The sequence below is a fragment of the Schistocerca nitens genome, chromosome 4, assembly GCF_023898315.1.
Source record: "Schistocerca nitens isolate TAMUIC-IGC-003100 chromosome 4, iqSchNite1.1, whole genome shotgun sequence".
In the NCBI taxonomy this organism is placed as follows: Eukaryota; Metazoa; Arthropoda; class Insecta; order Orthoptera; family Acrididae; genus Schistocerca; species Schistocerca nitens.
This window is the reverse complement of record NC_064617.1, coordinates 985,047,999-985,192,177: the sequence shown is the minus strand read 5'-3', so window position 1 is coordinate 985,192,177 and position 144,179 is coordinate 985,047,999. Positions and strand designations below refer to the sequence as shown.

The window sequence follows — 144,179 nt, the reverse complement described above, 5'->3', positions numbered from 1 at the left end:
AACTTGCTTGAAGTCTTTAGCCACAAGTCCAGCTATGAAATGTGGAGCATCATCACTTTAGAATAAATGAATGTAAACAATATCACTTGCAATAAACCTTTATTTTTGTGATTACCAGTTTCAGTCAGTTGTTGCTGAGCTGTTGACATTCGTGGAGTTCATAATGCCACTCCGTTCACCAACACTGCCTACCAAAATGGTAGGAGGTCTGAAGATATCCAGTAACAGACTGAAACTGGTAACCATGAAAATAATGGTTTCTTTTGGTCGAGCCTAAGAAATGTTCTCAGAAATTACTGTTAGAATACTTGATTTTGAACACCCAATGGTTACCAGTGACTTGGTGAAGTGCAGGTAGATCCACTAATGTCCAGGTTTGGTTAACTTGCAAGGAAGAAATCATCATTCACTGTAGCTTTCCATTTTTCTGCCTCATGTTTCTGGTTCAACAATATCTAAAACAGATACCTGACTCTCTTATCTTGCTGGCAGCCTTAATGATCTTAACTCTAAACTGACACAATCGAACAGTTTCATTAGAGCTACTGCCTACTGTTCACGGATATCATCAGAATGTACATAATTTCCTCTCTCTTCACACACTTTTGTAGAATCCTGCATCACAGGAATATTCTGAAGGTTGCCTTCTACAGACGATAACTTATTTTCAGGTAGGAAAAAGTACACTGCTCTCGGTGTTGAGGTTTCATGTGTGCTGCAGTTGTTGTTAAAGAATTTTCCTATAAAAGCATCATCTCTGTGGAGTTTTACTTCTCATTGGTCTAGAAATCACACACAATAACATTTTGTGTTTTGACCATAACCAACAAAATACCCCTTTTCTGCCTTTGCATCCCATTTTTCTCTCATCTCTTTAGGAAATTGGGCATAAATTTCTTCACCAAATGTTGTGAGGATTTTTAAGCCTGCTTTCTTCCCTGGCTACACCTCATATGACACAAATTGCCTTTCTTTACTTGTTCCAGTCCAGTCCAGTCGAGTGTGAATACTGCATAATTCACAGCTTCTGCCCACATTTCAGCTGGTACACACTGCACTCTGTTATGGACTGCATGGCACTGTTTTCTGGTGAAAAATTCCAAGCTAGCTAGTGAAATTGTTAATTTTTTGATTCCAAAACTCTACTCCATTATCTGTTCTTAATGTTTTTATGTCTCTGCACAGATGTTCCTTATTCAGTTTAAAGAAATTTCTCAAATGTTCAGCTGTGTCTGATTTATTCTTGGTGAAGTACACCATTCTCCACTGACTACAGTCACGTTTCAACATCACAAAATATTTTGCATCACCCACAGAGTCTTCTTGCATTGTACCACAAAAATCTGCACATATAAGCTCACCTATTTGTTTTGAGTTTGTGTAACTGGATGGAAATGACAGTTTACAAATTTTACTGATAATACACTCCTCACGCTGAAACTTCTGATGTCATAGCTTTTTAAAGGGCTGTACCCAAGGAGAAGAGATTGTAGGTTAACTCGAGATCACACAAAGTCATACTTCTTCTTCCATTAATATCCAGTGTAGGCCAGAATTTTAACCGTCTTCAGATCCAAGATCATAAACGTATGTTCCATCACCTTTCATGAACAGGTTTCATCTCTGGAAATTCTGCATAGTCTGTGAAACAAGAATATTTATTGGACATGTGATCAGTTCCTTCTGAACTCATATGCCATGTGTCTCTAGTTTTATCTGAATCGGTTGCACTGAACATTGCTTCTCCAATAAGAGCTTCTCCATTGGGTGAAGACTGGTTTGTAGGTGTTGTTTATCACTTTTTGCAGTCATGGATCCAGTGACCTAGCTTGTGACAATAGTGATAAATGCCTGATTTTGCAAAATGCTAGTGTTTTTTTTACCACCATTTTAATGAAAGCTGTTGCATGTTGCATATGCTGACTTTTACCTTCATCACTATGTTCATTCTATTTTCCTTAGTGGCAAGTATGAAGATTGCTAAGCATTCATTGACATTGTGGAGCCAATGAAATCAACACCAACATCGATGCATCCACCTTTGAACTAAGCTAAGATTATCTTTGTCCTCTTCCGCCATGTCAGTTCTTTGTGAGCCTTGCTTCTGTAAAGTGGTGAATAAATGAAATACTGCTAAATGGGGGTTGTTTGGCGTAACTAACCCAAACATCCCCCTCACTGGTGACCCCGAGTTGTAACGTCTTCCGTTTTCGCCGTTTTACTGTGTTCGCGACCTCCGCATCAGTTATTTTCACGTGTATTACATCGACACAGCATTCGAACAATAACTTCGGCCCAGCGCCTAACACCGGATTTTGTGATCGACATGTGCATGGTGTTTTGGGCGATGTACACCCGTCAGAACTGCAACACGATGCCTCGCACTCATCGATTACGCCGATTTCTCCGAACATTTTCGAGCTTGCAACAATAAGTGAGGTTAAGAGTGTGCATGACTCCGGATATCAGACGCCTTTGTTCCCGCCACATGTGCCCTCCCTCTTCGACGGTGCAGTTACCTCTTACATATCTCTGTGCAGTACGGGATCAATGCCCATTTCTGCAAATGCTTCGTTGGACAACTTACCACTGCCAGGACAACGATTTGCCACACTGCAATCCGGGCAGTACCACACGGATACCTGCCACGTGGCCAGAACTGCTTCGTTCACAAGTCAACCTCCTCAGCATCTGACTACACCCACGCCTGCCTCGGTTCAGCATCAGCACATGCCTTCCTGCTTCAATACCTCGGCCTGCAACAGGAACAATGACTTGTTATCTGTGCCTGACCTCCACCTCCGTCCCGCCACACCACAGTGTTTTGTGCCCCAACATTCACCTTATCTGCACACCGATTTGAGTGGAGTGACTATGAACAGTGAACATTCACACATTACGTCCCACGTTCGACATCATTAGCCCACACTGTGCTTCTGGACAGCCCGCACCTCCGCAGCCTACCTGCAACACAGGTGGCCCTGGCTCAGATCATACGTCGAGCTTTCTGTGGACTAACACGCTTTCTCAAACTTCGAACTTTTTCTCACCTGTCGCCCCCGCACCAGCTCCATTCGAGCTTCCGCTACCGTTCTCCATTCGAGCTTCCGCTACCGTTCTCGGCACATCTCGGTGCTTCATCCGCGTCGGTCTTCTGCGACGCATCAATCCGAACACACCCACAACTTGTTGAGCTTCCGCAACTGCAATCGACACATTACGCTGTCTCACCCGCGTCGGCCTTCTGCGTCACAACAGATCACGCTCAAACACAAAGTGTCACCTTCACACTGCCACCCCAACAGCTGTCTTTGTCACATCCCCTGGAGGCACAATCTCCTGGAATACTACAGCAACAACAGCTCGATTCAGGCAGTGCCCCGACGAACTCTACTCAACCTGTTCTTCCGAACACTCTACAACACTTACCGACGCTGCCACCATTTAATCCCGACAGAGCAACAACCTGGTTCAAAATTGTGGATGAAGTGTTCGACCATTACAAACTCGACGAGTCAACCAGGTTTCTGTGCCTCATCACCCACCTGCACGACCAGGAGGACTTGATTGCTGACCTGGTCGACACCCCAGGCTCATCTACTCGGTACACTCTAGCCAAAAAGACAGTTCTACATTGGCTTGCATGCTCAAATGAGGCAGCAATACAGCAAGTGCTCCACGTCGAGCAACTAGGCTACAAACCTTCCCAGCTCTGGAGACGGCTACGTGCCCTGGTCAGTGCCGATCTACTCTCTGACACAGCTCTGCACGCCATCTGGACAGATAAACTATCTCCTCACATCCGCTTTGCTCTGGCTCAAGAGGTCTCCTGAACCTGTCGAGTAAAGAATGACAATTGCTGACAAGCTACATGATGCATCACTGCTCTATTTCGCCAGCCTCTGCCTACCTGACAAGTCTCAGTTTCAGGCTCATCGCCCTGCGGCCGGGGCCGTACTGTGCTGACCGTTCCGATCGCTCCAGGAAGTAGTAGACAAGCAACTGGGACGTCACCGACTCTGCCCACGGTCACGCCCCCTCCTGCAACCGAACCTGCTACGGCCACCGTCACTGGCAACGAACTTTCCACAGGAAATGCAACCGCACTACCCGTACTGTTACTTCCACACACAGTTCGGTAAGGCAGCACGGAACTGCAGACCACCCTGCTACTTCCCAAACGCCAATCGCAGGTAGGTCCGGGTGCCACCTCCTGCGCACAACATGACAGGCACCCCCCAGTGCTCCATTCTGTCCAGGAACGACTGGATAATTGCGGACGACTTTACATTAAAGACAATTCGTCGGAATACCTTTTCCTAGCGGACACAGGCACTGATGTTTCACTGCTGCCTACGTCCTTAGTGTCGTTGAACATCCCTCATCATACTTCACTGCAAGCAGCTGTGAATTCTACTAAACTACAATGCTCGGGTTCAACTTTCCACGTCGTCTCTCTCTCCGCAAACTGCAAACTCGGGTGGAATTTTTTAGTGTGCGAAATTGACGAACCTATACTAGGCATCGACTTCTTGCGACACCATAAACTTTCACCGGACCATGTGCGAAACACCGTGTTTCATCATCCGTCCAAGACTCACTTCCCCTGTGCTCCATCGAGCAAACCCCTCCGTGACACATCGGTCCGGGTTCATCTCATCCGTACATGCTCGTCTCTGTCGACGACGTTACAAGAAACAATGCACAAGTGCCTTTTGGAGCTTGAAAACGTCGCTCGCCTACGCCAGGAAAACTGCGAGTTCTCCCTCTGGCTCCACGAAACTCAGCTTCAGCTCTCCGATGCAGGAAAAGAATTACAGACACTACAGCAAGGACAAAGCAAGTTCAGTAAGTGTGCCGAATCAGCTTGCAGTCCCAGCAATCGGGCCTCCGTGTGTTTACCTCCCACTACCCCTCGCAACTGTGCTATAAATTCTGCCATAATATGTACTGACAGTTCCGCAGGGCCACACCCTCCTAACATGGCAGCATTTGATACTCAGCCAGACACAAGTGCGTGCATGCGCGACGAGCTTTACATGTTCCCGAACTGACGACTCCTACCCCACCCATCACGGACATCACCACAAACTATGCAACTTCGACTCCTGCGCGCCGCTGTGCGACCGCAACTGCCAACAGAAACAGTGCACTCGCCCCAAGCGTTTCAGCCGTGACCGTGCTGCCACAGGCTGCACCCTCGGACAATGGACTCACTAACAACTCACGAGCTCTACCGAGCTCACCCGACCACGGTGCCACTGCTTCAGGCTGGTGGCCATCTTCTCACATTGACTCCTGAGACTTCGCTGCCTCAGCTCCCGTCGGATCCGCCGAGTGGCTCTGAACACCACAACCGCGGCTCGCCTGCCCCGCCCACCACATATTGTAAACAAACCGCCTCCCGTGCCACCGGCAACATTTCCACCATCACCAATGCCACGCTTCACAAGCTTCACCTCACGCCAGGTCCCCCAATCTCCAGTAAACCACGTCGACTTTGTCCCGAGCGCCTCTCCGACCTTAAAAAGCAGATTTCTGAACTACTAAGCTCCGCCGTCATTGAACCCTCTGCAAGTAGCTGGTCTACCCTCATGACACCCAAGAAAGATGGGTCCTGGTGCATCTGCGGAGATTACCATCGACTAAACGCATGAGCAATTATGGACATGTACCCCATACCCAAAATTGCCGACTTTACCAGTTCCCATGCACGTGAGACCACGTTCTCTGTCATTGATTGCAAACGGGCCTACCACCAGATCTCCATGGCACCTGAAGATGTCGAGAGGACAGCAATCACCAACCCAATTGGGTTATTTCAGTTTTGATTATTGCCCTTCGGTCTGAAAAACGCAACCCATACCTGGCAATGATTCTTCTACGAAGTGCTATTCGACCTAAAATTCTGCTTTGCATATCTTGATGACATTCTTGTGTTCAGCTCCTCCGTCGAGGCCAACATACGACATGTGCAAACTGTTATGAACACGCTCGTGGCAACAGGCATCGAGACCAACTAGGACAAATTGCAGCTACATCAACCCGCTGTCACTTTTCTTGGTTTTCGGGTCTCTGCCGACGGCATTTCAACGCCCCCTGAGAAAGTACAAACAATACTCAACCTACCCAGATCTTTGTCATTCAAAGAGCTCCGGCACTTTCTGGGGACGGTTAACTATTATCGCCGACATCTACCCTAGGCTGCAGAGATTCAGGCTCCACTGACGGACACCTCAGCAGGCACCAACACTTCTGGATCTCGGCCCGTTCCATGGACCCCTGCTATGACTGACTCTTTCACTGCCCTCAAAAATCTTCTTGCCGAGGCCTGCACCATCGCGCATCCTCATCCCAATGTGCAGCGTTTCATCGCCACAGATGCGAGCGATACTGCCATCGGCGCTGCCCTTAGCCAGACAATTGACGGGCAAACTTCGCCTCTGCAATTCTTCTCACGCAAGCTCACCAATGCACAATGGAAATATTCCGCATTTGACAGGGAGTTGCTCACGGTCTACAAAGCGTTTAAGCATTTTAAGACTGACGTTCAGGGACGGCCTTTCTATGTTTTAATGAACCCCTGGCTGCGGACATTACAAACCCGCCAGCTGTCCTGCCTCCTCGCCACTTCAGATACATGGACTTCACATCTCAGTTCACTACCGATGTCAGACAAATAAAGGGTGCTGACAATATAGTTGCTGATTCCTTTCACGAGTCGACGCTGTCCATTCGACTGACCAGGGCAGACAATTTGAGTCGGCCCTGTTCAACGGGATTTGTAACATTTGCGGCATCTGGTGCATCCGTACCACAGTATATCACCCCCAAAGTAACGGGCTAGTCGAGCGCTGGCACCGCACTTTCAAGTCGGCTCTTCGATGCCACAGCTCTCTATAGACGGAGGCCCTTCCCCTTGTGCTACTCAGCATTCATGCGATCTATAAGGAAGACCTCAAAGGCACAATAGCTGAGTTCGTATATGGCCAGAACATTGTTCTCCCTGGCGAACTTGTGAGCCCTTCCACTTCTCTCCCTCAGTCTGACTTACCTTCCTTCGTGGACTGCATCAGACGCCACTTCATCAACCTCCATATCCCTCCGCCCGCCAGACACTTCCGCCCTAAGGTTCACGTCCCGAAATCTCCGGACAATTGTGAGTACGTCACGCTTCGAGATGACACTGTCCGTGCTCCCCTCCAACCTCCATATACCGGCCTGTACCGAGTTCTCCGGCGCTCAGCCAACACCTATGACATCCAAATGAAAGATTCAGCCGTTACAGTCTCTCACAACAGAATTAAGCCTGCTCATGTCGAGCCTTCTTCTACCCCCCTCCAGGCCATGACCACACCACTCACTGTCGTGGCTCACGACGCTCTGACCACTCCCTCCACATTGGACTTACACACTCAATTGAGTGACTTCCAACTCCAATCGTCGAGCTCTCCTCTGACCTCGCCCTCTACTCCGGTCTCACGCACTCCATCGAGTGACCACATGCTCCCCATATCGAGCTTACCTACGATCACGCCCTCGCCGCTGGGCCCTTCGCCGGTCCCTTTGACCTCTCCACCGTCGACTGCCTCGCCCTGTCGAAGTTTCTCACGCCCCCCCCCCCCTCCCCCCGTCTTGAACGTGCCCTCGCTAGAGGTGTTTGTGCTGTGCCTGTCCCCCCGGACATAATTCACAACATCTCAATAATACTGCGCGATTATACACCGTTTGTTGTGTGTTTCTCTTCATCCAGTGCTCATGACACAACCTCCGCCATTCCCTGCCACCTGGTGAAATGTGTTCCCCTCCCGCCTGACGTCGACCTGGACATGCTTCGTGTGTTCGCCACACCCACCAGAGAGATTGTCATCATCGCTCCGTTCCTCCCGCAAACTGCAAGCCCACCTGTCGCTGCACGACCAGCACGCCCAGTACGAAGCTCGGCGCGCTTCAACGACTTCCAGGTTCGGTGGCCGGACCTTCCTTCACTACATCTTCCCACACAGCTCCTCGACGACGCTGTCAAGTTGACCGTGGTTCGGCTCCCGCGGACCACCCCCCTGCTGACGCCATAGTCATCCCCCCCCCCCCCCCCCCCCGTCCTCTCCTCTCAAGAGCACTCCGTACAGTGGGGGAGGGGTTGCTATGTGGCGCCAACGAAATCGACACCAACGTTGATATGCATTCATGTTTGGACTCTAAGCATTATCCTTGGCTGTTCCGCCATGTTCATTCTTTGTGATCCTTGTATGTGTCAAGGTTAATAAATGAACTATTGCTAAATGGGTGTGATTATTGGTGCAACCAACCCAGTATTCCTCCTCAGGTACACAGTTAAATTTGGGTTCAAGATGGGGCAATGTAATTAACAAAAACAGAGATGAGGTATATTATCACGCTGAAAAATGTAACGCTTTTTGTATAAATTTAACAAAATGTTCATAGTTTTTTTAAATGTCTAGTTAAGTAAGGTAATATGTAACTTTTAAGATAATTAAAGAAAATTAGTTATTTATGTGATTAATACAATGCAAGTTTACAAAATGTTACACTGAATAAAAAGAAAACACCTTCACCTCTGAATGTTGTGTACACAAAGATACTGATGTATAAAGTTTGTGCATTAATAATTAATGTCACAATTCTATCACAACACTACTATCAACCCGAGAAAAACATTTTTTTGAAGCTAGCCTTATACAATATTTCAAGAAAATAGGGGCATGTGTAACAGAATAGTGTTATTGTGCATGTAAGTAGAGTGCTTATTTAGTATACTTTGTGAAATTTTAATTACAGTGATAAACACACAATTAGATTATTGTTCTAAATTTAAGACGGAAAACAAATGATTTATAAATGGCCTGAGTTGTCCCTAACCTAATGATATTTATTATTGCAAAAAAGTAGCTAGACATGCATAAGAAAGAAGGACACCATTAGGCTTGCTGGAGAACCATCTTCTGCCTTGTTGTTTCCATTTGGGAAACACATTTTTTGTAAGAGAATAGGCAAGCTAACATCTGCACAGAATATTGGAGGAAGATCATTATTAATACTTCTGTATTAAAAAGTTGTCTCTGGTAATTATTACTCTTGGTAGCAAAAATTACCAGGCTCAGTTATAGGTCTGTAGCAGTCACATCACTCTTCCTCAAACATACTGAATATGTGCAACCTTGACAATGCCATTGTCATGTTGTTTTAACCAGTAACATGAAGAATTTGGAGAAATGTCTTTTGGTACATCATCAACTGCATTGCAATTAATAAGGCAAGCTACAAACTTTCGCACTTAAAGCTTTCGGCCAATAGCCTTTGTCAACAGTACACACACATACGCACACACACTCATGCGAACACAGCTCACACACATGTCTGTAGTCTCAGGCAACTGAAACCACACTGCGAGCAGCAGCACCAGTGCATGATGGGAGTGGTGAATGGGTGGGGGGAAAGGAGGAGGCTGGGAGGGGGAAGGGAGGGATAGTATGGTGGGGATGGCGGACAGTGAAGTGCTGCAGGTTAGGCAGCGGGGAGGGGAGAGGGGGGGAAGTAGCAGAAAAAAAGGAGAGAAATATAGGGAAGTAAAAAAAAATAAAAAATAATATATATATATATATATATATATATATATATATATATATATATATATATATATATATAACAGAGGGAAACATTCCACGTGGAAAAATATATCTAAAAAGAAAGATGATGAGACTTACCAAACAAAAGCGCTGGCAGGTCGATAGACACACAAACAAACACAAATATACACACAAAATTCAAGCTTTCGCAACAAACTGTTGCCTCATCAGGAAAGAGGGGAAGGAGAGGGAAAGACGAAAGGATGTGGGTTTTAAGGGAGAGGATAAGGAGTCATTCCAATCCCGGGAGCGGAAAGACTTACCTTAGGGGGAAAAAAGGACAGGTATACACTCGCACACACACACATATCCGTCCACACATACAGACACAAGCAGACATATTTAAAGTCTTTAAATATGTCTGCTTGTGTCTGTATGTGTGGACGGATATGTGTGTGTGTGCGAGTGTATACCTGTCCTTTTTGCCCCCTAAGGTAAGTCTTTCCGCTCCCGGGATTGGAATGACTCCTTATCCTCTCCCTTAAAACCCACATCCTTTCGTCTTTCCCTCTCCTTCCCCTCTTTCCTGATGAGGCAACAGTTTGTTGCGAAAGCTTGAATTTTGTGTGTATATTTGTGTTTGTTTGTGTGTCTATCGACCTGCCAGCGCTTTTGTTTGGTAAGTCTCATCATCTTTCTTTTTATATATATATATATATATATATATATATATATATATATATATATATATATATATATATAGTAGAGGGAAACATTCCACGTAGGAAAAATATATCTAAAAACAAAGATGATGTGACTTACCAAATGAAAGTGCTGGCAGGTCGACAGACACACAAACGAACACAAACATACACACAAAATTCAAGCTTTCGCAACAAACTGTTGCCTCATCAGGAAAGAGGGAAGGAGAGGGAAAGACGAAAGGATGTGGGTTTTAGGGGAGAGGGTAAGGAGTCATTCCAATCCCGGGAGCGGAAAGACTTACCTTAGGGGGAAAAAAGGACGGGTATACACTCGCACACACACACATATCCATCCACACATATACAGACACAAGCAGACATCTCACAAGCAACACTACCGAAATATGTCTGCTTGTGAGATGTCTGCTTGTGTCTGTATATGTGTGGATGGATATGTGTGTGTGTGCGAGTGTATACCCGTCCTTTTTTCCCCCTAAGGTAAGTCTTTCCGCTCCCGGGATTGGGATTGGAATGACTCCTTACCCTCTCCCTTAAAACCCACATCCTTTCGTCTTTCCCTCTCCTTCCCTCTTTCCTGATGAGGCAACAGTTTGTTGCGAAAGCTTGAATTTTGTGTGTATGTTTGTGTTTATTTGTGTGTCTATCGACGTGCCAGCGCTTTCGTTTGGTAAGTCACATCATCTTTGTTTTTGGATATATATATATATATATATATATATATATATATATATATATATACACACACACAAGGACTGGATGGGTGAGGACAGCAACTAACGAAGGTTGAGGCCAGGAGGCTTATGCCCGGTCCACACGCAATGATCTATCTGCGCAGACATCGGCACAGATGTCTGTACATGCAAAAGATCGCTGCAAATGTGGTGTGTTCGCACGACACAAACCCCAATCTACTACTCGCCCGCCATCTGTCGGTGTAGAAAAGAAATATCAGTGGCAAGAGACTACGCTCCCCGTAAACGTCAAAAATTTAACTCAGTTATTTTGAAATATAGAAATGCAGGAAGTTCTGTTGTGGTCTGTGTTCGCAAATTGTGTTGCAAAAAACATTCAGGCCAACCGCAGGAAACAGGGAAAGCGGTCAAAATCGTGTAGACAGTGGCTGCTAAAGCGAAAGCAGTTTTCTCACGTAAATTTACTGCGAGAGTTGCAGGGCGAACCTAACGACTGGCAAAATTATTTGCGGATGGATGTCGAAACTTATAATTATCTCTTTTAAGAAAGCCAAGCAGATCAAAATACCATAACGTTGGCTGGTATACTTGATTTACTCCTACACCAGATCTTCTAGATTTCTGAACTTTGGATAACTCTTTTCGGTAAACAGTTCGCAACGAATTTATTTTTTTTTGTACTGTTTCTCTGTTTGCCGAGGCGTCAACTGCCTGCAATTTTTCAATAAGAGCATTGTATGCTGCTTTCTTTTTGTCTCAGTCACTATATTCCTTACTTTTAATCTTCCACAAACATGGGTGGTTCCTATATATTTCAATGAATTCACTTACAAACTCTCGAGAACACTGACTTGTATCAGCCATTTTAATGCCCTGTGCGCACAAATACAAACACTAGACTGAGCAAACAGCTGTTTCGCGCCAGATTTGCGGCGATCTCCTGTCCACACGCTCCAAATTGTCTGCGCAGATGTGGTTTGAACCCACAGATTTGAGAGGTTTCGCTCAAACCTCCAACTCCAACTTCCAGGTTTGCACACACCTCAGGTTGGTGCAAATCTTCTGTCCATACGCAACAATCTGTCTGTGCAGATGTGATGTGTGCAGACATTTGCGCAGACAGATCGTTGCGTGTGGACGGGCCCTTACGGGAATGTAGGATGTATTGCAGGGAAAGTTTCCACTTGTGCAAATCAGAAAAGCTGGTGTTGTTGGGAAGGATTCATATGGCACAGGCTGTGAAGCAGTCATTAAAATGAAGGATATCGTGTTTGGCAATATGCTCAGCAACGGGATGGTCCACTCATTTCTTGGCCACAGTTTGTGGGTGGCCATTCATGCAGGCAGACTGTTGGTTGTCATGCCTACATAGAATGCAGCACAGTGGTTGCAGCTTAGCTTGTAGATCACATGACTGGTTTCACAGGTAGCCCTGCCTTTGATGGGGTAGGTGATGTTAGTGACTGGACTGGAGCAGGTGGTAGTAGGAGGATGTATGGGATAGGTCTTGCATCTAGGTCTATTACAGGGCTATGAGCCATGAGGTAAGGGATTGGGAGCAGGGGTTGTGTAAGGATGGACAAGTATATTGTGTAGGTTCAGTGGATGGCAGAATACCACTGTGGGAGGGGTGGGAAGGATAGTGGGCATTACATTTCTCATTTCAGGGCATGACAAGAGGTAACTGAAACCCTGGCGGAGAATGTAATTCAGTTGCTCCAGTCCTGGGTGATACTGGGATTACGAGTGGAATGCTCCTCTGTGGCCGGACGGGGGTACTTTGAGAGCTGGTGGCAGACTGGAAAGATAAGGCACAGGGGATTTGTTTTTGTACAAGGTTGGGAGGATAATTACGGTCAGTGAAGTGGTTAGCACACTGGACTCGCATTCGGGAGGACGACGGTTCAATCCCGTCTCCGGCCATCCTGATTTAGGTTTTCCGTGATTTCCCTAAATCGTTTCAGGCAAATGCCGGGATGGTTCCTTTGAAAGGGCACGGCCGATTTCCTTCCCAATCCTTCCCTAACCCGAGCTTGCGCTCCGTCTCTAATGACCTCGTTGTCGATGGGACGTTAAACACTAACAACCACCACCACGGTCAGTGATGGCTTCAGTGAGACCCTCGGTATATTTCAAGAGGGACTGCTTGTCACTGCAGATGTGATGACCACGGGTGGCTAGGCTGTTTATAGGTAATACCTTAAAAGGAGAAGTAATTATGGGTGAGGATGTAGTTGATCATGGTGACTAGGAAGGAGGTTGTTGGTTTGGAATCTATCGGGCATTGGGAACTTCTCATTTGAAGGCATTACCTACAAACAAATTCAGGGAACGGCTATGGGTACTCGCATGGCACCATCCTATGTCAACCTATTCAAGAGCCATCTAGAGGAATCCTTCCTAAACACCCAGAATCATAAAACCCTGAGGTCCTCGCAAAAGCTCAGTCCCCACACTAGCTCAATTACATCAGGACCCAAATTCCGACCTTGTCCTTCAGCTCCACCAAGGTCCCTGGCACAGACCTGCACACTTGATGTGACATGCTTTCTAACTCTGCGCACACTGACAGCATCTATCCACACATTTGTGTTTCACAGTTCTTTACTTTCACTGTTCACAACTTATCAACAACACAAAGTTACATGGCCAGCGCACTATTGTTTAACTTTCGATAAGCCTCATTAATAGGTTGCAAGCAAACATTAACGTACTGCTACAAAGTTTACTGTTGAACATCTATGAGCAGTAAAAACCTAACCACACAATTCTTGCTGCATAATACAGTACGTATTGAACAAACACTGTCACTGTTTTAGCACAAGGTCTATTACACTTATTTCACAGTTAAGTGGATACAGTGTTGTTGATCTAACCAATATGGGTTCCTTGTCTGAAGCTTGGCTGTGGACAGAGTGCCTCGAGACCAAAAATCAGGCCATTATATATCATCACAATGATAGGCACAGAAACTACACATTGTTTGATGTTTACTTTACAGAAATTACAATTAAAACATAACTCATTAAATTAGCAGAATACATCGAAAAATTCCTTCCTTTTAACAGTTTCTTCTACTACAAGGGTTAGGACAAATTATTTGTTTGAATGATGAAATTAACAGATATAGTTACGTAAACAATACTTTTACAAAACTGGTAATTACTTTGGAATTAAGGAGGGGCTAGCTTTGCTAACACATTTTTGAATAGAGCCAAACAGATACCTTAAGATTACTAGTATTTCGTCTTCCACATGTTTAGAATTAGTACAGGATTTATATTTGTTTATAAGTCAACAATAGAATTTAAGTTACGTAACAATTACTGATTTCACCCTATAACAAAAGATATGAACTAGGCATAGTGAAAATAAAGTAGAAAATCAATTACATACATAAAACTAAGCATAAAATTAGATATGGTGTTATCTTCTTTCAAAATGAGGGCCAACCTTTCTCTTTCATGAAAATGCAGTGATATTCATGTATGTTAATGTTAATGAGTCAAACATGAAAAAACGAATTTTAAGGAGGCGGATGGCAAAACAAGAGGGGAAGTAAAAATATCCGAGCTTGCTTCGTCGCATGTCCCCATGCCGGACACTTTTGTCAAAGCAGTTTCCGTGGCATTCATCAACACCAGGGTTTTGCGTTTTTGCTGCCCCAGCCACAGAACATCCAACTGCAGGCACCAATTCAATTTCTGTTTATTCAAAACCCCGTCTCAGACCTGCTGCACCCCGATTTATTTTACCACCAGCTACCTCCCAGCAGCCAATGGCATGGTGGAACATTTCTATCACAGTTCAGCTCAAAATCTGCCCTTACCTGCTAACACACAAAATGGTCCACCACTCTGCCACTGGTTCTGTTAGGTTTGCAGCTGGCCCACAAGGCCGACTTGGAAGCATCTGCCACTGACCTGGTGTATGGGCAGCCCCTAGACCTAACAGGTGACTTTATTGAGCCGCACCCTCTCCTCACTGCTCCCTGTGTCCCAGCTTACACCCGGCAGCTTCAAGACTGTATGGACTGTCTCCAGCTTCAAGACTATGGACTGTCTCCAACCAATGCTATCACAGCACCATGGTGAGTGCAAGACTTTAGTGCACCGTGACCTTATGTCATGCACTCATGTAAAGCTACACATTGACACCTGCCAGCCTCCATTCCAACCCACAACACTTGGGTCCTCACCTAGTTTTACAATGAAATGACAAAACTTTTACTGTGCATCTCCATGGTGCTCCTTTGGTTGTGTCCATTGATAGGTTAAAGGCAGCTTACATCCACACTCTTGACAACATCCGGATGCTGCTGATAGCTGAGGTCTCCCTGGCCTTTGCTGATGCCACCACCAACACCAGTGACACTGCAGACGCCACACCTGACGCCATCCCTGCCAGCACCGCAGAACGACAGGTTGGCCCCTGGGACACAGGCGCAGCCCCATCACTTTCCCTCCTGCTTCTACTTCTCAGCATTTGGAGCCCAACACTGAGCACGCATCACCTGACGCCGAGCCTAAGGCCTTATCTTGTCACCAGATGGAGTTGCAGGCAACACTTCTCCAGCACCCTGTAGTCGACATCACACCCTGCCACTACGCCACCTTCTCACTAGGTCATATGGCAGACAGCAGCAACACCAGCAGGAGCACTCAATGCAAGTGTACTCGGGGGTGCATGCTACATCAGATGTGTCAGCCACACAGTACACATCCATATGTGACCTGCCTGCCAGAGTGCCCACCCCCCATCCCGCACTCAGCGAGCCTGTGCTGCATCAGGATTCCTCACGCTTCTCGGCTCCTCCTCTGCACCTGTCGCTCTGCAATGTGGCAGTTTCTTTCCCAAGTTTCAACTCCAGCCACGTTGCACCTCACCAGGTGCACCTTCGTCCATGCAGAACAGTGTGCTGCCCTGCCGGTTGTAAGTCACGTGTTCTGGACTACCGCCTGCCTCCACACACAGACAAACCACCGTCATATGCCACCACTGATGCCGCACTACCCTTGCACAGCCAGCCGGTTTCCCCCACTGTACACTACACCCTGCTGTCAACACGGCGGCTGCTAAGCAATACGGACCTTGCTGCCCACACCATTGCCACCAACACTCACCTCTGCAGCACCTCCAATAGAGTTGAGGGAGGAAGGGGCAGGGGCTGTGTGGTACCTCCCTAAATTCTAAAATTTTGTTAGTCCCACAGTCTGCCATGGCAGACAACTTTCCCCTTGCAGTTGCACCTAGACCCTCTCCAAAGCACCTGTGCTATAGTGGACACCTATCGAATGGAATGTCTTTTCCCCCACTACTGCAATCTGCCTACTGGTGCTTCTGCCTGGAATTCCTGTCTGTAGGCGAGGTAAGCATTCTTTGGCATGTGCTAGTGATGAACAGTTGATGCAGCATCAGTGCAAGTGCTCCTCCTTTCATTTATGAACCAGTGCTTCCATTTTATGCTTTCAACAAGGACTTGTCGCACAATGCTTTTTTGAGGACAAATCTGCTGAATCGGCCTTGTGCACTGCTTCAGGCTGATAGCTTTTTGAGCAGGTCCAGTCACAATCCAGTGGTTTATGGCATACGCTCCTTTCTCTGAGTCTGTCTGGAGATCTGCCTTCAGATTTCCGGAGGTAGTTAATTCTATGTGCAGTGACACACACAAATGTAATGTACATTGTGTTGCTTTGTGTGAGTGCTGAGTACCCACATGGACCATCCCATTCAATTATCATACAGCTTTGCATCTTCCTTCATGCACGACAGTGCCTCACCACAGTGTCTCCGTTACTTTGTCATTATCTGCGGCCTCTGTTGAGGACAAACTTTTAGTGTATATCCTGCACTTTTGAGCTTGTATGGTCCTTAGTGAAGGCTCCTGCTGAACAACTTTAAACATGTATTTGTTCCTGTACCGGAACTAATAAACTGAGAACTTTTGCTGTGCAAGTCGGACATACAGATTGTACATTCACTTTTTGTTTTTGTTAAATAAAATGTAGTAGTTTGTCGACCTTAATAAATGAAAGCATAGGGAACAATGCCATCATCAAATTGAAGGTCAATGAATATGTTTAACTAACACATATTTCTCTCTGACTTTCCCAATAAATAGGTTGGGGAAAACTTCCTTTAGGATAGCTGAAATGCATTTTCTCACCTGGCTCATCTTTCAAGTCTGAATTCATCACTTTCCTAATGAAATCATTCCATAATTTCATTCCTGATTTGCAGATTGTCAATTGTACTACACTCCTGGAAATGGAAAAAAGAACACATTGACACCGGTGTGTCAGACCCACCATACTTGCTCCGGACACTGCGAGAGGGCTGTACAAGCAATGATCACACGCACGGCACAGCGGACACACCAGGAACCGCGGTGTTGGCCGTCGAATGGCGCTAGCTGCGCAGCATTTGTGCACCGCCGCCGTCAGTGTCAGCCAGTTTGCCGTGGCATACGGAGCTCCATCGCAGTCTTTAACACTGGTAGCATGCCGCGACAGCGTGGACGTGAACCGTATGTGCAGTTGACGGACTTTGAACGAGGGCGTATAGTGGGCATGCGGGAGGCCGGGTGGACGTACCGCCGAATTGGTCAACACGTGGGGCGTGAGGTCTCCACAGTACATCGATGTTGTCGCCAGTGGTCGGCGGAAGGTGCACGTGCCCGTCGACCTGGGACCGGACCGCAGCGACGCACGGATGCACGCCAAGACCGTAGGATCCTACGCAGTGCCGTAGGGGACCGCACCGCCACTTCCCAGCAAATTAGGGACACTGTTGCTCCTGGGGTATCGGCGAGGACCATTCGCAACCGTCTCTATGAAGCTGGGCTACGGTCCCGCACACCGTTAGGCCGTCTTCCGCTCACGCCCCAACATCGTGCAGCCCGCCTCCAGTGGTGTCACGACAGGCGTGAATGGAGGGACGAATGGAGACGTGTCGTCTTCAGCGATGAGAGTCGCTTCTGCCTTGGTGCCAATGATGGTCGTATGCGTGTTTGGCGCCGTGCAGGTGAGCGCCACAATCAGGACTGCATACGACCGAGGCACACAGGGCCAACACCCGGCATCATGGTGTGGGGAGCGATCTCCTACACTGGCCGTACACCACTGGTGATCGTCGAGGGGACACTGAATAGTGCACGGTACATCCAAACCGTCATCGAACCCATCGTTCTACCATTCCTAGACCGGCAAGGGAACTTGCTGTTCCAACAGGACAATGCACGTCCGCATGTATCCCGTGCCACCCAACGTGCTCTAGAAGGTGTAAGTCAACTACCCTGGCCAGCAAGATCTCCGGATCTGTCCCCCATTGAGCATGTTTGGGACTGGATGAAGCGTCGTCTCACGCGGTCTGCACGTCCAGCACGAACGCTGGTCCAACTGAGGCGCCAGGTGGAAATGGCATGGCAAGCCGTTCCACAGGACTACATCCAGCATCTCTACGATCGTCTCCATGGGAGAATAGCAGCCTGCATTGCTGCGAAAGGTGGATATACACTGTACTAGTGCCGACATTGTGCATGCTCTGTTGCCTGTGTCTATGTGCCTGTGGTTCTGTCAGTGTGATCATGTGATGTATCTGACCCCAGGAATGTGTCAATAAAGTTTCCCCTTCCTGGGACAATGAATTCACGGTGTTCTTATTTCAATTTCCAGGAGTGTATATCCATTTCTTAATAAATACTTTGTGTTGCCAAAAATTTGTTGCTTTGCTTTTTTTGTTGCTTCACTGGAACATGCGGTCCATATCATTTCCTGCCTTCTCATTCTTTTCCCCTTAACATCTCTTGCTCGAAAGCTGTGATGTGCATTGTGCAGTGAAATATTTACAGCACTGCCAGTGTTACCACAGGCTTACCAACGGTATATTTTAAGTGTTTTGTGATCATTATTCTAAAAAATCAAAGACCATTACAAACTTGAGTTTGCACACACTGTTGACTGAGCCAAGCATTTGGAAATGGTGTAAACATGAAACTTGTTTAGAAAATCTAACCCTCTACTTGCTATTAGGCCAAGTCAGTAGCAGCCAGAAACACTTTCATTTCAATATCATCTGTATCCCTCCACCTTGGGAGGAATTTTTTGACACTAGATTTAATAAATAAGTAGAGGAAAACATTTCTTTCAACTCTTCACAGTCGTTCAGGCCAACATCATAGCCAGACAAGTGATTCACCACAACTGCACTGGTCCGCAGCTCGTGGTCGTGCGGTAGTGTTCTCGCTTCCCACGCCCGGGTTCCCGGGTTCGATTCCTGGCGGGGTCAGGGATTTTCTCTGCCTCGTGATGACTGGGTGTTGTGTGTTGTCCTTAGGTTAGTTAGGTTTAAGTAGTTCTAAGTTCTAGGGGACTGATGACCATAGCTGTTAAGTCCCATAGTGCTCAGAGCCATTTGAACATCTGCACTGATTATGTAGATATTATGATCAATCATCACTATGGTTTCAGAATTTTAGCTGAGCTCCATTCAGCTATAATGGAAATGAAGCGGCATTGTTTTTTATGTTCTTTGGAAAGACCCCAGATATATTATTTTGATTTCTGCTTCAGAGCCAAGAGACATTCTTTTTTTGAGAAACGTACACCCACCACTTTTCTCTTCGATGTGAGTCCTGAGAAATGCAGACCTTTTATGTTTTTGATCACAGTTCACACTGACACCACCTCTAGATATTGATGACATGCTACCGGTCTTCAGCAGGCCACAGGACACAAGAGCCCACAATGCGGTTCTCGACGGCCTTCCCATTCTCATCTTCCTCTCTGTGACTTTTCAACAACTGGCTGGAGGGGTGATAGGATGTTCAGTGATGTCAGAACCATGATGGATGCCACACTGAGCCAAGACTTCACTTTGGAGGCAGCAGCATGAAAATAACAGTCTCATTCAAACCATGACTGCAATACAGTGCACGTCACATTTTTGTATTCTTTTGCCTTTTATTGTTTTTTTTCTGTTGTTCTTGTTATCATTTCTGCTTGTTCTATCTTCAGTCAGGAAATAGGGCAATAATGTGTGGAAGAGTGAAGCTAACAACACAGGAGGTAGTGCAGCACCTGTTACACAAGGCGACAGAAATACCCACAATCCTTCTCGTCCCATCCAAAGTCGTATTCCACAGTCCATTCAATCTATGCAATTTCCTAACCCATCCTTGTGCCACACTCACTCCTAACCCTTGGCCACATGGGACACACTCTCGTGGAAGACGTTGGTACAAGACCTATCAGATATTTCCATCCAGCACATCCCATCACAAACTTATTCTATCCTATCAGAGGCAAGTCGACCTGTGAAAGCAGACATGAAATACACCAGCTCTATTGCAAGCATTTTATTTGGACATGACCATCAACTGGATACCATAATGAATGACCTCTGTCAAACTGTGGCCATCAGTTGACTGCAACATGCTCAATTTCAATGGTTGATTCACAACTCGTGTCTTCACGATCCATCTCCTCCGTGACAGCGTCTTTGAATTATACAGATGAGAGTTGTTTTTGCAACACATCCTTTGATCCCATAATCCTCTTGGCCTGGATCTCTCATAGCCCTCTACCGCACACTCATCTCCACCTTGCCCCAGGACCCTAACTTTACTCAGCCTGCACTCACACCCTTTTCCCTGAAGTCTCCCCTTCCTCTGTTCTGTCTCCTCTCCAAATCTATTCCTCCATATCATTGTGTGCTCCACAAATTCACCTACTACAATGTCTGTTCTACATTTCTATCCTCTGTATTTGCTACCTCTTCCTTCCAGCAGCCGACCACCCTCCCCCAAGCCTCCCTCCCAGTCTTCACCTCACTTCTCCCCTTGCCCAAGCTAGTGAACATAACCCCTCACACTAGTTGAGCTGCAGTGCCAAGACAGCTAGCGTATTGCAGCCATACAGTCTGTTGTGTGTGTGTGTGGTGTGTGTGTGTGTGGGGGGGGGGGGGGGAGAGAGAGAGAGAGAGAGAGAGAGAGAGAGAGAGAGAGAGAGAGAGAGAGAGAATTAACAGTGGCAGTGTGAAAAGTGAGGTGTTGGTCTCTGTTTACATTCTGGTGTACGATACCCAACAATCATACAAGCTGATATGTATTAAATCTGATTTCACGGCAACCAATAGGATATTTAAATACAATGCCATAAGGTTAATGCATAGATCTCCACCAAAATTATCACAAACTATGCAGAAGAAAAATTAAATTTTAATATCAAGAAAGGACAAGCTGGCCTTGGAAGTGGATATAATGCAACTGGCAATCTGGAAATGAGGAATGAAATTATGGAATGACTTCATTCGAAAAGTGATGAATTCAGACTTGAAAGATGAGCCAGGTGAGAAAATCCCACATCTCAGCTGTCCCAACGGAAGTTTTTCCAAACCCATGAATTGGGAAAATCAGGAAGAAATGTGTGTTAATGAAACATATTCATCCACCTTCAATTTGACGATAGCATTGTTCCCTATGCTTTCAACCATGCATGAAAGATCTTAACAAAGTCAGAAGGAAGCCTGAAAATAAATTATACTAAGACTAAAATATTATATAACCACCATATCAAAAAGGAGATAGAACAAATTCATAAACGAGTCATAAGACCATAGCTGCTATACTCGAGAACAGGCTGTCAGTAATCCCATTGCAAATATGGATGAGGGTCTCGGTCGCCCTATTTCCACCCAGAAACTTTTAAAAGTTACATTTAGGCCTTTAAAAGCTATATTTCAGACATTTTCTGACCCTAAGTACAGAAAATATACTTAATTGATCATATAATAATTTTTTCATATTAAAATTAATCCAAATTATTATTTTCAATGAAGTAAATGTCTTCGCCCTCAATGCCCCTCACACTTCCAATGAATGTGACATGAGAATGTGCAGTTGATGATCGCCTACTGACTGGTGCCTCCTACACAAATTCATTTCTGCCTCACTGAAAGCCCCTTTTTTCCTTTTTTCTTTTCACCATCTGTTGATGTGGTGGGAGCTCATTAACTTGCAGACAACAAATTTTTCCAAACTCAGATATTGAATTCTGTTGTTGCTGCGATGCTGAAAAATGAGGGACTTAATTGTTTAAATGTATTTCACTGCTGCTGGTGCAAAGCAACACAGCATTTTTTGTAGAGAGTCATGCTTCTGTTTAATATTTTTATAACTATGACTTTGAACATTCAAGAGGCACGTTTATAAATTGTTCTTCTTATCCATTCCATTTTGTAAAGGAACTCACGTAGACAATGTACAGTACTACAGAGACAGCAAAAACAAACACCACTGCTGCTACACAGTGATAGCAGGCTGAGAACAATGTTTGTTTGATCTGTACCTTCACAGCTGTGGAACATTGGTTTTGCATTGCCAAGATGATGACAACATGTTTTGAATATTGGTAATCCAGTACTAGCTGTGAACAATGTTGCAAACAGTCTTACAGAACATGTTTTAAACTCAGTGAAACATGCCTTTAGTAAGCTGTGGTGACAAAATCATTCTTAGATGGGTTTACTGCATACTTGGGAAGGAAATCATTACAATTTTGGGGACATCAGTACTACTGATGTCACAGACCAAAGAGTCGCTCCTCTGAAGTGGGACTTCCGTGGGACTGGAGATCAAAGACAATCTAGTTTCAACCTATGTGTTATGTAGATGTCTTATAGGTGTTCTGTAGTAATAAAGTGGTGTTATCTATTGATAACCATGTCAACTGAATCATTGGTATGCACACCCACACCTGTAGATTGATCTACCACATTGGTGATGCAAATTTTTCTATCAAACCTTGTGTGACAAATGGAGTGGTTGTCATAGAAATCTGAAGGAGGGGGTGTTACGGTTTCATTGAGGCAAATGTAGCGGCGAGAAAATGGGGGTAAATAATGAGGCTCTTCCATGGCAATGTAGGTTATGTAGAAAGGCCAGAAAAATTGCTGAACAGCAAGCAAAAATTTGTGCCCTTAAGGCTGAATTAGAAAATGAAAATTTGGAATTATGTAGTCTAAGGGAGGAAAAAGGGTGAAAAAGGGAACTGCTGAAAAAACTTTTTAAATTTAAATTCAGTTAGTAAATCAGTTCGGCTTGCTATCTGAAGTAGTGGAGGAAGAGACTCATCCAGATGTAGTTGAATGCAGAATATTAGCTTAAAGAAAAAAAGACAGGTCGGGATCAAATCAGAATAGGAAAAGAAGAATTCTGCATCTAGGTAGCAGTCGTGAGATGGGTGTAGGCCAGCAGCTTCAGGAGAAACTACGTGCAAGGTGCCAGGTCACAAATTTTGTGAAACCAAGTGCTAGCCTTAGCCAGGTGACAGAAAACTTCGTTCAGCTATGCAGGGATGTTGAGAAGGAAGATCAGGTAATTATAGTTGGGGGAGCAGGAAACAGCCCAACTATGACTACAAGATAAGAGTATTATTAGTGACCTGGATAAAATAGGAGCAGACACTGGGCACACAAATGTGGGGTTTGTGGAGGTCTTTCAGTGCTACGATTGACCCACCGTAAACACTGCTGTAAGGCATGTTAACACTGAACGGGATGCTCCAGACATCGGCAAAATCTCACACAAGTGTTGTTCCACTTGATGCTATTGATAGGTGGGGATACACTACACATGGCCTACACCTAAACAGGAAGGGGAAAGATAAGTTACTTCTTTTGTATGCTGCTAGGAAGAAAAGGCAGTTTTATTTACAAAAGAAGTATTTATATGCTTACTTCAGAGGATGGCCAGACAAACAAACTTGTTAAAGATAAGTTAGCTTCTCTATTAGCAGATACTGTAAAGGGGGCCACAGTCACACAAGGGATGATCCCTGTAGTCAATGGGACCAGGCGGATAGGATTTTTTAGGTTAAAGCCAGACTTACAACAATCAAGAAAAAAAGAATAAAAGAAGCTTCACGCACAGTAAATAGGGATAAAGTTAAGAGTGGTATCAGCTTACATCATCAAAATATCAGGGAAATAAGAAGTAAAGTAGAAGAGCTGTTAATGAGTTTAGATGATCTCAAAAATAAGAATGAGATTGATATACTTTGTCTGTCTGAACACCATGTACCTTTGGCGATGGAAAGTGTCTGTATAAACGGGTATAATTTAGCATCTTACATTTGCAGATCTAGAATGGATAATGGAATTGCCATTTACACAAAGCAAGGTTATAAATGCAACGTTGTAGAAGTAAGGCAAATTTTGGGACAATCAGCACTTTGAAGTTTGTGCTTGTGAGTAGTGTTGATATTAGCAACAGTGTACAAGTCCCTATTAGGAGACTGGGAGCTATTCACAAAAAAAAACTTTGACACCCTATTATGCTGTCTGTAAGACAAAAAGAAGTAGTTATTAATCTGTGGTGATTTCAGTGTAAACTTTCTAAGCAATTATGATAGGAAAAGTGGACTAGAATTGTTATTAATGACATTAACTTAGAATCAGTGATCCATTTCCTTACACGTATAGCTCAAGAAAGTAGCACTCTAATACAGCAAGAGGATGTAAAACTAACACATGCTTTCCCTGTGATAAATGGATCATCAGACCATTATGCACAATTGATTAACTTGCAAAACCTAACAGGATGTATAGTTCAGAAACCATTATGTAAAAGTGTAAGGTTGCTCAACCTGGTATCTATAGAGCACTTCCGAGAAAGTTTAAGAAATGTTAATTGGGGAGATGTATATAATGGACCAAATGCTAATCACAAATGCAACATATTTCTTGATAAATTTATATCCCTTTTTGAACATTGTTGCCTAAAAAAATTACTAAGTTAATACTAAACAGTTTTCAAACAAACCTTGGGTTACTTCAGGTATTGGACTGCCTTCAGAAAGAAAAAGAAAACTGTATGAGATAGCAAGACCCAGAAATAATTTTACACTACAAAAATTATTGTAACATACTGAGAAAAGTTGTCAGAAAATCAAGAAATATGTATGTTAGAGATGAAATTAACAACTCGGCCAATAAAATCAAATCAATATGGAAAGTTGTTAGAAGGGAGACAGGAAAAGTAACTGCTGGGGTAGTTAGTATTACTATTAAAGAGAATGAAACCATCTTAACCAACAGTACACAAGCAGCTAATGTATTTAACAACCATTTCTTGAGGGTAGGTGAAAAAATTGGTGAGAACAGTTCAAAAGATGAAGCCAAGCAGTACATGGAAGCGTCAGTTTTGATAAATCTTAGTCAGATTAATTTTCACCTAACAACCTCTTGTGAAATAAGGAAACTCATTAAATCTTTGAAAAAATAATTGTTCTGATGGGGTAGATGACATCTCTAACAAGATATTAAATCAACGTGGAGCAGTTACAGCTGATGTTCTGAGTCAAATATGTAATGCATCACTAACTCAAGGTATTTTCCCAGACAGGTTAAAATATGCCATTGTCAAGCCTCTCTACAAAAAAGGGGACACCATAGATGTCAATAATTACCCGCCATTATCCTTGCTTACAGCATTTTCAAAAACCACTGAGGAAGTAATATACTCAAGAGTGGTTAGCTACCTCAACAGTAATGGGATACTTAGTAAACCACAGTTCGGATTTCAGAAATGCTGTTCTGCTGAGACAACAATATACAATTTCACTGCCCACATAAGAGAGTCTTTAAATAGTAAAATGTCACCACTAGGAATTTTCTGTACCTTATCCAAAGCATTTGATTGTGTGAACCATAACATTATGTTACAGAAATTACAATTCTATGGTATAAATGGAACAGCATATGAGTCATATCTACAGAACAGGAAGCAAAAAGTTTCTTTATTTGGTTTAAGTGATTTAAGGAAGTTTACCGCTTCATCTAACTGGGGTGAAATTAACATTAGGTGTTCCACAAGGTTCGATCATGGGTCCCCTTCTGGTCTTTATATATGTGAATGACCTTCCTTCTTATCTGAAACAGGAAGCTAAACTGACATGATGATACAAGCATCACTATCAATCCAGTAAAAGAACCTCCAACAGAAAATGATACAAATGGAAAAGTTGTTAATTGGTTTTCTGCAAATGGGCTTGCTCTGAACTTTTAAAAAACACAGCACACCCAATTTTCTGCTGCAAGGAATGCATTTCCTTTAATAAATAACACATAAAACAGAAGTCAGTAGCCTGGGTAGAGGATACTACGTTTTTGGGTGTACATATAGATGAGAATGTTAATTGGAAAATTCATATTTTGGATCTCCTAAAGCAACTAGATTCAGCAACTTTTGCAGGATAATTGCCAATTTTGAGGATATAGAAATTGGTAAGCTAACGTACTCTGCAAACCTTCACTCTCTGATGTCATATGGAATAATTTGGGGTAATTCAACTTTAGGCAAAAAGTATTCACTGCTCAAAAGAAAGTGGTTAGAATAATGTATGGGGCTCATAGCTGCACGTCTTGTAAGCATCTGTTTAAAAGGTTAGGAATTCCTACAACAGTCTCACAGTACATTTACTCAGTAACAAAATTTGTTCTTAACAACATGGATCAGTTTAAAAACAATAGTGAAATTCATGATTATAATACCAGAACAAGAAGGAATTACAATATCTCTTACTTAACCTCTCTCTGGCATAGAAAGGGGTAAAATATGCTGCTGTAAAATTCTCTGATAGATTACCAGATGAAATAAAATGTCTGACAGACAGCAGAAATAATTTCAAAAATAAATTGAAATCATATCTCCGTGACAACTCCTGTACCATAAATGAATTCTTTAATAGGAATAAATAAATCTGTAGGTATAATATATGCCTTCTGTGCCATTTAGGGGAATAATAATAATAATAGGGGTAGGTCATAATAATAATAATAATAATAATAAGCCTATAAATATCTAGGATAGAGACAAAAAATAGAAATAGATAATACAAATATTAAAGAAAAACTAAAAGAAAAATATAGACAAAGACTAACAAAAATACTGAAAACAGAATTGACAGCAAGAAACAAGACAAAAGCTATAAATACCTATCCTATACCAATATTGACCTACTCATTTGGAGTAGTGAAATGGAGTAACACAGACCTAGAAGTACTCACTCAATACACTTACACGATCACAATGCCACAAATATAGAATACATCACATACATTCAGCAACAGAAAGATTCACATTAAGCAGAAAGGAAGGAGGAAGGGGATTTATTGACATAAAAAACCTACATTATGGACAGGTAGACAATTTAAGAAAATTCTTTATAAAACAAGCAGAAACTAGCAAAATACACAAAGCAATTACTCATATAAATACATCAGCTACACCATTGCAATTTCATAACCACTTCTACAACCCTTTAGATCACAAAACATCAACAGATACGAAGAAAGTAAATTGGAAAAAGAAAACACTACATGGCAAGCACTCTATCATCTAACACAGCCACACATCGATCAAGACGCATCCAACACATGGCTAAGAAAAGGCAATATATACAGTGAGACGGAAGGATTCATGATTGCAATACAGGATCAAACAATAAACACCAGATATTACAGCAAGCATATTATTAAAGATCCCAATACCACAACAGATAAATGCAGACTTTGCAAACAACAAATAGAAACAGTAGATCACATTACAAGCGGATGTACAATACTAGCAAATACAGAATACCCCAGAAGACATGACAATGTAGCAAAAATAATACAACAACAACTTGCCATACAACATAAACTAATAAAACAACACGTTCCCACATACAAGTATGCACCACAAAATGTACTGGAGAATGATGAATACAAATTATACAGGAACAGAACCATTATAACAGATAAAACAACACCACATAACAAACCTGACATCATACTCACCAATAAAAAGAAGAAATTAACACAACTAATCGAAATATCCATACCCAATACAACAAATATACAGAAGAAAACAGGAGAAAAAATTGAAAAATGCATCCAACTGGCTGAGGAAGTCAAAGACATGTGGCACCAGGATAAAGTTGACATCATACCAATTATACTATCAACTACAGGAGTCATACCACACAATATCAACCAGTACATCAACGCAATACAGCTACATCCAAACGTATATATACAACTACAGAAATCTGTAATTATTGATACATGTTCAATTACCCGAAAGTTCCTAAATGCAATGTAACATATACCATACAGTTAAAAGGAAGTCGCGCTTGATCAAGGTCCGCGTCATTTTCAATTTTTAACCAGACATATCGTCTGGGACAGGAAAGAGAAATAATAATAATAAAAGAAAAAGAGAACCTCGATTCATGTGTGCATTTCTTATGCAGTTGACATGTTCCACATTAGAATGGTCACTTAGAATGGTTACTGTGAGATTGATCAATGGAACATGTAACTAACTATGTCAGATGTCCCACTTTTTTCTACTATGCACTAACAATGCAGCCATCTCCTGCTGTGCCATACACATCAGGTGCTCCACGAGAGGACACCGTATTGACTGCCTCCATATATGCGCTGTTAGTGCATGGAGTCCTTTCATCGATAAACAGTGATTAAATTGGAGCCATGTTTGTGCACGCAAATGATGCAGCCTCGAGCTCGTGCAGCTGCCATGCTACAACAGTGCCTGCCATCATCGAACTTATTATTATTAGACTTTGCACAAGAGCCAGTGCTGCACACGTTGCTTCTGGGACATACTCTTTAATGTTCAAACATTGTCCAGTTCTGAGCCGACTGTGTCAACCATGCCAGCTGCACCGTGAATTTCATCCATGCACACTGCTGCACTGGACAATATATGACACCAGTGTTCTCATCTACCACACACTGTTAAGTGTTCTACTTCCACACCGCTAGTGCTCCAGGATACTTACACAATCATTCTGCTTAATGTGTTTCATGGACAATCACAACTGGATGTCATAACTGCCATCCAAAGACTTTCTAACCAACCTAAACTGCCTCCATTCAACTCTGAGCAATCAGCCCTATAATTCGCGTTGGCAAAATGCATATTTGCATCACTAGGTATATTGGACGACATTTCTAAATTCATCACATTAATCTTACACCTTGCCAAACACGCTGACTTCATTAGCAGTGTCATCCTCATGCCCCCTGTGCATTATAAATAAGCTAGAACAAAATCTGACTTACTATGATTGACACGTACCCAGAACAGCAGTTGTGACAGACCGTATGCAATGAACAGCTGGAAGATAAAAATTCATCACAGTTGTGGTGCTGACTGTGAACTTTTTACATGCAAACCTTATGCCACACAATACATACACTCTGATAGACAGAAAATTTGCCCCAGTGGACAGGTTACATATCAACAGCAGCACTGTATGAAGTTTCCAGAAACTGTACCACCACAGCACATAAGAATGCCACAACGTAAGACATGCTCCAGTCCGCCTCGAACGGAGCTGAGAACAGTCGACAGTGACATCACCACCACAACCTTGGCCATTCCCTGGCTAGCTACAAACAGCACCACTGCTGTGGCTCACAACACTGTGACACCCTATCTCACTATCACTATTAACACAGCTGCACTGGTACCACGCACAATTTGGTGACACTGTGCGCAATTGCTGAATTCCCTACTTGCACTCAAAATGCCACGTGCAGACTGCACTAGTCGCATTGCGCCACATCGTGGACAATAACCTGACTTTGCACATATCGAACTTCACATGCATACTCAACAATGGATAAACTATAACACGGCCGACTTTATATACTAGATCACATCTGGAGCACAACTTCCTCATGGATACTGGTTCAAATGTTGGAAAAGTTCCCATGGAAATTTTCACAAACTTTAATAACTCATCAGCAGTTCAACCTCCACCTACCAACGACCCTGTGATCTCAGTACACAGAATGGTTGATCATGCGTTCCAACTTGGCAAAAATATTCACTGGCCTTGGATATTCCTTGCTACCAACATAAATGAACCGGTATTAGGCATGGACTTTCTTTGACATTTTTGCCTGTCGAGCAGCTTGCCTCTGCCAGTGCACTCTCTCTCAGGTTCAGCTGGTTCAACTAACAACGTTAATGATGAACCCTCAGCTATTATTTAAGATTGTGAAACAGCCATCGACACGATCACGGTGACACAGCAACAACATCTCGACACTCATCAACAAGCAGAGATTCTCTGAGGTATAATGAAAACCTATTTCTTCATCTTCATAATGTTTCGTGAGATCTCATGCGTGTTCTTGAGCAACAGAAGACGCTAGGGGTCAATCCACCCACATGATGGCCCCACCCTGCTGGATATCCCCACCAAGCAGATGTGCTGCCAATGCAAATAACTCACCATTACAAACACAAGATAGTCCGGTGCTTTTGGCCTCACCTTTTCTGTTCACCAACGCTGCAGTCCACCTTCACCATCACGAGGACAAATGCTCACCTATGAGCCATTCACAATGGCAGAATGTATACCATCAGCACACCACAAGGCATGTCGATTAGCTCCTACTCTCCTGCAAGCAGGCAAGATGACAATCAGTGACCACTTTCAGCCAGTGATTATTCACATTTCTGACAGCTTATGGGCTTGCCCATTAAACTCATCCTGAAAAAGATCGGTTCTCTCTGACTTCGTGATGAATACTGATGGATTAATTCTCGAAATATACAAAATAGTTATCCCATCGCCAACATATACGATTAAACACACTCCTCGCAGGTGTGATGGTCTTCAGTTGATAGACTGTCTTCAGATACCGATGCATCTAGAAGACATTGATAAAATAGTGATCATTACCTTGTTCAGCCTGTTAGAGTTTCCGTTCATGCACTATGGTCTGCAAAAAGCTGCACAAATTTGGCAGAGATTTGTTGATTGTATCCTCTTTAAATTAGACTATTGTTATGCATTATCTCAATGAGATCTTGATTTTCTCCCACTAAATGAAGACCATTAGCGTAACCTCGAACCAGTTGTTACTACTCTTCAAGAGACCGGGGTCATCATAAGTGAAGAAATGTTTCAATTGCAAAAATCAAAGGTAGCCTTTCTAGGATACACACTAAACATTGACGACATTAAACCCACCCTAGAACAGACTGAATTAGGGCAACAGCTACAGCTTCCAAAAATGTATCACGATTTACAATTCCTTGGAATTCCCTGTTTTTACCAATGCCATCTGTCACACATAGCAAAAATTCAAGCCCCATTCACCAATGCTCTTGCCAGACCGAACACACATGGCAAGAAGTTGGTATGGATACTGCAAATGCAAACTGCATTCGAACAAGTAAAAGCTGATCTCACACAAACAGCAGTGCTTGGTCACCCCGGCTCCCAGATGCACCCCTCACAGTCATGACATATGGGAGCAAGACAGTTATTGGTGCAGTCCTTCAGCAAGTAGTAGACAGTGAGATGCAACTCCTTTGTTTTCTTCAGAAAAAACTTAAAATCTCACAGTCAAAGTGGTCCACATTTGACCGAAAACTCTACACCGTGTACGAATCAGTATGATACTTCCGCGAAGACATCAAGAGAAGACAAGTAGCGATATATGGACCATAAACGTGTAGCAGATGCAATATGCAGCCTGTCCAAGGACATCAGCCCCTGTTGTTTCTGTCACCTGGATCTGATCTCTCAGTATGCTACAGACATTTGATATCTGGAAGGAGCTGATAACATTGTTGCAGATTACTTATCATGCATTAACACTACACTACCCTCGCTCATGACCGTGTGCTCTAACAGCTGATTGCCAATCTCATCAACAACAAAACATCAAGCTTACACAGTGTGCAGTATATTTTGCCCGGCACTAACATTCGCTTACTGTGTTATGTCTCAGAAAATATAGTGATATCCCTCATACCAGCCTCCATGCACTGTGCACTATTCAACCAAATTCACAACTTGGCTCACCCAAGTGTCTAATCAACAATGCGACTGATGACCAAATAATTCATGTGCCTAATATCAAACAGAACTGGGTGCAGGCCTGTCTGCCATGCCAACACAACAACACAAGGTGTCATGTACAACTGAGACTCAGGTACTTCCAAGATACCATGTGCCTGATTCCAGCATTTGGATCTGATATGCCCACTTCATAAATTGAAAAGCTATTATTACATACTCTCAGTATTGACTGTATATCTCACTGGGTTGAGCTGGTACCCATCAAAGATATTGTGACTGAATCCAAAGTCCATGCATTCATCAATATGTGGGTATCCCACTTTGGCTGTCCCTGAGACAATTATTACTGACGAAAGATGCCAATTTGAGTCACACACTTTGAAGCCCTGTCACCTCTGCGGCATGACAGAAATGCTGAAGACCATACTCATGTGCCACATGGAAAATTGGACGGAAATACTACCCTGGGTCTTGCTTGGCACCCATACAGCCTTTAAGAAAGATCTTCAGTCCTGTCTGGCCAAAGTACTGTATGGGGAAACCTTCATCCTTCTAGCAGACTTTTGTACTAGCAGCAACTACATATGTGCTCTCCGAACTCCCAGCTCTGGTACAACATGTGAAACAACACATCTGTAACTCTCAAGTCCCATCCTCAAACGCACACACAATATCTAAAAAATTTGTGCACAAACTGCTGTTGGAGTGTGAATTTGTGATGTTCCATGATGATAGCATTTGACCTTCATTACAACCTCCTTACATGGAACCACTCCGAGTCATCAGACAAGGGCCGCATGACACACCAAGGTAACTACAGTATCCCTCCACAGACTTAAGCCAACCTGGATGTTGTGGGAACTAGCTGACACTGACATGGAGAATGCAAATGTGCCATCACTTCACAGTGTTCACACACTATCAAAATCTGCATATTTCAGCCAGAGGACCTCACTGTGAAAATAGTCAACAATGATCTCATTACTGATGCATGCCGAGATCTTCCAAGCACATTCTCAATTCAGTCCATTCACCTACTATCACACTGCTGTCGACAACCCTCTCATGTCAAGTGCAAGGCCCGCTTATTGCGCCAGTCCTTGAATGGCATCTTCACCTACCCACATCCGCAACACCACCAACATTGCTCTCCTCACCTGGAGTATCTCAAAAACCGTAGCAACAACCACTGACATGACATGCTCCACCGCATTTGAGGCTTGGCTGCACACTATGACCACTGACACCCGTGGCTCTGTATCAAGTACATGCTGCCTCCATCACATCAAAGACACAGTGAGAAAAAGTCCTGATAGCACATCTGGTCGCGGGCAGCTGCACCCACAGTCAATGTGGGTCAGTCACCTCTCCCTTTAGTGCTTCGCCCTAGGGGAGGGAAGGAAGGGGGGCTCTGTGGGGACAACAGCACTATTGATGTCAGAGACTAAAGAGTCACAGCTTCAATGTTTGACTGGAGACCAAAGACAGTCTGGTTTTGACGTTTGTATTGTACAGATGTCTTGTATGCGTTCTCTAGTAATAAAGTGTTATCTATTCATAACCATGCTGACCGACTTATTGGTTCTTTCTCCCATATCCGCATCGGAGATCTACCACTCAATCTATAGCACATTCTAGCTGCATATGTTTAGTGAAATGTAAACAGTTACTTTTTCAATCTTTCTTTAAACATCAAATTGTTAAATGGCTGCTTGCATAATTTTTAGTAACTTCCTGTAACTCTGTAATTAAAGTGATACATCCGTAAAAATTATGGACAATCCTTAATAGTTGGCAGCCATGTAAGACCAGAGAAAGTCAGAACTGAAAGACAAGTCAGGTGACAAAATTTCACATCTCAAAAGTTCTAAAGAAAGTTTCTGACCATTAACACACATTTCATCCTGATTTTTCCAGTTCTAGGACGTGAAATAGGAAATGAGACACTTAAAGTAGTAAAGGAGTTTTGCTATTTGGGGAGCAAAATAACTGATGATGGTCGAAGTAGAGAGGATATAAAATGTAGACTGGCAATGGCAAGGAAAGCGTTTCTGTAGAAGAGAAATTTGTTAACATCGAGTATAGATTTAAGTGTCAGGAAGTCGTTTCTGAAAGTATTTGTATGGAGTGTAGCCATGTATGGAAGTGAAACATGGACGATAAATAGTTTGGACAAGAAGATAATAGAAGCTTTCGAAATGTGGTGCTACAGAAGAATGCTGAAGATTAGATGGGTAGATCACGTAACTAATGAGGAGGTATTGAATAGAATTGGGGAGAAGAGGAGTTTGTGGCACAACTTAACAAGAAGAAGGGACTGGTTGGTAGGACATGTTCTGAGGCATCAAGGGATCACAAATTTAGCATTGGAGGGCAGCGCGGAGGGTAAAAATCGTAGAGGGAGACCAAGAGATGAATACGGTAAGCAGATTCAGAAGGATGTAGGTTGCAGTAAGTACTGGGAGATGAAGAAGCTCGCACAGGATAGAGTAGCTGGACAGCTGCATCAAACCAGTCTCTGGACTGTAGACAACAACAACAACAACAGGATGTGAAACTTTCTATAGAACTGCTAAGATATGAAATTTTCTTGCTTAACTTGTCTTTCATTTCTGACTTTTTCTCTTTCCTAATGAGGTGATCTATACTTTCATTCATGTGTGTTGCCAGTTTTGGTGCACAGCAGTGAGATGTGGACATTGCGAAAACCATTTAAAAACTGGGTATTGGTCCATAAGGTATGGAGAGATGTCTTACAAATTACTAGGAGAGTTAGAAAAGCAAACAAACAGATCAGGGAATGTACATGAGTGGAAGGTATAATTATGACTCTAACAAAAATGGAGTGGAGATGGGCAGTGTATGCCATTTGAATGGATAGAGTGGATGAAGAACATTATTTATGGCATTTCAAGGGATAAGAGAAGACTGAAATGGTGAACCAATTAAAGGTGAGCAGGTGACAGGAAATGTATGGGAGCAACAGAGATGCATATGACTGAACACTGTAAAACATGGATAATTCTAGAGGTAGATTTTGTACAGTAGTGGATATCAAATGGCCATTGCTGATTATGTTTCATAAGTGGACACACATCTTGCTGCCATTGATGACCATTTATATAAATGCCCCACCAACTCAATGAAAAAGAAATTGCTTGTACAAGTAAGAGTTGTTTGTACTCAACCGAATTAAAATTTCAGTTTGAATTCCAAAATACGAATAATAATCAACATATTTTATAATGAACACATACTGCAATTATTAAGATAGCTTTCATCTGACAGGTATGTATCTTCTCTTTCAGAAACTTCTACCTTTTATTCTGGATCACTAGTGAAATATCATTGAGCCCGCATCTCGTGGTCGTGCGGTAGTGTTCTCGCTTCCCACGCCCGGGTTCCCGGGTTCGATTCCCGGCGGGGTCAGGGATTTTCTCTGCCTCGTGACGGCTGGGTGTTGTGTGCTGTCCTTAGGTTAGTTAGGTTTAAGTAGTTCTAAGTTCTAGGGGACTTATGACCACAGCAGTTGAGTCCCATAGTGCTCAGAGCCATTTGAACCATGTTTTTGAAATATCATTGATTTCTGGTTCAGCTTACTGCTCACAATTTCAAAATCGTACAAAGCTGCAAAATACGTACAAAAGTATTACTACTTTTGACATTCTGTGAACTGTGGACAGACTCAAGTGGCTTATTTGTGCTGTGATCTAATGGCATAACAAAATAGTTCTCAAGGCAGGCTTCCCCAAAAAGCCTATGAAGATGCAGTTGATATTTTACAACTTAACACCACAGATGAGAGTAGTCTTTATGTCTTACTCAAATGTATATAAGCCATATACTTGTCTGGAATTCCAACGCATATTCACTCATATCAGCATCATGTTGTAAGTGATAAAGAACATATACAGACTCCAAGGACCAGTTTACAGTACAGACACATTAAAGGAAACAGCAGACTGTAGTGCCTAATAATGATGTGATAATCCACACACAGAAACTGAGATTTATAAAACATATCTTTTTATTTATTTATTACCAATGTAGCATGTTAGTTATTACCTGTAAATGTGATTAACTGTAAAGAGAAGCATAAAATAAGCCTTTAGTTATAATGACAGTTTATCCATAGCTCTGTTTGATGCTTTACCTAATATTTTGTTTTCTCCATCTTACCTCACAATTCATGCTCTCACTGTGATCAGTGCTGTGCATTCTGTTAAAATAATGAAAAAGAGGAAAGGCAATTTATATTAAGTGTCATTGGAAAGCAGTGTAGATTAGTGTGGACTGATATGACACTATTTTACAAAAGTCAAGACTAAGTCTAACATTATTTTATTAAAATGTCAAATATAAAACTACATGCACATTAAAAATTATACAGTATAAAACTTTACATTTTGCACATAAAATACAGTTAGTTCCTGAGAGATGCATGAAGAGACAATTTTATCTCAAAATGGGTTCCATCACTGAATTTTAAACATTGCATCTGTTGCATTTTTGTCGTGACTTCTCAGCTGAAGAAGGTTGAATTTTCTGGAAACCTGAGCAAAATTCCCACGTCAACAGTTTAACAAACAAATAAGCAAATGAAAAACAAGAAAATTTTATCTAATGTCTGAATGTGAAACTTACCATCAAGGTCTGTGCCACATGTAATCATCCTACTTCTCACAGACTCTTCAGACTTTACAGAATTCTCAAATGCCATACATGCTATCCTGTAGAATAACTCTTGAATACCTTCACCAGTGCTTGACGAAACTGCCCAAAATTCTGCTTTCAGATCCGTGGCCATTTTGATTGCATATTTCTCAACTTCCTTATATGCAATGGCCGACTGAAATAAAAAATAATAGCCCTGGATTAGTCAGAATGAAACTAAAAAAACAGTGATAGACCTCTAGGTAAGTGGAAGATATGACCAAAGTTAGTGGGTCATTTTTTCTAATAAAAAAATGGACCCAGAGAGAGAGAGAAATATTTTTGGGACAAACAGAGTTTCACACCATTAGATTTTGGGAGAGGAACCAACGAAAAACATGGAGTCTGGTTCAGATTTTCAGCAGCAAATATGGTTCAGTACAGCTTATATGTCAGGCAAGAGGCAATGCCAGCTCGTTTGAATCCTAGGGATGTGCTCTTGGGATGCTACATCCAGTATTCACTTTGCTGGATGGTGTACAGCATGCTCCATGCACTTCCTTCACTTGGGCATGTCCCTAGAGTTGACAGTGCATACACGAAGTTTCTATTCATTGCATAGTGGTTGTTCATGGAAGATAGTTTGTAAAATAATTGAGGATGTAATTTATTAAATATGTGATGTTATTCACTTTACAGAAAGTATAATTAAAGAAGCATTATGAAGTGATTTTTTCTTCTTCTTTCAAAAACAGCAAGCCAGTACTGTTCGGTTCAATGTAGATGTGACTGCAACTATATCTTCCAATTGGGCATATAAGGTGTGTATGCAGAGTTTTCTGCCCCTAATTATAGGGAGAGGTGGTAATTCAAAGATCTACAACATAGGTACAATTGAGGGGCGTAGTGAAAGAGACAGCTATCCCACACATATGGGATGTCATGAAGGTCTCAGTTAATAAATGTCAAAATACATAGTTAGTTCTATATCCCAGCTGCTATACATATCCAACTGTACTCATTTTGAGTTGGTATGACTCTCTGTCCCAGATGGACTTATCTCACATCTAAGGGCCTGGATTGTAAACTGTATTTACACCGATGGACCAACATTTTGAGCTATGGTATTTACTATCAATTCTTTAACATTAAAATATACACAATATGTCACAATTTCTTCATTTCAACATTATTTTAGAGCCTTAATGTAATTTCCATAATTGATCATATCAGTGAAAGCTAGAATATGCACATGTTAGTTTGTGTGTATAAACTGGAAGTAAATGCTTTAGTAAAAATGCAAAGACAAGAAGTCTTACTCACAAGCAGGATACTGGTTATGTGTGTAAGATTTATGGAGCTAGTTCTAGTGTCGACTGGTGCTGTTGTGCTTCATTAGATAACTGAATGGGTATAATACTCAGAAATAATTTTTATCAGGATTGATTTTACAGACAGAGTGTACTCATGATCACAAATGTGACCGTAGTGGTCTTTCAGTAAGGGAACAAAACTATTCTTTTTGCGTGTAAGGAGAAACTACAAAATGATGAATATGAGACAGTCTCCGTGAAATATTTTGTATTTTCAGCATTTCAAAAAAGAAACTTTCCACAATTACCAGGTCGTGTGAAAATGATAGACAGGATGATAATCTTGGTAATGAATAATGAGGAAATTTCACATCACCTCACTTTTATCAGAAACGTAAACATGCACACATAACAAAAGTGTCTTGGAATCTCTATGGGATCGTGTAAAAAGTTCCCATTGCACATTGGTCATTATTCTTGAAGTGACATTACTAACAGTGTGTATACAAAAATACAATGAATTCTGTAACTGAGTCGTATCATCTATGGGAAATGGAATGCGAAGACAGGCATAAATACTGCATTATTGTATACAGCCCACAGTCTTTAGTACAGATTTCACTTAAATTATTTTTGTCTGAAACCTGCAAAGGATGCAATGAGTGGGCTGCTTCAAAAAATGAAGGCTGAAGCTAATGCAGCTCACACCTTACTGAAGCAGTTGTAACTGGGTACAAAAAGTAATGAATATTGTTACTGCTTGGTAAGGTATGAGTTACAGCAAACATTACCCAAAATTACTGGCTGAAGCAGTTTATGATGCCCAACACTTTTGTGCATACAATCTTGGCATTCATGTATGAAAAACAGACATTGTGTATATTTGTATCTGCCCACAGAGTACAGACCCATATGGTCTTCTGACATGGTGTGGTGTTTGCAGCAGAAAATGTGTTTCATAAATGGAATCTGGCTTTATTTCCAGATTCATGTTCAGGGCAAAACTAAAATAACTGTTTTCATCCTGTACTAAGAGCTTGTTGGCTTGGGTATGAATGATGATATGGGGCAATATTTCTTCATATTAGGGCACACCTGCCTTTCTAATGGGCAGTAATGTGTGTTTGGTGCTGCTGCGGTAGTGTACGGGAAAGTGTCATCACTGAATGACTGTAGGAGGATACAGAATGACTTGGATAGAATTTCTATTTGGTGTCATGAATGGCAGCTTGTTCTAATTGTGAAAAAATGCAAGTTAATGCAGATAAGTAGATGGTTAAAGTTTCAAACACATGAAACTGAAGAAAATGCCTTCAACCTAAAATATGAAAGAAAAAAATTCACACAAAATATTAGAAGAATCAATAGAGGATTCCATAAAGATATTATAAACTCTATAGACGGTAATTATCATTAAACCAACTCCAGGAACTACTATAAAATCTTTGGGAAACAACTACAACAAAATGAGGCCTCTACACTAATACTGAAAGATGAAGATGGAAGAATGACACACAGTAACAAGGAAAATGCAGAAATAATGGCAAAAGCATTTAACAAACTTTTGAATTGCGAGGAACCCAAAGAACCCTTACAAATCAACATAAATACACCAATAAAAACCAAACCTAACAAACTAGACCCTCCAACTTTCCAAGAAATAGAAAAAATTCTTAAAGAACAAAAAAATTATAAGGCATGTGGAGAAGATCAGGTTTTTGTTGAAATGTAGAAATATGCAAGTCACACAGTCAAGACCTCCTTACACGTGGCTCTAACAAAAATTTGGGTAACAGAACGATTCCTCGAACACTGGACCACAGCTATCATCCACCCACTGCACAAAAAGGGAGATAAGAGCAACCCAGACAACTACAGAGGAATCTCTCTCCTAGATTGCACATACAAAATTCTATCCAAGATCCTATATGAAAGAATCATGGAGCAATTAGAACAGGAGTTAGGGGAATATCAGGGAGGTTTCAGACCATGGAGAAGCTGTGCAGAGCAGATAATTAGTTTAAAATTGATTATGGCATACTACAAGAAATGGAGCAAACCTCTGGTAATAACATTTATAGATTTTAAGAAGGCACATGACAGTCTCCACAGACCTTCAGTATTAAAATTTTTAAGAAATCTAGGACTCCATCCAAAACTAATTAAAATAATACAACTCACTCTAACCAACACCAAATCGAAAGTGAAGTTTAGAGGAGAAATTTCGGAACCATTCCTCATAAAAACAGGCTTAAGACAAGGTGACTGCCTATCACCATTACTGTTCAACTGTGCACTGGAATACATAATGAGAGAATGGTACAAGGACAATCCAAAGATGATAAGAATTGGAAGTGCAAAAGATGATATTAGCTTAAACTGCTTGGGATTCGCAGATGATCTTGCTCTCCTAGCCAACACCATTCAAGAAGCCAGGTAACAAGTGAAATCACTACAAGAAATAGCAGAGAAAGTAGGCCTTATAATATCATTTGAAAAAACAGAGATTATGCTAACTGATCCACCACTTGCAAACAAAATTACAATAGGAGAACAGGAAATCAAAATTGTTGATAAATTTAAATATTTTGGTGAAATAATAACATACAATCTAAACGAGAAGCCATCATGGCAGAATAGAATAAAAAAACTGAACTACACAAATTACATTACCAAAACTACATACAACAAAAAAAGCCTATCTATAGATGCAAAATTAAAACACTATAAAACAGTTACACAACCAGAAATAATGTATGCAGCTGAAACTATCTTCAAAACAACTAATACAGCAGAAATTGACAGAATACTAAAATAGAAAGAAGAATAATTAGGACATGTATAAATGAACAGTATAAAATAGATGGACATTGGAGAATAGCATCAAATGAAACAGTATATAAGAAAATAGAACCAGTCATGAGCACAATCAAGAAGAAACGCATCTCATTCTTTGGACATCTGATGAGAGCTCCAGAAAACAGAATTAGTAAAAAAATAATACAAAAATTGTGGAAAAGCAAGAGTGACATTAAATGGACCACAGAAATTAAGGAAGGATACAAAAGAACTCCAAATTACAGTAGATGACCTAAAAAACAAGACCGAGAAAACCAGAATGCTGCAAGACCCGCAAACCAGACTACAACTGAAAATCAATAAAAGGAGTACAGGAAGAGTGGTCTCAGATGAAGAAAGAAAGAAAACATCTGAAAGAATGAAGAAATATTGGGCAGATAGAAGAGCAAAACACCTTTCATATAAGAATAGACTCTAATAATTATATTACCTAAATATCATATTATGTTATTGTTGAGCCAAATTGTATCACTGTGTAACAACTTGTTTACAACTTTGTATTTTTGACTAGAGTGGTCCAATGAAGGCCATAAAATAAATAATAATAATAATAATAAAAGTAGGAAAAACAGTTTGTTTAAAACAGTCACATCAATTAAATATCTAGACGTAACACTGCAATTACATAAATTGGAATGAGTACCTAACATCAGCTGTAGTGAAAGTGAATGGTTGATGTTGGATTATTGGGTAAATTCCATGAAGGAGTAGTGCATTTATTAAGGAGACAATATACGGAACACTTATGCGACCTGTTCTTCAGTACTGCTCGACTGCTTGGTATCTCCACCAGGTCAGACTGATGTAAAACATCCTGGCAGATTCCATTAACATGTGTGCATTACGGAAATGTTCCAGAAACTCAAATGAGAATCCCTGGAGGGAAGAATTTACTTTTATGAAACAATTTTGACAGAATTTAGAGGACCAGCATTTGTGACATACTGCAGGAGAATCCTATTGCCAATGAAATACACCTCACCGAAGGCTGGAAGCATAGAGACAGTCATTTTTGTCTAGAGCCATCTGAGAGTGGAGCAAGAAAAGGAAAGACTAACAGTGGTAAAAGGTACCCTCTGCCATGTACCCTATGGTTGCCAGCAGAGTATATATGTATGTGGACGTAGAAAACTTCTTAAACAGTTTAATGATTTATTTTTGAAATTATCCATTTATAACACTAATTTGTTGTTTGTTGTTGTAGTTGTTGTTGTGGTCTTCGGTCCAGAGACTGGTTTGATGCAGCTCTCCATGCTACTTTATCCTGTGCAAGCCTCTTCATCTCTGAATAACTACTGCAACCTACATCCTTCTGAAACTGCTTAGTGTATTCATCTCTTGGTATACCTCTACGATTTTTGACCTCCACACTTCCCTCCAATACTAAAGTGGTGATGCCTTGATGCCTCAGAATGTATCCTGCCAACTGACCCCTTCTTCTAGTCACGATGTGCCACAAATTCCTCTTCTCCCCAATTCTATTCAGTACCTCCTCATTAGTTATGTGATCTACCCATCTAATCTTCAGCATTCTTCTGTAGCACCACATTTCAAAAGCTTCTATTCTATTCTTGTCTAAACTATTTATCATCCATGTTTCACTTCCATACAAGTCTACACTCCATACAAATACTTTCATAAAAGACTCCCTGACACTGTGGGGCAATGGATGGAAAATTTGTTCTATTGTTGCCGTTCTCAACACAGGCTCTCTAACTACAATTTTGGCAACCAGGAAGTGATTAGCAAAAATGTGATGCCTGTAATTAAAGTTCACTGTGCCCACTCTGATGGTGAAATCAAGTTATTGATCATTGAAGTTCATTACACTGAGGATTTAGGATGATGTCTGGGATTCACAGAAAATGCAGTTTACTATAACAATTTTCACTATATTCTGAAAACGATAAAGTGTAAAATTTCAGACAAATGTTTACCCAAGCCATGCTACTATCAGCTATTGTGCTATCAGAGCTGTTCAGAGTCTATTGCGCAGATCCTATTATCCCTAGGTAACGAAACTGTTCAATAATCGTTATCGATGTAAAGGTTCAAAGTGAATGCTCGCCAAAATTTGATGTTAATACTCATCAAATGCCATGCTAGTAATGGTACAAGGTCTGTCCTGCAGTGACACGATGAAAATACGACGTACACAAACTGAGAATAAATCACTGAAGTTGTTTCGCAATTTACACTTTACCACAATACGAACTCATTGTTATGTGCATACCGAGTTACATAATACAGCATCCTAGGCTGTACCTTGCAACTGCACAGATGCGACGCGGCTTCCGACATGGAGTGCGCGCTGATACAAATCTAGAAGAGAACTGGGGCCTGACTGTAGCTTGCAGCGCTCTTATTTATACAGCTGCGCTGCAGACTGCCGAAGGCGCAACCGACAACATTTGCCTTCCTGACTAGCTGCTGGGGCTAGCAGAACACCACTTCAAGTTACTAACTAATTAATTGCTTCATTCGCTGAAGGCCAATGAAGCTCTCAATTTAATTGTGCTATCAGCACACAGGTAAGTATCTGTAATAAAACTCTGGTGTGGCTAGGTTAAATACTTTTGGCGAGAGAATTATTTTAGTTGCACTGCAAGCAATAGATGAGCTCTGAACTTGCCCTTTGGAGAGACACTACAACTGTAGTTTTATAGCTACCTTTTGGAAACTTCTCAAATCTTTGTTATTATAGCGTATCTCCAATCTACCTAAATCTAAACATCCTAGCTTTATTTAATCACTTACTTAATCTATCTTGCTTCCGTACACACAAAAACAGAAAATCATGAATTTCAACCAAAATATTACTTTGAGATCCAGCATGCTGTTTCCATTAAATTACAGTGAAAAAAGGAATCGGAATATAAATTTTGAAGTTTCTAGCTCTTTCCTGTTGCACCGGTGATTTTTACATAAAACGTCCAAATTTCAAAAACTGTTAAAGTTACTAAACTGAAACTTATCACATTATTATTTTAGCATCATTCCTGACATGCTATTAACTTTTCAGATCACTTACTTTACTTTTAAGGTATTGTGTAACATTCGTGACGTCATAGCTAGTTACAGCAGACTAGGCTGGCACACAACGGAATGCATATGAATTCTATATGGCGTGAGTAGGCTGCTTCCATACAACACTTAAATCTAAACTTTACGTTAACAATTTTCTCTTCTTCAGAAGTGCTTTCCTTGACATAGCCAGTCTACATTTTATATCCTCTCTACTTTGACCATCATCATTTATTTTCTCCCCAAATGGCAAAACTTATTTACTACTTTAAGTGACTCATTTCCTAATCTAATACCATCAGCATCACCTGATTTAGTTCAAATACATTGCATTATCTTGTTTTGTTTTTGTTGATATTCAACTTATATCCTCCTTTCAAGACACTGTCCATTCCGTTCAACTGCTCTTCCAGGTCCTTTGCTGTCTCTGACAGTATTACAATGTCATCGGCAAAGTTTTTATTTCTGCTTCATGGATTTTAATTTCTAGTCCAAATTTTTCTTTTGTTTCCTTTACTGCTTTCTCAAAACACAGATTGAATAACATCAGGGGCAGACTACAACCCTGTCTCACTCCTTTCTCAACCACTGCTTCCCTTTCATGCCCCTCAATTCTTATAACTGCCATCTGGTTGCCGTAAAAGTTGTAAATAGCCTTTCACTCCCTGTCTTTTAACTCTGCCACCTTCAGAATTTTAAAGATTGTATTCCAGTCAACATTGTCAAAAGTGTTTTTTAAGTCTACTAATGCTAGATACGTAGGTGTGCCTTTCCTCACCTGTCTTCTAAAATAAGTCGTAGGGTCAGTATTGTCTCGTGTGTTTCAACATTTCTATAGAATCCAAGCTTATCTTCCCCAGGGACGGCTTCTACCAGTTTTTCCAGTTGTCTGTAAAGAATTTGTGTCAGTATTTTGCAACCATGGCTTATTAAACTGATAACTCAGTTATTTTCACACCTGCTCTCTTTCGGATTAAAATTATTACATTCTTCTTGAAGTCTGAAGGAATTTCGCCTGTCTCATACATCTTGCTCACCAAATGGAAGAGTTTTGTCATGGTTGTCCATCCTAAGACTACCTTATATTCTTAAAAAATCTCAAGTTTGTAATACTACACCAGTTTTTTAATGAACAAATTTCCAGCAAAATGTAGTTTTTCTCACATTTAATAACATGTTGGGTATCTCCTTTTGGCACTAGCCCCCTCAATTTATGTCAAGAAAAAAATATTTTGACTACTAATAATATGTGAGATTATCTGTGGCTGTGCTGGCATATTAGCAGTTTGTTATGATGAGTGAAGGTACATTACTGGATCTCTAGTATTCCTCACTTGGTGTATAATCTAGGAGCATCACTATTTTTTAATTTTATCCTGCATTTTCTCTTAATATAATCGGCAAACCTCAAAGTTTTTATTTCTTCTCCATGGATTTTAATTCCTAGTCCAAATTTTTCTTTTGTTTCCTTTACTGCTTGCTCAATATACAGATTGAATAACATCGGGGAGAGGCTACAGCCCTGTCTCACTCCCTTCCCAACCACTGCTTCCCTTTCATGCCTCTCGACTCTTTATAACTGCCTTCTGGTTTCTGTACAAATTGTAAATAGCCTTTCACTTCCTATATTTTAACCCTGCCACCTTCATAATTCGAAAGAGAGTATTCCAGTCAACATTGTCAAAAGCTTTCTCTATGTCTACAAATGCTAGAAATGTAGGTTTGCCTTTCCTTAATCTATTTTCTAAGATAAGTCATAGGGTAAGTACTGCCTCATGTGTTCCAATATTTCTGCAGAATCCAAACTGATCTTCCCCGAGGTCGGCTTCTACCAGTTTCTCCATTTGTCTGTAAAGAATTCGCATTAGTATTTTGCGGCTGTGACTTATTAAACTGATAGTTCGGTAATTTTCACATCTGTCAACACCTGCTTTCTATGGGATTGGAATTATTATGTTCTTCTTGAAGTCTGAGGGTATTTCGCCTGTCTCATACATCTTGCTCACCAGATGGTAGAGTTTTGTTAGGCCTGGCTCTCCCAAGGCTGTCAGTAGATCTAATGGAATGTTGTCTACTCCTGGGGCCTTGTTTCGACTTAGGTCTCTCAGTGCTCTGTCAAACTCTTCACGCAGTATAATATCTCCTGTTTTATCTTCATCTACATTCTCTTCCATTTCCATAATACTGTCCTCAAGAACATCGCCCTTGTATAGACCCTCTATATACTCCTTCCAGCTTTCTGCTTTCTCTTCTTTGCTTAGAACTGGGTTTCCATCTGAGCTCTTGATATTCATGCAAGTGGTTCTCTTTTCTCCAAAGGTCTCTTTAATTTTCATGTAGGCAGTATCTACCTTACCCCTAGAAATATGCACCTCTACATCCTTACGTTTGTCCTCTAGCCATTCCTGCTTAGCCATTTTACACTTCCTGTCGATCTCATTTTTGAGACGTTTGTATTCTTTTTTGCCTGCTTCATTTACTACATTTTTGTATTTTCTCCTTTCATCAATTAAATTCAATATCTCTTCCAATACCCAAGGATTTTTACAAGCCCTCGTCTTTTTACCTACTTGATCCTCTGCTGCCTTCACTACTTCATCCCTCAAAGCTACCCATTCTTCTTCTACTGTATTTCTTTCACCCATTCTTGTCAATTGTTCCCTAATGCTCTCCCTGAAACACTCTACAACCTCTAGTTCTTTCAGTTTATCCAGGTCCAATCTCCTCAAATTCCCACCTTTTTGCAGTTTCTTCAGTTTTAATCTACAGTTCATAACCAACAGATTGTGGTCAGAGTCCACGTCTGCCCCTGGAAATGTTTTACAATTTAAAACCTGGTTCCTAAATCTCTGTCTTACCATTATATAATCTATCTGAAACCTTCTAGTATCTCCAGGCTTCTTCTATGTATACAACCTTCTTTCAAGATTCTTGAACCAAGTGTTAGCTACGATTAAGTTATGCTCTGTGCAAAATTCTACCAGGTGGCTTCCTCGTTTTTTCCTTACTCCCATTACATATTCACCTACTACGTTCCCTTCTCTTCCTTTTCCTACTATGGAGTTCCAGTCACTCATGACTATTAAATTTTCCTCTCCCTTCACTATCTGAATAATTTATTTTATCTCATCATACATTTCATCAACCTCTTCGTCATCTGCGGAGCTAGTTGGCACATAAACTTGTATTACTGTGGTAGGTGTGAGCTTCGTATCTATCTTGTCCACAATAATGCGTGCACCATGCTGTCTGTAGTAGCTTACCCGAACTCCTGTTTTTTATTCATTTTTAGACCTACTCCTGCACTACCCCAATTTGATTATGTATTTATAACCCTGTTTTCACCGGACCAGAAGTCTTGTTCCTCCTGCCACCGAACTTCACTAATTCCCACTATATCTAACTTTAAGCTATCCATTTCCCTTTTTAAATTTTCTAACCTACCTGCCCGATTAAGGGATCTGACATTCCACGCTCCGATCCATAGAACGCCATTTTTCTTTCTCCTGATAACAACATCCTCTTGAGTAGTCCCCGCCCGGAGATCCAAATGCGGGACTATTTTACCTCCGGAATATTTTACCTAATAGGACGCCATCATAATTTAACCATACAGTAAAGCTGCATGCCCTCAGGAAAAATTACTGTGTAGTTACCCCTTGCTTTCAACCATTCGCAGTACCAGCACAGCAAGGCCGTTTTGGTTAGTGTTACAAGGCCAGGTCAGTCAATCATCCAGACTGTTGCCCCTGCAACTACTGAAAAGGCTGTTGCCCCTCTTCAGTAACCACACATTCGTCCGGCCTCTGAACAGATACCCCTCTATTGTGGTTACACCTATGGTACGGTACGGCTATCTGTATCGCTGAGGCACGCAAGCCTCCCCACCAATGGCAAGGTCTATGGTTCATGGGGGGATTTATCTCTTATGTTTATAAATTAACAAAAAGAATTATTTACAATGCACTGTATTAATACATATTAATTACAGTTTATCATAACAAAAGTATTTTTAATAAAACAAAGTATCCCAAACTGTCATGAATTAGCAGAATTATACACTTATGTCTTCGAAATAGACTGTATTATGTTCAGTCCACAGTAATACCGAAGTACTATATTTATTAATTTTCATGTGTGTTTTTCTGCTTAAGATGTTTAATCTCACATTTTTGTAAGTGTAAGCTCATTCACTCTATAGCACAGTAATTGCTCATTTGTTTTGTTTTGTTTTGGAGGCAACTGTCCATTTGTAAGCCAGTCAGTCAGGCTCCAGCTCTCAGCTGATATACATCTACAGAGCAGCAAATTAACTGTTTATCTGCAGCACTGTTCCCAGAGTTGTTTGGAGCCAAGTGAAGGGTCTCAGCCAAAGGCTTCGTCAACTCTGTGACATTCTTGGCTGCAGATTTCTAGACCTGCGCTATCATGTGGGGATTTGTAGGACTCCTCTTGGTAGGTCAGGGGTGCACTACACAAAGGAAGCGGTTAATCAAGTACTTGTGGAGTGCAGTAATGTGAGATGCTCTGATGAGCACTTGCCAGTCAATGCGAAGCAAGGAAAGTCAGACAGTGTTCAGAATAAAGACACTTCGACTGAAAATTTTATTAGTAAACTGTCAAAGTACTCATAATAAAGTTCCACAATTTACTACCCTCCAAGAACGTTCTATCGCCCAAAATATTTTTGGGACTGAGGGCTGGCAGAAACTCATGGTGGAGAGCTCTGAGATATTTAGCGAGTCATGGAACATGTATTGGAAAGACAGATTAGAGGCCACAGGAGTGGGAGTGTTCATTGTGGCTGACAAATGCACTACCTCATTGAGGTTGAAGTTGAGTGTGACAGTTCTAGAGTCATTCAAAGAAAGTCTAAAGTCAGTAAGCATGTAAATACCCATATCATGAACCACCACATGGAGGTGACTTGAATCTACTGAGTACAGGCTGTGTTGTCTATGCGAAATACTTTTGAACACTTTTCTGAAAACTGTCTTGAGCAGCTAGCCATTATAGCAACTATGTTTACGAAAGTTAATAAATCAGTAAAGATGGCTAGGACAGTGTTTCTGCTGGATAGAGCAGATAAGCACTTGTAAGTATCTCACTTAGAAATGAATTGATGTCACTTAGCTCCAGTAAGATGGATGCAGAGGAATAATGGACAAAGTTTTAAGCAGATTATAAATCATAGTCTGAAGAGTTATGTGCCTAGTAAGTGGATAAAGGATGCAAAAGATCCACTACAGTTTAATGATGAAATCTGGAAGATGCTGAGGGAGCTGAGGCTGTTGCCTTCTCAGTTCAAAAAACAACACAAAATGATGACAAGTTAAGGTTAATAGAGATTCGTGCATCTGTGAAAACATATGTGTACGAAGCATACAGCAGCTACCACCATCACACCTTAGCAAAAGATCTGGCAGAGCACCCTAGAAAATTCTGGTCCTGTATAAAATCGCTAAGGAGACCTGAGGCTCCATTCAGTCCCCTTGTTGACCAGTCTGGTGTGGCAGTTGGAGACAGCAGAACAAAAGCCAAAGTTTTAAATTTCACATTCAAGAAATCGTTCACACAGGGGCATTGTGCAAACACAGCATCATTTGACCATCGGACGTACTCCTGTATGGAAGACATAGTAACAATCATCCCTTGTGTAGAGAAACAACTGAAAGATTTGAAAGCAAATAAATCTCCACGTCTGGATGGAATCTCAATTCAGTTTTACAAACGATAATGTACAGCATTGGCCCTTTACCTAGCTTGCATTTAATGTGAATCTCTTGCCCAGCACAAAATCCCAAGTGACTGGAACAAACTGCAGGTGTCTCCAGTTTATAAAAAGGGTAAAAGAACTGACCTGCAATATTACAGACCAATATCCCTAACTTCAGTTTGCTGCAGAATCTTTGAATGTATTCTCAGTTCAGTTATGATAGACTTTCTTGAGACTGAGAAGCTTATATCCACAAATCAGCATGTTTTTAGAAAGCATCACTCGTGCGAAACTCAGCTTGCCCCTTTCTCACATTATATATTGTGAACTATGGATGAAGGCAACAGGCAGATTCCATATTTCTAGATTTCTGGGAAGCATTTGACACGGTGCCCCATTACAGGCTGTTAACGGAGGTGTGAGCATATGAAATAAGCTCACAGGTATGTGACGGGCTCAAAGATGTCTTAAGTAATAGAACCCAGTATGTTGTCCTTGACATCGAGTGTTCATCAGAGACAAGGGTAGCCTGGAATGCCCCAGGGAAGTGTGATAAGACCACTGTTGTTCTTTATATATAATCAGCAGCAATATAGTATCCCAAATTATATAAAACAGTCTGACAATGCTTAATTAGTTTTTTGACTTCATGCCTGTTGACAGAATGTTGGTTAGGCAGCACTTCATCGTCTTGCAAGTTATGCTGCATCAGAAACAGCAAAGTTGTGCATTTCAGCTTAATGATAAGGTGAGGGGTCTCACGAATTCCGTCAAGGACTGCACATTTTATGTTCTCCAATTTCATGTTTTTCGTGATTCCACTTCATAAATTTGTGGCGACGATGAAATTGACACCAACATTGATATGCATCCATCTTTGGACTCCAAGCATTATCTTTGGATCTTCCCCCATGTTCAGTTCTTTGTGATCCTTGTATGTGTTAAGGTTAATAAATGAACTATTGCGAAATGGGTGTGATTATTGGAGCAACCAACCCGGTAATCCTCCTCACTGGTGACCGCAAGTTGTAACGTCTTCCATTTTCGCCGTTTTACTGTGTCCGCAACCTTCACGTCGGTTATTTTCGCGTGTATTACATTGACACAGCATTCAAACAATGACTTCGGCCCAGCGCCTAACGCCGGATTTTGCGATCAACATGCATCGTGTTGCGGGCGATGTACACCCGCCAGGACTGCAACAAGATGCCTCTCACTCGATGATTCCGCTGATTTTGCCGGACGTTTTCGAGCCTGCAACAATAAGTGAGGTTAGGAGTGCGCATGACTCTGGCTATCAAACGCCTTTGTTCCCGCCACATATGCCCTCCCTCATCGACTGTGCAGTCACCTCTTAACGGATTTCTGTGCAGTGGGGGACCAATGCCGATTTCTGCAAATGCGTCGTCAGACAACCTACTACCGCCAGGACAAGGATTTGCTATGCCGCAATCCACGCAGTACCACGCGGATACCTGCTACGTGGCCGGAACTGCTTCGTTCACAGGTCTAACTCCTCAGCATCCGACCACGCCCACGCCTGCCTCGATTCAGCATTAGCACATGCCTTCCTACTTCGATACCTCGGCCTGCAACAGGAACAATAACTTGTTATCTGTGCCTGACCTCCACTTCCGTCCCACTGCTACGCCTCAGTGTTTTGTGCCACGACATTCACCTTATCTGCACACCGTTTCGAGTGGAGTGACTATGAACAGTGAACATTCACACATTCCATCGCACGTTCGACATCATTTCCCACACTGTGCTTCTGGACAACCCGCATCCACAGCCACCCTGCAACACAGGTGGCCCCGGCTCTGATCATACGTCGAGCTTTCTGCGCACTAACATGTGTTCTCAAACTTTGAACTTTTTCTCACCTGTCGCCCCTGTGTTGGCTCCAGTCAAACTTCCGCTACCGTTCTCGGCACATCTCGGTGCCTCCGCGATGCGTCAATCCGTACACAGCCGCAACGTGTTGAGCTTCCGCAACCGCAATCGACACATTACGGTGTCTCACCCACGTTGGCCTTCCGGATCGCGACGGATCACGCTCAACCACAACGTGTCGCCTTCATGCTGCCACCCGAACAGCCGTCGTTGTCACATCCCCTGGAGGGACACTCTCCTGGAATACTACAGGAACAACAGCTAGATTCTGGCAGTGCCCCGACAAACTCAACTCAACCTGTTCTTCAGAACATTTTACAATGCTTACCGACGCTGCCGCCATTTAATTCTGACAGAGCAACAACCTGGTTCAAAATTGTGGACGAAATGTTCGACCATTACAAACTCGACGAGTCAACCAGGTTTCTGTGCCTCATCACCCACCTGCACGACCAGGAGGACTTGATTACTGACCTGGTCTACGCCCCGGACTCATCTAACTAGTACACTCTAGCCAAAAAGACAGTTCTATGTCGGCTTGCACTCTCAGCTGAGGCAGCAATACGGCAAGTGCTCCACATCCGTCAACTAGGCAACGATAAACCTTCTCAGCTCTGGAGACGGCTACGTGCCCTGGTCAGCGCCGATCTATTCTCTGACACAGCTCTCCTCGCCATCTGGTCAGATAAACTATCTCCTCACATCTGCTTTGCTCTGGCTCAAAGGTCTCCTGAACCTGTCGAGCAAAGAATGACAATTGCTGACAAGCTACACGATGCATCACTGCTCTATTTCGCCAGCCACTGCCTACCTGACAAGTCTCAGGTTCAGGCTTATCGTCCTGCAGCCAGGGCCGCACTGTGCCAACCGTTCTGCTCGCTCCAGGAAGCAGTAAACAAGCAACTGGGACATCACCGGCTCCGCCCACAGTCATGGCCCCTCCTGCAACCAAGCCTGCTGCAGCCACTGAACCTCGGCCACCGCCACTGAGAACGAATGTTCCACAGGAAGTGCAGCCACACTACCCGTACGGTTACTTCCACACACGGTTTGGTGAGGTGGCATGGAACTGCAGACCACCCTGCTACTTCCCAAGTGCCAATCGCAGGTAGGTCCAGGTGCCAACTCCTGCGCACAACATGATAGGCACCCCCCAGTGCTCCATTCTGTCTGGGAACGACCAGATAATTGCAGACGACTTTACGTTTAAGACATTTCGTCGGGATACCTTTTCCTAGTGGACACAGGTGCCGATGTTTCGGTGCTGCCTACGTCCTTAGCGTTGCCGAATATCCGCCCTCATCATACTTCACTGTAAGCCGTGATTTCAACTAAACTACAATGCTCGGGTTGAACTTCCCATGTCGTCTCACTCTCCGGAAACTGCAAACTCGAGTGGACTTTTTTAGTGTGTGAAATTGACGGACCTATACTAGGCATTGACTTCTTGCGACACCACAAACTTTCACCGGACCTAGTGCGAAACACCGCATTTCACCATCCGTCCAAGACTCACTTCCCCTGTGCTCTGTCGAGCAACCCACCCATGACACATCGGTCCGGGCTCATCTCATTCGTACATGCTCGTCTATGTCGACAACGTTACAAGAAACCATGCACAAGTGCCTTTCGAGCTTGAACACGTCGCTCGCCTACGCAAGGAAAACTTTGAGCTCTCCCTCCGGCTCCACGAAACACAGCTCTATCTCTCCGATGCAGCAAAGAAATTACAGACACTACAGCAAGGACAAAGCAAGGTCAGTAAGTGCGCCGAATCTGCTTGCAATCCCAGCAACCATGCCTCCATGTGTTTACCTCCCACTACCCCTCGCAACTGTGCTATTAAGACTGCCATAACGTGTACTGACAGTTCCGCAGGGCCACACCCCCCTAACACGGCAGCGTTTGGCACTTGGCCGGACACAAGTGCACATGCGCGACCAGCGTCACGTGTTCCTGAACTGACAGCTCCTATCCCGTCCCTCGCAGACAGCACCTCAAACTATGCAACTTAGGCTCCTGTGCGCTGCCATGCGACCGCCACTGACAACCACAGGCCACGCCCTCAGACAATGGACTCACTAACGGCTCACAAGCTCTACTGAGCTCACCCGACCACGGTGCCACTGCTTCGGGCCGGTGGCCATCTTCTCACATTGACTCCTGAGACTTCGCTGCCTCAGCTCCCGTCGGATCCGACGAGTGGCTCTGAACACCACAACCGCGGCTCGCCTGCCCTGCCCGCTACATATTGTAAACAAACCGCCTCCCGTGCCACCGGCAACATTTCCGACATCACCAATGCCACGGTTCACAAGCTTCACCTCACGCCAGGTCCCCCAATCTCCAGTAAACCACGTCGACTTTGTCTCGAGTGCCTCTCCGACCTTAAAAAGCAGATTTCTGAACTACTAAGCTCCGGCGTCATTGAACCCTCTGCAAGTAGCTGGTCTACCCTCATGACACACAAGAAAGACGGGTCCTGGTGCATCTGCGGAGACTACCGTCGACTAAATGCATGATCAATTATGGACACGTACCCCATACCCAAAATTGCCATGAGACCACGTTCTCTGTCATTGATTGCAAACGGGCCTACCACCAGATCTCCATGGCACCTGAAGACGTCGAGAAGACAGCAATCACCACCCCAATTGGGTTATTTCAGTTTTGATTATTGCCCTTCAGTCTGAAAAACGCAACCCATACCTGGCAACGATTCATCAACGAAGTGCTATTCCACCTAAAATTCTGCTTTGCATATCTTGATGACATTCTTGTGTTCAGCTCCTCCGTCGAGGCCAACATACGACATGTGCAAACTGTTATGAACACGCTCGCGGCAACAGGCATCGAGACCAACTAGGAAAAATTGCAGCTACATCAACCCGCTGTCACTTTTCTTGGTTTTCGGGTCTCTGCCGACGGCATTTCACTGCCCCCTGAGAAAGTACAAACAATACTAAACCTACCCAGACCTTCGTCATTCAAAGAGCTCCAGCGCTTTCTGGGGACGGTTAATTATTATCGCCGACATCTACCTTGGGCTGCGGAGATTCAGGCTCCACTGATGGACATCTTGGCAGGCACCAACACTTCTGGATCTCGGCCCGTTCCATGGACCTTTCACTGCCCTCAAAAATCTTCTTCCCGAGGGCTGCACCATCGCTCATCCTCATCCCAATGCGCAGCTTTTCATCACCACAGACGCGAGCGATACTGCCATTGGCGCTGTCCTTAGACAGACAATCGACGGCCAAACTTCGCCTCTGCAGTTCTTCTCGCGCAATATCACCAATGCACAACAGAAATATTCCGCGTTTGACAGGGAGTTGCTCGCGGTCTACGAAGCAATTAAGCATTTTAAGACTGACATTGAGGGACCCTTTTCTATGTTTTAATGGACCACAAACCCCTGGCTGCAGCCATTACAAACCCGCCAGCTGACCCGCCTCTTTGCTGCTTCAGATACATGACTCTTCATATCTCGCCGCAGGGCCCTTCGACCTCTCCACCGTCGTCTGCCTCGCGCTGTCGAGGTTTCACGCCCCCCCCCCCCCCCCCCATCTTGAACATGCTCGCTCGAGGAGTTTGTGCCTGTCCCCCCCCCCCCCCCCCCCAGACATAATCCATGACATTTCAATAATACTGCGCGATTGTACACTGTTCGTCGTGTGTTTCTCTTCATCCAGTGCTCATGACACAACCTCTGCCATTCCCTGCCACCTGGTGAAATGTTTTCCCCTCCTGCCCAACGTCGACTTGGACATGCTTCGTGTGTTCGCCACGCCCACCAGAGACATCGTCGTCGTCGCTCCGTTCCACCTGCAAACTGCCGGCCTACCTGTCGCCGCACCACCAGCATGTACAGTACGACGCCCGGCTCGCTTCAACGACTTCCAGGTTCGGTGGCCGAACCTTCCATCACGATATCTACCCACACAGCTCCCCGACGAGGCTGTCGAGCTGACCGTGGTCTGGCTCCTGTGGACCACTCCTGCCAACGCCATAGTCAACCCCCCCCCCCCCCCAGCCTCTCAAGAGTACTCCGACGGTAGGGGAGGGGAGGGGGGGGGGCGGCGGCGGCGGCTATGTGGGGCCGATGAAATCAACACCAACATCATTGATATGCATCCATCTTTGGACTCTAAGCACTATCTTTGGCTCTTCCGCCATGTTCAGTGTTCAGTTCTTTGTGATCCGTGTATGTGTTAAGGTTAATAAATGAACTATTGCGAAATGGGTGTGATTATTGGTGCAATCAACCCGGTAATCCTCCTCAAATTCATAGCCTCTGTGAAAAACCCACAAGACCAGTGCTAAAAAAAATCCCTGATTTTAATTTCTTCCTAGCAAGGTTTACCTTGTTCTTACTCGATTCTTATTCGACTCTCACTTGAGTTTGTTCTGTTTTCTTCCTATTAACATTTTATGTGACTGAACAAGTTATAAGTGGCACAAAAGAAAGATGGTTTGTACCACGAGTGGTGGCAGTATTAAGGGAATAATTAGGCCATTGTGAGAGAGGAAATGCTGACATAATCCATGATAGACCGAATGATTTATCTGCTCCACTTTGCTTTGAGTTGTGCTTGCTGGTTGTTTCCTTTTCTTATTTTGAAATGAGTATAGAGAGCAATCTTGTTCTGTCACAGGGTTTGAATACGACTTTCACAACACCAGATGGAATCAGTGATCCAAATGTCCTTTATTACATTGGTTCTGCCTTCCCAAGAGTAGAGCTTCAAAATAAGTAGCAGGAATGGTATGAGGAATCCATTCGTTGCTCCTTTTTGTTGGCAAATAAATCTGTCACTCTCAAATTGAAATCTTCAATTTTACACACAAATGACTTTTCACAGGATAGCATCCCTAAGGCACTCAGTCGTTCTTCTTTCATGGTGCTTCATAGGAACTTTTTAATTCTCTTGAGCATTCGAATGCACCGTGCTCAGATTCTGATGTCAAGATAGGCGTCGTGATCAGCAGTTTCAAAACTTCAACAGTCTCGTCGAATGTGTCACAAAGTTCATCCTCTAGAATTAGTGAAAGAAACGGAGCTGCAACAGAAACTGCTCTCAACTCAGGCCTAGCATAGAAGACGTGGAGCTCACCCATCACCTTTCTTTTTTTCCAGAAATATACATACGTCTGTAATTTCAAGGTATTTGTCTGGAAAACTTGTGATGTATTTGTCAAACTGATTTACATAAAATAAGTTGGCTGCAATGAGGTGTCCAGTGAACTTAAAACGTAGTTTTATTTCAGAAAGGATGGCATTGCACACTTTCAAAGCATCTCTTTTTTTTGTTCATCGAGAATCCATGTCTTCTTGGCAGGCATCGTTTCGTCATTTTCTAAACAAATCTTGTTAAGGATGGAGTCAATGTCGCCTCTGTTGTTTTGTGTTACCACTTCAAATTTATGGTTGTCTTGCTTTGCTTTGGTTGGTTCAGTTATCTTCTCCTGAAGATGATTAAAAAGTATGTCTGCATGAGCCAATATCTTATAGAAAAATGAAAGCCAGAAAATTAGTTATCTTGCAGTCTTTGTTTGTATGAACCAGCTTTTTCAATAGTAGAAGGTAGTTTTATGCTCTCACTTACTTCAATGACTTCCACAACAGTAATAAGATTTTCCCTGTTTTCAAAAGCATCTTTTACTACTCACTAATGGTAATTCCATCTTGTGACATACACATGGGGCAAGCTTTTTTGAATAATGCTATCAAACACTTTTGACCTCTGTGGCAAGTTTGAAAAGAAAGAAGAAATACCGGAAAAGCGTGCAAAAAAGATCCGGGCTTTGCGATTAACAGAGGCTGCTGTAGACATAACAATGGACGTAGTTCGCATTTGGGTATTTTTCTTTAGTTAATTTCTGAACCCCATTCGACTTGCCACTCAAAGCATTTGCACCGTCATAACTCTGAGCTTTTAGTTTTGCTCAGTCATCACCAATTAATGGTTCAGTTTCTTTCAGGACACTGTCAGCCTTAGTATGAGCATTCTGACTTTCTGGATAAATGAAGTTCCAGAATCTTTTAACAGGTTTTCCCTCAACGACATAACGCAAAACAATAACCAACTGAAATTTACAACACACATCTGTGGTTTCATCTGCAATTATTGCAACACAATATCAGCACATTTTATTTCTTTAACAACTTCATCATGATATGCTTCCAACATGCATTGCAGTAGTTTGTTCTGAACAGTCTTAGAAATGCCTTTGAACACTGATGCTTGACTGAGATGAACTTGAAGATTTTTATCCAGTTCTTGTTGTGGCTGTCAATACTTTGTCTATATTGCAAATATAATTTCCGGTGAATGTTGGTTTTGCCTACAAATGAAAGACTAAGCATGTTATCCATGTGTCACTTTGACATTTCATGTACTTTCATTTAGTCTGGTCTTACACCAATGAACATATCCTCCAAATAACACACAAGAAAACAAAAAACAGCATTGCTTTCTTCACAGCCACAAATACATTTGTTCTTCTGGTAAATTTCTGGACTGAAATTACGCCATCAATTTTTTGTTTGCTGCTGAAGATTCAGATTCGGGAATGGCCTACCTAGTGTGTTTTGTCTGAATTTTTTCCCCGAGAGTCCTGTTGCTAAATGACATTTTTAATAAATTATTTATTTTGTTCATGTCTGCTGTTTTCACAGTCAACTGAATTTTCCCTTACAGATAACACTGTGCACACAGCTATATACTGTCATTTACCTTACCGCACAATAAGTACAATGTTTTACTGTATTACATGTACGTAACGAGTATAAAGAGAAATACTGCACTGCTGCTTGGAAAACAGGTGCTCAACACGTAGTGAACATGTTAGTTTTTTTGTTCTGTAGCAACAGCCTTGTTGTTGTGAAATATACCAATATTGAAATAATGCCTCTTACTTTCAAAATCTAAGAGCATAACTATATTTAAATTATATATAGCTATTTGTAGTGATATTTATGTGTATTATTACTGTATTCATTTAGGAATGCATTAGCATTAACTTGCAAAACTGGATTACACCATTCTGTTAGTCGCGTCAAGGCTGCTGTGGTGGCGTCAGTGTAACAGAACGTAGCGCACAGTGTGAGTGGTGTAGTTAGTAAGTCCGTGTTAATGGTGTGCCCATAGAATCAGCAGCGTGTTGTGTAAGCATTGTCTGCTGGATAAATTCATGGTAGATTGTTGGCCCACATGGTGTGGGGTTCACTGCAGGCATGGCGGTGATGTCTGGCTCAAACTTGACGCATTTCGTTGTCAGTGTGGGTGGTATAACAGTCAGGGCGTAATTCTGATACCCATTTTGTGGTCGTGGTGCTGTTGATGCATCTTTTGGTGGCATCATTGTAGCTGTTGATGTGTGGTCATGGTAAAAGTCGTGTCGTGCATCCGTACCAGCATGCGGTAGGCATCAGCATATCCCGGTGTGAGCTGGGGTGTGGGGAGTGGTGCAGCCGGTGGGGTCATGACACCATGCCTGAGGTGTACCGTGGTATGTGGTGTGGCTGACGTGACGTCACCCGCGAGACGTGAGAGAGCAAAAGCAGTTTGTAGAAATATGCCATTCTGTTCAAAATCACTGTTAACTGGCATTATCTGTTCCTGAGACCACCAAATACACTGACCTGCACGTTTGTTTGTTTTCAGTGATTGTTCGGCATTTGTTACGTCACTGTGGTTGGTGTCTGTAATTAGCCTGTCAATGCCTGAAATCTCAATAATGGTAGAGTCACTCAGTTGATAGGGAGACTTGTGAATAGCTAGCTGAATGCATATCAATTGGAATATTGCATTCGAGAATTGTGGGGGTGGCAGGGTAGCGCCATTATTCATTACTGCTGATCATCATTGCCCCTTCGTTAAGTAGTTTGACGAAGTTAGTGTACACATAAGCACTTGTAGCACTATTTTCAATGTTCATTAAAGGCACTCTAGTCAATGGAAGTTTAATATCGTAGTCCTTATGTGTGCACTGATGTGACAATGGTTGCACTGTTGTGCAGGTATTAAACACAGAAGTATTGCAATATTCTTCTTGTAGTGGTGAAAAGTTGTTACATAAACACTCACAACACTTGTTATCATTGACTGTATCTGGCTGACTGTTGGTGTGTGTAGGAACAATGTTAGCATAGCAAGGTGTTGGATTCTCATGTCAGATTGAGGTGGAGCAACGTGACACACCAAAATGTCGTGGCTCGGTTGTCAAAAAACTCTGGGTAACCAATATAGGAACTGGGTAACAAACATGATGCTCTTGATGTGTAATGACTGTCAATGTCACCAATTGACATACGCAATATTTATTAATGTGCATTATATGGACAGATAACACTTAAACACTTGGTGTCTCAGAACACACTTCCCCTGATCCAGAGATAATGTTCTTGCAGCAAAATTCTAGGGGACGGAAGTCCGTAAAGCTTGTGTCCCCACAATGTATTTTCCACAGTAATCTCCATCAGGGCTAAGTATATTTCAGTACATCTCTTTTCATCACTATAATCTTTACTGAAGAGCTGCTGAACATTGATTCCTTAAGAATGAATTATATTTCCTTGGGATTACTCCAATAAATCTCAATCTGGTGTCTGCTTTTACTTTAACTAGTTCCACTTTACATCACTCCTGACACACATTTCTAAGTATTTTACAGTTGTTAACGATTCCCATTATGTAACTGAAAAATAAAGGATCTCTCTGCCTATGTAAGTACAGGGTGTTTATAAGTGAATATCAGGGTTTTAACGCTTTATAATATTTATTACATTAAACATACAATTATAAATGATATGTCAAATGAAAGAGTAACTCAAACAGTTGTGTTTGGCACCAGTGCGCACACGCAGGTCGCAATGTTTCCGCTGCAATCCGCTACATTGGTTGAACTTCACTGTACCCAAGCACTGGATAGGCTGCAAGGGGCCCAATGACAGGGCTTGCTTTGCAGGGTCTCCACATTCACCCAACCTAACGCCATGTGATTTTTTCCTTTGGGGCTTCATCAAGGATCGTGTGTACATGCCTCTGCTACCAGCAGACCTCCCTAAATTAAGAAACTGAATTGAAGCAGCTGTTGCTACAATCACTGAAGGCACACTTATCAACATTTGGGAAGAACTCAGCTATAGACTTGATGTGTGTCGTGTGACAAATGGTGCTCACATTGAACATTTATAAGGCTCTTGGTAAAACCGTTTGAGTTTCTCTTTCGTTTGACATATCATTTATAACTGTAGTTTAATGTAATAAACATTATGAAGCGTTAAAACGCTGATATTCATTTATAAACGCCCTGTATATTACTTTACATTTTTTATGCTGTGTGGCAACTGCCTGCCCTGCCTCAATCATCAATTCTCTGCAGGTTGTCTTACATTTTGCTACAATTTTCTAGAGTTACCACTTCCTTAGATGAAGCAGCATCTTCTAAAAACAGCTGCTTGATAGCCAATAACCAAAGATGTGAAGGAAGCAGTTAAAATGACATTCTTGATTGGGGGTTGTCAAGTGATCTTTGAGATGCTGCAATGACCTTTTAGTTTTGATTAAGGAAACAATGGTCCATTAAGATTATTTGTAGAGATCAGATCAATGAGCAGTATTAGTATTTCAGAGAGTTGATACAGGCCATTACAAGACATTCATACATATTATAAAAATGTATGAATGTATGTGTGTGTCACACACACACACACACACACACACACACACACACACACACACAGGAATATGTGTGTGTGTGCGAGTGTATACCCGTCCTTTTTTCCCCCTAAGGTAAGTCTTTCCGCTCCCGGGATTGGAATGACTCCTTACCCTCTCCCTTAAAACCCACATCCTTTCGTCTTTCCCTCTCTTTCCCTCTTTCCTGATGAGGCAACAGTTTGTTGCGAAAGCTTGAACTTCGTGTGTATGTTTGTGTGTCTATCGACCTGCCAGCACTTTCGTTCGGTAAGACACATCATCTGTGTTTTTAGATATATTTTTCCTACGTGGAATGTTTCCCTCAAGATGATGTGACTTACCAAATGAAAGTGCTGGCAGGTCGACAGACACACAAACATACACACAAAATTCAAGCTTTCGCAACAAACTGTTGCCTCATCAGAAAAGAGGGAAGGAGAGGGAAAGACGAAAGGATGTGGGTTTTAAGGGAGAGGGTAAGGAGTCATTCCAATCCCGGGAGCGGAAAGACTTACCTTAGGGGGCAAAAAGGACGGGTATACACTCACACACACACACTTATCCATCCACACATATACAGACACAAGCAGACATATTTAAAGACAAAGAGTTTGGGCAGAGATGTCAGTCGAGGCGGAAGTGCAGAGGCAAAGATGTTGTTGAATGACAGGTATGAGTGGCGGCAACTTGAAATTAGCGGAGATTGAGGCCTGGTGGGTAACGGGAAGAGAGGATATACTGAAGAGCAAGTTCCCATCTCCGGAGTTCGGATAGGTTGGTGTTGGTGGGAAGTATCCAGATAACCCGGACGGTGTAACACTGTGCCAAGATGTGCTGGCCGTGCACCAAGGCATGTTTAGCCACAGGGTGATCCTCATTACCAACAAACACTGTCTGCCTGTGTCCATTCGTGCGAATGGACAGTTTGTTGCTGGTCATTCCCACATAGAATGCATCACAGTGTAGGCAGGTCAGTTGGTAAATCACATGGGTGCTTTCACATGTGGCTCTGCCTTCGATCGTGTACACCTTCCGGGTTACAGGACTGGAGTAGGTGGTGGTGGGAGGGTGCATGGGACAGGTTTTACACCGGGGTCGGTTACAAGGATAGGAGCCAGAGGGTAGGTAAGGTGGTTTGGGGATTTCATAGGGATGAACTAACAGGTTACGAAGGTTAGGTGGATGGCGGGAAGACACTCGGTTATTTGCTTCTGTACCAGGTAGGGAGGGTAGTTAGGGGATGCGAAAGCTGTTGTCAGGTTGTTGGTGTAATGGTTCAGGGATTCCGGGCTGGAGCAGATTCGTTTGCCACAAAGACCTAGGCTGTAGGGAAGGGACCGTTTGATGTGGAATGGGTGGCAGCTGTCATAATGCAGGTACTGTTGCTTGTTGGTGGGTTTGATGTGGACGGACGTGTGAAGCTGGCCATTGGACAGATGGAGGTCAACGGCAAGGAAAGTGGCGTGGGATTTGGAGTAGGACCAGGTGAATCTGATGGAACCAAAGGAGTTGAGGTTGGAGAGGAAATTCTGGAGTTCTTCTTCACTGTGAGTCCAGATCATGAAGATGTCATCAATAAATCTGTACCAAACTTTGGGTTAGCAGGCCTGGGTAACCAAGAAGGCTTCCTCTAGGCGACCCATGAATAGGTTGGCGTACGAGGGGGCCATCCTGGTACCCATGGCTGTTCCCTTTGGGTTGGCAGGCCTGGGTAACCAAGAAGGCTTCCTCTAGGCGACCCATGAATAGGTTGGCATACGAGTGGGCCATCCTGGTACCCATGGCTGTTCCCTTTGGGTTGGCAGGCCTGGGTAACCAAGAAGGCTTCCTCTAGGCGACCCATGAATAGGTTGGCGTACGAGGGGGCCATCCTGGTACCCATGGCTGTTCCCTTTGGGTTGGCAGGCCTGGGTAACCAAGAAGGCTTCCTCTAGGCGACCCATGAATAGGTTGGCGTACGAGGGGGCCATCCTGGTACCCATGGCTGTTCCCTTTGGGTTGGCAGGCCTGGGTAACCAAGAAGGCTTCCTCTAGGCGACCCATGAATAGGTTGGCGTACGAGGGGGCCATCCTGGTACCCATGGCTATTCCCTTTGGGTTGGCAGGCCTGGCCTGGGTAACCAAGAAGGCTTCCTCTAGGCGACCCATGAATAGGTTGGCGTACGAGGGGGCCATCCTGGTACCCATGGCTGTTCCCTTTGGGTTGGCAGGCCTGGGTAACCAAGAAGGCTTCCTCTAGGCGACCCATGAATAGGTTGGCGTACGAGGGGGCCATCCTGGTACCCATGGCTGTTCACTTTGGGTTGGCAGGCCTGGGTAACCAAGAAGGCTTCCTCTATGCGACCCATGAATAGGTTGGCGTACGAGGGGGCCATCCTGGTACCCATGGCTGTTCCCTTTGGGTTGGCAGGCCTGGCCTGGGTAACCAAGAAGGCTTCCTCTAGGCGACCCATGAATAGGTTGGCGTACGAGGGGGCCATCCTGGTACCCATGGCTGTTCCCTTTGGGTTGGCAGGCCTGGATAACCAAGAAGGCTTCCTCTAGGCGACCCATGAATAGGTTGGCGTACGAGGGGGCCATCCTGGTACCCATGGCTGTTCCCTTTGGGTTGGCAGGCCTGGGTAACCAAGAAGGCTTCCTCTAGGCGACCCATGAATAGGTTGGCGTACGTGGGGGCCATCCTGGTACCCATAGCTGTTCCCTTTGGGTTGGCAGGCCTGGCCTGGGTAACCAAGAAGGCTTCCTCTAGGCGACCCATGAATAGGTTGGCGTACGAGGGGGCCATCCTGGTACCCATGGCTATTCCCTTTGGGTTGGCAGGCCTGGGTAACCAAGAAGGCTTCCTCTAGGCGACTCATGAATAGGTTGGCGTACGAGGGGGCCATCCTGGTACCAATGGCTGTTCACTTTGGGTTGGCAAGCCTGGGTAACCAAGAAGGCTTCCTCTAGGCGACCCATGAATAGGTTGGCGTACGAGGGGGCCATCCTGGTACCCATGGCTGTTCCCTTTGGTTTGGCAGGCCTGGGTAACCAAGAAGGCTTCCTCTAGGCGACCCATGAATAGGTTGGCGTACGAGGGGGCCATCCTGGTACCCATGGCTCTTCCGATTGGGTTGGCAGGCCTGGGTAACCAAGAAGGCTTCCTCTAGGCGACCCATGAATAGGTTGGCGTACGAGGGGGCATCCTGGTACCCATGGCTGTTCCCTTTGGGTTGGCAGGCCTGGGTAACCAAGAAGGCTTCCTCTAGGCGACCCATGAATAGTTGGCGTACGAGGGGGCCATCCTGGTACCCATGGCTGTTCCCTTTGGGTTGGCAGGCCTGGGTAACCAAGAAGGCTTCCTCTAGGCGACCCATGAATAGGTTGGCGTACGAGGGGGCCATCCTGGTACCCATGGCTGTTCCCTTTGGTTTGGCAGGCCTGGGTAACCAAGTAGGCTTCCTCTAGGCGACCCATGAATAGGTTGGCGTACGAGGGGGCCATCCTGGTACCCATGGCTGTTCCCATTGGGTTGGCAGGCCTGGGTAACCAAGAAGGCTTCCTCTAGGTGACCCATGAATAGGTTGGCGTACGAAGGGGCATCCTGGTACCCATGGCTGTTCCCTTTGGGTTGGCCGGCCTGGGTAACCAAGAAGGCTTCCTCTAGGCGACCCATGAATAGTTGGCGTACGAGGGGGCCATCCTGGTACCCATGGCTGTTCCCTTTGGGTTGGCAGGCCTGGGTAACCAAGAAGGCATCGTCTAGGCGACACATGAATAGGTTGGTGTACGAGGGGGCCATCCTGGTACCCATGGCTGTTCCCTTTGGGTTGGCAGGCCTGGGTAACCAAGAAGGCTTCCTCTAGGCGACCCATGAATAGGTTGGCGTACGAGGGGGCCATCCTGGTACCCATGGCTGTTCCCTTTGGGTTGGCAGGCCTGGGTAACCAAGAAGGCTTCCTCTAGGCGACCCATGAATAGGTTGGCGTACGAGGGGGCCATCCTGGTACCCATGGCTGTTACTTTGGGTTGGCAGGCCTGGGTAACCAAGAAGGCTTCCTCTAGGTGACCCATGAATAGGTTGGCGTACGAGGGGGCCATCCTGGTACCCATGGCTGTTCCCTTTGGGTTGGCAGGCCTGGGTAACCAAGAAGGCTTCCTCTAGGCGACCCATGAATAGGTTGGCGTACGAGGGGGCCACCCTGGTACCCATGGCTGTTCCCTTTGGGTCGGCAGGCCTGGGTAACCAAGAAGGCTTCCTCTAGGCGACCCATGAATAGGTTGGCGAACGAGGGGGCCATCCTGGTACCCATGGCTGTTCACTTTGGGTTGGCAGGCCTGGGTAACCAAGAAGGCTTCCTCTAGGCGACCCATGAATAGTTGGCGTACGAGGGGGCCATCCTGGTACCCATGGCTGTTCCCTTTGGGTTGGCAGGCCTGGGTAACCAAGAAGTCTTCCTCTAGGCGACCCATGAATAGGTTGGCGTACGAGGGGGCCATCCTGGTACCCATGGCTGTTCCCTTTGGGTTGGCAGGCCTGGCCTGGGTAACCAAGAAGGCTTCCTCTAGGCGACCCATGAATAGGTTGGCGTACGAGGGGGCCATCCTGGTACTCATGGCTGTTCCCGTTGGGTTGGCAGGCCTGGGTAACCAAGAAGGCTTCCTCTAGGCGACTCATGAATAGGTTGGCGTACGAGGGGGCCATCCTGGTACCCATGGCTGTTCACTTTGGGTTGGCAAGCCTGGGTAACCAAGAAGGCTTCCTCTAGTCGACCCATGAATAGGTTGGCGTACGAGGGGGCCATCCTGGTACCCATGGCTGTTCCCTTTGGTTTGGCAGGCCTGGGTAACCAAGAAGGCTTCCTCTAGGCGACCCATGAATAGGTTGGCGTACGAGGGGGCCATCCTGGTACCCATGGCTGTTCCCATTGGGTTGGCAGGCCTGGGTAACCAAGAAGGCTTCCTCTAGGCGACCCATGAATAGGTTGGCGTACGAGGGGGCATCCTGGTACCCATGGCTGTTCCATTTGGGTTGGCAGGCCTGGGTAACCAAGAAGGCTTCCTCTAGGCGACCCATGAATAGTTGGCGTACGAGGGGGCCATCCTGGTACCCATGGCTGTTCCCTTTGGGTTGGCAGGCCTGGCCTGGGTAACCAAGAAGGCTTCCTCTAGGCAACCCATGAATAGGTTGGCGTACGAGGGGGCCATCCTGGTACCCATGGCTGTTCCCTTTGGGTTGGCAGGCCTGGGTAACCAAGAAGGCTTCCTCTAGGCGACCCATGAATAGGTTGGCGTATGAGGGGGCCATCCTGGTACCCATGGCTGTTCCCTTTGGGTTGGCAGGCCTGGGTAACCAAGAAGGCTTCCTCTAGGCGACCCATGAATAGGTTGGCGTACGAGGCGGCCATCCTGGTACCCATGGCTGTTCCCTTTGGTTTGGCAGGCCTGGGTAACCAAGAAGGCTTCCTCTAGGCGACCCATGAATAGGTTGGCGTACGAGGGGGCCATCCTGGTACCCATGGCTGTTCCCATTGGGTTGGCAGGCCTGGGTAACCAAGAAGGCTTCCTCTAGGCGACCCATGAATAGGTTGGCGTACGAGGGGGCATCCTGGTACCCGTGGCTGTTCCCTTTGGGTTGGCAGGCCTGGGTAACCAAGAAGGCTTCCTCTAGGCGACCCATGAATAGTTGGCGTACGAGGGGGCCATCCTGGTACCCATGGCTGTTCCCTTTGGGTTGGCAGGCCTGGGTAACCAAGAAGGCTTCCTCTAGGCGACCCATGAATAGGTTGGCGTACGAGGGGGCCATCCTGGTACCCATGGCTGTTCCCTTTGGGTTGGCAGGCCTGGGTAACCAAGAAGGCTTCCTCTAGGCGACCCATGAATAGGTTGGCGTACGAGGGGGCCATCCTGGTACCCATGGCTGTTCCCTTTGGGTCGGCAGGCGACCCATGAATAGGTTGGCGTACGAGGGGGCCATCCTGGTACCCATGGCTGTTCACTTTGGGTTGGCAGGCCTGGGTAACCAAGAAGGCTTCCTCTAGGTGACCCATGAATAGGTTGGCGTACGAGGGGGCCATCCTGGTACCCATGGCTGTTCCCTTTGGGTTGGCAGGCCTGGGTAACCAAGAAGGCTTCCTCTAGGCGACCCATGAATAGGTTGGCGTACGAGGGGGCCATCCTGGTACCCATGGCTGTTCCCTTTGGGTTGGCAGGCCTGGGTAACCAAGAAGGCTTCCTCTAGGCGACCCATGAATAGGTTGGCGTACGAGGGGGCATCCTGGTACCCATGGCTGTTCCCTTTGGGTTGGCAGGCCTGGGTAACCAAGAAGGCTTCCTCTAGGCGACCCATGAATAGCTGGCGTACGAGGAGGCCATCCTGGTACCCATGGCTGTTCCCTTTGGGTTGGCAGGCCTGGGTAACCAAGAAGGCTTCCTCTAGGCGACCCATGAATAGGTTGGCGTACGAGGGGGCCATCCTGGTACCCATGGCTGTTCCCTTTGGGTTGGCAGGCCTGGCCTGGGTAACCAAGAAGGCTTCCTCTAGGCGACCCATGAATAGGTTGGCGTACGAGGGGGCCATCCTGGTACCCATGGCTGTTCCCTTTGGGTTGGCAGGCCTGGGTAACCAAGAAGGCTTCCTCTAGGTGACCCATGAATAGGTTGGCGTATATATCAACCAAACTTGCTACACACATGCCTTACTGCCAGGTAACAATCGCTGTGGGGGTAAGAACCACCTACCTTTCATGGTTCAGAAGAAATGATGTCATAAAAAATGAGATGCGTGAAAAACTACCCCATCATCCATGATATTTAAACGTATTTCTTCCGTGTTACTACCTGCATTCACAATAAATTTCAGAGGTAATATCCACAAACGCTGCTCATTGGACCTACACAAATATAGCATTGTACAACACATAGTTCAAGATGTTAACATGATAAACACTGTATCTGGGGGGAGAGTGGGGGGGGGGGGATGCTTCATCATACTTTAGGTTTTAATACATTTATTCTTTACTGTTAAGATACTCCTACATTCAAGTCAACTTAAGAAAATCACTGACTCGTGGCAGCACTTTTGACAGCTTCAACTGTGAAGAGCAAACAGCTGTAGGTGAAAACAGTAGCCATCTATAGATCTATGAAGAGGCATTGCCATAGAGATGTTTACAAAATCACATTGTGGACACATGAAGCAGCTGTGCCCAGTGTACAGAAACTATTCGTGATCATGTTTCTGAATTTGGATGTTGTACTTATACATTTGTACATTATGCATCTTTCTTTGAATGACTGTTTCATAATTTCAAAGGTGTTCTCATGAATACAAGGAACTGAAATTTTTTTGATACTTCATTACAAAAACAGTTTTTTTTCTTTCCTTATAGAAAACTGGCAAAATGAATACCAGAGCAATGCTGGGTTTGTCAGCTAGTCTTACACAAATTGGACTATTTAATATTTAAAGTATCTGTCAATAGCAGATATGGTTATGAGTCACTGACAAATTTACCTGATTGACAAATGACAAAAGTATGCAGCTTTTCTGGTAGACAATTAGAATATTATTCAGGTGGTGTGAGGAAAGACTAACTGTAGGTCATTATTCATTCATTTTCAAAATGAAACTTTTAGGTTGGACAGACAGTTACTTATCCTGAACTTCAAAACTGCGCACTCTCTCTACTGTTCTTCATGTTTGTAACTCAGTGTAAATGTGTCCTTTTACCAAAACTAGATTCAGAAAGTGATTGATTAGAGCCAAAATTTACACAATTAGCCAATAACCAAAAGAAGCAGGAAGTAAGGTGAGAGCTTCAACTTCCTGTTGTGGTTATCAGAGATCAAACATGATCATGTGTTGGATAAGTGGATGCATGTTTGTTTTACCAAAGAAATTTTTGTTTGCCTGTTTTCAAGCTCATGACACTTAAGAAACAGATAATAAAGCAGATAATGAACATTCACAAATTCATTAAGTTTACAATATTCCATAAAGTGGAGAAGTTTCTGTTTTCCTAAAAGAGAAATAAAAATTCTAAATGAGTTCTGTGAAAAGAAATAAAATAAAGATAGTGTTATAAAATGCAGAAGTTTGCCTAAAACTCAGTTTGTTCATACAGCATCTTGTTGTGGGATATACATACACAGACCAAGTAATTTATTAAAACAACAAATGATTTTAAACATAGTTGTTACAGAAATAGTTCTTACCATCAGATCTCTCTTGGTTCCGACAAGGTATCTCTGTGGATTGCCTGAATTTACCTTTGTTGCTTCCTTGAGCCATTCAGGGCTATGTGATAGTGACATGAGACTTGTCAAATCAAATACAATGACAATAGCTGAAACACAAGCAAAAGAGATGTAGTTCTGAAAAACCATTACAATTGGTTTATTTGATAAAATATGCGTATATTATCAAGTATTGTGTAAGCATTTCACTAATGTTATGTAACCTATTAATAGAAAAAAACAGCTTATATTTATTGACAATTAAAATAATTTAGTGCAAGCATTTTTTTCATTTCCCTCATTGCATACTACAGAATGTGGGAGAAATATTTCCCTCTGTCTAACAATATGACTGTTTTGTCCTGAGTTGTGTACCCATTTGATTAATAACACGATAGCAAAAAGGTGACAGAAGCTACAGGATCACTAGTAACATGCCTATTCTAAATAGAATCAGTGTGAAAACGCTTTTTCTATTAGTAGAATACTTCCGATTGTGAGGCTCTGAGTCAATAACTAAGCTGAATAAGACAAAAATGATAGAATGTTTAATACTGCACAGGAAAATTTAAAATCTATAACATAGTGACAGGTAAAAAAAGCTACAACAGAGACTGCTGTAGCCTACAACAATAAATAAACACTTTTACTATTACAGTATTTACTGGCCATTTAATATTAATACAGCTTAAATTGCTAGACTCTTGTATCTAGGAAAAATTGAAGTCAACAAGAAAAGAAACGTAGAAGTAACTGACACCTGAGGTTTCACAATTTTGGCATCTCTAATGGAGTGCAACTTGTGACACTTGGTAACAACAACAGCAAGTTCTATGTATTCCACATGACATAGGCTGTAGTTGCACAGACATCTAAGCAAATGTTTCTGAGCCTATCGCCTGTAGTCAGGCACAACTGGCAGAGTCGGAGGCCCAAGGCAGTACAGTTGGGTGGGACGACAAATCTGACGGAGTCTAGTGGAGAAGAGCAATGTCATACTTGGAGTCCAGTGGCAGCGGTAGAGAGAAGACAGCAGCTTAGTGTGGCTGGTGATAACCTGCATGGGTTGGCTGCATGAAGAGAACTAATGGAGGACATAGTGATAGACATCCCTGGGGTTGTGAAGCAGCTGAATGGGTTGAAAATAAATAAATCGCCAGGTCCTGATGGGATTCTAAGTCGGTTTTACAGAGAGTACTCTACTGCATTGGCTCCTTACTTAGCTTGCATTTATCGTAAATCTCTTGCCCAACGTAAAGTCCCGAACGACTGGAAAAAAAGCACAGGTGAAGGGAAGAAGGACAGAGCCTCAAAATTACAGACCAATATCCTTAACATTGGTTTGTTGCAGCATTCTCGAACATATTCTCAGTTCAAACATAATGAATTTCCTTGAGACAGAGAAGTTGCTGTCCATGCATCAGCACGGCTTTAGAAAGCATCGCTCCTGCGAAACGCAACTCGCTCTTTTTTCAAATGATATCTTGCGAACCATGGATGAACGGTATCAGACGAATGCCATATTCCTTGACTTCTGGAAAGCGTTTGACTCGGTGCCCCACTGCAGACTCCTAACTAAGGTACGAGCATATGGGATTGGTTCCCAAGTATGTGAGTGGCTCGAAGACATCTTAAGTAATAGAACCTAGTACGTGGTCCTCGATGGTGAGTGTTCATCTGGAGTGCCCCAGGGAAGTGCGGTAGGTTCGCTGTTGTTTTCTATCTACATAAATGATCTTTTGGATAGGGTGGATAGCAATGTACGCCTGTTTGCTGATGATGCTGTGGTGTACCCGAAGGTGTTGTCGTTGAGTGACTGTGGGAGGATACAAGATGACTTGGACAGGATTTGTGATTGGTGTAAAGAATGGCAGCTAACTCTAAATATAGATAAATGTAAATTAATGCAGATGAATAGGAAAAAGAATCCTGTAATGTTTGAATACTCCATTAGTAGTGTAGCGCTTGACACAGTCACGTCGATTAAATATTTGGGCGTAACATTGCAGAGCGATATGAGGTGGGACAAGCATGTAATGGCAGTTGTGGGGAAGGCAGATAGTCGTCTTCGGTTCATTGGTAGAATTTTGGGAAGTGTGGTTCATCTGTAAAGGAGACCGCTCATAAAACACTAATATGACCTATTCTTGAGTACTGCTTGAGCGTTTGGGATCCCTATCAGGTCAGATTGAGGGAGGACATAGAAGCAATTCAGAGGCAGGCTGCTAGATTTGTTACTGGTAGGTTTGATCATCACGTGAGTGTTATGGAAATGCTTCAGGAACTCGGGTGGGAGTCTCTAGAGGAAAGGAGGCGTTCTTCTCGTGAATTGCTACTGAGGAAATTTAGACAACCAGCATTTGAGGCTGACTGCAGTACCACTTTACTGCCGCCAAATTACATTTGGCGGAAAGACCATGAAGATAAGATAAGAGAGATTAGGGCTCGTACAGAGGCATACAAGCAGTCATTTTTCCCTTGATCTGTTTGGGAGTGGAACAGGGAGAGAAGATGCTAGTTGTGGTACGAGGTACCCTCCGCCACGCACCGTATGGTGGATTGCGGAGTATGTATGTAGATGTAGATGTAGATGTAGAACTTCCACCTCCCTGCAGCCAGTTGAATTGCAGATTTGATGACCGGCAGTCAAGTGGCATAGTTAATGCTGCTTGTGGTAGAGCTGCTAAATCTGTGCTGTGCATGGTACCTGCCACTGATGCATCTTCATCCATTAATGGCAAAGATATAAGATCTCACAACCCCAATGATGCTGGCTATGGCTGGAACTGATCATGTTGCATGTGGTTGATGCAGTCTGGAGTATGGAGGTACTATTATTGGTATGGCTGCTGGTAATTAGTGTGTACTGCTGTTTTCCATTGATGCTAGTGTTGCTTCATCTTCCACTGGGACTGGTTATGAATTGGTGCGACTGCTTCTGCCATCCACATCTGGACACATGAAAATCTCCCATGCTGCTGGAGCTGATGGGCTGGCTTCTAGGTCCAGTTGCAATAGCAATGGTGGTGGTTATCATGCTGTCGCTAGTAGGGACAATGACTTGTCAGGCATGGAAACCCTTTGACAACACATCTGGTGATGTGTCTCCAAACCATTGCTGCCTGGGTTTGTGCAGTGACCATCACTGTACCCTACAGCTTAATGACCATGCCCAGGGGACAAAGAGATTGACACCCAAACCTACTGTCAAAGAAAGTATCTTGATCTCAGAAGGTATGCTGGGGCTGAAATGCCATCACTGGTTGTCTATCACAAAGCTGGACTTCTCCATTAGTGGTTGTAGTACGATACATACTTAAAAATGTGGTCAATATTGTCTCCCAATTCTCCTCATACATGGTTTGGGCAATGTGTGTCTTGAACACTGAGGTGGTTATTCCTTGTTGTGGGTTGACTTTAAGTGATAGATATGTTGCAAGATGCCTAGTCTTTACTTGTTCCCATGAAACAACAGTTACCTTCTTTTCCTAATTTACCAATTGCCATCTTGTTCTCTCTTGATGTTATGGTCATGCTATGGAGTGCAATGCACTTAACCATTGACTTCATCTCCATTTGTAGTGGAGCAAGGGCTATAGGAGAGGTTCTACCTTTAAATAACTAACTTTGAAATCACAAAACACTGCTTCCATAATTCTTCTATATTCAAATAAGTTATCAGCTCACAACATCTCATAATTAACGAAGCTTTTTCGATAACATGTTCATTCATTATGCTTCACCAAAACCATGAGTTTGTATTTAAATCGAGATAGCATGGCATATAACAATATTCCTTTTTTGTGTGTGTGTGTGTGTGTGTGTGTGTGTGCGCTTGACCATTCTTGGCAGGTCCCTTTCTTCTTTGGAGTCCATAGCACTCTCAAAACATGATTGCAAAGTGCAAGTGAGCCCTTACTGGCCAGTCCACATTATACAGCTGTTGTCGCTTTCTGGGTTATGCCCGCATTTTTCTTCTCATATCTGCAAATAAATTCCAACAAACCTGGGAGCAGTAGGTGCTCTGCACTCTACTACCAATTAAAGCCACATTCTTCACATGCACATTTTTCATCGATCTAGTAAAACGAAAGTGAAATATGCTGTTATGCTTTGTAGCAACCTTTACCACTATAACATCCGTACCACATGTCCTACTGGGGCAATGGAAGGAGGTTGTAATGGAGCAAGTAGAAGGTCCTGTATGTCACTGAGAACAGAAAAGTTTGAAAAGTTTTGGGATGGGAATTGGGGCTCATTGTCCTAGACAGTGACATTAGGGAAGCCTTTTATTGCAAATATGTGGGCTTATGCCTGATTGGTGGCTTCTGCTGAGGTGAAGGACATTTGTCCCACACACGGGAGATATGAATAGGCATCCGTTACTACCATCCACATACGTAATAAATAAAGTGCCACAAAGTCTATGTGGACGTGGTCCCAGGGATCCTGTAGTGGTGGCCAGAAATGAAACTGCTGATACAATGCTGTCTGGAATATGATGCATACCTAACAGCCTTCAAACACCTTAATGATGTGTTGATTTATACTACGCCAATATACATACTGAGATGCAAGTTGTTTGCATCATGTTACACCCGAATGATCTTGATGGAGGACTACCAGCACCCCTGACTTCAAGACTTTCAGAATAATCACCCAGATGCCTTCTGCAGCTGCTAATAAAAGAAGTACTCCTCGGTTCATTTTAAGATGGTGGTGGCCACCCAATTCGGTGAAATCCCAAAAATGCAGTAAAAGGTGGCCTTTAGCCATCAAAGCTGTTAATGATATGACTGTTAGTAGAAAATTGGTTAAAGCTGGTGGTTGTTGGTCATCCATTTGCCAACAGACCATAGGGAGGCATAAAACACATTGTCTGGAACTGCTGGTAACTGGGATGAGGCATCTGCATAGACATGACAAGCTGTGAATATATATATGATCTCACAGTGGTAAGTACTGAGAGACAGTGACCAGCACTACAGACAATGGGCTGTGCATTTTGGGACGTGGCACTCGGGTGCAAATATTGCTAGCAGTGGCTTTTGGACTGGGACCAACTCAAATACTCTTCTGAAAACATTCTTGAGAAATTTTTGTCTACCACAGATAATAGAGAGAGCTTCCTCTTCAAACTGTGATTAATTTTGTTGGGCATGTGATAGAGTTTTAGATGCACACAGAATTGGATGTTCAAACACATTGTTTGTAATGTGACAATAATGTGTCAGTTCAATAATGGGAGGCATCTCTTGCTGGGATGGAGAGCATTCAGTGTAAAAATGGGTGGGGCATGGAGCTTACGCTAGACAGTGCTGGTGAGTGGAGAACACTTGCTTACATTCAGAAGTTCACCTACTTGGAGGGAAGGCGACTTTCCAGAGTCTGTTCAACAGTGCACTTATCGTAATAGCATTTGGAATTATTCATCTGTAATATTTTACAAGTATTGACTGATGTTCTTTCAGATTGATTGGTCCATACAGTTTCAGTAAGGCTTGTAGATGTGGTTCTACTGGTCTCTCACACTGTCTTATCCTATAATATGTCCAACATACTTTACTTCTGGCTGAAAAAATAAGCACTTTTGCAGGTTTCAATGGAGGCCTGTTTGCTCCAACAGTGTGAAAACTGGCTGGAGGCCTTCTTTATCAATTTCAGTTATATGATGTTCAAATAATTTGAGCAGTGGGATATATGTCTGCCAAAATTTCTCCATGAACCTTTGAAATTGCTGGGGCACTTGATACACCAAATGACCACCTACAGTACTAGTGTCATACAAATGATGTATTTCTGATAATGAAAGTCTGAGACTCTGTATCAAGGGGAAGCTTGAAGTATGCTTCAGAGATATCGAGCTTTGAGGTGTGACCAGAGACTTGATAGAATTCAGTGCAGAGTATTCTGGGCCATGTAGCAACTGAATACGTTCTGTAGAGATTATTTGATGGCATAAGATATAGGACAAGTGTCTCAACATATGATGAAAACCATTTTTGCATATCCTAAACCTTTCTGAAACAATAATGGAAGATTGTTAAAGATGTTGTTGATTTATTGGAAGGGAATGATTTCTGATATCATACAAATTGTGTCTATAATCATGAAAAGGAATTATTTAAGAGTCTATGCCAAATACATTTGGGACATACTTCAACATACAGTTGAAACAGTAACTAGTAGCCAGCATTGTGAAGGTGTCATGGAACCCATCCTGCATCTTGTGGACAATGCGGTAATGACCTTATAGTCCATCTTGTGGTTTTGTAACATATGGCAATGCAGTCCATGTGACCACAAACTACTAAAACAACCGTGCGATGGGGGCTGAGGTGGCATAAACACTCTGGGCAGGAGGGAAGATCTTTTCAAAGCTGGCGAGCCAGGCCAACTACCTGGTGGATGGCGATGGCAGTTGTAGTTTGAGTTGTGAAGGCTACACCTATCCAATAAAATGTCGAACACTGCATTGTCTGTGTTATTTCAAATGATTGTGTAATGGCTAGGACTTCTTCCAAAGTAGCATGTGTTAACTTCAGAGTGTTGATCTGAACTTGATGACCTGATGCATCTTGAACTCATCTATTTTGTATGAGTCGAGCACAATCCTCTGCTGTACAAGTGAATTACAGTGTTGACTAATGCCTTGGAGTTTTATGGTACATTGTATGTATGTCTGCCCTCACTGTTTAGCACAGTGAAAGAAACACAGTCATTCTGATACTATATACACTTGGTGGTCATAATATTGGGCCAGTTTATCCAAGAGCTCAACCAGGTGAAGGCTAAAGGCCCTTGCAGAAGAGTAACCTTCTGTACCTTCTGAAACACTTTGAGGAAGTAATCCTGGCATCAAACAGTGCCAGTAACTTGTGAGACGATGGAGCAGATGTGCTGCATATGAACACCATTCCTTGTGGTCATTGTTGGACACAGGAAATGGGGCACTGTGGGCTACACAGGCCAGCCATCTTGGAGTGAAACAAAAGTTGCTTAATACGATGCATTTTTTGCTGTTGGATTTGCTACTGCTGGTACTTCTGCAGCTAATATCATTTTGCATGTAGTTTCAGTTATTTTTGCTGTTGTTTGAATGAGTTTAAGAAATGTCACCTCCATCTTTGACACACTACCTTGTCCTAATGAACTGGCTATATCTAGATACTGCTCTACACAAATAATATTTATGGTAACTGATATTGTAGTTGTCTTGCACACATAATGTATTTTTGCCATTTGTTGTAACTTATAGCAATAAATAGCTTAGTTACTTTTACAATTACAGTATATATTGGCCATTAAATATTAGTACAACTTAAACTGCAGGGTACTTGTATCAACAAGAAAATAACCAAAGTAGAAGGAACTGATACTGGAACTTCCAGAAGTTCAGCATCTATCACAGGATGTAATCAGTCATACCTGACAAGTTCAGAGTTTTCCACATGACATAGGCCACTGCAGCATAAACATCCAGAGAAAATGTTCCCAAGCATATCACCTCCAGTCAAGCATAACTGAAAGAGCTAAGGCCCATCGCAGTACAGCACTGAGGAGTGATGAATTTGGCAGAAACTGGCAGAGTGGAGTGATGTACTAAGAGTTTGGTGACAATGGCAGTGGCAGTGGTAATGAGAAGATAGTGGCTTAGTGTATCTGGTGATGATCTGTTTGACATGGCTTCTGGAAGAGCTCACTTCTGCTTGCACTGTGATGTGATATATTGCATATTCATAGTTCCTCAGGTGGGCCAGTTGCATGGCCGGCAGTCAAGTGGCATAGTAACGGCCGGTTGTGGTGGAACTGCTAAACCTGCACTGTACATGGACTTTGCCAGGGCTGCATTTTCTTCCATCAATAGCGAAGGTGTAAGACAGACAGGATGAATGTATGTCTGGATTTGATAATGCAATAGCAATAATTTCTTTTTCTAACACTGCATGATCTGGAATTTGGTACTAACCTATAAAGAACTGGACCACTAATTCTGGGAGGGAAAACAAATGGAATTAAGGTAAACTATCCGGGTTTTGCCGACAATTTTGCAATGTATTTAGGAAATGTGACAGATGAAATTACTCGAGTCTTCTGGAAAGAATAGCAAATAAAACTGGTCTCACAAATTCAGCTGAAAAAACCAAAAGTCCATGACAAATACGAAAAATGCACCAAAATACACAGAAACACAAACAGGTAAAATAGGATGAGCTAGTAAATTTAAATATCTTGGAGAAAATATACAACAGAAAGGACTAGAAAACTTTACATTAGCTGCAACAATTAGTAAGATCAAATGAGCAAACAGTTTGACACACCTGGAGAATCAAAATTAAAATACTATACCACAGTAGTAAGACCAGAATTTATATGCACATAAATGCTTAAAAATGAACTATAAGCTGAACAGAAACTGGAAGGATAGATTAATGGAAAAATAATGGATGCAATACAAAATATAGATGTTGGGAAATTAGAAGTAATAAGAAGGCATATAAAAATACAGAGAAAATTTGAGAAATAATGGCAAAGCATAAATCTGTATTGTTTAGGAAAGTTGGAAGGAGTATATAGAATGTCTATACAAGGGAGATGCACTTGACGGAAATTTATAGAAATGAAGAGGATGTAGATGAAGATGAGATGGGAGATATGATACTGCATGAAGAATCTGACAGAGCACTGAAAGACCTAAGTCGAAACAAGGCTCTGGGAACAGACAACATTCTGATAGAACTATAGATAGCCTTGGGAGAGCCAACCATGACAAAACTCTTCCATCTGATGAGCAACATGAATGAGACAGGTGAAATACCCTCAGACTTCAAGAAGAATATAATAATTCCAATTCCAAAGAAATCAGGTGTTGACAGATGTGAAAATTACCCAACTATCAGTTTAGTAAGTCTTGGTTACAAAATACTACCACTAATTCTTTAGACAAATGGAAAAACTGGTAGAAGCTGACCTAGGGGAAGATCAGTTTGGATTCTGGAGAAATGTAGGAACACGTGAGGCAATACTAATCCTACGACTCCTCGTAGAAGATAGGTTAACGAGAGGCAAACTAACATTTATAGCATTTGTAGACTTAGAAAAAACTTTTGACAATGTTGACTGGAATACTCTCATTCAAATTCTGAAAGTGGCAGGGGTAAAATACAGGGGGTGAAAAGCTATTTACAACTTGTACAGCAACCAGACAGCAGTTATAAGAGTCAAGGGGTATGAAAGGGAAGCAGTGGTTGAGAAGGGAGTGAGACAGGGTTGTAGCCTGTCCCCGATACTATTCAATCTGTATATTGAGCAAGCAGTAAAGGAAACAAAAGAAAAATTTGGAGTAGGAATTAAAATCCATGGAGAAGAAATAAAAACTTTAAAGTTTGCCAGTGACATTGTAATTCTGTCAGAGATAGCAAAGGACCTGTAAGAGCAGCTGAATGAAATGGACAGTGTCTCAAAAGGAGGATATAATACGAACATCAACAAAAGCAAAATGAAATTAATGAAATGTTGTCGAATTCAATCAGGCGATACTGAGGGAATTAGATTAGGAAATGAGACACTTAAAGTAGTAAATGAGTTTTGCTATTTGGGCAGCAAAATAACTGATGATGGTTGAAGTAGAGAGGATATAAATGTAGACTGGCTATGGCAAGGAAAGCATTTCTGAAGTAGAGAAATTTCTTAACATCAAATATAGATTTAAGTGTCAGGAAGTCTTTCCTGAAAGTATTTGTATGGCATGTAGCCATATATTGAAGTGAAACATGGGCGATAAACAGTTTAGACAAGAAGAGAATAGAAGCTTATGAAATGTAGTGCTACAGAAGAATGCTGAAGATTAGATGGGTAGAGCAAATAACTAATGAGGAGGTATTGAACAGAATTGGAGAGAAGAGAAATTTGTGGCACAACTTGACTAGCAGAAGGGATCGGTTGGTAGGGCATATTCTGAGGCATAAAGGGATCACCAATTTAATATTGGAAGGAAGCATGGAGGGTAAAAATCGTAAAGGGAGACCAAGAGATGAAAACAATAAGCAGATTCAGAAGCATGTAGATTGCAGTAGTTACTCGGAGAGAAAGAGGCTTGCACAGGATAGAGTAGCTTGAAGAGCTGCATCAAACCAGCCTTTGGACTGAAGATCACAACAACAACAACAACAACAGACACCTCTACTGAATGGATTAGAACAGGCTAATGAAACAAATATTCCTATTTTTCTGGAGAAAAAAAACTGACAATATATCAATGATCACAGAAATAAGAAAATAACTAGAAAAGAAACTACATTAAAGAATTGTAAATAGTAGAAAGGAACTGTTATGAGAATAAAATACTAAATTTAGAAGGCTTTCAAGTCAGAAGAAATAATAAATTAGAACACACATAAGAAAGGAAAAGACAACATGAAGAGAAAAAAGAAGAGGAATTGAAGTTGTTACATTATCTTAGTTGGTCAAGATATACTTCCATGACTATGCCCTACCTCTACGAGCACCAAAGTCACTAAAATTTGTATTCACATGGGAAAAAATTATCCTCTGCATAAATATATTATATTGCTGAGTATTACTAAGATAAAACAATAATGCAGTAACCTAAGATTAACACATCCAGTGTTCAAGTATTACTTCCCTCCACCTTACACTTCATATGACCCTCTCGGAAATCTGTGTAAATATTAATGAAAATATCAATTTTTGAAAATATATGAAATTCTATAGATAAATAACTACTCATCAAGTGCCGGCAGGAGAGATACTTGAAAAAGTTAAGGAAATATGCAAGCTTTTGGAGCCAGTGGCTCCCTCTTCTGGCAGAGGAGTTGATGGGGGAAAATAATAATGTATGGAAAGTTCTGGTTGAGAATAATGAATTATTTAGGAATAAAAGTGGCGACCCACCTAAAGGCAGAAGCACTGCGTTGTCTCAACAGATACACACACACACACACACACACACACACACACACACACAAAAGGTATACAGGTTTACTTTGTTAGCTTTTGGAATGGAATTCCTTTCTCAAGCTCCAGGAGAAACCTGCACACACACACAATTTGGTGGGGTGTGGGGGGACAGCAAGTTACCTTAGGTTTAGGCCAGGGAGGTTGCGGGAGCAAAGGATGTGCCCAATATGTGTCAGCTAGTTGTGTGCTGCCATCTCACGGTCTAGTCTATGAAAGCAAACACAGCCGTCTACCTCATGCCTCCTCTACCTGCACCCCTAGCTAGCCCATGGACAGCTCCCAACTCTCTCAACCCCCTCCTCACTTCCCCCACCCCCTCCCTGCCCCCCACCTCTCTCACCCCACCCTCACCTCAGCACACTCACCGTGGGCCAGGAAAGAGCTGGCAGCCAAATGAGCACAATGTAGGGAGACAGGTGTGTGTGTGTGTGTGTGTGTGTGTGTGTGTGTGTGCATATTTCTCCTACAACTCAAGAAAGGTATTCCATTTCGAAAGCTAGCAAAGTAAAGCTCTGTATCTTTTGTGTGTGCATCTATCAATGACTCAGCATGTCTGCCTTCAGGTGAAGGGGAAGAAAGATGTATGAAAGAAAAGGACTGGTGAGGTTAGGGAATGGAGAGTGTTGTGGAAAAGTCAGCAAGGACCCCCACGTCAAGGGAGACTTACTGCCCAGGATGAGAAGGAAAGACTGATTGATGGGGACTGCACCAGATGAGATTTGAAAACCTGAGAGCTTATAGGTGGAAGATAGGGTAATAACATAACAGAGATTACTGACAGAACAGTGTGCAAGATTTAATTGGACCAGAAGGCTAAGTGCATTATATGGGGTAGACATATGAGGTGACAGGTGCACTAAACAATTGACATGTCAAAAAATGAAAGATATAGAAAACTAAAAGGGCACAAAGAAAGGAATAGTTACCCCCAGTGGGAACTGATGGTTCAGCATGTATGTGGTTCTTGCCATCCACATGGCCTTAATTTACATTAATTTCTTCAGTCTCAGCATTTCTTTTCAGTAACTATTTCCTTCCTCACTCAGTTTTAGTTTTCTATACCTTTAGTTTTCTGACTTGTAGTTTCCCCATCCTCACATTTCTACCGAGAGTAATGCACTTAGCTTTCCGCTCTTGGTAAACCCTGACAGTGTTTTGTACACTATTTTCCATCATTAAGCCCCCAGGTTTTCAAATCTCATCTGGTGCATCTTCAACAATCAGGCTTTCCTTCTCATCCCATCCAGTAAGTCTCCCTTCAACTGGAGTTGTGGGTGATCTTTCCAATTTTCCTTCACTCCTCTTCCGTAATCTCTGACCCTTCTGCCAGAAGGGACCACTGCCTTCAAAAACTTGTGCATTTCCTTAATTTTCTGATGTGTGTTTTCTCTTGCCGCCACTTGGTGAGCAGATTTTTTATTTATCCAGTTACGTTATGTATATATGAAATATTATACCTTGGACTTCACATTGGAGCTTTGGCCCCTCATTTTATAACTTGATGAGATTATTTTGAGGTTAAGGAAAAGAGATTTTCTTGTCTTATTAAAACTTACTTGGATTCACTGCTCCATCTTTGAAAGAAGTGCAGTTTATTACACACAAGTTAAAATAAATGTAGTGTTGAAATACAGAATTATGATAGACGTGCCTCACAAAAACGGTATTTCTAGATCAACAGAACTGATCTTCGGAAATACAGAGAAAAAATTACTGTTTTGACACTATCAGAGGGAGCAATGAAATAAATGTGTTTAGTTAATGAAGGTATGCAATTGTTTCTTTGCACAAGAGACTGCATATTTTAATATAACTTTCACAAATGCACTCTTGTGATAAGAGATTGAATGACTTGTAGAAGACTAAAGGCAATGTTTATTTCGACAGTGGCCATCTAAATGCTTCCAGGAATGGAATAGCCAAAATACTTCTTAATGCAATGTGAGATCGAGTGGCTCATTTCTTTTCTGGGTAATCATTCCTTAAATTAAAAGGGAACTAGAAGAGGTAGAACTGGATAAAGAAGAGACCCACCAACTTTCAATGCCAAATAGACAATTTTTGTTTTTGCTTTAAAAAATCTTGCTTTATGAATGTTTAAGAATCCTTTCCACAGGAGAAGAGGGAAAGTAGGAAATAAAAACAGGAATAAAAGTATGGCAACAAATGCTGGAGGCAAGCTAAAATTGTCCCACATTCTTGATTAGGAAATACATACTGTACAAAAAAGCATTTGGAAGAAACAATGAGGAAACCCATGAAAACTACTACCACCAAACTATGGGATTCTTCAAAATTAGAGCAAAATATATCCTCTATGTCTGTGAGAAGCCTGAATTTCTGCTCTTAGCACATCAGCACTTCTAACAGATTTGGTGCATGTCTGTAGCTACTGACATAGTGTTTGGCACTTCTTCTGTTCTTCCTTCTCTCATCCATACATGTCAGCCTTTCATCTATTTACTACATTTCAACATATATCTACCTTTGCCTTACTTCCACGAATAAAAATTAACAAAAAATTGCAATATACATACTCTGAAAGTAACACAAGGAACATGCCATGGTTTCATAATAATGTACAGTAACAAACAGATTTTTTAAAAATGAAAATACTGATTGTCAGAATTGCTCCAGCTTCAACCTACAGGTCATGCTTGAAATGAGCCAATGGTTTGTATAATTCTGCATCATTATTAACATAAAGGGCATGGCAGAAGACATTTTTATTGTATGATACATTAGGGCTTCTTTCTATTCCATTCACAGATGAAAAGTAGAAATAGTTATTGTTGCAGTACTTCTATGCAGTTAGATTTTACATTACATAAATCATATTCCACAAATTCAATGAAATGATTCTCTGGATGTGGACAACAGAAATACGTATTTCATTTAAGTGCAATATAACAGAACGACTTTGATTTATGAGGTGACACCAGTATATGTATAGGTCAAACAGAGAGCTCAGTTCTGCCTGCTTTGCACTTTGAAATCTCTCTCTCTGTGCTAAGTGCAAAATAGGCAGCTACAGTACTTCTATACATTCACTCAATACTGTCCTATAGTACAATATGCAATATGACTAGCAATGCGATGGAGATGCTGACACCTGGGAATATCCCACAAGAAGGTGTCATAAATGTGCCAAAATTAGTCTATCATGCATATTAATGTAAATATAATGTGAATGAGACTGTTCTATAATAAAATTATAATGTAATTTTCACTGGAATTTAATACCTAGTTTGTATTACTTTCCATTCATACATTCTTATTTTATCTCATAGACCTGAGAGGATTCAGGAATTGTGTGTGTTGAATTTTGTGGTGAAACCTTTTTAGTATCATTCTAAGTGACTGGTAGACAGTCCCCACAAAATTCTAGTTAAAACAATGGAAAATCCATGTTGGAATGTCAACAATGTGGTCAGAAATAATGGTAGTGTGTGTGTGTGTGTGTGTGTGTGTGTGAGCTTACTTGTGTGAATGTGTATGCAATTTTTTTTTTTTTTTTTTTTTTTTTTTTTTTTTTTTTTTTTTTTTTTGCCGAAAGCTTATATATAACAGTCTCTTCATCATGTCTACCTGCAACTCAAAAAGCTAGTTCTTTATATTTTCCCCTTTTCCATCATGGAAATGTTGGCATTAGTATGTCATTCTCAAGTATAGACTCAACATACGTTCTGGGTCTTCTGTTAGTTTCGTGTGGTTTAAAACATCCTGGCTTTAAATGTTGCCATCATAGTTTTCAGCAAGGTGACATTAGTGTAATATTACAAAATACCTTTGTCTTTTGAGAAAATGTCACGTTGTGAATTGTGTTTTATTCATCTCATGACGTACACTTGCAATCCATTTGGTTTGCGTACAGGAGACATGTCAAAAATTTATAAAACAATTATAATGATTTTTACATTAATAAATAATAGCACTAAAATAAATAATGACACTATAAGGATAACACATTGTACCCAGCTCAAATTTCCAGTTTGTCACGCATGAATTCATCCACTGAGTAATAACACTTCAGTGTCAGTAACTCATATAGCTTTCTTTTAAGTGAACCTAAATTCATCTGAATCAACTTGTTCCCTTTTAATTTATTGCAAATTTTCATTCCCATGTATTGAGGTCCCAGGGTATATAGTCTGAGGCGGTGGGTGGGGAGCATAAAATTTTCTTTGTTTCTGGTATCATGTGAATGGACAAAATGGTTTCCCTCAAATAATTGATGTCTGGTGTACAAAAATATAATAATCTCATATATGTATAAGGATGGCAGAGTTAATATTTTAAGTTTTCTAAATAATGGTTGACATGGTTCTTTGTGATTTGCAGTGCACATATTTCATACAATTTTTTTCTGTATTTTTAATATCCGCACTATGTTTGTCGAGTTACCCCCAAAAAAAGTACCGTACCTAATAATGGATTTCAAGTAGCTTCTATATGCTACTTTTTGTGTGTCCATGTCAGTTGTAGTTGACAATATTTGCATTGCAAATGCAAAGCTACTCAGTTTGTTTGCCAGGTATTCAATGCGTGCCTGCCAGCTCAAATTTTTATCTACATTTAAACCGAAGAATTTGACTGAGTCAACTTCTATTGTACCTTGGTTGTTTGTGTTCAATCTTAATCTGCTCACATTTTGACTGTTTGGTTCTGAACTGCATCACATGAGTCTTAGACATGTTTAGATTCAACCCATTTACCTGAAACCAGGTTCCTAAAGTACCGAGGGTACTGATCACAGATATGGGAATTTTTTCCGAGTCCTGATCTTCAACTAAGACAGAAGTATCATCTGCGAACAGAACTGATGGGGAGCTGATATTTAATGGTAAGTCATTAACATAAAAGAGAAATAGGACTGGGCCTAATATGGAGCCTTGTGGAATACCCTGAGATATTTTTTTCCAGTCAGAAAAATAATACCGGTATGTACCATTTGAAAAAATGTTAACTCTTTGCTTTCTGGTGGATAAGTAGGAATTAAGCCATTGTAGGCACTGCCGCTAATGCTATACTTCTCAAGTTTGTAAACAAGCAATGCACGGTTTACGGAATCAAATGCCTTTGTGAGGTTGCAGAAAATTCCTGCCACCTTATTTCTTTTGTCTAATGATGTACTTATTTTCTCAGTGAAACTGTTTACTGCTGAAAACCAAATTGATTGTTTAGAATAACAGAATATTTTGCAAAGAAGTTTTGGATTTGTGCAACAGCAAGTTTTTCAAATATTTTAGATAGGACTGAGAGAATCGAGATAGGATGATAATTTCCCATGATCTCTCTTGATACCTTCTTGAAGAGTGGTTTGACTTCAGCATATTTCAGTACCTCTGGGAAACAGCCCTCTTCAAAACATTGATTTATTATCTGAGCTAGTGGGTTTGCAATTCTATTGTGTACCACTTTAATAACTTTGGTGGGTATTCCATCCCAACCTTCAGATTTTTTGTTTCTTAGTGTTAGAATAGCGTTTTCTACATCCTCCACAGAAACTTTTGAGAATTTTGTAAAGTTTTCAGTTTTCGCCTAGGCCAAAGGGATTTACTTTGTTGTGATAATCTGTTACATCTACATCAGACTTTGCTACATATATAAAGAATTCATTAAAGTAATCTGGTATTTGAGTTGGATTTACAATAGTATTTCCTTCAATGTCAACTTTTGGAATTTCTTGGTTACAGGCTTTAACACCTAACTCAGATTTAATGACTGACCACACAGCCTTTGTCTTATTTTTATGATTTAAAATGAGCCTGTTATTTGCCAGTTATTTTGCTGCCTTGACAACTCTTTTAAATATAGTTTTATAGAGTCTAACATAATTAATGAAATCAATATCTTCATTATATTTTAGTTCTCTGTGTAGTTGCCTTTTCCTTACACTGGAAATTTTTATGCCCTGGGTAATCCAATTTACTGTATTTGTTATTTTACTGCTGTCGAGTCTAGGGAGAAATGCTTCATTAAAGTCTCCAAGAAAGCTATTTAGGAATTTCTCAGACTTTTCGTCACTTGAGTTACAATAATCAAAAGTCCATGTTTTCTCTTTTAGCTTCTCACTAATTTTTAGAAAGTTTTCTTTGCTAAAGTTCCTGCTCATATGGGTTCTCATACTGAAACGTTCCTGTCTGTCTATGGCAGCTCAATGAACAATGTACAATGATCTGAAATACCTAGATCTAGACAAAATTTATACACATCTTCATATGTATAATTAGTTAGAACATTGTCAATTCATGTTGCTGATTGCCCATTGTCTCTGGTAGATTCAAAGAAATTCAATTTGAAACCATATTTCTTTACTAAGTCAGTGGAACTTGAAGTGTGGCTACTATCACATTTCATCAATTGAAAATCAAGGTATCAACTGGCAGAATGTTACACAATATAAGAATTAATTATGATCTTAAACTTCTAAAAATAAATTCAAATGGTGTATTTTCATATTACAAAAAAATTACTGAAAACTTTGTTGGCTACCAATGCACATTTTAGATTAACTGCACCAAAAATTTCTTACCATGAGCACCACGAAAATAGGATGACGCAATTGCTTTGAATCTTTCTTGTCCAGCAGTATCCCAACTGAAAGACAAATTATTTAAAACAAAGATTTAGTCTTTTACTGTACACAGTATGCAAATTGTTCACATCACTTTTCTGCTAGCCAAATGAAGATCCCATTTTGGCATTCACATCTGGTGATGCATCTAAAATGTGAAAATATCAGAGAGAGAGAGAGAGAGAGAGAGAGAGAGAGAGAGAGAGAGGGGATGGGGGATGGGGGATTGGGGGGGGTGGGGTGTAGGGGGAGGACAAGATTAAGAACAACAACAACTTGTATGGACTGACAACAATCACCTACAGAATTATTTGTATTGTACTACTTTTGAAATATCAAGTTTTCATCTCATTACAAATGTACTCTGGTTTTAGGTGTGCCAACAACAAAACAGGTGCCTCTCTTTTAATACTTGCTTCTCCTATAATGCTGACAGTGGTTTATTTTCATATGGAGATGTACTGTGAGTTCAAAGTCTGGCAAAGTAACATATGTGCTATTGCTCATTACATCTGTAACTTAATTGTTATTTAAGGTAAAGCAGCTGCAAATCATGTGCCACATTGAAACAAACAATTTGTATCAACTGCATGCTGTATTTACATCTGGCTCCTATATAGGTTAGCAGAAGTGTTTAGGACAAATGTAATACTATACATAGATTTGTAACATTCTAACCAAAATAAATGCTCCCAAAACAGGTGTTTTCTCTTTGAAGGCAGATGGGACATTTTTAATAACAAAGGTTACAGTTCCTGTACATATTTTTTCAGGAAATAAAAGAAAAATGCCATACTCGTAGTAATCCAGCTGTTACTTTGCTACTGTGTTCTGACATACAGCGGAATAGTAATTTTTTAGATGAATGTATGTTTTCCTCATTAGTCAACATGGATTCCAGAACCAATAACTATGAATAACTCAATTTACTTTCATACAAAATACTGCATTCTCCACCCTTTCCGACCCCATTTTGCATTGACCAACCAGGATTAGTTCGTACTTCATTTTATCTCTCTTATTTTTGTTCTGATCCTTTCAATATTCTCTCACCTTCTCTGCATATTGTCTCCCCCCCCCCCCCCTCTCTCTCCAAATCAATGTTAGATTACATGTTATCAGTGCACCTGCCACATTAATTTTCTATGAGAATCCAAGATTTCCACAGTATTTGCCATTGTCCTTGTCAGCTAAGCAACTTATTGTGGGAAAAGTAACAGAATCACATGGATGTAAACGATGTACTGATGCTGTATGTGATAAGAAATTATACTGATGCCAATGTTGAAACATTGTCAGCAGCATCTTTGTTTCCATCATTAAGTATAATATGGGACATACTGCTATGCAGTCTCTCAGTATAAGTGCCTTCTTCATGGACTGCTGAGTGGGTAAATTCTATTTCTATTAAATCTGTTGACACACATTCTCATTTCCACAGCCTCTTTGATGATACCGAGTGAGATGGCGCATTTGAGAAGATGATGGTTCAGACCTGCATCCAGCCATCCAAATTTAGGTATTCCATGATTTTGGAAAATTGCTCCAGGCAAATGCTGGGATGCTTCCTTTGAAAGGGCAAGGTTGATTTCCTTCCCCATCCTGAACTTGTGATTAAACCCTAATCTTCCTTTCCCTTTGATGACTGAATCCCAGTAGTTCAAAGTGTGCACCTGGATGTGTCTGTTCAAACAAGATTTTGTGGTTATTTCACTGATTTCACTGGCAAAAGCAGATATTACACAGCCAAAAGATAGTTGCAATCCAATGATTTGCTTAATTTCATTAGATGTTGCTCTGCAAAATGGGAGGAACATAGTGTGCTGTTCTTGATGTGTTACCTGGTTGAATAAGATTTTGTGGTTATTTCACTGATTTCACTGGCAAAAGCAGATATTACACAGCCAAAAGATAGTTGTAATCCAATGATTTGCTTAATTTCATTAGATGTTGCTCTGCAAAATGGGAGGAACATAGTGTGCTGTTCTTGATGTGTTACCTGGTTGAATATGGGTTTGGGTTTTCCAAAGAGAGCTGAGTTTATTTCCAGTGCCCAATAGCCATTTCATCTGAACACAGAGGTTAGATGGTTTATTTTGGCACCAAGAAGGTTTGCGCCCTACATACTTTTAGCTCTTTCTATCAGAGAGCTCAGCACAGCCTCTTTTGGGCAGGATGGGCACTGTACCAAAAATCGGTGGCACATAAAATACAGAAATACAGAAAAATCTGTTGTTGCTAAAAGCCAGCCTTATGAACAAGCATAAGACCTTTTGAGAGGAGACATGATGGATTCTGCCCGACACTTCAAACTACTGGGACACAATTATCAAAGACGCTGCGAAAATTAGAATGTGTGTCAACAACTTTTATGGAAATGTGAATTACACACTCAGCAATGTGTTGAAGTGGGCAGTTGATATCGAGAGACTGCACTGGAGTCCCATATCACACATCGTGACGGAAAAAAATGTGCTGCAATTTCACTGTTGATTTTAATGTAATATCTCATTACTGTGGACACCACTGTATCATTTACATCTACGTGATTCCATTAATTCTTCAACAGTCCATTGCTTTCCTGTTGAAGAAAATGGTGTTGACTGTCGAAAAGTTGGCTTTTTATAGAAAATTAATTTGACAAGTGCACTGAGAACATTTAATACAGCAAATCTACTACAGAAGACTTCTTGGTTTCTTAATGCTCCTGTTATCTTGGCTTCCTTGGCTAGCAATCCTAAGTTTCAGCCTTTTTTCAACAGAATTTTTTTTCTGTTATTTCTCGTCCTTAAATATTACACAGAGTACCAAAAAGTAGCCTATACTTGACTACAAGTAAAATACTGGAATAATTAAAGCAAATTTATTAGAAAAATCTTAAAACTTCTCTGCATGGCCAAAATTCAGACTTAAGCATTTGTCAAACATTAGCCACCACCTTCCCAGTTGATAAAGTTTGTCATGCTTTTTATGGGTTGTTGGACAAGACACTATGATACCACATCATTAACTGCCAAAATTCTCCACATTAGCATAAGAAACTTGAGTCTCATCACTGACAATGATTCTGTAGTATGCCTTCACCTTCTGCATCCTGACAAAAAACAAAGTCCAGAAAAGGAATTATGGAACCCAATGTGCACAGAACTTGTGGCACCCTAGTTGTTTAGTCATGATCTCCTGAAAAACACTCCAATAAATCTGCAGAAAGTGGTCTGACTGTGAAACAATGATTTTCACAATTTTTTTCATAAATCTGCTGTGCCAGTTAATTGATGACTACAGATGAATAGCCACTTCTGTCATTTTTATGAACATTCATCCTTCCACTCACAAAAAGATGATACCATTGACACACAACACCTTTACTCAACACGTTGAATCCATATACATATCAAATTTTGGTATTTTTGCCACCAGAAACTTTATTACCGAATGGACTTCACATTTTGTAGTTTTTCAGTTGCAATGTCCGTTTTGAGTGGCTACTGTAGGCAAACGAGATGAGATGTGCCTTTCTTGCTATCAAGTCTCTAAGCACACTCACATACTGTGTGAGTCATTATAGTGACTTATCCTCCTCCTCACTTCTTCCCATGCTACTTTACTGAGTAGGCCTCATATTCATTTCCTGATCTTTTTTCCCTGGCTATCACTGATTTATTATTTTCAGAGTTGTTTGAATATGTGTTTACTTATTGTGTCCTCACTTGATATTTTATTCTGTCTGTGAATAAAAAGAACTAGCTCTGTACCTTTCCTCCCTTGGTACTGGATTTGGGCCATTTCCAAAGTGCCAGACTATGGATCCAATGGTCACAGGTTGACCCCTAGTAAGTACTAAGATTTTTATTGCACAGGGGTCCACGTTAAAATGTAGGTCCCTGTATAACTGAATTAGCACGTCAGTTCAAAGGTTGGAAGACGGCAATGGCATTCCATCAGGACCAAGCCTGGTAAAGCACCGTGGTGTTTGAACCAATCTTTGGATTGATTACAGCTTTATTTTTTTTACCATACCACCTTCCAATACATTTATATATTTATTTTACTACATATTTTATTAGATACTGTTTTAAGCACCATCCAATACATTTATGTATTTATTCTGCTACGTATTTTATTAAATACAATTTATAGAAGATATAGTTAGGAGCAAATGATTACAAGACACCCTTAGAAAAAAAGAGTAACATACGGTAAATTTGTATACAGAAATTAAAAAAGGAATACATATTTCACAAATCATAAACGTGAGGTCTTTAGGTAAACCATAAATCTTAAACATCACATTTAATACCAGTCTATAATCAAGAAATGAAAGCAAGAATGTAACCTATGTTTCAAAAGGAAAACCTGCACTCACCAATGCTCAGATAAAATATGTTTGATATGATTCAAATGTATGATATACATAAGTACAATTTATTTCAGCTGGGTGAAAATATTAAACAATTCAAGTCTACTTCTGCACTGCATAAACTGCATATATAGGTTCCATCAATCTTATTCATAACACGTAGGTTGAATATGTGCCTTGGTTTAATTATATGTGTGTAACCATTATGCATCAACTGCATCAATTCTACTTGGTAAACCATGGAAATGATGTCAGTTTTGGTTACAACATATCATTGTGTCTGCCAGTCATTCTTTAACCTCACAATTTCCTGTAAATAAATGCTTCACTAACAACATCACTAAAGTTTATTGGATCACTGTCCAGTTTCACTGCAAGCATCACAACTACCTTCCAGACTTCACATAAAGTTTGTTTCTATTCTTGACACCTTATTCGTAACAACTTTTTTTTTAAAAAACTAATGGCTATAATTATAGATGACACAATATTGTACCATTTGGGATTTTAGACCCTTTTTGAGGTGGGTTTAGAATAGCCAATATCAGAATTTTATTCCATGTGCAAGATCTCCCATTCTTCACGCTTACCTAATTGTGATGGCTTCCCTACTGTAGACAGCTGCCTCCTTAATAAACAACACAGAGACTGAACATTTTGTGTTGGTTTATGTACTGCACATATTACTTTGTTGCCATCTGTGATCTTTGATCCACCATAAATTTTTGTTAATTTCACAAAGACAGTAATAAACAACATGTTTATTTTAAAGTTTAATTTTAAAGTGTCTTTATAATGGATTATATTCTTTTAAAAAACTAAAATCTTTTTAGTTGAATAAAGCTTCAAATTCTATTAATATTTTGCATTTGTGTATTTTAGTTTCACAAGAGGTCTGCCATCTGAGTGATTTCATAACCAGAAACATCCATTCCCTGTGTAGTAACATTTTGCATGTCTGACAAATAATTCATTAACATGTTGATGGGCTGTTTGTCAGATTCATTCAACATGAGATGTTCACCATTTTTTTTCCTCCTGATACTCAACACGGTTTGTCTGGAATATGTGGAGCATTCACTGGTAAGAACAGCATGACTATGAAGCATGTTCAAATACTGAAACCCAGTGAGGTGGTACAGAAGATAGCACAATGGACTCATATTCGGGGCAAATGGAGTTCAAACATCTACTAGCCACAAAGAATTATTTTTTGTGGTTTCTCTAAATTCATTAAGGTAAATGCTGGAATGAATGAAGTGATGTGCACTGGCTCTAAAATACTTACTAAAAGTCATGACAGGTTTTGCATCAACTGAAGATACAAAACTGGTTGTTAAAGACACTGAGGATTATTTCATCCAAAATGCGGAAATTTGGCTGCTGTTGCCTGCAATTTGAAATAAAATGTTGGAATGCTTTCTTTAATAAGAAATCAGCTGATTTTCCTTTGCCAACTTTGGCCAGGTTGAACTTGTGCTCTGTCAATAATAAATTCACTGTAGATATGATGGGAAAAAAATCCTAATCTTCCTCTGGAGTGTGGAAATCTGTCCAGTTTGGCGATTGTCTGCATTATTGTACAAGCTACAATTACCATATCAATTGATGTCTGAACAACATTTTTATATTAACAGTCAAAATTGATTCCTGTAATTTTGAAAGCAGTTTGCCAAAGAATGGTGATTACCTGTCTTCCCAAATTTGATAATATTAACTAATTAACTGATTTACAAATATAGCAGTTGCCAAGACAGTGAACATGTGCCTTTGGTACTAAATATTATACATCAATAAATCTGTGGTATTGACGGCGTCTTCCTTGACCGGACCAGACGTGCTGCTCACAGTTATGCTAGGGACGGCACTTTTGAACCTCTCAACAGTTTGTCTCTTGGTGAGATTGCTTTCCATCACTTGCAGTTTCATGAGGGGTGGCACCAAACCTACATGTCACCAGAGGATGCAGAATTGAGATGACCTCACTGCACGCAACTCCAAGTAGCCGGCACATCTTTTTAAGCAGCTGCAGTTCAGAGGTCCCCCAGATACAGTGCGTCTATAGATTATCAACATTAGTGTGGAAAACAGCAGTGAGGATAATACACTCTCATAGCTCAACACCACATATGCATTGCTAATATTCAGAGTTATGTAAGTGTATTAGCATTCAAGACTATTTGATTCTACCAAGAACATTGCTAATCTTATATAACTCAGGGCCACAGTATAACCTATGGGCACTGGAAGATACGTATAACTCCATTACTATGTGTACATAGTTTAAATAAACTTATTAATGTATTACCTTTTTGTAGATGCATAATTGTATTTATTGGCCACCTCAACCACTGATACATCAAATCAATGGCATATAACCAAATAAAAAGGGCACTTCATTGCTCAACAATTAGAAGAGTCACTGCAAAGCAGAAGCATGTGTTCTCTCTCTCTCCCTCCCTCCCTCCCCCCAACTCTCTCTCTCCCCCTCTAATGCTCCCCCCCCCCACCCCTCTTTCTCCCAGAGCTGGCTCTGCAACGTAACTGAGACGTGTCCCAAATGGGCTCCAGCAATGGGAGACAATATATCAATTGAGTATAAAATATTATAAAAATAATCAGTAAAAAAAAAACTACGCTCTATCTTCTTTATCTATGTCTGGCTTTGAGCTTCTACATTTTCCAGTACCATATTCTTCTTTATTATATGCATTCTGCCCTCAACCTACTAAGCTGCTGACATTTTCTGGCAAAGGACTGAAGATGTCTTCATGTGCTCATACATTCAGCTTACAGAAAAATGTTGATGTAACTCCCAACTAAAGAAAATGTTTTTAAGGAAACTGAGCAAAACGTACAATCAAAGGGAAGATTTCTGGAGAGGTGTAATGCACCACATGGATGGCATACTAACCACAGATATAGATGTTAAGCCTACAAATATTTCTCAGCAACTTCCTAACATTACTGCATACTGATGATGCACACATCTACTGTAAGAAAGGCAGTTTGGGCTGATGCACTAAAAGTTGTATTCCAAAGTCTCAATGTGATGTGTGATAACAGGTATGAAAAATAGCAGTATTATTAGTCAACATTCCTGTTCTGATGACATATGATATGTGTACCTCATAATGCCAACACGAATCTATACAATTTTGCACCTGAGTTCCTTATTCCATTTATTGTGGGTAGATTACACGCTTTTAATCAGGTGGGATGTGCTCCAATTTGAGAAGGTGCACCAGAGTGCAAAGAGGTAATGTGCTACCCCTAAGCAGTAAAAAGAATGATATAAACAGGTAAAAGACATGAAAAATAAATAAAAATAAAAACAAAACAAATAGAATAAATTAAATAAATGAGTAAAGGTCATAAATTATAACATTAAAAATCTTTTAAAAATAATGATGCAGTTTGAATACTTGTTTGTTGCAACAAAAGGAATACTACACAGAAAGATCACATAAAGGGGAAGTATTAGTTAGTTTGTAAAAGCTGATGACAACATTTGTGACAGTTCAAAATTATGTGCCATACAGAGACTCCAACAGAGAGGTATGCATTTTACAGGCAGTTCTGTTATAGTTGGGTCATCTGAACAAATGTCGAGCACTACTGTACTTCAAACCACACTCCCTCTGTCCAGTTCAAGTTATCAGCTAAAGAGTTAAAATAAAAAGGTGCGAGTTATGGAAAGGAGAAGTTTTCTATGCTTAAGCTATGGCTGTGAGAGGATGTTGAAGCATTTGCTGACCATATCCACAGAATCTAATGCCATACTTATACAGGGTGAGGCATAATAAAGAGCGAGTTTTAGGAGGCCAATAAGTAAAAACACTTTGTTGAAATTTTTTTTTATTTCATAACCTCAAAATACACAATGAAGCATTTTCTGCAATGATAAAAAAATCAGTTATTTTTTGAAAACAACTACGGTAAGATGGCGTCCATTTACATGCTCACATTCCTTCAGCCAGGCCTCAAAGTGACTCATCACACTGCGCAGCATAGCCAGTGGGATTTGACAAAGTTCCTGTCGGATCCTCTCTTTCAGCGCATCAATTTATCGAGGAGGGTTAGCTTGCTAAACTTTGCTTTTCAGATAACCCCACAAGCAAAAAATCACATGTTGTGAGGTCCGGTGAATGAGGGGGCCATTCAATATCCCCATTTCGGGAGATCACATGATTTGGAAACAAACAATTGACAATATTCATGCTTACTCGAGCAATGTGGGAGGTTGCTCCATCCTGCTGGAAAAACGTCTCATTGTTCACTTCGTAGTGTGCAAGTTGTGGAATAAAAAAGTTTTCCACCATGTCTGCATATCTGTGTGAAGTCACTGTTACAGCACTGCCAAAGCCATCGTCAAAAAAGTATGGCCCTCTGGCCCCCAGTGAAGACATGGCGCACCACCACTTCTGCGGAGTGCAATGATTACTGATACAGTTCTCTAGGATTAATGTCACTCCAAAGCCAAAAGTTCTGCTTGTTCATATAACCGGAGAGATAGAAGTGAGCTTCAACATTCATCCACGAACGGTTTACAAAGTTCTCGCCTTGATTAAGCGTGCCACAAAATTCTAAGCAGAACCAGCTTCAGCTCACATAATCTGTTTCCTTAATGGCCTGAATCATTTGGATTTTGCAGGGGTGAAAGAGCAAATCTTGGTGTAAAATTCTCCTTACTGTTCTGTTTGAAATCTGAAGTATGGTGCCGCACCTGTGAGCTGAGCAACGAGGGCTTCTTTCAATGGCAACTCTTAAAAGTTTGATGTTTGCAGATGTGCACACAGTTTCTGGTCTCCCATTTTTCTTCTCTGTCATTGACGCCATTTCCTCAAAGCTCTCAACCCCCTTTTTAATCACACAGGCAGGTGGCACCAGATGATTATAATTAATGTTGAAGTGGTTGCGGAATGCATGACATGTTAGCTGGTACGAAGTACCGTTTTGATAAAATGCTTTGACAGCGTATGTGCGATGCTGTGGGATCCAGTGTTCCATATGACTACATGCTATTTCGCGCCAAATGTAACTGATGCTATCCCTGCTACCTCTCTCCAATGCAGTCTGATTAGTGGGCTTCTTAAAATTGCTTGATATTGTGCCTCACCCTGTACTTAGGGATGATGCCTCACCCTGTACTTAGGGATGAGATGGGGCATTGTATTAACCACTGCGTCATATTGTAGGTGATGCAAGTGGCCGTGTCATTTCACTGGTATGTGTCAGACCCCTTGCTGCCCTCACTGTAGGGAAGTTGGTAACTTTGGTATTAACTGTCACTGGCCATGATGTTGATCAAACCATAGCTGGGGATGGGTTTTCAAAGTTTTGAAGGCAATGGAAGGCCTGCACAGAGAAAATGCAGAGGGGCCAGAGCAGCCATCCTTTTACAATCTCAGTAAGATCTGGTAACCCTGCTAAGTTTTGTGGGTTCAGAGGTGTGGCAGATGTGATTGTGAAGGCAAAATGTGTGTGAGAGAGAGAGAGGCATGAAAATGTTGATAGATAAGGGTGCTCAGGTGACCCTGGCCAAAAAGGAGGCACTGAAGGTGCACACTGACAAATTAATGGTTTGGGGACAGAAATGATAAATCCATTGGGGATTCGCCATGTTGAAATCACAATTGGTGGGAGAAGGTATGTTTTTGAGATGATCACATTAAGAAAAAGAAGACAGGGTTTCCATATCATTCTGTGTCGCTTTAAGGGTGTCACTGACTATAGGTCATAAACTGTCCAATTCGATAATGCAATACACTGCTACAAAGATGTGAGAAACCCATGATGAAAGACCTATTTACTGAATTTCTGTTAAACAGTGTATCTTGTGTTAAAAATCAGTGCACCGGAGACCATACCTGGCGGTTTGAGAAAGAGCTATTGGTGGCTAACAAAATCTGAGAACCCAGTAGACCTATCATTCCAGATTATATGCTCGAATGAAGTTTTAGATTGCCTCATTCAATAATTGGGTTTCTGCCAGTTATTCACGTCTTTCCTGCTTGATACTTCAACTGGGTGATTTGTAGTATCAGACAGTGCCTTAAGAAGACTGCGACTCAAAAACTTCAAGAATCACAGCTTATGTAAACATCATAACTGACAACAAAAGCACAGATATTAAATAGCCCCATTGATAAAACGCTTTGACAGCGTATGTGCGATGCTGTGGGATCCAGTGTTCCATATGACTACATGCTATTTCGCGCCAAATGTAACTGATGCTATCCCTGCTACCTCTCTCCAATGCAGTTTGATTAGATATCGAGCTATGCATGGGTGCATTAAAACCAATTTTTATAAAATGTTTTTAAAATGATATAAAAAGGTTTATGTATAAATTATGTTTTAAGAAAGTTGTAAACAATTTTATAGACAATTTTTCTTAAAAATGTGGAATACTGACATGGCTTATATGTTATGATAATAATTTAAGCACATGTAATTATGTGGAACAATAGATCTATGCCTTAATCTAATATGAGATGATAATTTTGATTCGTACTACCACTGCGCCATCTGCTGTACTTACGTATATAGGAAAAGATAGATTGCTACTTACTGCAAAGGTGACATGTTAAGCGGCAGTCATGCTTAAAAGACTCTTACGTAGAGGTTTTGGCCACAGTCTTCATCAGTAAAAGAGAGACACGCACCATTCACACACACAAGCAAGTACACATCATGTACACATGACAGCCACCTCCAGCATTTCAGGCTGGAATACAACTATCACACGTGATGCAAGCAGCAATCTCGATGGGGCAGAGAAGGGGCAGTGTATGGGCAGGGAGAGAGACAAAAATGTCTGGCTGAGTATGCAAGGACCAGGAATGCCAACGGGAACAGCGTCACGAGGTTGTGGGGCAGGGAAGTGGGGGAAACAGGAGCGAGAAAGGAGAGGAACGGGAAAGATGGGCGAGTGCATTGGAAGAGGGCAGCCAACAAAAAGAGGGTGGGATATGAGATTGGGGAGGAGATGACAGGACAGACGGGGTGGAAACTGTTGGGTGGAGGTTGTGGGGACAGCATATTACCATAAGTTGAGGCCCGAATAGTTACGGGAGATGAGAATGTGTTATAAGGATAACTCCCATCTGCGCAGTTCAGGAAAGCTGGTGGTGGAGGGTAGTGAAGCAGCTGTTGAAATGAGGCATGTTATGGTCAGGTACATGTTGTGCCACAGGCTGGTCTACTCTGCTCTTGACCATAGTTTGGCAGTGGCCATTCATCCTGGTAGACAGCTGGCTGGTAGTCATACCAATATAAAAAGCAGTGCAATAGTTGCAGCAGAACTGGTAATGACAAAGCTGCTCTCACAGGTGGCCTGACCACTGGCAGAAGGCCCCCGCCAATTATTTGACTCTTCTAAAACCTCTGCCAGAGCGATCCCATCCCAGAAGTCCAACACAACCTCCAGTCCCTGCTTAAAGCCTTAGGCCCTTCCCAGAACATCTCCCCTGAATCCATTTCCCTCCTCATCCCTATGTCACCCTGTACACCCACCTTCTACATGCTCCCCAAAATCCAAAAACCCAACAATCCCCATTGTGGCTGGTTATTGTGCCCTCACTGAAAGAATTTCGGCTGTCACTGAACAACACCTCCAACCAATTGCCCGTAATCTAGCCTCCCACATGAAAGACACCAACCACTTCCTTCACTATTCCCACCCCTTTATCTCCTGGATCCGTACTCATCACAGTTGATGCCACCTTGTTACACACAATCTCCTTAATACCCACGGCCTTACTGCCATTGAACACTACCTGACTCCAAACCCACTGCCTCATTCCTCACACAGTTTACTAACTTTATCCTAACCCATAACTACTTCTGCTTTGAAGGGAAGGTACACAAACAAATCCGGGGCACAGCCATGGTCACCCGCATGGCACCTTCGTATGCCAACCTGTTTATGGGCCATCTAGAGGAAACCTTCCTATGGTATCTTCATGACCTGGACTCAGGGCCAAGATACCCTATCTCCATTCCTTCACAACCTCAACACATTCTCTCCCATCCATTTCAAGTGGTTCTCCTCAACCCAGCATGCCACTTTTCAAGATGTTCACCTGCTCCTCTCTGATGGTTCCATCCGCACCCACCAATCACCAACAGCTGTCATCCATTTCACACCAAAAAATCCCTCCCATAAAGCCTGACCACCAAAGGACTGTGTGCTTGCAGTGACAAGAAATTCCTAGCTCAGTATGCTGAGGGTCTCGCCAAGGCCTTCAAAGATACACATAATCCCCTGGACCTAGTCCGCAAACAGATCTCCTGTGCCAATTCCCCCCCCCCCCACCCCCACCCCCAATCCTCCCACCACTTCCAAGATCCAGCCACAAAGCAGTGTCCCTTTCTTAACCCTGTACCACCCCAGACTGGATCAGTTGCACCATACTCTGTCAGGGCTTTGATTACCTATCATCATGCCCCAAAATGAGGGAGGTCATACCCAAGATACTTTCCACCCCTCCTAAAGTGGTGTTCCATCACCCACCCCACCTCCCCAACATCCTAGTTCATCCCTATGCCACTCCGCAATCCCAATCCCTTGCCACAAGGGTCATATCCCTGTGGAAGACCCAGGTTAAAGACCTGCCCAACCCACCCAGCCAGCATTTCCTATTTCAGTCCTGACACAGGTTTATCATACCCCATCAGGGGCTGGGGCACCTGTGCAAGCAGCCATATCATCTATCAGCTCTGCTGCAATCATTGCAGAGCTTTTTATGATGTTATGACTGCTAACTAGCTGCCCACAAGGATGAACGGCCACTGCCAAACTTTGGCCAAGACCAAAGTACACCACCCTGTGGCACAACATGTAGGTGAACGTAACTTACTCGATTTCATGGCTGCTTCACTGCTCAAGCCATTTGGATCTTCCCTTCCACCACAAACTTTTCCAAACTGCGTGGATAGGAGTTATCCTTACAACATATTCTCTGCTCCTGTAATTGTCCCAGTCTCAACCTATGGTAACATGGTGTCCCCATAACCTCCACCCAACAGTTTCCACCCCCTCTGAACTATCATCTCCTAGCTCAGTTGTGTTGATAATTCTTTTTTTGATTAGAACAAGAAATGTAGAGGAACTCTTGGCAGCAGGTGGAACAGGAATGCTAATAATTATGGCTACATGAGTTACAAGAGGTTTTTGTTTCTTCTATGCTGTACACAGTTTTATGTGATGGAAACAAGAAATGACAGGAAAACAACTGGTAAGCTAAATGCAGTTCATACCGTACTGGAAACTTTTGTTGCTAACTGACAAAGTTTGTACAGCCTGAGTGAATTCACCACAAGTGTGAGACTGCTATGAATGGATTCAGTACATGCCCAATAAATCAGCTAAATGTTGTTGTTGTGGTCTTCAGTCCTGAGACTGGTTTGATGCAGCTCTCCATGCTACTCTATCCTGTGCAAGCTTCTTCATCTCCCAGTACCTACTGCAACCTACATCCTTCTGAATCTGCTTAGTGTATTCATCTCTTGGTCTCCCCCTACGATTTTTACCCTCCACGCTGCCCTCCAATACTAAATTGGTGATCCCTTGATGCCTCAGAACATGTCCTACCAACCGATCCCTTCTTCTGGTCAAGTTGTGCCACAAACTCCTCTTCTCCCCAATCCTATTCAGTACCTCCTCATTAGTTATGTGATCTACCCATCTAATCTTCAGCATCCTTCTGTAGCACCACATTTCGAAAGCTTCTATTCTCTTCTTGTCCAAACTATTTACCGTCCATGTTTCACTTCCATACATGGCTACACTCCATACAAATACTTTCAGAAATGACTTCCTGACACTTAAATCTATACTCAATGTTAACAAATTTCTCTTCTTCAGAAACGCTTTCCTTGCCATTGCCGGTCTACATTTTATATCCTCAGCTAAATATGGGATAAAAATATTTGCACTGTGTAATCAGTGTGTATACGTGGACGATGAAAAAAAAATCCCGGATTTCCCGGTTAAAAATACACTTTCTACCGGATGAAAATACATTTTTTACGTGTTAAGTAACAGTATACCTTTCCTTGAAACTGTAAAACTTATCAATCCTTTAAATGGTTGTGGTTTTATACACCAGCGTAGAATTTCCCGGCACTTTAGAAAATGAAACCCGTGGAAAAAACACGTTTTAGAAAGATGTCTGATGTGCAGCAACATGTACACTGCATATTTTCATATTACGAAAGTATAAATTCAAATTCCACCAAACACCGCATGTTACTTTCCGAAGGACTGAAATCGAGATTGCGATGCGCTTTTGTAAGCCAGTTGTAGCTCATGTCAAGCGATCTCACCAGCCGGTGACAGCGGATATTCAGATCATAGGACACGTGATGTAGTCAGCCAATAGCAACATCACTGTAAAGTAGCGCGAACACACAAATAGGAAAAGGTAATGGTTTAAATTAATATACATATATACACAGTGTTGCTACAAGAAATGAAAAGCTTTTACGTTTAATATTGGTCACTAAGATTAATAAGCTGCAAGAGAAGCTAAGCTTTAACACATAATGATCATTTTTGCGCATGTTACACTTTAAAGATACATCACAAAAATGTGACAGTAAATTTTTTTAACAACGACATAAATGTCTGATCTGGGCTCGAAAATATTCTAAATGGTCGCCCTCAAAGATTTGATTTTTGAATGAGAGTCAAATGCTCTGCGATTTAAGAAATTCATCGGACATTCGCGCGCACAGAGTTCATCTTGCGTGAAAGGATATTTACTTTGAAAGTGATGCTTTCCAAACAACCATTCGCAATATTTTCCCGCAACCTGTTAGAAACAGAATCGTTTCAGCAGTTGCCAGAGCGCGCCAAATAACAGGTGTCGCAGCGCTTGCGCAGCTACGATTACGCAGGAAGCCTGTACGTTCTTACGTGTAAAACATTAAAAAATCTTACATTATGTCATAAAAGAAACAAGACATTAGAGGACACTTTTCATTTGAATTGAGAGCAATAAACGAAGAGGAAACAGCAAAATCATTTAAAGTAAACACGGATCATGTAGACACTACCACCTCCCACTACAACTCAGACTGCTCTGTGAATCGGGTGCGGATCTAGGATATTTCCGAACCGGGGCGATATTAGGTAGTGGCGCTCCCCCCTCCCTTGAGCATTTGAGGTAGGACGCCAAAAATTTAAAAATCCACTTTTCAAAAATATCTTCATTTTGTAGCAAACATCTTTCTGAAGAGTCTGATGTATAAAACATATATATTCGAGGGAACGTAAGAAGTGTTATTTGGTCTTAAGTGTGACAAAGTGCAGTGCCACGCCTCTCCTCACAGCATTCTTCCATCGCACGTCTCTTGTATTTCGCTCTGTGGAATTCAAACACGCAATATTTTGTAATGGAATGGGTGCCACCAATCTATATTCAGGCCAGTGGAAATTAAAATGTCCTGTGGTGCCTCTCCTGCTCCCAGTCGGCCGGTTTGACATCCTGCTCCTCTTTATTGACAACCTGCTCCTCTTTAAAAAATTCTCGGAATTAATACTGGTTGGGATTATTTTTAACCGGCAGAACAAGAACTCTTCAGAAAATTTTCAGTCTTTACTGCCTATTAGCTAATAACTTGCTGATTTGTGTGACATAAAATTAAATATAGCCTACATAAAACGAGTAAAGACAAGAGACAAGCAAGACAGTACACGTTTCTTCTATCGTTAAGTCCAAGCTTCTTTTCTCTGTAATCTTGCCACAGCTTTATATGGCGTACTTTCCTTTCTGGGAAAGAATCTACTACCTCATCAGAGTTCGTCAACATTTTGCTACATGAAAAAACTAAATGTCATTGTCTAATATTAGAAAAGCTGTTAATACAAATTGTACCCAAGACTGGTGTGGTTTCTTGATCTGATTACGTGTATTTTGTCACTGCTATATAAAACGAAATAGGCCCCAATATTGCAGCAGTTGTTACACACACCAAATAAATGAGATTGTTTTGGCACAAATGGTCATTTTTATAACACGAAGGAACATAATTCATGAAGTACCAACATCAAATGCCTATTAGGCCAACTACAAGCAAAACGTTTTGTGTTAGGAAATAGTTTCATATTTCATTCATACTCTCTAGCTTCTGAAGCATGAGATCGAGAAGTAGTAGTACTAAATTTTTAAATAAATTTCGAATCGTCATATTCTCCTGTAATTTGTGTGAGTCCCCGTTTCTTCTCCTTCCTCTTTCTAACAAACAATCTTATCATTAATTCTGCAACTATTTCTGCCAGTGTCAAAACTTATTCTCAGGTTAATTTCGTCACCGGTTTAGTTATCCGGTTGGGCGTTATTACGTGTTCATACAACGCGTTTTCCATGTTACTCCCAGAATAGAACTTTAGCGGCTGCTAGCCAGAGACTGTATAACTGGCCCTTTGCAGTGTAGCAGTCTGGCCAAAAATTTTCTGTCAAAATTTCATTTCCTTGGACACACGGAGGAGACAATACGCGATCTTTGTTGCCTGTTATTCCTGTTAGCCGTTTTTTTCCCACTATGGTAGTCTGAATCTATGGAATTCACTAGTAATTATAACAACGCTGATCATTTGCAAACCCAGTCAACCACATAAACAGCGACTGGCATTCCTCCGTTCGGCTTTATTCCACTCAGCTCATATAGACCCGTCCCCATTTGTTGCAGGAAAGTTTATTTCTAGATGCGACGGGGATTCCCCTGGCAGAGACATCACGTACACTATGCACGCATTCAAAAATCAACTTACGATTCTTTCAGAAATTGACTTAGAATTTGTTCAAAAATGTTCAAAAACCAACAGGGATGCGTTCAAAATCATATGAGAAATCGATAGACCAACGTGCGCTGGGTGCTATGGGCTTTGTGAAACAAGATCTTTTTCCTCAATAATATGAATTTGGCGACCCCCCCCCCCCCCCCCCGAAACTATCGCCCAGGGCAGATAACCCGGCTTGTCCCCACCCCCTAGTTCCGGGCCTGTTGCGCATACGTGAATCTGGCAGATTAGGCGCACCAGTAAACTTTTTCCGGATAGCATCTGGCTGCTTGCTGCTATTGCTTATAAAGCTAACTGCCACACTTCCGTAGCCAGAAGCAGGAGAAGGTACTACTCATAGGAGACTCAACTGTACATGTGGATAAGCTCGCTCGCAACTGCTCAAACGACCCTAATGTGAAGTTGTGAAGTCACGCCCATCGGAGGCAATTTGTTGTTATGAAACATTGCATAGTCTACCTAAAGCCTTTGACACATTTTGCTGTTGGCAGATGCTTGTAAGAGCACTGTGTTTTGTTGTTGTATATGGTGAATTTCCTTTGCAACTTAAATTTTATTTTCATTTCTTTTTCTCTCATTCATTTTTTATTGCTGTAGTATTATTCTGCAGTAGCAAGATACTGTAATATTCTTTGTTAGAGTATTGGTTCTTACCAGTCAAAGTTACAAAAATTTAACTGAAAACTAAAACAATGAAAAATTCCCGGAATTCTAAAAACTTCCCGGGTTTTTCCCGGTTTTCTCCCAGATGAAAAAATTCCCGGTTTTTCCCGGATCTCCCGGGTCGTATACACCCTGGTAATGCAAAAACAGTTTACTGCAGTACTCTGGAGGTTTATTATGGTATACAACCAGAAGGACAATATTGAGTATTTAATGCTCCTGAGGGCACAGTGAAGAGACTTGTGGTGCCTATGCCTGCAGAAAATTCTAATAGGAAACTGACAACTGGTACACAAGCTACCTCCTTTCTGAACGTTTGTTGCAGAGGAAATCACCTTCATTGGAACAACGAGGACGATCAGACATGAAAATTCTCCAGAATTTGTCCAAAACAAAACAAGAGAAATTGGAAGAGCAATGTTTGGATTTCAGAAGGGATAAGGCCTTAGTTTCATAAGTTCCTCATAACAACAATGCTATCAACTTCTGTCTGCTATGAATGACACAGTAATAGTTGATGAAGAAACACACAAACCTGAAGTAATAATTGACTACAATGTGACAAAAAGTGGAGTTTACATCGTAGATAAAATGTGTGCCTGTAACTCCATCCCAAGAATTACACAAAGATGGACATTTGGCTATTTTTTCACTTTTTTGAACATGGCTGGAATTAATTTACAAAGCCACAGAAAACTACACGGAGGCACATCTGTCTGAAGAAGCTAGCAGCAGGCCTTATGAAAGAACAACTCATAACTGGAGCTCAACTCAAATTGTCGCCAGCCGATCTCAACATATTTCTTATACAATTTTCTGCTGAACTATCAGCTTCTGAAGATCAGAGCCTTGAACCTCCAACGAAGACATGTGGGACCTGTATCTGTTATGGACATGACAATATTCATCCACTTCAATTAAATGTGATAGAAGTATGAACATTACTTGTAAATGGCACACTAAGAAACAAATTGTCCATGAAAAGTGTTAGGAAACTGAACGTATGTCAGAATAACTGGCTAAAATGTTGCCGAAAGAAGTAGAAGAGATGAAGTTTTTGTTATAATAGGTAATGATAGTGGATGTGAACTGTTTTCTTCAATATATTTAATAGTTTCTTCAGCACAGGCTTGCTTTTGCTTAAAAATATCCATGTTGTAAATTTTAAAACACATGCCAACCTATATGATAACATTACACACACCTGCTACAAGGTTAATAATCTGAAAGGAACCTAACTGGTATACCATCTAGCCCAGAGGACTTCTCTCTATTAAGTGACTTACATTACTTTCCTCCACTGAGGGTACCTACTTTCAATTGGTCCATGTTGATGGCTGTTTATGATTCAAATTCTGAATATTTACTGCATCTTCTTTGGTGAAAGAATGTCAGAAAACTATGTTCAGTAACTCCACTTTAATAGCACTTTCATTAGCAACATACCATTGCTATTGTGCAGTGAAGGTATTGACTGTGTCTTACGGCTGGTATACATGAAACCATAATCTCTGGATTTTCTGCCAGATTTTGAGACGAGTCTCCTTATGGAAACTCATAAATGATCTCACATTGGCATCTGCAAATGGGACGAGTGCAGTTCCTTGTAGAAAGAGAGAACAGGTAACAGTGTTCCTGGCTAATCCAAGCTACTGGAGTGAATATCTGTGGTCAATTTTACACACAGAAACTGATGGATACTACCATGTCCATAGCTGTACAATGAGCAACATACTGGATAACATAATAATAATAATAATTCTGCAAACAATTAATCAACTAAATCTTTTACTCTTACTCTGGATTGTAGCTACAGAATACGCTAAGGACAGCATGCTAAGCATCTCCCTTTCCCCATTCTCTCAATGAACATCTATATTTGTGGTGGTGGTGGTGGTGGTGAGAGGGGGAGCAGTAACTTATCACTAGTTCAGTGCCAGGATCAGACAGACAATAAAGAATGAAACAACACATTCAAGATTCAATTGTTAGTTTTAACCATTTCTTAAGTTCTTTTTTTTTTCATATCTGAAGTGAAGTGACTTCTAAACAGTATCAGTTACTGTTATTTTCAGATGAAAAGTATTTTTAACAACCTCCACTATGGTACTTACATTTGTAGATTGAATGGCACATTCAGTATATCAAATCGTTCTACTTCAAAATCTACACCAATTGTAGACTTGTAGTTTGCATCAAATCGCTCGTGACAAAACCTGAAACATCATTTACCATGGAATGATTCTTAACACTGCAGAAACTTAATACTATTATCAGTACGAAAATAGCAAGTTCATTTTTTTATGGGTTACTTTAACTTTTTTTACTACATCTTTCAACAGGACAATAAACTCACCCACTACAATTTTCCATAGTCCTAGTGGAAAATTCTGTCTAAAACTATGTGTGTTTTTGAGTTATCTTAAGAATATTACGGGTAGGTTTTAATTATTGATCAATACACAAAAGAATAATTTCAACTTTTTAACAAGGAGAGGTGTCGCCAGCAGAGCGATCAATGTTTTGAAACTATCTATATGGTGTTGTAGGTTAAGATCCCTTGTATCACACACTGCGGCCATTCACCCTGGTGGGCCCTCGATTGCGAGTAATTGGGGGGGGGGGGGGGGGGGGAACGGAATTTTGTGTGACTCAATAGCATTACAAAAAGTGTATGTTTTTTAGTCTGGTTGTGTGCTGTAATGGATAGAATAGGAGCTTTACAAGCAGGAGGTTGAGGGATCGAATCTTATTAGCCACAGTTAGTTATTTTTGTTTTTAAAACTTTATTGAAATGGTTTTCATCATTATTTTTAAACAGTTACGTGACTGAAATGTAATTTTAAATTCATTTCCTTTGTCACATAATTTTAATCATAATATCAACTTCTTCACTTTCTCTAATTGTTCTTCCTAGAATTCTTTTTCCACTTGAAATCTTTGTTCATGTGTTTTTAATTAATTTTGATTTAATTTCTTTTGTTTTATCATCCTATTTTTTCCATCTGCCATTACTGTGTTCATTATATCTATTTCTCATTTTGCTAGAATTTTGTTTTACTTATAAATCCATCTTTCATTTAAATTTTAATCTGCATTATATTGTCAATTGTGCAATAAGTATTTAGATTACGTTTTAAATGTTTGTATGAGGATTACCTTGCAAAAAAACTGCATGTATGATAATAAAAATAGATTTGTCAAACCACTGCACAAATATAAACAGATTATTTTGTCTTTTGTTTTTTAACTGATACATCAGAACTGTAAAATAATTGAATATTGTAATATGACTATAATAGGGGGAAATATTCCACGTGGGACAAATATATATAAAAAACAAAGATGCTGTAACTTACCAAATGAGAAAGTGCAGGTATGTTGATATACACAATAAAAAACACACAAACACACACACAAATTTCAAGCTTTCGCAACCCAAGGTTGCTTCCTCAGGAAAGAGGGAAGGAGAGGGAAAGACGAAAGGATGTGGGTTTTAAGGGAGAGAGTAAGGAGTCATTCCAGTCCCGGGAGTGGAAAGACTTACCTTAGGAGGAAAAAAGGACAGGTATACACTCGCTGATGGGTGATAGCTATCAAAGTGGAGGTATACTGATGGTTTTTAGGTTTGATATGGATGGAGGTACTGATGTAACTATCTTTCAGTTGGAGGTCAGCATCGAGGAAGGTGCTTGCTGGGTTGAGGAGGACCATGAGAAACGAAGAGGGAAGAAGGTGTGAGATTCTGGAAGGATGTGGACAGGGTATCCTCATCCTTGATCCAGGTCACGAAGATATCGTCAATGAATCTAAACCAGGTGAGGAGTTTGGGATTCTGGGTATGTAGGAAAGATTCCCCTAGATAGCCCATGAAAAGGTTGGCATAGGATGTGCCATGAGGTGCCCATTGCCCTATCATGGATTTGTATGTAGGTGATGTTTTCAAAGGAGAAGTCATTGTGAGTGAGGATATAGCTGGTCATGGTGACCAGGAAGGGGGTTATAGGTTTGAAATCCATTGGGGACTGGGAACGGTAGTGCTCAACAGTAGTGAGGCCATGGGCATTAAGGATGTTAGTGTAAAGGGAGGTGGCATGAATAGTGAGTAAAGGAACAGGAACTGTTGAGAGTTGGTAGAGGAAATGGTTGGCACCTTTTATATAGGAGGGTAGGTTGTGAGTAACAGACTGAAGGTGTTGGTCTACGAGAGCAGAGTGTCTCTCAGAGGGGGCATAGTAACCACACACAATGGGGCATCCTGGATGATTGGGTTGACGACAGGCTGAAGATCCTGATGGATTTCTGGAATGGGCCACTGTGGCAGGCTTTGTAAGTGGGCGAATTGGACAGCTGGTGGAGTCCTTCTGACAGGTAATTCTTGCAGTTCAAAACCACAGTGGAGGAGCCTTTGTCAGCAAGTAAGATTATAAGGTTGGAATCAGTTTTTAGGTGGTTACTGCAGTTCTTTCTGTGGATATAAGGTTAATTTGCATGTTGAGGGACTTGGGGAATGATGGTGAGGTGCAAGATTCGAGGTTAAGACATTATGGAAAGTAACAGGGGGTGATCTGAGGGCAGGGGGAGTATCATGGTTGGATAGAGGAGTAAACTGAATTGGGCATGGTTCAACATTGGTCTCTGGTTGAGTCTGATTGGTGGCAAAAAAATGTTTCCAATGTAGGGATTGGGAGAAGGAGAGAAGGTCTGTAACAAGTCCAGCATGATTGAATTTGGGAGTGGGGTAAAAGGTAAGGCCTTTTGAAAGGATTGATACTGCCATGGGACTGAGGATTTTGGAGGAAAGTTTCTACAATGAGCATGACAACCAACAAGCTGTTTGTCCACATGAAAGGCCACTGACAAACTATAGCCAAAAAATAGCTGCACCGCCCAGTTGCTGAGTACATTGCCCATCACAACGTTCTTCATTTCAATGACTGCTTCACATCCTGTGCCATCTGGATCCTTCCTACCAACATCTGCTTTTCTGAATTGCACAGGTGGGAACTCTCTTTGCAATATATTTTACATTCCATAACCCTCCTAGCCTTAACTTTTGTTAGTCACTGTCCTTTACCCACCATCACCTTCACTATTCCTACTCTTGCATTACATAGCCTTCTACTTCACCAATGCACCCATAGTATTTTTTTTCTTCTTCTCTTATTTTCCATTCTCTGTCCAACCTTTCATGTGCACTCAGCTGCCCTACCTTCTCCCCACCTCATCCCTGTATGGTACCACAAGCAGCATTTAACCATCTCCCACCCCTACCCTCCTATCCCTCCCTCCTTACACCAGCCTCCTCCTTATTCCCACCACTAGACTGCTTCTCCCATCAAGACTATCTTTTTCATACTAATGCCAGATTCAAAGGTTGTGAATTTACCTAGATACTTAGAGATTACGCTCATGAATAACTTAAACTGGAACGATCACATAGATAATGTTGTGGGGATAGCTAATCAAAGACTGTGTATTGGAAGAACACTTAGATTTTTTAACACAACTCCTAAAGAGACTGTCTACACTACACTTGCATGGCATTTTCTGGAGTACTGCTGCGTGGTGTGGGCTTCGCATCAGACAGGATTGATGGAGAACATCAAGAAAGTCTAAAGAACAGGAACTCATTTTGTACTGTCAGGAAACAGGGAAGAAAATGTCACAGACATGATATGCAAGGTGGGGTGGCAATCATTAGAACAAAGGCATTTCCTGTTGAGGTGGGATATTTTCAAGAAATTTAAAATATTAACTTTCTCCACTGAATGCAACAATATTTTATTTGTGCCCATTAATGCAGGGAGAAATGGTCATTGTAATATAATAAGAGAAATCATAGCTCATATGGAAAGATTTCTGGGTTCTTTTATCCTCCACACTGTTAAGAGTGTGGAAAGGTAGATAAATAACTTGAAGGGGTTCAAAGGCACTTAATTGCAAGCTGCAGAGTAGTCATGGAAGTATAGGTGTAGATGTGACACAATGAATCTTCTAGAGGATACTGAGATCCATATACATAAGAACAGTTTTCTTCGGCTAATTATGAGTGAGCAAACAGAGTCATCCAACATTGTTTAATTTAATTTTTTTACCCTTTTGTGTAAAAACAATATAAATTGCCTATAACTTTATTGTAAAACTCACATTTATATGATATTCATAGTCTGATATACAAAAACATTACAACTTATTTCTTACATTGTAAGTGGCTAATCAGTGAATTGTATCTCATTACTATTTAAAGTGTAGGTTGCAACTTTAGACCTGATGTCCAAACTCATTTTTAACACTGTCCACCCCACCCCCTCTCAAAATCTTACTGATCTTTTTTAATGTAACATTTATTAGATCTGATTAGATAGTTCACAAAAACCAACCTTCCATTGTTTATACACAGGGTGATTATAACTAAAGTTAAACTTTCGAAATGCTGTAGAAATAACACCATTGGTCAGAATGATGTCAAATTGCAACGGAATATTATCGGAGAAAGGGGGGGGGGGGGGGGGAGAATGTGAAAATGGATCAATAGATGGTTGAAAACACCTGTCATGCACACGACCCATTGAAGTTGGTATAAACACGCCGGGTACACAGCTTTTCCTCTTTTTGCATCTGCAACGTTCGCCATGACTGTCTCAATGCAGGATCGTGCTCTGCTTGTAAAGCTGTATTACAAGAATGATGACTGTACACACGTTTCTCTGCAGAGGTTCTGGACACTGAAGGGTTTGAAAAAAGGTGTTTGTAGTAACACAATTCACGTTTACGTCGCACTTCACTTAGCGTAGACCGGGGCTGTGTCCTAGGCATGCCCGATGTTAACTGACTGGGCACGGCCCGTACTGCCGGAGTAGTAGTAGTAGTAGTAGTTGTTGTTGTTGTTGTTGTTGTTGTCATGCCGGCAGAGGTTGCGTCCGAATTCTCGCGTGCCCTCTGGTGGACAGGACTCTACTTGCGGCAACTACCGTCCGTGATGCGCCGTGCCAATGTGCGCCTCCTGCGATCTTTCTGGTGGCTACTACACTCCTCCTCCTTCGGGGGGTGAAGCCAGTGTAATCCACTGCGTCGGAAGGTGGAGCGTCAGGCAGGAGCGATGACCTCCACATCCATTGGATGGAGTCGAGGGGACCTGCCAACCCTTGAGCCGGAACGTTCGAACACGGCTGGAAGTGACCCACACAAAGAGGCCCCCGTCGTCCCACAACCGGAGTCCGGGACAGAATGGGCGACAAGCTGTCGAACTCCGGATCCTGTTCCACCCCGGGAGGGGCAAGACCCAGTGGCGGGGACGAAGGGGAAGGGACGACCATAGGAGAACCAACCTCCTGTGAAACCGGGCCGGCTAGGGGGGCCGGCTCTTGCTGGGGCATCTCGAACGATGGCGATGCCGGTGCTGGAGCTAATGGAGGGTGCCAAGGCTAAGAACCATCGCAGTGCGGCAGAGTCACAGCGGGGAGAGGAGGTAACGTCCCCTGCGAAACCAATACAGGTGCCGGCAATGGGGAAGCCGGTGTCCGAGAGGTCGGAGGGTGGGTGCCCAAACGTAGACGGAGCTGATTTTGGTGACGACGTACCACCCAGTCCCCCGCTTGCAAGTTATAGAGCCGGCAGCCATTTCGGCGCAGGACCACCGCCGGTATCCAACGTGGATTGCGACCAAACCCACGGGCCCAGACCGACATACCCAGTGGAAAGCCAGGTACTCCGTTTTGTGAAGACTGGCGAGGACCAGGCCGGAGGAGGTGCAGCAGAGTCCTAGGTTGACGCCCATGGAGGAGCTCTGCGGGGCTGCGTTCTCCCATTGGTGTGGTCCGGTATGCCATCAAGAAAAACGTCAATGCTTCCTCTGCAGGAAATTTGTGCACATACTTTTTCATCTGCGTCTTAAATGTGCGCACCATGTGCTCGGCTTCCCCATTCGATTGTGGATGGAGGGGGGGAGAGCAAATGTGCCGAATACCGAAGCGCCTACAAAAATCCTGGAAGGTCTGCGAAATAAACTGCGGTCCATTGTCCGAGACCAGGGTGATTGGCAGACCTTCCACAGAAAAGATTTTTGCTAGTGCCTGGATTGCAACTTCTGAAGTGGTTGAGGAGCAGCGAACCACATATGGGAAGCGGGAATAAGCATCAATGACAATGAGCCAAAAGCCATTGAGAAACGGGCCCGCAAAATCGATGTGAACACGTTCCCATGCCTGGGTTGCCGGCGGCCATGAAGAGAACGCTGCCCTGGGAGATGCTTGTTGGCTCGCACACTGGGAACAGGCGGCCACCAAGTGCTCAATTTCTCTGTCAATACCGGGCCAGTACACATGTCTGCGAGCCAAGGTTTTAGTACGGGAAACACCCCAGTGCCCCGCATGTAATAACGTGAGGACCTCCCTTCATAAACTTGCAGGAACAACCACGCGAGGAGCTGTATCATTGGTAGCCAGAAGGAGAACTCCTTCAAGACCAAGAGGCGGTCTCGTAGAAGAAAATAATTACGAAGAGGGTCCGAGGCCCGGCCCGGAGGGCGGGATGACCACCCCTGCTGACTGAGGCGAACTACTTGCCGGAGAACCGGGTCAGCCGCCGTTTCCCTGGCGACTCGAGAACTAGTGATCGGGAAGCCATCCACTGCTTGGCGGGACGCCACATCCAAATGAAAACACATAATCTCCTCTTGATCGAATGTAGGATCTGGGCCCACCGGAAGACGGGAAAGAGCGTCGGCGTTGGCATGCTGTCCTGTAGGGCGAAAATGAATGTCATAATGGTACTTAGAGAGGAACAAGGCCCAGCGCTGTAGTCTGTGGGCCGCCCTATCCGGAATCTGAGAGGCGGGGCCAAATAACGATATTAACGGCTTATGGTCAGTGATTAACTGAAACTTCGTGCCATACAAAAAAGGGTGAAACTTGGTAACAGCGTAGACAATGGCCAAAGCCTCTTTGTCCACCTGGGAGTAATGGGCCTGCGCGGGACTAAGCGATTTCGACGCAAACGCCAGTGGTTGCTCGGAACCATCTGCGTTGCGATGGGCCAGGACCGCCCCCACCCCATACTGCGAAGCATCTGTAGCCAGGACTAACGGATTATGGGGATCAAAAGTAGCCAAACAAGGGGCTGACGTGAGGAGGCCCTTCAACGAGGTGAACGCTCGCTCGCATGCAGGCGACCAATCAAAAGGAACACCCTTGTGCAGAAGGCAGTACAGGGGGTGGGCTATAGTGGAAGCCCTGGGAATGAACCGGTGGTAATAGGCTATCTTGCCTAAAAAAGCTTGTAACTCTTTCAGCGAAGTGGGCCGAGGAAGGTTGACGATACCTTGGACCAAACTTCCTAGGGGCTGGATGCCGTGCCGAGATATGGTGTAGCCCATATACTCAATGGACGGTTGGAAGAAGGTTGACTTATGCAGGTTGCAACGCAAGCCCACAGACCTGAATTTGAGAAAGAGGGTGCGAAGGTTGTGCAAGTGGTCCTTCGTGCTGCGGCCTGTGACAATTATGTCATCCAGGTAATTAATACAATGAGGGATTGTCGACGTGACATGCTCAAGATAATGCTGGAATATCGCCGGGGCACTGGATATTCCAAAAGCCAACCGCTGGTATTGGTAAAGGCCAAACGGGGTGTTGACGACCGCCAGCCATTTGGAGTCCTCATCAAGTGGTATCTGATGATAAGCCTCCGACAGATTGATTTTCGAAAAATAGTGGCCTCCCGCCACGGCGGAGAACAATTCATCAGCGCGAGGCAAAGGATAGGTGTCCACCACCAATTGGGAATTAATGGTGGCCTTGAAATCGCCACAAAGACGTAATTTTCCCGTGGGCTTCTTGACAATAACGAGGGGCGAAGCCCACTCACTGGAAGAAACGGGAAGAATGACCCCTAGGGCTGTCAGCCGGTCTAGCTCTTCCTTTACCTGAGGGCGGAGAGCCAAGGGGATCTGCCTCGCGCGTAGAAAACGCGGGCGAGCCGACGCCTTCAACGTTAAGTGAGCTTCAAAATCTGAAACACGCCCCAGGCCCTCCTCAAAAATATCTGGAAAGTCTGAGATCAAAGATTCCAATGAGTGATAGGGAACGTCTTCGGAGACCAACTGTATGGTGTCAGCAATAGAAAAACCGAAAGCTTGAAAGGCATCCAGGCCAAAGAGGTTAGCGGAGCTCGCATCACTGACAACAATAAAGGTAATAGGCCGAGTGACTGATTTGTAAGTCACGTCGGTAGTGAATTGACCCAGTAGGGGAATGAACTGTTTGCCATAACCGCGTAGACGCCGGTAAACTGGTGCCAACGGGGGCGATCCAAGGTCGGAATAAGTTTGTGCATTCAACAACGAAACTGCCGCGTCCGTATCTACTTGCAGTTGTAACCGGCGCGACCGAACTGACACCTCAATAAAGAGTTTGCGTGCCGATGCGTCAGGAGCCTGGCCCGATGAAACTTCCTGAATGTCAACGTCCATGTCCTCTGTACTTGCTTCCATCGATGCTTTTGAGGCTGAGCGGTAAACTTTAGCAATGTGACGTTTTTCATTACATTTGCGACAAACGGCCCAACGCTGGGGGCACTCTGACCGATCGTGATGTACACTCCTGGAAATGGAAAAAAGAACACATTGACACCGGTGTGTCAGACCCACCATACTTGCTCCGGACACTGCGAGAGGGCTGTACAAGCAATGACCACACGCACGGCACAGCGGACACACCAGGAACCGTGGTGTTGGCCGTCGAATAGCGCTAGCTGCGCAGCATTTGTGCACCACCGCCGTCAGTGTCAGCCAGTTTGCCGTGGCATACGGAGCTCCATCGCAGTCTTTAACACTGGTAGCATGCCGCGACAGCGTGGACGTGAACCGTATGTGCAGTTGACGGACTTTGAGCGAGGGCGTATAGTGGGCATGCGGGAGGCCGGGTGGACGTACCGCCGAATTGCTCAACACGTGGGGCGTGAGGTCTCCACAGTACATCAATGTTGTCGCCAGTGGTCGGCGGAAGGTGCACGTGCCCGTCGACCTGGGACCGGACCGCAGCGACGCACGGATGCACGCCAAGACCGTAGGATCCTACGCAGTGCCGTAGGGGACCGCACTGCCACTTCCCAGCAAATTAGGGACACTGTTGCTCCTGGGGTATCGGCGAGGACCATTCGCAACCGTCTCCATGAAGCTGGGCTACAGTCCCGCACACCGTTAGGCCGTCTTCCGCTCACGCCCCAACATCGTGCAGCCCGCCTCCAGTGGTGTCGCGACAGGCGTGAATGGAGGGACAAATGGAGACGTGTCGTCTTCAGCGATGAGAGTCGCTTCTGCCTTGGTGCCAATGATGGTCGTATGCGTGTTTGGCGCCGTGCAGGTGAGCGCCACAATCAGGACTGCATACGACCGAGGCACACAGGGCCAACACCCGGCATCATGGTGTGGGGAGCGATCTCCTACACTGGCCGTACACCACTGGTGATCGTCGAGGGGACACTGAATAGTGCACGGTACATCCAAACCGTCATCGAACCCATCATTCTACCATTCCTAGACCGGCAAGGGAACTTGCTGTTCCAACAGGACAATGAACGTCCGCATGTATCCCGTGCCACCCAACGTGCTCTAGAAGGTGTAAGTCAACTACCCTGGCCAGCAAGATCTCCGGATCTGTCCCCCATTGAGCATGTTTGGGACTGGATGAAGCGTCGTCTCACGCGGTCTGCACGTCCAGCACGAATGCTGGTCCAACTGAGGCACCAGGTGGAAATGGCATGGCAAGCCGTTCCACAGGACTACATCCAGCATCTCTACGATCGTCTCCATGGGAGAATAGCAGCCTGCATTGCTGCGAAAGGTGGATATACACTGTACTAGTGCCGACATTGTGCATGCTCTGTTGCCTGTGTCTATGTGCCTGTGGTTCTGTCAGTGTGATCATGTGATGTATCTGACCCCAGGAATGTGTCAATAAAGTTTCCCCTTCCTGGGACAATGAATTCACAGTGTTCTTATTTCAATTTCCAGGAGTGTATATAGCACGACGCACAGGACGGCAACAGGGGCCGGCGGCCGGAATTCTGTTTATGCGCCGTGCGGGAGCGGCCGTAACGGCCGGATTGTAGCGCTCGCACGTCGTCCACCCCGGACACAGTGGACGCGGCCGCGCCGCCCTGAACCTCCGCGACGTCGCACCACGCTTCCAGCTGTTGACCTGCCACATGAGAGACTTCATACGATTGAGCAATGGACAGGACTTCCTCGAGGGAAGGGTCTTCTAACTGCAGGGCCCGTTGCCGGACCTCCCTATCAGGGGCCGAACGAACAATGACGTCGCATACCATAACGTGGGCATACGACTCTCGCGAGTGCTCCGTGACAAAATGACACTTGCGACTAAGACCGTGCAGGGTAGCGGTCCACGCCCGGTAAGACTGATGGGGCTGTGTCTTGCATTGATAGAACTCGACCCTAGCCGCCACAACATGCGTGCGGCGGCGATAATAGGAAGACAGCAACGAACACAATGCGTCAAAAGTCAAGGACGAGGGTTCCTGCAACGGCGCTAGCTGCCGCAAAACTTGATACAGTGAGGGAGATATCCGAGACAAGAAGAGAGCACGACATACCTCCGAATCGGCAACATGAAACGCCTGGAAATGCTGCCGAAGGCGATGTTCGTATGCGTCCCAATCCTCCGCCGTCTCGTCATACGGGGGAAAGGGAGGAGGGTTCAAAAATGGCTCTGAGCACTATGGGACTCAACATCTTAAGTCATAAGTCCCCTAGAACTTAGAACTACTTAAACCTAACTAACCTAAGGACATCACACACACCCATGCCCGAGGCAGGATTCGAACCTGCGACCGTAGCAGTCCCGCGGTTCCGGACTGCAGCGCCAGAACCGCTAGACAAAGGGAGGAGGGAACTGCGCCGGAGCAGATGGCGTGGAGAGCAACGCCGGAAGCACTTGTTTCATGGTGGCCGTGAGCTCCGTCTGCTGCGCAACCAAAACCCGCACTAAATTCTCCGTGCCGTGGAGAAGCTGCGAAACCGGAACAACGACGCAACACGCGAAAGAACGACCCTACTCGTCGCCAATTGTGTAGTAACACTGTTCACGTTTACGTCGCACTTCACTTAGCGTAGACCGGGGCTGTGTCCTAGGCATGCCCGATATTAACTGACTGGGCACAGCCCGTACTGCCGGAGTAGTAGTAGTTGTTGTTGTTGTTGTCATGCCGGCAGAGGTCGCGTCCGAATTCTCGCGTGCCCTCTGGTGGACGGGACTCTACTTGCGGCAACTACCGTCCGTGACGCGCCGTGCCAATGTGCGCCTCCCGCGATCTTTCTGGTGGCTACTACAGTGTTGGTCCAATGATGCTGTGGGTCTGGAGAAAATGGTTTGGGAATTCAAAAAGATGGGTTCTTTTGGCGTGCAGCCTGGTAAAGGGAGGAAACAAATTGATTCAACTTCTGTGGAAGCAGTGGCCACAGCAATACAGAAGGAGATGAGGGGTGGTGTGCAAATGTGTGGTGCACAGAGAATTGCCCAAACATTGGACATACCCGTGAGCATGGTGTGTAAAATCCTACGAAACATCCTTCTTTGCTAGCCATTCAAAATTACTCATGTGCAAGAGTTGCTTCATGTTGACCTGCCAGCAAGAGAAACCTTTGCTTTAGAATTTCTTGCTCGCATGGAAGTGGGCAATGATTGGCCATGGAAGATTTTGTGGACAGATGAAGCCCAATTCCATCTGGCAGGATATGTCAATACACAGAATTGTCGAATTTGGGCAATGAAAAATCCACACGCAAATCAACCAGTGCCACTTCAACCTGAAATGGTCACTGTGTTGTGGGTTTACGGCATCATTTATTATAGGGCCATATTTTTTCGAAGAGACAGCTGCTTCTGGTCCTGTTACCTGTACCATCACTGGTAAGTGCTATGAGTGTCTTTTGCGCAACCACATCATTCTGTGATGAAGCAAGTTGGGATAATTTTACTTCCCTTCTTGTTTTGCCATCTGCCTCCTTAAATTAGTTTTTTCACTTTCAACTAATCACCATTAACAAATGTGAGTATAATCTGCATTTTCATAAAAGAGAAAGGTTGGCCCTCAGTTTTAAAGAATAGAACACCAGATCTATTTTGTGCTTAGTTTTACGTATGTCATTTGAATTTATAATTTAGGTGAAATCAGTAATTGTTTCATAACTTAAATTCTATTGTTGATGTATAAACAAATATAAATTCTGTAATAATTGTAAACATTTGGAAGACAAAATGCTAGTATTCTTAAAGTATCTATTTGGTTATAGTTGGAAACATGTTAGCAAAACCAGCTCTTAATTAATTCCAAAGTAATTAACAGTTTTGTCAAAAGTATTGTTTGCGTAGCTATATTTGTTAATTTCATGATTTAAACAAATAATTCAGTTTAACCCTTGTAGTAGAAGAAACTGTTAAAAAGAACCAATTTTTCGATGTATTCAGTTAATTTAATGAGTTAAGTTTTAATTGTAATTTCTGTAAATTTAACTTCAAACAATGTGTAGATTCGGTAGCTATTTTTGTGATGATATATAACGGCCTGATTTTTGGTCACAAGACAGTCAGTCCACGGCCGAGTTTCAGCTGAGAACTTAATGGTGGAATAAGTGTTAAACAATTAGGCCATGTGTAAAAACAATGATAGTGTCTGCTCCATACGTACCTTTCTATTCAAGAACTGTGAACTCTGTGGTTAGGTTTTTACTGCTCGCAGATGTTCAATAGTAAACTATTTTAGCAGCATGTGGACATTCGCCTGCAACCTAATAATGAGGCTTATCGAAAGTTAAACAATAGTGCACTGGCAATATAGCGGTGTATTATTAGGGGTTTGTGAACAGTGAAATTAAAGTACTTGGAAATGCAACTGTGCAACTGTCAGCTACATTATTTACAGAAGTCAGTGTCGGAATCCACAACCCATTTTTCAGCCAGTGTAGCAATGCAGTACGTCGACACCAAGGACAAAAATGAAGACATAGAGCAGGCAGAACCGTCACAATTCCAGCTCTCCAACAGCGTGTATGTATCAATGGGATCATTTTTATGCAAGATGGCGCACCTCTGTACATTGCAAGTCCAGTTAAGCAGCTGTTGAAACGCCATTTCGGAAATGCTAGAATTATCAGCAGCCATTTCCCTACAGCCTGGCCATCCCAGTCACCTGATCTTAATCCGTGTGACTTCTGCCTGTGGGGCTATCTGAAAGATGTTGTGTTCAATGTTCCGATGGCAAACTTAGCTGCATTGAAGGCACGCATTGCACAACACGTTCATTTCGAACAGTTGTGGAAAATGCTGTTTCTCGATTTCAACTTGTTGCAGAAAATGGTGGACAGCATACTGAACATGTTTTGTACCAGTCACACGGAAATCAATAATCCGATTTGATTTCCATTGATGCTTTTTATGCAGCTTTTGGCCTCAGGACAATTAAAAACCGATGTGGTTGATGCTTTTTATGTGGTTTTTGGCGCCAGGACAATTGAAAACTGATGTGAGTGATGCTCGAGGTAATATGACCTTGTCGTGGTGGATAGGCTTATGTAACTAACAGTATCACACCTGTACACCCATGCACACTGAGTAGTATAGTTTGTTTTAATGTCATACATACACCTTAAGCATTGTTGTATGATTCATTTGTCATTTGTAGTCGACCACTATTAAATTATGATGCTTACAGTGCCATCTATTGCTATATTTTGTAACTATTTATTTTTCTTCTGCCATATGTTTTCCTACTTCTCCAATAATATTCGGTTGCAATTTGATGTCATTCTGACCAGTTGTGTTATTTTACAGTGGTTTGGAGTTTAACTTTAATTATAATCACCCTGTATAATATTTGTTTTTTAATCTTACCCATTCAATAGAATACCATTTTGAATTTATTGTGCAAAGTTTTAATCCTCCGTTTGACTTTTGAAATTAATGTCATCGCTCTAGCAAAGACTTATTTTACTGTGACTACACACTCTTTACTAGTCTAACATCTTTGAAACTATTGTCTATGTCACTCAGGTGAAGCTAGACAACATTTTGTAAATGGTGAGCATGTGTGCTGTCATAAAACATAAAATAATTCATGTTAAAGCACTTTCCAGAGAATTAAACAGCACTCACACAGTGCAAGTGAGAAAAATGTGTTAATTTTAAAAGCATAACACACAAGTGTACCTACATAAGTTTTTGCCACATTTAATATTTCATTGACTTGAAAATCATATCTCAATTTTTCTGTGAAAAAGGGAAAAGAAGAAGAAAAAATCTCTTGTAATTTTATCAAATTGTGAATGAAAAATGTTTTGCTTGTCTTAGTGCACCCAAAACAGTAAATGAGTACAAATCAAGGTTCCAGTAGAAAGCACTTGAAGACGAATTTTTAATCATTCTGAAACCTGTAATGGTCTGATTTAAATAAACTTTTTAGAACTATACATGAAGCTAGTTGCTGTTTAAATTACAAACTTTGCAACTGTACTACAGCCAGCGTTCTCAATACACCAGCTTATCAACTTCCAGCAAGATAGCTGTGCTACCTTATTCCAACTCCTACTACTCAGCTAACAATTTCGCTTTGTCATATTTCCCTGAAAACATATACATTCTTCCACTTTCCCTTACACTGATTCCAAAAGTTATCTCAGGTAGATTCTCTCTTGTCATGCCATCCAAACATCGAGGGACCAGGTGCAGTATAATGACGATGACACAGCCAATCACCCATCTCACATCTGTGTGGTACCTCACAGCACCTTAATATGCTGTTTTGAGCCAGGGCTGCATGATGAGTAGACGATAAACCAAAACCATAAGATGCTGTTAGAACACTGATTAATTTTTATTGGCACTGTATCATGGCTTTGGAGATATGCAGTCTTCTCCTCGGGATCTGTTCGTTTTAGTTATTTTATGACCTCCTCTACCTCTGTGATTGCAGGCAGTTTCGGATATGGATTCGGTACTTTTTTCATGAAGTGTAATTTTTCTTTAGGTTTAATATAATAGAGGGAAACATTCCACGTGGGAAAAATATATCTAAAAACAAAGATGATGTGACTTACCGAACGAAAGCGCTGGTAGGTCCATAGACAATCGACCTGCCAGCGCTTTCTTTAGGTTTGTTATAGTTGATAAGTTTATCAAGGATTTTTTTTTTAAATTTCCAGTTTTCTTTACTAATTATTTCTAGAAAATCATCTCTTCTTTTGAAGCAGATATTTGAAGGATGATAACCCTCTGTGTTCTCTCTGAATATTCTGTAGAAATTTCACACATTATTTCTCTTGAACTCTTCTTCGATTTCATTTAGTCTACTTTTGTCCTATGCCCTTTTCACTCTTCTAATATCTTTCGGGGATTGTTTCTGAACTTTGTAGAAATTCTGCCATGTTTCTGTTGTTCTGTTACTCCTAAACTACTTCTGGGTTATATGTTCAATGGTCTGACGCACGGAGGTTTGGGGATGGGGACAAAAAGAGGGAGACCAAGGGTTGAATCCCGTCAGCAACTTCAAATGGATATAGGTTGGGTAGTTATGTGGAGATGAATAGGCTTGCACAGGACACACTAGCTTGGAGAGTTGTATCCAATCAGTCTTCAGACTGAAGACCATCACAACAACAAGAAGATAAGATTGCCTGTTATCTTTGCTAATTTGAAATTTACCAGCTCTGGGCTGAAGATGAAGATGTTTTGACTTTCAAGACATGATAACGATGGTCTACAAAAGCAATGAAAATTGTTCACTCAAAAATGAAAGAAATTGGCACTTGTTATCAGTAATAAATTATATTAATAATTTTTCTCTTCATTTGGAAATGCTACTAGTCAACACCTAAATTATAAAAGCATTTCCAGCAAACTGTAGAGTACAATTCACTAACTATTATTTATCTTTTGTTTTTATACCACTACTCTTCTTAAAAGCAACACATAAATCAAAAAATGTGCGGGAAATCAAATTTCATATTTAAAGAACATGCCATTAATTTTTGGAAAGTGATTCTTCAAGTAACGAAGTGTGTGTGTGTGTTTTAGGGGTGCTCAACAACAAGGTTTTCAGTTCTCATATGAAATTAGGAGAAATGAATGTAGTTAAAATGGAGGAAATGTGAGAAAAGACATAAAGAGCAATCTGAGACAAAATCGCACTCACTCTTCCCCAATCTCACTCATGATCACCTGTACAATCACACTAGCTCACATCATGGACGACAATGTTAACATTGTTTAGATGTTCTAAAACTGTTAAGTAAATCTAAGAAAGATATGAGGAAAACTAAAATAGATTTAGAGGAATATGTGGCTGACTGAACACTTGCAAAAAACACGGATAGCTAGTGCTCTGATAACATATTAAAAACATAGCTGCAATGTTTTAGGGAGCAAGTAGGTCAATTCACAAAATCTTAAAGTCACACCACATTTGTTTAGTTGTCAATTAAAATAGAGGACAAATCTGTCGTTAAATGAGCTACTGAAACTAAAACAGTCTAGTAAAATGTGATGCTTTGTGATTTGTTAACCACTAGCACCACACATCGGAGAGTCCTCTAGCCGAACAAGAAGCCACGAGGGCTGTGCCTATGTGAAGGCGAGCAAGGAGGATCTCATCCCACCTGGGTGGTTGGAAAGAGGTATGCCACGGCTGCATTCTGTACTTTACTAGACGCAGCCACTCTTCCTCCCACCAACACTTGACTTTATACCTCATAAGAACAGCAACAGCAGGTAGGAGGATGACACACTGAAGTAACTGAGGATCATATCGGATCTCCTTGGCTGCTACATCTGCCCTTTCATTCCCCTTAATACCCATGTGGCCTGGCACCCAACAGAAAGATACCTCCTTGCCCAGCGTTTGTAGATGAAGGAGGGCATCCTGGGTGTTCTTGACTATTTTAACTGCTGGGTACAAGTGTTGTAGAGAGTGAAGGGCACTCAGGTAGTCAGAACAGACGAGGAATTCAGCACTCTCAACACATCTCATCTGCTCCAGTGCTGCAAGTTGTGTATAATCCCACAATAAAGACAGTAAAGTCTTGACGCAGTTGTATCTTGAGGACACGATCAGGGAAAACTATGAAGCAACCAATGGAGTCTCCCTGTTTAGACTCATATATAAATACAGCTACAGAGTTGTGATGTTCAATTAACCCTTTGAGTACCAGTAGTTTCTGCCTGAAACAACCATTTCATTAATTCTATTCGGAAGGACCAGCAGCATTTGTGCGAAACAACAAATGCTAGTGCAAAGCAGAGACATCCAGTGGTGTGCTGACGAACTTTTAAGATTCTACTTCTTCTAACCAGTGACTCAGAGCTTTCATGGGAACAGATGGCACCCAATTCTTGCTAGCGGTTGTTGGTGATTTGTTTTTGCTAAACTTCGTGCTATAATTTATGATATAATTTACTTCAAGTGTACTGATCATATTGAGGCGATAACTGACAGTCAATGTAAGTATGCTGGAAATTTTTTTACGTAAATTTCAATTTGTGGCATAGGTTTTATTGGTGATTTCAGTCTGAAACCACTAGGACAGTATGCGGTTCCATACATTTTGTACTGTAACATGAAATTATTACATCTAGTGATAGGTTTGCTGCTTTTCATGGAGCGCTTTCATTTGTTTCAGACTTTATGATTTCGTGGAGGTACCGAGATGACACTCACTCATGACCTCATAACCGGTATTTTAGTCGAAATTATGAGACATGTAGATTCTGATGTATCTGAGGCAGACAGTGACTCCGAGGATGAAGCTTCTCTGAGTGGTCCACAGTCATGTACCTCAGCACCTTTGCCACATTCTGAATTACTCACTGACAATGGAGTTGATGAGGATAGTGATGGTGACACTAATGAGGAAGATGCCATAGTAATAAATTCACAAACAACGAGTCATACGTCATACAAATTACCTATTATGTGTGACTTCTCTGCAGAATTTGGACCAAATATTGATGACATCTATGACTCTCCTGTTGTAAACTTGTTTCCAGAGAAATTTATTTTGAAACTCGTATATTGGACTAATTTGTATGCCACCAAAAAAAAGGAGGGAATACCAATTTTTCACCTGCAACAGAAGAGGAAATGAAGATCTTCCTTGCACTTAACGCACTAATGGGAGTAAAAGTTCTTCCAAGCTACAAGGATACTGGTCTTCAGACCCTGTGCTACAAGACAAATATATTTCATTGAAAATGTCTCAAAATGGTTTCATTTGGTACTTACCAAATCTCCACATCAATGTAACAGCTGCCAGCCACAACATGGAAGTGACAACTTTGATAAGTTATATAAACTTTGTCCACTACTAGATGTGCTAGCTAGGACTTTCTTAGCTTCCTACAAACCTACTAAATGTCAGTCTGTAAATGAATCAATGCCAAAATCCAAAGGACATTCTAGTTTCTGCCAATATATGCCTCGAAAACCAATATGAAAATCAGAATTCCAGATTTATACAGGAAAACTGGTAAATGTCCAAAAAAACAATTGGGTCAAAGGGTAGTGGAGAAATTTACTCAGAAAGTGGTGAACAAATATCATAGATTTATTTTCACAGTTTTTTCACTTCTGTTAGCCTAATGAAAAAATCTTAATGATCATGGCGTGTATGCCTGTGGGGCAGTAAAAAGAGGTCAAAAGGACGTGCCCAAAGATTTGGAGCCTGTAAAACATCTTCAGTGTTGTGAATATGACTACAGATGCACAGAAAAAGGCATGTCTACACTGATATGGAAGGACAGGAAGGGAATTTTATATCTGTCTAATTTTCATGATCCAAGGCAGTCAAAAACAGTGTCTCAAAACAAAAAGATGTGTCAGTAATTGAGATCTCTTGCCCCACACTCGTGAAAGAGTACATGCATATGGGGTATGTCCATAAAACAGATATGCCAAAATCTGTATGAGAGATTGATAGGAAAAGTAAAAGGCGGTGGCTTAGAATTTTTTACCATATTCTGGATGTCTGCATTGTAAATGCATTTTTGTTGTTCCAAGAAAGGAGTGATGGGGCAGCAATGTTTTTGAAGGAGTTCCGGATTGTGGTGGTCCATGAACTTATTGGCACAACAAATGGTACACCATCAAGAACATGCACGGTTCGAATGCAAACAAATTTGAAAAGACGGTGCCTCGAGGACTAAGGGAAACCAGGTCTGAACACATGCCAATACAAGCAATATCTCGTCGTCGTGCACCCCAAAAACTGAACCTCACATAACAAAATGGCATTGCGATGTGTGTAATGTGGCATTGTGCCTGGGGAAAGTCCAAAACTGCTTTAAAAAATGCCACTCGAAATTATACATGGTTGAAGACCATGTGTCCCAGTGGTCTGGCAGTGAAACCACCTTTATTAAGGAACTAATTTTTTAATTTTTTTAAAATTATTGCATTCATCGCTTATGACACTAATAAAAGTGACTTTTGTGAAAATTACTACAAGTTTATCTAAAAACACAGATGATGTGACTTACCGAACGAAAGTGCTGGCAGGTCGATAGACACACAAACAAACACAAACATGCACATGAAATTCAAGCTTTCGCAACAAACTGTTGCCTCATCAGGAAAGAGGGAAGGAGAGGGAAAGACGAAAGGATGTGGGTTTTAAGGGAGAGGGTAAGGAGTCATCCCAATCCCGGGAGCGGAAAGACTTACCTTAGGGGGAAAAAAGGACAGGTATACACTCGCACACACACACATATCCATCCGCACATACACAGACACAAGCAGACATTTGTAAAGGCAAAGACTTCCCAAACTCTTTGCCTTTACAAATGTCTGCTTGTGTCTGTGTATGTGCAGATGGATATGTGTGTGTGTGCGAGTGTATACCTGTCCTTTTTTCCCCCTAAGGTAAGTCTTTCCGCTCCCGGGATTGGGATGACTCCTTACCCTCTCCCTTAAAACCCACATCCTTTTGTCTTTCCCTCTCCTTCCCTCTTTCCTGATGAGGCAACAGTTTGTTGCGAAAGCTTGAATTTCGTGTGTATGTTTGTGTTTGTTTGTGTGTCTATCGACCTGCCAGCACTTTCGTTCGGTAAGTCACATCATCTGTGTTTTTAGATATATTTTTCCCACGTGGAATGTTTCCCTCTATTATATTCATATTACTACAAGTTTATGATATGAATATACAGATATGTGTGTGTGTGCGAGTGTATACCAGAAAATATGTCTGCTTGTGTCTGTATGTGTGGATGGATATGTGTGTGTGTGCGAGTGTATACCTGTCCTTTTTTCCCCCTAAGGTAAGTCTTTCCGCTCCCGGGATTGGAATGACTCCTTACCCTCTCCCTTAAAACCCACATCCTTTCGTCTTTCCCTCTCCTTCCCTCTTTCCTGATGAGGCAACAGTTTGTTGCGAAAGCTTGAATTTTGTGTGTATATTTGTGTTTGTTTGTGTGTCTATCGACCTGCCAGCGCTTTTGTTTGGTAAGTCTCATCATCTTTCTTTTTAGATATATTACTACAAGTTTACTTATTTTTGACATATTGGGACTCAAAGGGTTAAAGTATAATGAAGTAATGTATTAAAAATATGCAGGAATGCATCCTCTTCTGTGCTACACTAAGTCTAAAATTACTCTGGGCCTTTGCAGCAACTAGGGTGGAAGGCGGTTAAAACCCTGGATTTGGGTTTGCGTTCGCTCTACACCAAGTGACTCCAGCATGTACTGCACATGAATTAAAAATGCCCTGTCGCTCATGGACAACTGGAGCAAACACATTTGAGAGAGAGAGATGAGCAACAGTATGGTACATTGGTGAATTTGGAGCACTGAGGAACTTACAAGCCTGACATACCATGAAGAGCTGCCACTCGATGGTGAGTGGTGCGTCCCTTGCCTCGGCACAGAGACTGGGTATGAGGCAGGTCTTATAGGTGCCCATGACCACCCTAATGCCCTCAAGATGGATGTTACCAATAATCTTCAGATATGAAGCCCTCACTGATCCATACACAGCACACCCATAGTATAGCTACAATCTCATGAAAGCCTTATACAAATGGGGCAGACACAATCTGTCTGTTCCCCAAAACCTGTGACTAAGGCACTTTCAATATGTTCAGTGCCTTCTGGATCCTGGCTTTCAGGTCCCTCAGATGTGGTAATCACAGCAGTATTCTTTGCAAAACACATTACTCCCGAAGATTAAACTTCACGAGTGTAGCTGCATAAACTTTATTTCTTCTTCTTCTGACAATTCAGTCATGTGCATCTGGGTTATCTTCAGGGCGAGCTGTCAGTCTGAAGCTACAGTACTTGTTCCATCATTTTAAACCACAGAAAATACAAGTGCCGGAGATGTCGACTGGTAGCAAAAGTATGCATAAGCTGAACTTGTGGCAAAGTGGTTGATCCATGCTGAGACATTGATGTGTCAATACTAGTTGCACTGTAGCTATATTTTTATGAGTTTGTTAAAGCAAGCAGTTTAAATTCATTTGGCAAAGAATTAAATTAACAAAGACAGTGGTTTCAACCTAGACAAATCATGGAGTCGTGGAAGGGAGAAAGACAGGCAGTTGCGTTGGCAGAGGATGACAAATAAAGAAGCTGGGAGATGAGAATGGAAAGGAGATGATAGGACAGAAGGGGTAGAAACTGTTGGGTGGAAGATGTGGGGACTGTATGTTACTGTAGGTTGAGGCCTGGATAATTGCCGGAGTGGAAAATGTGTTGTAAAGAAGAGACAAAATTTATAGTGGGAGCACTTCTGAAATTTAATGGATTAATTCTTATGCTACTAAAACATCAAGATACACATTACTCTGGTTTATATGATTGCATGCTCATTAAATGTGTAACAATGTCAACTAACTTTGGTGCAGCCTCTCTTTGCTTTTCTTTTGAAGAAAATGAATAAGTACAATATGTTCAGTTTTTGAAAGCAAGGGTGTCTCAGAAGAAAGTTTATATTTTCTGTGTCAAAATAAATTAGAGGTTGAAGTCTATCAATAAAATCTTTATTTATTATTTAAATATACAGATTTGGAATTTACTTCTTAAAAATAATATCATTTCAATGCAATCCAGCACGCTTGTGACTCTCATTTAGACAATGAACAAAATTTTGTATGATGGTTCGGCATGTAGACATTGGGATGGCTGCCACTTCGCTACAGATATTTTCTTTCAATTGCTCCAGGGAAGTTGGATTGTTGGCAAACACTTTAGATCTGCGATATCCCCATAAGAAAAAAATACATGGGGCTGAAATCTGGACTGTGTGGGAGCCAATTTATGCACCCCTCCCGGAGACCAATTTGTGAGGGAAAATTTCATTAACTCTCAGCATAGACACATTGGATGTGTGTGTTCTGTGGCTGCTTCTTGATGAAATCTTGCTCTTTGGTTATAATCAGAAACGTTTTGCAATCCCGGCACCAAAAAGGTATTTAACATTGCACAAAACATTCCAAATTCACTGTAAATGTACAACTGCTGTCGTCCTCAGAAAAGTATGGGCCAATTATTTCTCAAGCTGACATCACAGCCCATGCAGTAAATTTTGGTGAATGAAGGGGTTTCTCATGCTTCTTTCTGTTTATGATTTGTTGCATTCCAGTAGCGGCAATTTCGCTTACTGATGTGACTTTTCAGGTGAAAATCAGCCTCATCAGGAAACAAGACATTGTCAAATGAAAGGCACTCAGTCACATCATTAATGTCTGGTATCCTGAGGCTTTAATTCTTGCACTAATTGGATTTTGCAAGGGTGCAGTTTAAGGTATTTTTGCAGACTTTGGTGCAGTGATGATCTATACACACGTAAAGAACTTGCATGCTTAGGATCCTCATGAGCAGATAGATTTACACTCTCCATGGATTCACCCATTCCTGATGACCTTGGGTGCTCAAACTTCAGTGTGACCAGTGTTGAACTGGTCTCCTCAAATATTTTGATCCCTTTCTGGATACGGGGAACACTTGGAGCATCGTTTACATTACGCAATCCACGACCACTGCAAAATTTTCTCCACGCTGCAGTCACCAAATCACTGTTTCTGTAAAATTCTCTCACAAAGAATATTTGGAATGCTCCTGAGAAGTGCTCCATGTCAACTGAATTCTTGTAGGCAAAGCAAGCAATAAACATCCCTACACTCTCCTCCCATTTGTTACTCATGCGCAGAGAGCTCTTCAAGCACAATTAAAGGACACTTACACAAAGCTTTCAGCCACAGCCTTCATCAGCCACAGAGAAACACCATTTATACCCACAAGTGAGAGCACTTCACGCACACATGAGCGCTAACTCCTGCAGCTCAGTCAGAATGTAACTATTATGTGGGATAGCAACAGCAGTCTGGAGGGGATGGGGAAGGGATAGTAGTATACAGGTGGGGACACAGAGGAATGCTGTCTGGCTGAGTGTGGAAGGACTACAATGCCAACAGGTGCAGTGTCATGAGGTTGTGGTGCAGGGAGGTGGGGAAAAATGAGTGAAAAGAAGAGGAGCAGGGAAACATTGGCAGGTGCATTGGCAGATGGTGGAAAATAAAGAGGCTGGGAGATGAGAATGGAAAGGAGATGATAGGACAGAGGGGGTGGAAACTGTTGGGTGGAAGATGCGGGGACAGTACATTACTGTAGGATGAGGTCAGGATAATTACCAAGGCAGAAAATGTGTTGTAAGGAAGAAACAAAGTTTATGGTGGGAGCACTCCCGAAATTTAATGGAGTAATTCTTATGTCACCATAACATCGAGATACACAGTACTCCTGCTTATGTGATTGGATGCTCTTTAAATGTGTGACAATATTGACTAACTTCTGCGCAGTTCAGAAAAGCAGGTGGTGGAGGGGAAGATCCAGACTGTTCGGGTAGTGAAGCAGCCACTGAAATAAAGCATGTATTTGGCGGTAGCTTCTTCCTGGTGGAGAGCTGGTTGGTAGTCATACCAATATAAAAAGCTGTGCAATGGTTGCAGCAGAGCTGGCAAATGACATGGCTGCTTTCGTACGTGGCTCGGCTCCTGATGGGAAAGTATCTCTGGTAGGATGTCCATCACTTCAGGGCTTGATGCCAGGTAATCAAAGCCCTGGCAAAGGGTGTGGTTCAGCTATTCCAGTCTGGCGTGGTACTGGGTGATGAAGGGAGCACACCTTTGTGGCCAGTTCATGGCGGGTGTGTGTGTGTGTGTGTGGGGGGGGGGGGTTATGAGGGGAAATGACATGGAAGATCCGTTTGCAGAATAGATCTCGGGGTAGCACCTGTCCGTGAAGGCCTTGGCGAGACCCTCAGCATACTTAGGGAGGGAGTTCTTATCATTACAGATACACCGTTCCCTGTTGGTCGGGCTGTATGGAACAGCTTTTTGGTGTGAATGGGATGACAGCTGTAGAAATGAGGGCACTGTTGGTGCTTGGTGAGTTTAATGTGGACAGAGGTGTGGATGGAGCCACCAGAGAGGAGTGGGGCAATACCTAGGAAGGTGAGATGCTGGGTTGAGGAGGACTAAGTGAAGTGGATGGGAGAGAAGGAGTTGAGGTTGTGAAGGAATGGAGATAGAGTGTCTTGGCTCTGGGTCCAGATCATGAAGGCATCATCAGTGAACCTGAACCACACTAAGGGTTTGGCATTTTGGGAGGCTGGGAAGGTCTCGTCTAGATGATCATGATAGACAGTCATTGAAGAGTACTGTGATGAAAAATAAGAGCACGACAGCTGCAAAAGTCACTGCAGAACTGAATGTCACACTTGTGAACCCTGTCAACACCAAAACAACATGGAAGAAGTTCCATTAAGTACAGAATGGCAGTGCAAGCTGGAATTCCAGTCATTCATCAGTGATGCAAATGCCAGTAATAGGAAAATGTGGAGCGAAAGACATAAAACCTAAACTATACAGCTATGGAAGAAAGTCATTTGCTTGGATGAGTCTTCTTTCACAATGTTTCCAACTTATGGCCGAGTTTATGTGCCAAACTTTGTGGGGGTTCGGTGATGATTTGGGCAGCCATATTCTGGTATTCTGTGAGCCTCATAGTTACTCTGCAAGCTCACATTACTGCCAAAGATTATGTGACCATTTTGACTGATCAGGTCCATCCTATGGTACAATGTTTGTTCCCCAGTGGTGATGCTGTGTTCCGAGATGACTGGGCCCCTATGCACACAGCTCTCATCATCCAGAACTCATTTTGTAAGCAAAAGGATGAATTGTGGTGTTTCCCTTGGCCATCACAGTCGCCACAACGCAGAATTATTGAGCCTTTTTGGTCTACTTTGGAAATAAGGGCGCATGGTGGCTATCCACCTTCATCACCATTATCTGAACTTGCCACAATTTTTCACAAAGAACGATATAAAATTCCCATAAACGCCATACAGGACCTGTATTTAACCACTCTGAGATGACTCGAAGTTGTTTCGAATGCCAATATGTTTCCTACATTATTTACTACCTATATCAATTTGCTTTAATGAAATTTGCTAGAATAACTAATTGGCAAGTGAAATATTCTGTTAAAGTTAGCCATTTAGTTGCATCTTCCCTCTCCTTGTTTTCTAAGTATTAAACTTGGTCACAAATATCAGAATTAAACCTGAAGCCATGCATGTTATTTTTTTTTTTTATTTTATGATAACTGAAATCTCAAAATATAATAATTACCTGTTGATCACACAAGTTTTACCAACTGCTACATCCCCAATGAAAATGGCTTTGGATATTTTCAACCCAGTAGTAATGGAGGCATTAGACTTGCAAGTTTCTCTTACTTCGAGGCTGAAGTCAGTCTGTCGATAAGGTGTAGCATCAGTATTGTACGGTGGTACAAACGAGTTTATTTGTCTGTCCTTGTATGCCTTATCACGTAACATTTTGAAAACAGCTGATCGAGATTCCAACATTTACCTGTAAAATAACCATTTCTTTAAAATATAATGAACAATCAACATATATACATCAACATAATATCTAGTATTCTACTGCTGCTAGCACAGCCTATATAGTTAGCCACATGCTCCACGGATTATTTTGCATGATAAATCATAATGACATCAAATGAGTCACTATACGTTTACATTGCAGATTAATTTTTAAATATGAACACATGCTTGAAATTTATATATTTTTTTAAACATACAGATGTGAGTTAGTAATTCCCACCTACCACCTTCTACACGTTATAACAGAAATTCTTCTACAGAATAGGAGTTCTAAATGTGAAACTTTTTTGTTTTCAAATTTTACTTTGCTGTTTGTCCGGCATTTTATATCACTATTTAAGTGATCAGAATTTTTTGTTGCAGCACTGTGTACCCCTTTTTGTGCTGAAGACAATCTTAAAGTGGAGTAATGAATGTCATTTTTCCTTTTGATCTTGTAATTATGTATGTTATTGTTCTTTTTAAACAGCAGTGGATCATTCACAATAAATGAATACTACATCATCACACTCTACAAATAAATTTCACTGGAATAAATATGGTGACCAATATTTCCTTACAATTTTTGCATATTTTAATAAATTTTTTTATGTGTGTGTTTTTCCTCTTTTGCCCTGCTCTTTCGTCTTCATAAATTAGCTGCTTCAACAACTTCTTTTTATACATTTTACTTTCCTTTAATTTAATGTCTTTGCATTATTATATGTTTTTCAGTAGTTTTAGCTGCAATCTGCTCACAACACCACACGATATGTCATTTCCTTCTCTCCAACAAACCTCTTTAGTTTTCTTTTTTCCTTGCTGTTTATAAACATGACTTTTCAAGAATTTAATTTTAATTCTCCCAGTTTTTCTGTCCCCACAAGTTGTCTTATCTTGTTTTGTACAGTTTCTCTAGCCTACAACTGCTGTACCACAGAATCATTCCTTTCCTCATCACACTTGCTTCTTAAAAACTGAACAGTTCATTTGCCATTCACACCACCCAGGAAGAAACAATAAGCAAGACTTAACAGTTGCATGATAATAAAAGCAAACACACCTACAGTATGAAAACAAACCTATCAAACGTAGCCAAGGCTACAGTTGTAGCGGAACATCAGTAATTTTTAGGAAACTATTTTAACTGTTACTAATCTCACTACTTACAGTATCATGCAAACGTCAAAAACTAATAGTGACTTGTGAATATATCCCACTGCTCTTGCTCACCGTATAGCTGATTCTTACTTCACTCTTGTAATTCTATTCCTCACTATACCCATTTTCACCATCAATCTTCACCTCTTTCAGTTTTTGCCAACTCACTACAGGTAAGACCACAACACACTCCCAGATCATAGTCAGGTGGGAGGGGAGGGAAAAGGAGGGGGAGAGTGAGGGATGTGTGTGGGGGAGGGGGTGCGCAAGCATGTGAATATGTGTACACATGCTATGATAAAATACATTACCATCAGCAATTGAGTTTTTTTTTCATGTAATTATATACAGTTTAAATCCTGATCTATGCAGCAAGTAGTTGGTCTTCTTCATATTAGAATTACACTGTCACTATAAACATGTGTAAAATTTCCTTTTATATGAGACAATGAACTGGTTAGCGTTGACACAGAGATAGTTCTCTCTGGGTTAACATGGAAACTAAAATAATACTATATATTTTGTATTTTCACTGCCTGTCATCTTACAAGATAATCTGCTGTGGCAAAACAATAAACATCAGTATAGCTTTCGACAGTAACTGAGTGTCATGCTTCATCAAGAAATTTACTATTTCTTAATTCTTATAGCTTTACAATTATTCCTTTCAGGAGTTTGTTTGCCAACTGTTAGTCAGCTAGTAATAAAAATTAAGTTTGGATCAACTTTGGCATGTATAATTTTTACAATGGAATTCATGGAATATGGTGGTTAATGTGAAGAAAGTAGTAGGCTAGTTGCTATGTATTTGTGTCTAGTTGCCATTTTCTAACAGACCAATGCCAGCATTCCTCAAAACATAAGTACCATCCTACTTGTATTTAACGTGAGGCTCAGGCATATTTAATTTGGACCTAGCTCTTCCTCTTTTTCATCTGACAGTAATTGTGATTATTTAGGCCTAAGCATACCACACAGAGATGGAATCTCTGAGGAATTGACGACTCCTTCATATATAAAATACGAATTATTCTCTGATAGACAGAACCTTCATTCAATGTATCTATCTACATTAACATGCATCAAATTGTGCACACATTTCTAAATAAAGATGAAAATCACACGATGTGCTGCTCAATTATTTACTTAATTTATTATTTGCGTAAGTAATTGTTAAACACATTAGAGAGATAATTACTGATCGAAGTACTGTAAAAGTACCGGTACCGAACATTTGACCAAATTTAAAACAAAAGTTTTATTACATGAGTAAATATTTTCACCTATTGCGCTGCCATAAACAAATAGGAATAATTCTATATTATGTCATTATTTCACTACTCGGATTAAGATTACATTTCATTACTGAATGCCCAGACAGGTGATGGGATGGTCCTGAAATTTCTGTTCGTGCCATGTTCTATATATTTACATTATTGTTGATATCAGGACATATTGACAATCATATTTCAACGCATTCCAAATTCTGAAACTGACTGTTAGAGCAAAACATAGCGAGTTTTTTCAGTGTTAAAATATCAACAGGTGATATGAAAAATCTATACCGTACCATACTTACTTTTACTGCAAAGAAAGCCGTATGAAAACTGCCGTCAGCTGATGTAGATTATATGCATCTTCTGACCGTAAGCTTTCTGGTCCAATGGCTATTTATTATCAAGTTAATTACTTTCAGTATGCGCCGATCACCATACAAGACCACCGCTAATCCCCTAAGCAAGACGCTGAAACCATGGCAACACGAAGTAAATAACCGTTGCCAACATAGATACGCTAAACAACAAATGCAGTTTCTATTCTGGACACTGTCCGTTATTTAAGTTTATTGTTATATCAGTGCAGAAAGTTTTTACAATAAAAAGAAAACTCTACTTTTATAAACAATTAGTAATCTGTATATTGCCTCATTACGAGCAGGCAATGCCCTGTGGTCACGTCGTTATAAAATTTTAAGTTGCCTACTCTGAAACCAGAACAAAGCGGTTTGCTTGAAATGATGTCGGGAGAAACATTGTCTTTAATTGTAGTAGGCCATCATAAAATGGAACCGAATGTATTATACAGAATGTGTGTCATTACTCTCAGAATCGTTGTTGCCTCGTGAATCAAACTAAAATTAACGAATGTTAATATTTCTCGAGAGATTCGTAGCACAGCGGACTTCAACAGATTAGACGTAACGGATGCTTCCGAAGTAACAACAGCATTTATACTGTTGCGTTAAAAAGTTAATACTGTTCCTCCGTGAAATTTTTCAAGGAATACGTAATCAACTAAAAATGGTTAACGATGAAAGTTCTTTCATAGAACCAGTAACAGGTGTAGTACCTTCTGAAACGAGCTACTTTTCATTGTTAAGTACAACAGTAGATTAATATGCAGTCGTGCTAATCTTTACTGCCAATAGATAAATTTAAAAGTTAAAAAGCTGTTTCTAGATTGCGGTACCACTAGCACCTTAATGGGGAACTGATAACAGCTCCGACAGCAAGGAATGTTTTTATTTTCCTCACTTTTAAATGTGTCTGTCGGCAGTGCCGGAATTTCGGTAACTGAAGGTAACTACGAGTACAACCATTCAATCTTTTTGTAATTCTATAGTTTTCTCAAGTGGGTATTCCTTTAATCTCTATACATATAATTATTGTAATTATGTTTGTGTAACTGTTTTAACTTAGTGTACTTTATAATTCTGTGTGTGAATGTAAAAAGAGTGAAGCATGCGACTTTTTATTTTAAACACTATTCTTATGTAACAACTATTTTCCTTATGTTTAAGTATATATGATTACTATATATCATAATTGAATGAAAGTGAGGATATATTTACTTCTTTGTACATTTACGTATAAGTATCACAATGTTGATTACATCTTAAAATAATACTAAAAAGAACAATTTATGGAGTTGATTGGATTTCCTCCAGTATTTTTCTCACAGTGTTCTTAAAGGCATAGGCATAAAAATTTCCTGGAATAACAATGATTGGAAGGCACTTTGGTGCAAGTCTATATTGTGTATAGAGGCACATCCCTCTGTACACTTTTCTCATAATGACTGTTCCACTGTTGTATTGTTCTCTGTCTCCAATATTTCTATTATTGTAGTGATGGTACCAGTACCTCACTATTTTTATGAAACTGGCAAATGTTTTTTCTAGTGTGACCTAAAATTTTATACACACACATATTTCACATATGTTGTGTGTAAAATGTTTAACAACTTGAATTTTATTCTACATCTTTGCCGTTTCTCATTGTACACTAAACGGATATATTTTTTTCTGTACGACGGGTTTTGTCATCACACTTTTGAACCTCTCCGTAGGTGGAACTCCTAAAATAAATTACTTCAGCCACATTTTCACTTAGAATCATTGCAAATCTTGCGGAGGGATGAATCAGTAAGTTAACATATTTAGCAACTTTTCATTCCTTAATGTCATATGGAATAATATTAAGGCTTTTGTGGGCGTTTGTCGACAAACTGCCTGTTGGCTTCTGTTGTTTTTGGTTCTTCACCTGTCATTCGTGTGATGATTTTTCTGATGTTTCGCCAGCATGAGTGGCTGGCATTGTCAAAGCTTCACCTTCAATTGCTGGTGGTGGACTGGGTCCGAGCGTCATATACATATAGTCTGCGGCCGCAAGCTCGAACGTTGGCTGAAGAATCTGAGACAGAAGGCAACAGGCAGTTTGTTCTGGGGTAATTCTGGGAGAATAAAACAAACCTGAGCTAGTTGGAAGAGCAAAATTTTTGGTTCCACATGTAGATGATAAAACGATAGGGTAGAGCACATCAGTGGCATAAGTCATTGCTTAAGAAAGAAAGTTTTCATCACTCAAAAACATGCTGTAAGAACAATATGGGGTGCTCATCAATGATCATCTTGTAAACAGCTGTTTAAGGAGTTGGCATTCTGACTACTGCTTCTCAGTATATTTAGTCCGTCATGAAGTTTGTTGTGTATAATCCAGAAGGGAAAATGACATCCATTACTTGGCATTAAGGTTGTCTTTAATACAAAAGGTGTGCCCAATTCTAGAACAAAAATTTTTGATTAGTTACCTAGTGATATAAAATACCTGACAGACAGCAAAGTAAAATCTGAAAACAAATTGCGAAAGTTTCTTCTTGATCACTCCTTCTGTTCCATAGAAGAATTTCTTTTATTGTGAAGCATACAAGCTAGTGAGTTGGATTCACTAACTCACATTTGTTTCTTTTTTCTTTCTTTTTTTTCTTAAAAAAAAAGAGGGAGCGCTTATAAATGTTCAGCAGGTAGCCATCTTTACAAATTAACTTGCAATGTGAATGTAAACTGACTCGTTCTGCATCATTATGATTTATAGAACAAAATAATCCATGGAACATGAAACAATTGAAGATTGAATTTAATTTATGACTTAAGGTACTGATGTGCTCTATTCTGTCACGTTATGATCTAATGGCGACCCAAAAATTTTGCTCTTCCAACTAGCTCAGGTTTGTTTTATTCAGTGGTTTTTAAAGTCAACCTGTCTGAGTAGCTGTGTGTGTTACAGCATCTCTTCTGGGATGGGGAGATGTGCCGATCGTGGATTGAATTCTCCCAGCAAATTAATGATGGGGTTGGTGTGCCAGCCAACCTGGATGTGTTTTTTAGGTGGTTTCCCAAATCCTACTTGGTGAATACTAGGCTGGTACCCAAGACCCATCGCAGATACACGATTCTATACTCACTTTCACATGAACAACACTGCACGCAGACAGTTGGGCTACACACATTCCTTCGAGACGGTGGGGGGTTAACAGGATGGCAACTGGAACGGCAACTGGCCACCCCTTAAATTAACCATGCCAAATCCGTCCATAACCATGCCAACTCTGTGCTGATACGGGATAAAGGCTAAAGAAAAAGAAGTTGTTATTAAATGTATCTTCCACCAGACCTAGACCTTAAGCTATACTACAGGTTAGTCTGTCATAATTCTCAAACTTGATAGCGTTGGACAGAATGTAATCACGTTATAAAGCTTTTGATGCATGAGTTTTATTTCTTGTTAGAAAAAGACATATTAAAAACAAGAAATAGAAATTTAAAAATGGTGATAGGAAAAGGGTAAGTAATGGAATAAAAGACAGTATGTCTGTTAAAAGTGCCAATGATAAAAAGCAAGCAATACGTCAAGCACACTAAAACATTATTTATGTGGAGATAGATATTCAGATTTAATCTGCACAAAAAGCTTCACTACACGGCACTCCCGTCTTGCTTGCTGGTGTGAAAGACACAATTGATAATGATTTGCAATTTGTTTGAAATGTTTTCTTTTGAATGTGTTTTTGTGAACTTGTTAGCTAATTGATCTACTGATCTAACATATGAAATAGGAATGAAACCATCTGTTAATTTCTCACGAACATAATGGAACTTCATTTACATCTTTGTGTCTAGCCCCTTTTGTGGTGTTGATTAATTTCATTAATTGTAGTACACTAGTTGTCCAAGGAGTTAAGCTGAGATTTTCTCTGTTAACACCAAATTCCTATAAGAAGGTTTGAAGCCAGGTTGTCACAGAGCAAACTGCAGCCATCCATTTGTTCTTATCCACTCCGAGTAATAATATAATTTTTTCTACCTTTTTTCCTTGTTCTGAAAAATTCCTGTGGAGACCTTGACTGTAAACAATGGTAGGGGATAGTCAATGAAACAGAGTTATTACGTATAAAACATGGTATGTGACATGCTTTATTTATATTAGATAGTTCCATGATAAACCAAGAAATGGCATTTCTCTCTCTAATTTCAGATTCTCACTAATGACAACTTTTATCAGGATGTGTGCATGTAAACAGTGAAAAGTGCTGAAACTTGGCTGTTAGTAGTTGTAACATGTGCAGTGTTCAAGTCAAGAAAATACTTTTCATGGATGATTTGTACAAATCAGAGGATGAATTGGATAACTAAGATTCAGATAGATATCCTGCCCATATTCCCAAATGCAAATGCACTTCAGAAGTTGTTGCTAATCAGGTAAATGTGAATAATTCTTCAAGTAAGTAAACAACATTAAGTCGTGTTCCCATCATTGGTTACATGAATTTAAGCCATAGTGTGATAGCAGAAATATTAAGGACTATTCTCAACATTGTTTACTTGCTGTAGTAAGGTGTCAATAAAATTAATTTTATATTGTGCTGAATCGTAGATTAATTTCTGAGTTTGTTATTCTTTATTATTTCAAAAATTGGTAATTCGCATCTTAGGCTCATAAGCTGAAACAATTTGGATCTTTTAAATTTGTGTTTTTTTTTTAAGAGGTTTCACAGTATCATATTGTCAACTCGCCCAGCAAGTAAGCATTGGTAAGTCAATGCTGACTCATGTCAGGTACACCCAGTTCGCAAGTAAACATTGTTAAGCACCAAGTGACGTATTTTTAAGAACAAAATTTTGGATAGAATATGCAGTTTAAAAAATATGTTATTACTCTAGAAATATTTGTAAACAATGACTTATCTGAATAAAAAATCACAGTGGATGTGCTGGTAGTTCATCATTGAAACTGTTCCTTAATTATGTTGCCACTGTTAAGACTTTGTGTCGGCAGCCAACATGTGTCAACCACCACTTTTGTCAGGACGAACTCCTTTGACTTGTTTTGTCAGCATGTCCTGTTCATCCATGTTTTGTACATTATTGTTATTTTTTGCTGCAAATGTTGTGTAAAGACACTGCTAATGAAGTGGATCTAAGTAAAAGTGTGTCTCTAGTATTTTCTACTACAATGTAGTACCACAGTACACGCAGTGGTGGCTCTGTTATTCTGCACTATTACGTCACGCTGACATTCTTCAGTGATTATTGCCATTTGTTGTGAACAATGTTTCTCACAACAAGTGCCTCCTCATCGTATTACACACTGAATGTTGCATGGCAACCCATATATTCAAGTGTAGTACAGAGTGTCGCTGTAAGTGCATCAAATATTACTTTTCACTCTGATTTCACGTGTCCTGGTTGGGTTCTGCCGCCTCCCCTGCCCCCCCCCCCCCCCCCCCCCCCCGTCCCCATCCTCTTAATGGCAGCCATCTTGGACACTTCAGGTTATAGCACAACGAATGCCCAACTCGAACAAATGATGATCAAACGGGATCCAAACATATTATCCCTGCGTGAGACTGTGCAACACGTAAGCATCTAACTCTCGCTACTTATGCCATTTTTTTGGCCCTCGGGCAATGCCACCTTGTCCGCTCAGTTCGGGCACTTTGGACCCTTTCACGATATAACAGCCACGACCATTCCTACCATTTTGGTTATCTCCTCCGCGTTCGCACCTGCATCCACATCTACTGCGATGTGTCATGCTCCAAAGTGGGGCTTCCTGCTACAACCGAGACGTCGGGCACCGCACTGCTGTCACACACTGCCCTTGCCCTGTCGAATGTACTGCCCTCATCCAATACACAGTTTTGTGCTCTGGTTCTGGCTCAGGCCACACTCCCAGGCCACTTCCCTAAGCTGCCCCCCCCCCCCCCTCAACAAGGATCACTCTCTCACGTGGTTCGCCCTGTTGGGCTCCATTCTGGACATTAGCACCATGCTTTGAATGCTCTGATTGACATTTACACAACTTGGAATTTATCAGCAATATTGTCCTGACCCCACCTTCCCCTCCCCCACCACAGATACCTCAACAGGAGTTAGGTCATTGTCGAGCATCTTTCTCGTTCACCAGAGGAGGCGCGTTCACATGTAATTCATGTGGAACAAATCTGTGACAGGATGCCCTCCCAACTCTGGCATCAGCTAAATGGCCTTGTTGATCCTAACATTCTGGTAGACGCTGCCTTTTGGGCCATTTGGATCATCAGGTTTCCATTTGACAACCAGCTACAGCTTTCATTTTTATGTACAGAACCACTGGAACAAAGGCTTCGGCATGTGGATCGTCTGTGTCAAGTTGTGTCTTCTGCAAGACCGGATTCTGCTCCCTGCATTGGCAATCCTGCTTCGTATTCTGCTACCCCTCCTTGTCATCCACTTGGAGTAGGTCATGTGAGATCTCTCACATCGTGCGATGGAGCTGTGCAGCCACCTAGTGCCAGTCCAGCCACACATCGACACTTCCTGCTTCCCACTCCTCACTTTCTGCTCTTGTCGACTCGCAGTGCAGTGGCAGATGTCAGAACTTCATGTGCTGCTCCCCATCCCACCTGTTCGCTGTGTTGGTTCCATGCGAACTGTGAGGATGCTGCTCATTAATCCCCCCTCCCCGTGTGCGATGGAAAATTCGTCACACGGGCTGCAGTAGGTGCCATGTCCTGCACTTCTCCAGGTCACCACCTTCGACATCAGACATCATCCAATGATCACCTCACATTTGGACACCTCTATGTGCTCGACAGTTTAACCAATATGCGCTTCCTGATTGACACCAGAGCAGATGCAAGCATTATCCTACCAGCTTGCAGTCTGTCAAGCATTCTGCCCTAGTCTGGACCATTCTGCACAGCTAATAATTCAGACATGAAAGACTATGGTGCAGCCGTGCTACAGATGCAGTTCCCGTGCTACAGATGCAGTTCCCGTGGATCTTCCATGTGGCAGATGTTGAGAGTCCTGTCCTCGGAATTGATTTCCTCCAGCACTTTTCTCTCACCCTTGACACCCAGTCCACTGTGCTGCTGCTTCTGGCACACACAAAACAGGTTCCTTCGCTCCACTGGCTACAGACCCAACACCTCCCTGTGACATGCTCATCCATCCATCATTCAATTGTGTACTTCTGCTAGCTCAACTCACTCACTCCCTCACTGAGCTCTTATCCAAAGTCGTGACATCGACACCCTCTGTGCCAGCAACAATATGCTCAGTCAGCTGGTTGCGGCCCTTTTCTGTATCAACATTTCATGTGACGTTCCCTCCCTCTTTGTGCGCCTTGTCGTTTATTTCCATTAGCACCTGTCATAGGCTAATGACCATGGAAAGCCCTCCCGTCTGTTACAAGGCTAGGTGTGTGACAGCTAACAAATTGCACCATGCTAAGGCCGCTGTGCAGGAACTGTTACACGCAGGTATAGTCCACACATCTTCTAGTGACAGGTCTTCATCTATCCACCCAGTCCCTAAAAAAGACGGTATCTACAGGTTGTGCAGAGAATAACACAAACTGAATGCATTCACAATAATTGAAGGTCACGAGGTTAATATTTTTTAAGGATCTCTACCCTCTCGTGGATGCATTATGTAACCCTACTGCTCATTTCCCTTCTTGTCGATTTTGGCATGAGTCTTACGTAACAGGGCACTGTGGATGTCCATTACATCAAAGGTACTGACAGTATCACTGTGGACTGCATGTCGAGAATTAACTCTATTACTTCGCCACTTGACCTGGAAGAGTTGACCCACTTACAGCAACAAGAACCCTGATGAAAAGAACTTGTTAAAAGACTTGTCTACATTCCTTATAGTGGATTCACGACTACTACCTGGATAAGCTACTCCAGTGTTATGTGACACTTCTACCGACACGCTACATACCATTGTTCCTTCAGCCCTGAGATGCACAATTTTCAACACCATTCAAAAAAGACCTAGTCCACTAAGGCATCAAAGTCAACACGCGCTTGCTTATTGAGCGTTTTGTTGGCCAAACATCAAAAGCAACTGTCACACCTGGGCGCACCGTCCATTCCCTGACAATGTACCAAGGTCAGTTGACATGCGATACCTTCTCTCAAACACTTAGACATCCCAAAAGGACATTTTCGCCATGTGCATCTTGACCTGATTGGTCCCCATCCTCCTTCAGAAAATTTCAAATACAATCTTTCTACGATCTATTGGACTAGTAGGTGGGTGGAGGCTGACCGCTTCGCCGAGTCAGCTGACTCGGTAGCCCGTGCTTTCATTCACACTTCACTGGTTCGCTTCGGCTGCCCGTCATCTATCACTATAAATCACTCTCTGTGGTGGCAGTCGGCTCAGCACACATTGACCACCACCTCTGTGAGGATGAACTTCTTTGACTGTTTTGTCAATATATTCTTTTCAGCCTTGTTTTGTACTTCTTATTGTTTTCCAATGTGAACGTTGTGTAAAGACACTGTTAATAAAGTGTATTTAAGCAAAAAGTGTGTCTCTAATACTTTCTGCTACAACATAGAATTGGAGTATCCTCAGCTTGTAAAGTGTAGCTTCTGGCCTCTGATGTGCGGACTGTATAGAAATTTAATGATAGAAGCTGATCATCATAAGGTTTCTTGAGAGTAGTAAATATGTAAAGTTTTCAAGTTTAGGCTGTGGTCTTCAGTCCAAAGACTGGTTGATGCAGCTCTTTAAGCTACTCTATCCTTTGCAAGCCTCTTCATCTCCATGTAACTGCAGCAA

The 144,179-nt window shown here is 42.0% G+C and overlaps 1 protein-coding gene across 1 annotated transcript; it reads right to left on the bottom strand.

Annotated features, from left to right (window-relative positions):
* Positions 1-36,267: 36,267 nt before the first annotated feature.
* Positions 36,268-135,511, bottom strand: LOC126252931 (ras-related protein Rab-34-like). Its single transcript, XM_049953926.1, has 7 exons — positions 135,357-135,511; positions 132,360-132,602; positions 106,777-106,878; positions 86,787-86,851; positions 69,251-69,381; positions 36,537-36,741; positions 36,268-36,445 (listed from the first exon to the last, which is right to left on the bottom strand). Exons 2-7 carry the CDS (start codon positions 132,596-132,598, stop codon positions 36,378-36,380), a joined length of 810 nt encoding a protein of 269 aa, XP_049809883.1. The 5' UTR covers positions 132,599-132,602; positions 135,357-135,511; the 3' UTR covers positions 36,268-36,377.
* Positions 135,512-144,179: the final 8,668 nt, after the last annotated feature.

Bases quoted from the DNA above. Each gene is read 5' to 3' on its own strand.
- LOC126252931 (XM_049953926.1), bottom strand. From the start codon at position 132,598: ATGTTGGAATCTCGATCAGCTGTTTTCAAAATGTTACGTGATAAGGCA. The intron at 69,382-86,786 runs GTAAGAAATTTT...CTTGTGTTTCAG, and splicing joins CTATTTTCGTGGTGCTCATG to CTATTGTCATTGTATTTGAT. The intron at 36,446-36,536 runs GTAAGTTTCACA...AATTTTGCTCAG, and splicing joins ATGTGGCACAGACCTTGATG to GTTTCCAGAAAATTCAACCT.